Below are 144,179 nucleotides of genomic sequence, written 5' to 3' on the forward strand. Positions count from 1 at the left end.
CTCACAACCACTGACAACAATAGCACAAATACAATTTATTTTCGCTATTTTACAGTTGAAGATGGAATTATGAATCTGTCATACTACACGTATTACCACTTCATAAGGTAATCATGTAATTTAGACTAAGGACCAAACAACAGAGAGACAATGGCTGAGTCTGAAATATGTCTTGCCAACTACTTACTAAAACTGCATACTGTGTACTTATCGTACTACATACTACTTATAACGTGCTGTTTAAGAAAATAGAATGACGTAAGCAACAAAAATCAACATACTGGGCTCATCCATACCGAGAATTCACTTATCTAATGCGCAATTTCGTTGATTCCCGACATTCGTTAATTTTGGTACAGCGCGTCACCATATCTAATGATCAGCTGTTGTCAAACACACGTGGGTCTCGAATGACGATTTTCTTCCTGAATATAGTCGTAGAAGATTATCGATTATATTGACCAGATAGTCGAGTGGCCGCTCTAAAAATGAAAATACGTCAACAATGGAAGGCAGTCGGGAAGAGGCGAGATCAGATGGGACCATTCTAGCCAATGAGAGTGCAGATACGCGTGTGAACAATATGCGCACAAATCCGATATAAAGTTGTTTTTCTCAAAGTTGACGGGATGTCACTTGTCCTACTTGTATCAGTACACTCGTAACAACCTAAGCATTACGAAACGTATATTCTATAAAATAAGCCTCACGGAGCAAATAAGCCATTACATTTTTGACATACCCAAAATGTCTACCATTTAGAAGGCAAGAATGGGAATTCAGACAAGGCCATTGACTCCTCTCTACAACAGGTGAATGGAGCTCGCTCGCACCTCCACTGTGTACCAGCAGGGGGAGCCAGTGTTGTTGGAGGCCAGGGTGTAAGGCCCGCTGCATCCCTCTGACGATCGAAATGGACTACTTTGTTGTCACACTGAACTCTGACCCTCCCTCTGTGCCCAGCTTCAAATGCATTGGAAAGCATGGGCCAGTGTCTAACAGGGAGGAACAAGCCTGTGTTTGTATAGATAACAGTGGGATAACAGTAAGTTCCTGTATGTGTACTACTATGTACAGTGCATTTGGAAAGTACTGTTTCAGACCCCTTCCCTTTTTTCCTCATTTTGTTACGTTATGGCCTTATTCTATAATGGATTAAATACACTTTTTTTCTTCATCAATCTACGCACAATACCCCATAATGACAACACAAAAACAGGTTTTTAGAAATGTTTGCTTATATATATATATATATATATAACAGAAATACCTTATTTACATAAGTATTCACAAGCTTGGCACACCTGTATTTGGGGAAATTCTCCCATTCTTCTCTGCAGATCCTCTCAAGATCTGTCAGGTTGGATGGGGAGGGTCGCTGCACAGCTATTTTCAGGTCTCTCCAGAGATGTTCGATCGGGTTCAAGTCCGTGCTCTGGCATGGCCACTCAAGGACATTCAGAGACTGGTCCCGAAGCCACTCCTGCATTGTCTTGGCTGTGTGCTTAGGTTCGTTGTCCTGTTGGAAGTTGAACCTTCATCCCAGTCTGAGGTCCTGAGCGCTCTGGAGCAGGTTTTCATCAAGGATCCCTGTTCTTTGCTCCGTTCACCTTTCCCTCAATCCTGACTAGTGTAACAGTATAGCTTCTGTCCCTCTCCTCGCCCCTACCTGGGCTCAAACTAGGGACCCTCTGCACACATCAACAACTGACACCCACGAAGCATCGTTACCCATTGCGCCACAAAAGCCGCGGCCCTTGCAGAGCAAGGGGAACAACTACTTCAAGGTCTCAGAGCGAGTGACGTCACTGATTGAAACGCTATTAGCGCGCACCACTGCTAACTAGCTAGCCATTTCACATCGGTTACACTAGTATCCCAGTCCCTGCCGCTGAAAAACATTGCCATAGCATGATGCTGCCACCACCATGCTTCACCGCAGGGTTGGTGCCAGGTTTCCTCCAGATGTGATGCTTGGCATTCACACCAAAGAGTTCAATCTTGGTTTCATCAGACCAGAGAAGCTTGTATCTTATGGTCAGATTCCTTTAGGAGCCTTTTGGCAAACTCCAAGCGGGCTGTCATGTGTCTTCTACTGAGGAGTGGCTTCCATCTGGCCACTCTACCATAAAGGCCTGATTGGTGGAGTGCTGCAGTGATGATTGTCCTTCTGGAAAGTTCTCCCATCTCCACAGAGGAACTCTGGAGCTCTGTCAGAGTGACCATCGGGTTCTTGGTCACCTCCCTGACTAAGGCCCTACTCCCCCTATTGCTCAGTTTGGCCGGGCGGGCCAACTATAGGAAAAGTCTTGGTTGTTCCAAACTTCTCCCCTTTAAGAATGATGGAGGCCGCTGTGTTCTTGGGGACTTTCGATGCTGCCTCGACACAATCCTGTCTCGGAGCTCTATGGACAATTCCTTCGACCTCATGGCTTGGTTTTTGCTCTGACATGCACTGTCAACTGTGGGACCTTAGAAAACTGATAGTGATGGGCCCGGCACATCCCTGCTGCAAACAGGTTACTTTCCTCTTTTAAACTCACAGCTTCACATAAGACTGAGAGGCTAGATCAAGTTGGCATAATATCGACAAATTATATTCACTAATTGGATAGGCTATTAATGGTTATCCTCCTTGGGGTGATTAGTGAATGACATGCTGGCATGGCTGGTGTCCACTGCATAGTAATGACAATTACTGTTTCCTTACACCACAATGGGGCCACTACAGACTCTACCCAACCCAATTGAAGGGGTCACCTTTCTATCGCTGGATAGCCTTCCAAAGATTAGAGCTTGAGTTACTTCAGGTGTCAAGCTGAGATAATACAATCAAAATGCAGTAATACAATCCAAATGCAGTGATACAATAACCTATGTGATAAGAATATGTGGGGATGATGAATAATTATGCCTGAAAGCATGTGGTGTTTGAAATGAAACTGGGTAAAACCCACAGGTGGTGAACTATACTGTGGTTAGATGGATCAGGTAGTTTGACTATTTCCATGGTTGTGGTGTGGTTGGGAAATGCCCTCTTAGGTCACACTTCTGTTTTATTCCTGAATAAAGACTGTTAAATAATATGTATTAAATACTGCCAGAGTTATATTTTAACATACTGCATGTTATGTATCTAACAATGCTTAACTGAACATATCCATAAAATCGTGGTCTGTGCTTTCCGGAAAAAGACAGGAATTTCAACAATTTCATCAAAATACCCCCATTGTGAAAAGAAAGGAAAACAATCATTTTAACAAACAACTGAGAGGCTAAACATGTCTTCCCCTCCGTAGCTTCGTATTTGCTTCAAATCCTGTCTGCTGGAGAAACTCACTGTTTGTCTATGGCTTCAGATGTGATTTACAGTGCCTTCAGAATGGATTCATAACCCCTTGACTTATTCCACATTTTGTTGTGTTACAGCCTGAATTCCAAATGGATTACATCAACAAAAAAAATCTCATCCATCTACACACAATACCTCATAATGACAAAGTGAAAACATGTTTTTAGACATTTTTGCAAACCGGATGCATGTTTTGGAATTTTTTTATTCTGTCCTGACTTCCTTATTTTCACTCTGTCAATTAGGCTAGTATTGTGGCGCAACTACAGTGTTGTTGATCCATCCTCAGTTTTCTCCTTTTACTATTTTAAAGTCACCATTGGCCTCATGGTGAAATCCATGTGCGGTTTCTTTCCTCTCCAGCAACTGAGTTAGGAAGGACTCCTGTATCTTTGTAGTGACTGGGTGTATTGACACACCATCCAAAGTGTAATTAATAATTTCACCATGCTCAAAGGGATATTCAATGTCAGCTTTTTTTTTTACCCATCTACCAATAGGTGCCCTCCTTTACAATGCATTGGAAAACCTCCCTGGTCTTTGTGGTTGAATCTGTGTTTGAAATTCACTGCTTGACTGAGGGACCTTACAGATAATTGTATGTGTACAGAGATGAGGAAGTCATTAAAAAAATAATGTTAAACACTATTATTTCACACAGTGAGTCCATGCAACTTATTATGTTACTTGTTAAGCAAATCTTTACTCCTGAACTTATGTATTTTATTGTCATAATGGTCTCATCCATAACCATCGGTTACACGATAATACAGTAATTGTCCGAGCCCTATTCAATGGGATTTTTCTTTTACAAAGAATAAGCGACTACACCACATTAGATAATCACATGGCCTTATCTGTGACGTTTTATTACAGCATGAAGCCTTCCCAACCCGATATGATCAGACTTGGTGATCTTATCGTAGTTTGGATGATAGAGCCAACTCCAACCATGAAATCCTTAAAGAAGTTAGAAAGCTCAGGGTTCAGTCAATGAACCGGGGCCTCAATGTCGCTATAGATAAAAGATTATTCAGATAGGGAACTCTGTGGCCCCATAGCTAAGGAGAGCACCAAGCGTGTCCAACCACTGAACCACAGCTCCTGAAGAAATGACCCATTCATTTTTGTTAGTTTGTTACACTTGTTGGATTTGTTCCATTGATCAATTGAATAGTGTTGCCTGCACGCCTCAAGTGCCACACGTGTTTGTGTTGTCTTTCTTGACCAACTACACCTTGTTAAAGGAATTAAGGGAATTGCCACTGGACTAGCGGATGAAACAGCTGTGTCGTATTGGGTCGTTTTAGACTGGAGTGTGTTTCCTATTATGCCATGTTAGGCTATGAGATCGGGGCTTCTGGGAAGTTTGAACAGCTGTGCGAGCCCTCAGCCCTGTACTGCTTACAGTCATAGGGATTTCATCTCTCTTTTGGCACAGTTCAGGACCCTAGTAGACTTGGCTCATTTCCAAACCCGAGGATGATACTAAAAGTAGGCTCCCCTGTACAGGAGCATACAGTAATATAACGGTCGATTATTTATTCACATTATTATTACAGAAAAGGTTAGGTCTATGGAGGAGTGACAGAGTTAAATACCAAACATACTGTATCTCTGCTGTGTTTCCTGCCAGAGTAAAAAGGCTATACTAGCGATGTGGAACCTGTCTCAGACCAAGTTGTTGTTTATCAGTAGATGAGGCTCTTCTCAGTCTATTAAAATCCTCTTGCTGAAGAGCTGCCAGGTATTTATAGCTGTGTGTGTGTGGGGGGGGGGGGGGGGGGGTTCTTCCTTAAACAATCAACGGGGTGGCTCGAGGTCAGGGTGGTCGGCTAGGCCACAGGGAAAGGCGGTGTGTAGAGACTGCCAAACAGCAGGTCAGATTTCCTCTTTTGGCCGATGGTCCCTTATTGTGGCGTTAAGCACGAGCCTCACCTCCTCGACCATCGCCATGACGCCCCGGGCTGCAGGTCAGGGTGAGACCATGGCAGCCAGGCCATAGAATACCACACACTAGAGGGGTGAGAGAGAGTTATATTATGTAGAGGAACCAAAGCGTGCCGGGCCGGAACCAGCACGAACTAGCCTTGTTGGTTCTTGTTTGTTTTCCATTTGCCGTGGAACTGGAAACAAAACTTGGTAAAAATGTTTTTAAGTATGAAGGAGGGAGTGCTGGTGGAGTTAGCCGGGTTATTTTGTGTCATCCTTTTCATTTTTTGTTCGTGGGCGGTAATGGAGACTGAACAGAATAGAGGAGAGATGGACAAATATACAACTTATCATCACGCGAGAAGAGGATCGCTGTAGCCGGTTGAAAGACCAGCTGATGCATCGAAAGAAATGCGTGGTGGGAACTGTGAGATTGTCAGATACAACGCAGTTGAAGTGTGTCTGGCATCCACAAAATGACTTATAGAGTGGGGAGGTAGTTTTAATAGTCATCATAAGCATTGTTTACATCCAAAAGGTCAGTGTCCTCCCGTTCCTCATGGCCCATAGGTATCAAATTAAGGTCATTGAATAAGGAAGTTCATAAAATGTATTAAATAACTACTTGCTACTGTTATTACAAGCAAGACACAATACGCCTCTTGTGGTGACGAGCTTCGGGGCTTCCTGTCCCAGAAAATCCCTATTGGAGGGGTCACGGCATAAGTGGAACCTGTCCCAGGCCAGACCCGACTGGAAGATTACTCTTCGACTACGGACAGACGCCTGTGTTGGTCCGAAAACAATAACTTCCGACAGGCTTACTGTCCCTGTCCTGGCTCCTGCCTCTCTGGTCCCCCCATTCTTTCCTGTGAGTTTCCTGTCTTGTGTCGCGCCAGTGGACTGACTTGCAGAAGGCAGACCTATCTGGCTGTCTTCCCAGCGGCAGGGAGAAAGACTGCCGCCATGCACTTTCACTGGTGCTGTTTACTATGTTGTGGATTCTCTCTCCCTCTGTCTCTCTCGCTCTCTTTCCCTGACTCCTGGCTGTCTTTGTTTATTGACAACAAGGGGAGGTGGGTGTCCTTGGGCTCGTCCCTCTTTCCCTTTTAAATCATTCCTAATGCAACGGTAACGTAGGTCCCAGCCATGGAGTCACTAAGACGGGGACACCCCCCAGCCCCCAGCCCTGACACATGGCTCGCAGCACGTACCTTGTCTCTCTCTCCCCCCTCTCTCATTTTGGCTCAGGCATAAGCAAACAGCCCAGAGTTTGATTTGAGCAAACAGTTCAGCGAGCCATGGACCCAGGCCAGACTGAGAACCATGACAATGTTAAGAGACATTGAGACTGCACAGCCAGTCACGTGGGTTATCTTTGATGCCTCACTGCATGTCTATGTGAAGATGTGCTTTGTAAACCACCTGTCCTTTGTAGCCTGTAATATCCAAGGTGCCCACAAGTTGTTTGCTATGCAACATTTTTTTAGCAATAGTGGGTGAGAAATTCACACCTTGGGCCTTCCATTGTTTTGAACCAATATTTATAGAAAGTCTTAAATTATGCCAAAATCAAGTGGCCCAATGGCGTTAATGAATTGTGACAGGAATTATGTACAGTAGTTTGAACTATACAGTCTACTTCACTATTAAACCCTGTTTCTTAGCAAGTTTCCTTCGAATTTTATCATTTAAAATAATGTGTTTCTAACTTGTGCTGCTGCCATGTTGTGTTGATACCATGTTGTTGTCATGTTGTGTTGCTACCATGTTGTTGTCATGTTGTGTTGCTACCATGCTGTGCTGCCATGTTGTGTTGCTACCATGCTGTGCTGTCATGTTGTGTTGCTACCATGCTGTGCTGCCATGTTGTGTTGATACCATGTTGTTGTCATGTTGTGTTGCTACCATGCTGTGCTGTCATGTTGTGTTGCTACCATGCTGTGCTGTCATGTTGTGTTGATACCATGTTGTTGTCATGTTGTGTTGCTGCCATGCTATGTTGTTGTCTTAGGTCTCTCTTTATGTAGTGTTGTGGTGTCTCTCTTGTCATGATGTGTGTTTTGTCATATATATATTATTTTTTTATTCCAGACCCTGTCCCCGCCAGAGGCCTTTTTGCCTTTTGGTAGGCTGTCATTGTAAATAAGAATTTGTTCTTAACTGACTTGCCTAGTTAAATAAAAGACCCAGCTCCAATCTCTTGGCACATAGACACAACACATAGACCCAGCCCCCAGCACATTTTTTTATTTTACCTTTATTTAACTAGGCAAGTCAGTTAAGAACAAATTCTTATTTTCAATGACAGCCTAGGAACAGTGGGTTAACTGCCTTGTTCAGGGGCAGAACGACAGATTTGTACCTTGTCAGCTCAGGGATTCAAACGTGCAACCTTTCGGTTACTAGCCCAACACTCTAACAACTAGGCTACCCTGCCGCCCCGCATAGACCCAGACCTGGGCATATAGACCCAGCCCCCAGCCCTGGGTACATAGACCCAGCTCCCAGCCCTGGGCACATAGACCCAGCCTCCAGCCCTGGGCACATAGACCCAGCCTCCAGCCCTGGGCACATAGACCCAGCCTCCAGCCCTGGGCACATAGACCCAGCCTCCAGCCCTGGGCACATAGACCCAGCCTCCAGCCCTGGGAACATAGACCCAGCCCCCAGCCCTGGGCACATAGACCCAGCCTCCAGCCCTGGGTACATAGACCCAGCGCCCAGCCCTGGGCACATAGACCCAGCCCCCAGCCCTGGGTACATAGACCCAGCCCTGGGCACATAGACCCAGCCTCCAGCCCTGGGCACATAGACCCAGCCTCCAGCCCTGGGCACATAGACCCAGCGCCCAGCCCTGGGCACATAGACCCAGCCTCCAGCCCTGGGTACATAGACCCAGCCTCCAGCCCTGGGCACATAGACCCAGCCTCCAGCCCTGGGCACATAGACCCAGCCTCCAGCCCTGGGCACATAGACCCAGCCTCCAGCCCTGGGCACATAGACCCAGCCTCCAGCCCTGGGCACATAGACCCAGCCTCCAGCCCTGGGAACATAGACCCAGCCCCCAGCCCTGGGAACATAGACCCAGCCCCCAGCCCTGGGCACATAGACCCAGTCCCTAGTTAAATAAAGTTTAAATAAATAAATGCAACTTAATGAATCCTCTTCATACCTAGAATAATATAAGGTCTATTAAAGATTGGCACTTTAATTACGGAGGACGGGCTCGTGGTGATGGCTGGAGCGGAATCAGTGGAACGGTATCAAATACATCAAACACATGGTTTCCATGTGTTTGATGCCATTTCATTTCATTTGCTCCATTCCAGCCATTATTATGAGTTGTTGTCCCCTCAGCAGCCTTGTGTGATTTCCAACACTGCCGTCTTGGTGCCAGTCTTTATTCAATAGGATTTGGACCTATTTGAGGAGGGGGCGAAAAAAGAACTATATTTATTGCTTGTAAAAGATCAGACCGAACATCAGTATCACTTTTAATGAACCATGTGGGTGTAATGTAGTCCAAGTATATTTCAAGGCATTTTTAAAGGCTTTTTATAAGAAACCATGAGCGGTTATGAATGCTTATAGCAAGTGTTATAATGCTCTATTGGTGTGATAGATGGTGCCCTTTGTCACGTCCTGACCAGTAAAAGGGGTTATTTGTCATTGTAGTTTGGTCAGGGCGTGGCAGGGGATGTTTGTTTTGTGTGTTTTGGGGTTTAGGTTTAGGCTCTATTTCTATGTTTATATCTAGTTTTCTATTTCTATGTTGGGTTTTTGGCAATGACCTCCAATTAGAGGCAGCTGGTTGTCGTTGTCTCTAATTGGAGGCCATATTTAGTTGTGTTTGTTTCACTTGTGTTTTGTGGGTGGTTGTTTTCCTGTATAGCCTGTGTTGCCTTATGGAACTGTTTTGTCATTTTGCTTTATTTTGTTTAAGTGTTCACGTTACTTCAAATAAAGAAGATGAGCACTTTACCCGCTGTGCCTTGGTCCTATTCTTACGACGCTTATGACACCCTTACACATGTGTGGTACATTGATAGTGCTCCAAAGGCATCTTTACCAGAGCTAATTAACACATTGTTCTGTTGGTGTTTAACTGGGGCCCAATATGGGGCCTGTCCTCAATCCGCCCTTTTAAAACCCACTGGGACCTAAGTACAGGAACTTTCCAGCAAAGTCCTCCTGTAAGTCATGATTTACACACCATTAAGGGACTATGAGAGCCTTTTACGTCATAGAGGAAGTAGTGGTATGTTTGAATGTGCGCTATCAGGTGTCACTCTCTGATTGCTTAGCGGATCCTACTGCTTTACTAAAACAAATACAGGAAAACCCCATACTCTAGACACATACATGTTCACGTGCATATTATACATACTGTACAAACTTACTGTAAGTGCACACACCCCCATACATGCACGCACGACCACAGTGACAATTATGCTCGGGCCCCACAGGCCAGCTAATAGCAAGGGGATCTCCAGAATAAGCTCAGTGTTCTGAGAAACATCCTCTGGGCAAATTCCACAAACTAGCAAAGTCATTGAAATTAGCATGGTGTTTGCAACGCCAGCATGGTGTGTGCAACGCCAGGGTTGTGGGTTCGATTCCCACGGGGGGCCAGTACAAAAAAAAAAAAAAAATGCAGGAAATGAAATGTATGCATTCACTACTGTAAGTCGCTCTGGATAAGAGCGTCTGCTAAATGACGAAAATGTAAAAAAATGTAGTAATCCTACTAAACAGAGCTACTAGTGCATATTACGTGTTTGATTGTAACACAAGGGAACTATATCAGCAGGAAACATTTCTAAGAATGCTGTCTGCAAACTAGCGGAGTGGACTCTCGGCCTCCCATTGAAACTTGATCAGATTCCTTGAAAGTGTCTCTGCGTCTTCCCGAGACATGGATTCTATTTCGGTGTTGGCATGGACACCGCTTGTAAGTACAAGTAGGTATGGGCTACTGTTGCGTTTCAAGAGGCTTACTTGCCTGTATGTTATGTAACGTTATTATCATTGTATCACGTCTCACATTTTTAACCAAAATGAACTTTGTTCCCAAATGATTCATACAGATGCTGAGTACCTGAACCTCGTTCATTTGGATGTGAGCCAAGTACTATACGTCAAAGTATGTCAACAATTCTAGGTTTCCTTCTGAGCAACAACCTAAATGTCATTACAGAGTCTTAATAAAACTCCTTAAACGACAATAGCCTTATTAATCAGGGTTTTAGGAACAAGGATGTATTGAATAACTGAAGTTCAAACTAGAAATAAACTATTTGGAACTCCTTATGTGATTGTCTGGGTATCAAATCAGGGTCATAGCCTATATGCAACCGAAAAGAACGTTAGCCCACTGAGTTGAAGGCTTTAACTTAGGGGAGCCAACACAAGTCCACATGTCTTAAGCAAGTTTATTCATCACGTGAATGTTGGTGAAATTATTAAATGGTGCACACAATTATTTTACAGTGCACACAATCCACTGGGCACAGACATCTGTTCAACCTATAGTTTTGATTTACATTTGGCTGATAGTCAACTAATGTGAATTTAACATGAATTCAACACAAAAAAATTCACCAATTTAGGTGAAAGGTTGGGTAAAAAAAAAACGAAATTCGCTTACATTGATGACTTTTTGCAAATCCAATCAGTATTCCACGTTGATTCAACGTCGTATTTGTGTTATTGAAATTACGTGAAAACAACGTGGATTTAAAAAAAAAAATGTATGTAGTTGACGTTGACCATGTCCATGTTGATCGACTGAAGAGGGGGTCATCTATATCTGAGCGCAAATACATTTGTTCCCTATTGTCACCTGATGCTGCTTCTGCTGTGAACGTGCAGGAAATACAGTGACCGACATCTTTGGACAGGAACCTCGGAGGGCTCCAGGAAAGCCTCCCCACCCCCGCCACGCGTGGCTGTGTCTCCCAGACATCAGGCTACAGCCCGGGGAGACGACCGCTGCGTCAACAAAACTGGGTGGGGGCTGTCGGCGTCTAAACAAAGTTTAAAGATGTTGACACGAAAGGCCTCTGAGAAATTCCATCAACAGGCAAATAACAGAATTACTGACATAAAACTCTAGGACAAGGCTATTGCTTTTGTGACGCTCTGGTCTGTGAGCGCACCATGGCACACCGGCACTTCTGGTACACTTGCATACCAGGATTACAAAGGATGTCACTGTGTCCAGTGAATCAAAGTTAGGAATATTTGATCCATTGTTTACAATGTCATTTCTGAAGAAATTGTAGTCAGCCAAGTGGAAAGCGTGTACAGGGGATTATTCATAGATAATGAGTGAATGGGAAGTCCCTCCTTACTTTTTTGAGACATGATTTAGGCTACATTTGGGGACTATTGTTTGAAAACATGGATATTATTTGGATGACAATCAAATAAAAAAGTGGACCCATAACAGCGGAGGTCGTTCAGATAGTCATCACAGGACAATGCAACTTTATTTTCATTGTCATCAATAACAAAAATCTAACAGGTCAGTTGTAGAAACAACTACCGGATAAGTGCAAACAAATCCTGCGACAAATCCATAAAAGAGCTTCGGTTGCAATTAATGGTGTATATAGACGAAACAGCGAGGATCCTGTGAGGGACTATGCGGATTCCGATATGGAGTTACCACCCAGTGAGTAACTAGTAGTCCTAATGCTTTCGTTTTTTTTCTCCTGGGGTTAAATATTTTCATGGTTTGGCAAAGGACGCCCTGAGTTGATGGTTTATTGCTCTTGTCTGTGTTGGTGCGTAAAGAGTGTGTGCGCATCCCTATCGGCTGTATCGTCTTATCACATTGCGGAGGGGAGGTAATTAAACGTTTTAGCAGGTTACCAAAATCAGCAATGCAAACTAAACTCTCCACATTCAGCGTCTGGAGAATGCGGACAAGTGCTCTCTGGGCATGGTTGGGATTAAATGGACGGATGTCATTTGCAATACCTGTTGTGGAGTGTGTAAACATATTTTATCATTTCGCGCGATGTGTTTAAACGATGCCGCACTGCTTTGCAAATGTTCCACAATTCAAGTAGAGGTAAGACCGTTTTATAATTACTTGGTATATTATAACCGAAATAAGATATTATATCCACATTTTCGGAATAATAATTAGCTATATAGCCCAAGTAATGTGGAAGTGTTTTGTGAGCGTTTCAATGTCCACATGATGTGAGCAGTGAGCTAGTGCAAGTTAATTACAGTAAAAGTAGTTTATTTTCACATAGAGGTTTTGACACAGCGAAGAGCTCAACTGAGCTAGCCTACATGCGTAAAGTCTCCGAATTATTAGCCTAATGAGGCGAAGCATGGAGGAGATTTATCCCCGCGGTTCCAGCTCAGTGGAGAGAATTACGCACGGGTCTCCCTGAGCCACACACGTTTCAGTATTGGATTTGAAGCTGCATGCTGGTACAATTACCATGTTTCACTTGATTGGGGATCACTAAGAAAATAATTTGGAAAAAATGTCTAATTCCAATACATATTTAAATAACGAAGCATTTGATTATTACATTGTCTTAACCTTAGAGTATTATTTGACTTCCAGCATTTAAGTAATAGCTTCTTCAATATACTGTAGAGTACCAGTCAAATCTTGGGACACACCTACTCATTCCAGGGTTTTCATTTATTTTTACTATTTTCTACATTGTAGAATAATAGTGAAACACATCGAAACTATTAAATAACACAGAATCATGTAGTAACCAAAAAAGTGTTAAACAAATCCAATTATATTTTATATTTCAGATTCTTCAAAGTAGCCACCCTTTGCCTTGATGACAGTTTTGCACACTCTTGGCATTCTCTCAACCAGCTTCACCTGGAATACTTTTCCAACAGTCTTGAAGGAGTTCCCACATATTCTGAGCACTTGTTGGCTGCTTTTCCTTCACTCTGCGGTCCAACTCATCCCAAACCATCTCAATTCGGTTGAGGTCGGGTGATTGTGGAGGCCAGGTCATCTGATGCAGCACTCCACCACTCTCCTTCTTGGTCAAATAGCCCTTACACAGTGTAGAAAATAGTAAAAATAAAAACTATTAAATGTGCCCAAACTTTTGACTGGTAATGTAAGTGACAAAAATAATATTGTCCAACCCACTGGGTATCTCACCGAACCTCATAGGCTATGCCATGTCTTGAAATATGCAGCTAGACAGATAAAAAGTACATTTTGTTGTAAAACTTGTAAAACTTCTGACAGCCAGCATTCTAACTCTGTCCATGACTTTTGGACTTTATAGCACTCTAAGGCATTAATTATTGAGTCATTGTTAGTTTTACACTTAAGACATGACTCTGCTAGTGTGCTGTAGAATTTGTGAAATATGTCAATTGTATGATACATTAGTTTCTACTGGATAAAAAATGTTGCTAACTGTAATTTTGCTCCAATAGTTTAGAAATAGATTTGAAGAGATTGTCAGTTGGATAGGTTCTCTGCAAGCTTTTGTAAATCTTACCAATCATATGAGTATCCGTTTCTGACTTCTGTCGTGGGAAATCATTGTGTTTCCTATTACCATATACTTTATGGTTTCTGTGCCTTTAGTTTTCCAGGCCAATTTATCTGTGAATTATGAAAAGCTATCCAAGGATTGTTCCATAGGGGTGTGCTTTTTAGGGAGTGATATTGGTTCTTGTAGAATCCATTTAACTTCTTTCCATTTATAGTGTTCTTAACAATGAGGTCGTTAATGTTCTTAGCTCCATCCTTTGAAAACAGACACGTGAACGTATTTTGGGGATGAGCATGGCATCTTCAATATGTACCCATTGTTCCTCTTTAGTGCATTTAACTATATGTTGCAAGTAAAAGCCTTGGGTAGCGAGTTGATACAATTCCAAGACTACAAAGTTAAAACCACCCTCAGATTTCGGGGCATGTAAAACTTTCCTATTTATTCCATGAGTTTTATTTTCCCATATGAAGTATGTTATGGCCTAGTATACTTTTTTAAAGAATGTCTTCGGTGGAGTAATTGGTATTTCCGAAAATAAATATAAAAACTTTGGGAGCCACGCCATTCCAAAGAGGTTTATTCTACCTGTAAGGTTTATGCTGAGATTCTTCCATTTAGATCTGCTTTCATGTTGTTGAGTAACAGGATTAGGCTATCTTTATAGATTTGTTGTTTGTTGTCACTTATCAAGCATCCTATTTCATATTTTTTGTGGTCCACTTAAGGGATTGCTGTAGCTCATGAGTTATTATTTTTCTTTTCCTATATCCTGAGATTTTTTAAATATTTTTAACAAGGGGGCATTACGTTTTCAATATTAGTCACGTGTATCAGGAGATCGTCATGAATATAAACAAAAATAAGTATATAGAATAGTTTGTATTCATGTTTACCAATACTGATACCTGTTACGTTTCGGTCCTGTCTAATTATTTCTGCATGCGGTTCAATTGCCAGTGCGAACAGGAGGGGGGAGAGGGGACATCCCTGTCTCATGGCCCTTTCTAAAGCAATTTTATTAGATAATGTATTATTTCAGATGGAAAGTTGAATGCTTCCAAAGTTTTGAATAGAAAAGAGCCACTCAAGATGATCAAATTCATATGTGAGTACTTTTTTACCCTTCACCATACCATGAGTACCAACCAACTCAGTAGACTTGTGGTTACAGTGTCCTCTCTGAGATTGGAAAGTTGAGCTGATGGATTGGGGGTAAGGCCCTGCCCTGCGATATACTGACGTCCTGTCCAGTGGGTGTGCTTGTAAATCAAGATGCCTCACGCTAACAGGAGAGTGAGGCTCCTGTCCTATGTGCCGTTCTGGCTCTGACAAGGCTATTTACTTTAAATAAGGAAATGGATGTGTTTCCTGTTAGTTAACTGTAGCATGACTCTGCAATGTTGAGGCAGCGAGGAAGTCATGCTTCTAGTTAATGCTGATTAATGTTAGAATGCGATGACTTTACATTTCTCAAAGGATCATTTAGCAGAAAATTGATTTCCACAGAGGAAGTTCAGGATTCCACCCTTTGACTTTGCATTACATTGGGATTCCTCACAGGAAATTATGCCATATCAGTGTGACCTGCTTGCTGATTACTCAAAAATGTTCACATTCATTTAGAATTTAAAAAAAGCATTTTAGTCATTTTGCAAATGCTCTTATCCAAAGCGACTTACAGTTAGTGCATTCATCTTAGTCTAAGAGAAAAGGCTGCCAGTGTAGTTTGTTGTTATGCATAATTTCTCTGTCACTCTTCCCAATTGGATTGAAGTGCTGAGTTCACCTTGAGAATAAACCAAAGTCATGTAGAAGTCATTTGAATGATTAAACGTCAAGCGTTGATTGAATTTGGAATAAAATTCCTCTCATAAGAGGGCATCAGTGACAGCTAGGTGACCTTTGGGAGATTAATCTGCCACACTTTAAGTCTGGTGCTTGCCAAGCTGCATAATCAGTGCACAGCACAGAACTAGACCATAGAAAGGCAAAAAATAGAAGTCAAATCTTGGCATTTGGTGCTTTTGGCACTGGTCCTGTTACCTTTACATTTGTCCAACTTCCTGGACTCAGAGTCCCTGTGCTCAGCTCGTGGCTGGCAGACATGCAGCGTAGACTATTGGTCAGTATTGCAGAGTCACCCAGTGATGGAGTCTGAGAGTGAGTGAGTAAGTGAGTGCACACTCTCCTTCACCTTCACACGTAGGCCATGGCAAAGTTCACTCTGTCAACTTGTTGTACAGAGTGATAGAAGGGTGTGGTATTTAGACATACCGCCCTAAATGAGGTCAGTTATGAGGTCAGTTATGCTGCTTTCACCCACAACCTCTCAGAATGGAATGAGGTGTAAGGTTATAGTGCAATTAATACGTTACTTTGTCCTGTCATTACATTGTGCCACTACTCCCTAAGAACCTGGAAGGGGTTAAACATATGTGTATACTGCATAGGTTTATCTATGAACTTCCCACACAGAGACAACCCCGCACACACACACACACACACACTACTGCTGCTGGCTTAAATGCTTATCAGTCCAAAAACATGTTCACGTCCGCACATCAATAGAACAGGGGTCTTCAACCTTTTCTTGCCCAGGGACCCCCATCATATGTCAGCAAAAGTTTGTCATTATGTTGACCTACCCACATTTTAATTGGAAGAGGAAGTGGACTCAGAGCTGCGTAGCTATGTCACAATGGATCGCAGGACTATCGTCTCTGTGGCTTTGGACATTGGACTGAATAAAGGTTTAGTTTCTCATCTCCACAGGGCCAGTGTGAGGTTCCAGTAGGTGGTGAGGGGGTGGATGGAGTCAAATGGAGAGCCGACGCAGATAAGCCAGTGCTTATAGCTGGCTCAATTCTGGCACATTGGGACAACACAGACAGACAATATAAAGAGGTTCTTTGAGAAGCCCCCAGGGTTGGTAGCCTACGAGGCGGACGTGGTCTGGTGCTGTACACCCAAACACATCCTATGTGTCAGGGTGAAGTATTCTATGTATCAGGGTGAAGTATTCTATGTATCAGGGTGAAGTATTCTATGTATCAGGGTGAAGTATCCTATGTGTCAGGGTGAAGTATCCTATGTGTCAGGGTGAAGTATCCTATGTGTCAGGGTGAAGCATCCTACGTGTCAGGGTGAAGTATCCTACGTGTCAGGGTGAAGTATCCTACGTGTCAGGGTGAAGTATCCTACGTGTCAGGGTGAAATATTCTACGTGTCAGGGTGAAATATCCTACGTGTCAGGGTGAAGCATCCTACGTGTCAGGGTGAAGCATCCAACGTGTCAAGGTGAAGCATCCTATGTGTCAGGGTGAAGCATCCTACGTGTCAGGGTGAAGTATCCTACGTGTCAGGGTGAAGTATCCTACGTGTCAGGGTGAAGTATCCTACGTGTCAGGGTGAAGTATCCTGCGTGTCAGGGTGAAGTATCCTACGTGTCAGGGTGAAGCATCCTACGTGTCAGGGTGAAGCATCCTACGTGTCAGGGTGAAGCATCCTACGTGTCAGGGTGAAGTATCCTACGTGTCAGGGTGAAGTATCCTACGTGTCAGGGTGAAGTATCCTACGTGTCAGGGTGAAGTATCCTACGTGTCAGGGTGAAGTATCCTACGTGTCAGGGTGAAGTATCCTACGTGTCAGGGTGAAGTATCCTATGTGTCAGGTTGCAAGAGGGGGTAGAAGGTTACCTCTGTGAATCCCTGTCTCTTAATTCAAAGGGGCTCCAGCCGTCCCACAGCCAAAATTGAGTAAATATGAATCAATAAAAAAACATCAATGGTCTACGCTGCACATCATCTGGTGGAACGCAGGTCACTTATACTCATTCATTGTTCAAAACAGATATCTTGCTTGATAAGTCAACTCTCTATGTATAAACCGCCTAAACCCAAATAATTGGCCACAACAAACCACAACAAAATCGTTCCTGGGAAACAGATGTGGAGGCTTCCAGTGTCTGACCTGGCACGAGGCAGCCTTGGAGGGCTGTCTGTAATCTGTAGCATCTCACTGCGTCACACAGTCAGGCTGCAGTGAAAGAGCTCATTCAGCGGGATGCCCAAATGACCTGCAGCAGAGTGGAACAACTCCATTGAACTGTCAGTGTAACCCATAGGGGTTACCACTATTGATATGGAACAGTTTGCACTAGGAGAAGTGCCCTGCAGACTGAATGTATGAAAAGGCCTGCTGAGCCCATTTTTACCGGGCTGTCACTAGAAATACCACACGTCTCCCACACTCTAAGAACACGCGTGACCCCATTATGCGTGAAGTTCAGTAATACATAGAACGCAGATTTCCACAAAAGCACTGTTATGTGCTGTGCACAGTAGCATGGTGCTGCCTGATTGACATGGACCCTAATGGAAGGCGAGCCACTCCGTGTGTGTCCAGGGCCACATCTCATGTTCTGGATGACGGATCACAAACAAGCAAGACCCATTGCGTTGCTTGCAAGTCAGGTGTACCAAGTAACTCCCAATTCAAAGCGTTATTCTTCTACAGTGTGAATGAAATAAACTGAATGGAACAGTAGTAGTTTGTCTGGAGAAGCAAGCTGTGTCGAGCATAGCCACAGTACAGCGTCCAGTCTGTGACGCAGCATTACGGACAGAGCAGGAAGGAACCGTTCAGATGTCAAAGGATTCCGTTGACTGAGGACTAACCTGTGTGACTGGTTCGTGTGTTCTTCATAGGTTCAGAGATTCAGAGGGGTTCGCAAAGGACTAGGGGATGGGCTCAAAATGTGGGGCAAGGAGATGGAGGAGGGGATGCCACAGACGATGGGAGACAGGGAAAATGACTTGACTTGGGATAAAGGGAAGTAGACAGAATTATGAGAGATGAATAGAGCCAGAGTGGGCTGGGTATAGAGAGGATGACACTCACATGCATAGGCTAGCATAGCTCCAAGTCAGTGGCATTTCTTTAATGATAATGTAGTTTAAACTGTAGCGGTGAATGGGTAAAATCACTGGGGAAGCCAAGCCAGAAAAAAACGCCATATTACAAGATACATGTTGTGATAATTACGTTGTTTGTTCTATAACCTGCTAGTTCATATGCCTTCCGACCGTGATATATAGGCCTAAAGGCCGAGACAATACGAATACACAGTGGCAGAATAAATTAAACCACACCTTTGTTTCATCACAAAACTGGAGAGCAACCTCTGTCAGCCGAAGTCCACAACGCATATTGCATGTAACAAACAGTTAAGATACATGACCTACAGCATGGTCAAGCAAGTTAATGTTTCCGACATTTCCGAACCACTAAACAACTATTGATTTAGAACCACGGAGAGTTACCGCAAGTCGCAAAGCAAACAGGAGCCGCCTCCACTATTCCGGCACCATTTCAACTTCAGAATTTCAACATCATCAAATCACCAATGCTTAGTCTAATACAGTGACAACTAAAATATATATATATATATATATATATATATATATATATAAAATATTTAGTCCAATCAACATAAGCTAAATATAATCTGGCTGTCCATGGTTCTGATTTGTGTTTGTGTGTGTGCGCGTTTGTGCAAGTAGAAAAAAACATGTTGACTCACCCTACTTGCAGAGAAACGCCAATGCCATCCTCCTCTCTTTCATGTTGACGAAATGGTCTATCACTCTGTCATACAGTACACGCTTTTATTTTTTGTTGTCCTAGGCTACCTGGCTAAAATGCTTGCTCGCTAGCCTAACTTCCTTTCATGGGCAACATCAGCTTCTCCCATTATTCTCTGCAGATCCTCTCAAGCTCTGTCAGGTTGGATGGGGAGCGTCGCTGCACAGCTATTTTCAGGTCTATCCATAGATGTTCGATCGGGTTCAACTCCGGGCTCTGGCTGGTCCACTCAAGGACATTCAGAGACTTGTCCTGAAGCCACTCCTGCATTGTCTTGGCTTAGGGTCGTTGTCCTGTTGGAAGGTGAACCTTCGTCCCAGTCTGAGGTCCTGAACGCTCTGGAGCAGGTTTTCATCAAGGATCTCTCTGTACTTTCTTCATTCATCTTTCCCTCGATCCTGACTAGTCTCCCAGTCCCTGCCACTGGAAACATCCCCACAGCATGATGCTTCCACCACATGCTTTACCCTTGGGATGGTACCTGGTTTCACGTCCTCCAGACGTGACGCTTGGCATTCAGGCCAAAGAGTTCAATCTTGGTTTTATCAGACCAGAGAATATTGTTTCTCATGGTCTGAGAGTCTTTAGGTGCCTTTTGGCAAACTCTAAGTGGGCTGTCATGTGCCTTTTACTGAGGAGTGGCTTTCGTCTGGCCACTCTACCATAAAGGCCTGATTGGTGGAGTGCTGCAGAGATGGTTGTCCTTCTGGAATGTTCTCTCATCTCCACAGAGGAACTCTGGAGCTCTGTCAGAGTGACCATCGGGTTCTTGGTCACCTCCCTGACCAAGGCCCTTCTCCCCCGATTGCTCAGTTTGGCTGGACGGCCAGCTCTAGGAAGAGTCTTGGTGGTTTCAAACTTCTTCCATTTAAGAATGAAGGCGGCCACTGTGTTCTTGGGGACTGTCAATGCTGCAGACATTTTTTGGTACCCTTCTCCCGATCTGTTCCTCGACACAATCCTGTCTCAAAGCTCTACAGACAATTCCTTGAACCTCATGGCTTGGTTTTTGTTCTGACATGCACCGTCAACCAACTGTGGGATCTTATATAGACAGGTTTGTGCCTTTCCAAATCATGTCCAATCAATTAAATTTACCACAGGTGGATTTCAATCAAGTTGTAGAAACATCTCAAGGATGATCAATGGAAACAGGATGCACCTGAGCTGAATTTCAAGTCTCATAGCAAAGGGTCTGAATATTATGGAAATAGGGTATTTCTGTTTTTTATTTTTAAAACATTTGCAGAAATGTGTAAAAACGTGTTTTCGCTTGGTCAGTATGGGGTGTTGTGTATAGATTGATGGGGGGAAAAAATATTTCATACATTTAGAATAAGGCTGTAATGTAACAAAATGTGGAAAAAGTCAAGGGGTCTGAATACTTTCCGATTGCACTGTACATCTAGTGTCACGTCCTGGCCAGTATAAGGGTTAATTGGTATTGTAGTTTGGTCAGGACGTGGCAGAGGGTATTTGTTTTATGTGGTTCGGGGTGGTGTTTTTGGAAAAAGGGTGTTTGATTTAGTATTTCCGGGTTTGTGGGTTATGATCTTTGTTTACGTATTTCTATGTTTATCTAGTTAGTTGTATGTCTATGTTTGGTTAATTGGGGTGGACTTCCAATTGAAGGCAGCTGTGTGGTGTTGCCTTTGATTGGAAGTCCTATATTAGTTGGGTGTGTTTGTTTGTTTAATTGTGGGAGATTGTTCTGTGTTTAGCCTTGTGCCTTGCCAGACTGTCGGTATATCGTTCGTTCGCTTGTTTTGTTATTTTTGTACGTTCATTTCGGGAAGTTAATAAATGTTCAAAATGAACAAACACACCCAACTAATATAGGACTTCCAATCAAAGGCAACACCACACAGCTGCCTTCAATTGGAAGTCCACCCCAATTAACCAAACATAGACATACAACTAACTAGATAAACATAGAAATACGTAAACAAAGATCATAACCCACAAACCCGGAAATACTAAATCAAACACCCTTTTTCCAAAAACACCACCCCGAACCACATAAAACAAATACCCTCTGCCACGTCCTGACCAAACTACAATACCAATTAACCCTTATACTGGCCAGGACGTGACATCTAGCTACATATTGAACGTCCATCCTCTCAGTCCAGGGGCACAATGTTGAGACATTCCTCTTCATGAATTCATATTTATGGTTGGATCAGAATCACCGTTATAATCATTGGCCAGTACGGAGAATTGAGAAAAACCACAAGTCCAAATCCCTATCTCCTTCCATGGCTAATTTAGGAAATGGCCAATTTTAGCTAGCTAGCTAGCCACCGTTTTGCTCGCTTGGATGATTTCTCCAGTGAGATACATTCAGCCTCTTGCGAATTGAAGGAAAATCATGAAAACACAGAGACAAAAGATAAATTATTTTACATGTTTTTGTATTTTTTTTCTTGGTCCGTTTTTTGGGGGAAGCCTGGCTTCCCTTGGCATCCATGAATACACGCCACTGAGTTTAAATGCCAAGTCACAGCCTCCCGAGTGGCACTGCGCTTGAGGCGTCAGTAGAGACACGGATTTGATCCCAGGCTGTGTCACAGCCGGCCGTGACCGGGAGACCCATGAGGCGGCGCACAATTGGCTGAGCATCGTCCGGGTTGGGGGAGGGTTTGGCCAGCCGGGATTTCCTTGTCCCATCGCGGTTTAGCGACGTCTTGTGGCAGGCCGGGCGCCTGCAAGCTGAATTCGGTCGCCAGCTAGACGGTGTTTCCTCCGACACACTGGTGCGGCTGGCTTCCGGGTTAAGCGAGCAGTGTTTCCAGAAGCAGTGTGGCTGGGCAAGGTTGTGTTTCAGAGGACGCATGGCTCTCGACCTTCGCCCCTCCAGAGTCCGTAGGGGAGTTGCAGCGACGGGACAAGACTGTAAACACCAATTGGATGTAACGAAAATGGGGAGAAAAATGGGAAAAAGTAAAAAATACAAATAAATAAAAAATGCCTAGCTACAGCTATTAATTATATACATAAAGAAAGAAAAAGTGTCATTCTTTGCACCAGTACAAGTAGTTGGAGCTCCTTGTGTAAGGATACGACATCCCGAGTCCCGCTTGTGGCCAATACTTGTGCCAGTTCAGAATTGCATTTGACCCACCAAGTTTATACAGACCCATGCAGTCTATACCTAGTTAGTCGCCCAAGCTCAAATCCACCCTTAGCCCCTACCCCTTCGATAACGTTTGCCCTATTGTGTATGGGTGTTACGCTACATATTGTTTATAATTGGTTATGGGTGGTAATGGTACGGAGTGTTGAGAGTGTGTTTGCTGAAGCCCCTGTGTGTGTGTGTGTGTGTGTGTGTGTGTGTGTGTGTGTGTGTGTGTGTGTGTGTGTGTGTGTGTGTGTGTGTGTGTGTGTGTGTGTGTGTGTGTGTGTGTGTGTGTGTGTGTGTGTGTGTGTGTGTGTGTGTGTGTAGGACTCTTTACCTTTCTGCTGATGCTGTTGGAGTGGACCAAACCAGGGATATCTAGCCCCCTGCGTCCGATCTGTGACCTGAGGGTCCTAAAACACTTCATTGAAGAGGCCAGAGATGCTGAGGCAGCCATGGTGAGACACATACCACATCCACGTCTGATCTGGTCTCTTGAGGGCCATGAGCTGGTGCTATTTACAGAGATAGTCACATTTCATCTCACATTTCTCCATCTGTCTTCTAATCTATCCATGTTTCCTTGCCCTGTTTCTCTTCTCCATCCATCCATCCACCCCCCCCCCCGATCCCTCTCTCAGCTGGCATGTAAAGAAGGACGTGGTCTTCCAGAGCCTGTCACTGTTCCCCAAACCAAAGTAGACATCAATGTCTGGGAGAGGAAAAATGTGAGTAACAACAGTCTCACCCTCTCGCTCTCTAAGAATCAATCTGCCTAAGAATGTGCTGTACCGTTATCAAACCAGCAATATATCCTGTCATCCCATTGTAGAGTCATAGAAAGAGAGAGTTTGGCCATTGAGGTTTCAACCTAAATCACATGGCTCTGGTCAACTGGTGAACTATGTCTGTGTGTGATTCTGTAGGCACTGGAGCAAGCTCAGGAGGTTCAGTCTGGCCTGTGGCTGTTAAACCAGGCCATCGGCTCGCTACGAACCTCCGTCACCAACACAGCGCTGCACAGCCACATAGACAACAGCCTCAGAAACATCTTCAGCATCGGACAGGTGCTGCGCAGCCTCAACATCCAGGTGAGCTAGGTCACAGAGGTCAGGGTTCAAAGGGCAAAGGTCAATGGCAGAGTGAGGTTGTGGCATGAGGACAGAGTGGTGAATATTGAGGTAAAATAACTGTCAGGCAAACAGGTGAACAGGTAATCAATCAATCAGTGCTGTAATTCCCACCATTTCATTGTAGTTATTATTGAATGACGTATCAAAGTTGCTATTGGAGACAAGAATAGGAATGTTCGCTATCTTAAGTTCACTTAGGGCCCTGTCCAGGCAGATGCATTCCTACAGACACGCAAGGTTTAACCTGAGTGACTCAGTTACTACTATTTCCTCACTGTAGAGCTTGCTAGTGGAGGGAAGGGGGGAAGAGGGGAAGAGGGGAAGGGGGGGCTGTATGGTTGTGTCATACGGACAGTAAAGAACTGTCATGTCTGAGAAATTCTAAGAAATCCCTCGCCAGTGGGGCTGGTTCTTAGATAGTAGCAGAAATTACAACAACCACAATCGCTTCCACCAGTGAGGTCACTGACAGGCAGGCAGAGTTCACTGGGTACACGCCGAGGCCATGGAAAGACAAACGGAGCTCCAGTCACTCCATCTGTACGTTCAGGCTCAAGGGCCACTGAGAGGTTTCTTAGTAGAGACATCAAACAAACATCGCCCAGAGCTTGTACCCTGGTGAAATAGACCTACTGCTGATATGCACTATCAGGGTTAGGTAGTAATGGCTTCCATGTAACAGGGATTATGAAGTAACTATAAAAATGATGGTAATCAGACCCCTGCTTACGGAATCGTCCGGATCTTCGTGTCAAATTACATTTTAGATTAGTCAACTCATCTCCAGCCTGTTCACTTCCCAAGTACTAGCACATGGGTATTCAACTCTTACCCTACAAGGTCCAGAGCCTGCTGTTTTTCTGTTGTACCCGATAATGATTTACACCCACCTGGTATCCCAAGTCTGAATCAGTGCCTGATTAGAAGGGAACAATTTTAAAAAGCGGTGGAACTTGCTTCGAGGTCCAGAGTTGAGTTTGAGGGCACTAGGATAACATGAAGATTTCTCTTGGATCCTTCACATCGCTGTGTTTTTTTTCTTCCTGTCAGGAGTACACCCCTCCAGCAGGGGGAGTGGCTGGAGGTGAGGAGACATGGCGGGTGTCGTCTGCTTCAGAGCTCCTCCAGGTCCACGTTAACTTCCTGCGAGGCAAGGTGCACCTCTTGCTGTCCAACGCGCCCATCTGCAACCAGGGTAGCAGCTGATTGGGGCTCCCCGAGGCAGGGCTGAACTGATTGGAGCTCCCTCTGGCAGGGGGGCGGGCTCTTACACTATTGACCCTGCTTGTTGCCAGGTAGAAGTCTAAAAGAGGAGAGTGTGTGGACCAGATCCTCACAGGAGAGAATGAAGCGATGTGGACAGAATGGTTCCTATTGGACCTTCAAAAGAACAAGAGCAGGTAGCACCTTGTGAATATTGACATGAGGGAGGAATGTGGTGAAGTCACCAACGAATGGGGCCCATATAATGCACTGCTCTACGGCTCTTCAGTACTGTGTGTGTGTGTGTGTGTGTGTGTGTGTGTGTGTGTGTGTGTGTGCGCTTGCCTGTGTGTTTTAGCATGAGTGTGTGCCTGTGTGTTTTAGCATGGACTGTGAGTTCTCATTGCCAAGCACTGGATAATCCACGTGGATTGCACCCGATGACACCTTGTTGGAGTTGTTCTGCACTGTACCTGACTGACAGCATTGACAGCCTGTCAAAGTCCAGGAGGAGGAGGCCTAGCCTATACCACAAACTCTTCAAGCCTCACCGCCCGCCTCATTCTTAACACACAACACTTTTCCAACTGCTGTTTGTTAGTGTCCTTAAATGAATTTTATATTGCTTTTGTAATTACTTATAGCTCTACATTTAAGCTCGACTCACTGTCATGGCGAAAGTATTCTGAGGGATATAGTGTAACTGGGAACTAGAGACTGCAGTTGGGCTCCAGTGGTTAATCATTATCACTATATAACGCCACTGAACCAAGTTGTAAAGATATTTGTATACGTCAATATCCAACTGTTCACTATTGTCTGTTACCCTTCATAGAATAAATGATCTGTGTGTTTGTATGTGCTGTATGAATGTGCGAGAAAATATCTGTGTGAATGACAGTTTTATACAACTCTTATAAGCCTATTGAACGGACTAGAGGTGGGAGAGACAGAAGCGGAGGTTCTGTCGGGTTGAAGGAGGAAACGATTGAGAGGAAGAAAGGGCTTACGTGAGAACTCTGAAGCTATGCTCTGATTATCAGCGTGTCTGGCTTTATGCAGACCGGTGCTCAACTACGGCTTTGACGCAGATACCAAGACTGCCAGGAAAATCTTGATTGGTTCTTATGATGAACATCCTGCATGCCTGTTTTGTCTCTCTTTCTCCTTCATTCAACCAGCAGCCAATCAACCCGAATCCTGGGAACCTTTTGGAGTCGCTGACGTTGTGGGTGCTTTCACTTTTGGGATTAGATTTGTTCTCCTGTGTTGTTTTGCTTCTCGTTTGAACGTCTTACAGTCACAGTGCAGTTGTTTGAACGGATGTTTTGTACATGTTTTGTCCTGTTTGTTTCAGTTGTTTTGCCCCCTCTATCATAGTGCCATTTGGTATTTAAATAGAAAATATTATTATTTAATTTTAAAAAAGGATGGATGAAAAAAAGGCAAGAGGAAGTTTGTTTGTCTGTGTGATAATTGCGTCACTTTTGTTGTCCTGTCTCCTGTAGATATATCTGTGGTTTGGAAAGAACGCCGTGGGTAACTTTATTTGGATAGTCCATCTGTATATGCTCTACAGACTATCAGTAACATTTCAACTAACTATCTCTTAACCCTAGCTCTAACCCTTAACTCTTATCCTAACCCTAAACTTAACCATTACCCATATTCTAAACCTAACCTAAGCAAGCAGTTGCTTATCAACATATAAACTGAGTGTAAAAAAAAAAGAAGTAAAGAACACCTTCTTAATATGCAGGTAGCCTGGTGGTTAGAGCGTTGGACTAGTAACCGAAAGGTTGCCAGATCGAATCCCCGAGCTGACAAGGTAAAAATCTGTCGTCCTGCTCCTGAACAAGACAGTTAACCCACTGTTCCTAGGCTGTCATTGAAAATAATAATTTGTTCTTAATTGCCTTGTTAAATAAAGGTAAAAAAATATATGAGTAGTGTAAGCAGTGCATGAAAGAAGCATTTGAATGCCACCTAGTGGCGATTCACTGTTACTAACTGCAAAAATGACAGATGATTGTCAGTTTTACACTTGTTTCATAAAAAAAACATCTGTACTTTTCCTATTTTATTACACATGTACAATAAATAATTTATATACATTCAAATACTGAAGCTCAAAACATCAATTTGTATGACGTAAAAAAACTAACATTTACTGACTTGACAGAGTTTGAATGTCGATGTGTGGCATTGGTAGGTAAATTGCATAATTGCACATGTAGTTGGTAAACTTAAATCTGACCAGCAAATTACAAAAAAATATTACTTAATTCCCATGGTCAACTAATATTCAGTGTTTATACTGAAAAAATCTACAATGTTTTATGTAAGCTTTAAATCCACATCCTTTTCAGAGCATGTATTCCCATGTGGAAAAGGAGTATTGTAGCTTGCATGAGTTAGGCTGCGTTTACAAAAGGTAGCCCAACGCTGATATTCTTTTCCTACTAATTGGTCTTTAGACCAATCAGATCAGTTCTGAAAAGAGCTGATGTGAAAAGATCTGATGTGATTGGTCAAAAGACCCATTAGTGGAAAAAAAATATCAGAATTGGGCTGCCTGTGTAAATGCAGCCTTAGTGTGGTCTGTCCCATTTCCTATGGGAGTTTTTTTTTATTTTCCCCCAGACAGTGAGGGATTGGAAATGATGGCATGAAACATCACATCTTGATACTAACAAATACACTGCTCTGACTGACATGCATAACAAAATGACAAAGCTGAGAAAGAGCTTCCAAAAGCTCTGAAATCAGCTCAGTTCATAGACACTTCTCATTATTCCCCACATCTGGATAACAGCCACCGCAGAGGGTTAGGATAGCCGGCGGGATTAACCAGGTGAGATACCCCCGGTATGACTAGCCTCCACCATTACTATATTACAGACACCATGACAATGGAAGTAGCTAGCCATATCCGAGCTAGGATTGATGGTGATGCGTCTTGGGTCACTGTGGGTCTGGGTAGAACACTTTGATATGAATAGCCGAATTATTCCGAGTGCGTGTCATGGGTTCCCCCGCCTCGTCCGGGTCCTCAGGCTCCAGATCGTCCACCAGCTCCACTGTAGACGTGTTGGCCGCCAGCTGTAGTGCCCCCTGGCTGCTGGCCTGGAGCTGCAGGGCGATGTTGATGGCCCTGTTGATGGCCAGGCCCAGACCATGGACGCAGATCTCCCTGTGGCCTCCTCCCTCCAGCAGCTTCTGGCAGCGGGCCAGCTGGGCCCGGAAGTCTGTCTTCATGTTGACGTACACGTCGTTGCGGCGCTTGGGCAGCTTCCTGGGGAGACGCTTGCGGAGGGTGTACTCCACAGGGTCCATCTCCACCCCTGTGCCGCTGCCGTCGGCTGGGGGCATGATGATGCCTGGGGTTGTCTGGGGAATGGAGGCAGAGATAGGGCTGTGTGGTTCTGTCATCACGATTGAGTCAGTCGGAAACAGGGAAGGATGGAATGGAGCACTGCAGTAATAGGAGGCAAAAACAACAGGAAAGGAAATGTCAATGACAAGAACGGAAGATCAACACAATCATCTTTCAGACAGCAAATATAATGCTTAGCCAATATACTGAAGGTTCTGAAATACTCAAATACCAGGGAGGTCGACTGGTAGCTAGCTAACGTTATCTAGATTGGAACGTAATGTAATTTAACCGTCACACACTCTGTGCTAAAATCTGTCACTCCAAACAAATGTAGTTAACGTTATGACAAAATAAGAACGTGAAAGCAATCAGACTGTACCTCCAACCACGGTTTGCAACCAAATTATTCAAATTTTGTCTCTATCGTGCTGGGGAACTCACAACCTGAGAGGTTTGTGAACTTCTGGAAACACAGAGGTGCCCCGGAAGTAATCAATACCAAAACGTTTTCCTCCATCAGTCAATATTATGAAAAGACATATCAAATACAGTGCTGCGCCACCCTCTGATTACTGGATAAATAAAAACGTATATTTGCAGTCTGACCAGTGCTACTTTTTAAATATAATGGTTAAATTGAATAGCCGCGATAATAGTATATGGGGCGTATTCATTACGGAAACCGTTTACTGTGTAGAAACAAAACGGAAACAAAGCACAAACCGGACGAACTGATTTTGACCAATATAAACTGTCGTTTTGTCCGTTTGGGGTAAACGGGTTGCAACATACTCTGCATAATGATTACACCACTGTTGTTAAAACGCCCACCCCCTGTAAACAACCCAAGTGAAGTGCAGTGTTGACGTATGTGGCTCGATTACGGACATACCACGACAACCTCTTGCGAGCACGCTGAAATGCATTAGATTCAGCCTAATTGCAAATAATTATATTATTCTAAGTCATACATGCTGTGCAAGCGTGGAATGGTTGGTCTGAAAATAGCATAACGAGCTAACATTAGCGAACAACTCGTAACACAAGTCAATGTTACGTCACGTGGTGTGAGTAGGGCGGCCATCTTTCTCTGAAAACACAAACAACAAGAGTAAGGAGCAGACTTCTCGACTAGACATCAACACGCAGCGACCGTAGGAGAGCGGGTAAATAAATCAAACATATTGAACACGACTTCATGAGAGTATCAGTACCATTCTGTTGGAGGAGGATGTTTACAGAAAGAGAAAGGAAACCAATGCATATGAGTTAAAACCGAAGATTGTACACAACAAAACGTATTTAAAAAAAAAAAAAAACACGACATTAACTCAAAGGTAAGCTATGGTTCCTTGAGCATTTGGGAATGGTTGACACTGTCGTCTATAACGTTACATAGCTAGCAAATCACTTTAATCTGAGAGAGGCCCATACAAACGCGAGTCAGGTGCCTAAATGCTCTAATGAAATGATTGGTGTTTCAGAAGATGGGGCTCTGAGCGAGCCGTAGAACGACGGTATTATTGGTTACCATTTGTGTTTTATTGGTTTGTTTTGCTCGGGTTGTGGAAGGCCATAGTAAGCAGCGGGGTAGAGTTGTAGGGGCGGCCGGTCGACAAGCGAAGGGAGTGGGTTGAATCACACTAGCGGACACTCCGCCCCCTTCGCCATATCTTGTGTCATTTGAACCTTGAATGTAAACCGAATGCCTTACACGGCCAGATACTCATTGTTAATGTTATGCCATCGAAATATGATTAACTGGGTAAATAATTGTTCATTGATAAGCTACAATTTGAATACAATTATTTCACATTTTAGCTAAAGCAATTGTCCCGTGCCTTTTTCTGAGAGGTTTTTGATGCTCGAGTCTTGTCCGCGTTGCTTACTAACGTTACATGGCCCAATGGTGGCTGCTACTACATTCCAGACAAGCAAGATTCGGAAGTAAATCAATGAATTGCCGCAATGGTTTACGGAAAACTATGTATCAGTTATCTGGCATTAAAGACCGAAACACATACATAGTATGTATGACTTTATTTTGCTGAAAATAACATTTATCCTACCTACTCTACATTACTAGCTAGCTGTAGTTCCTAAACCGAGCCATCATACACCGGTGTTTACTGTCATTACAGCTTGCTAATATTATAGATACACAAGACGAGGCGTGTGTGACGTGACCACGCCCCGAGTAGGGTACAGCCGTAGGGTACTTCCTTACTCCCATGTAATTAGCCAAACTTTTGGTGGCATCCTAAGCAAACTGACTTTTTTGTTGTTGTTGTCGTTTCAATAAAGGTTTTCAGCAGCCTCACAAGTCGTTATCAACATACTTGGCTGTCGCAACAACAAATTATTTGCATTATATTTATTTTGCCAATCTAATTTGTTACCGGGCCTGCTGACACTGACTGTAAAGCTGACCCATCATACTTTCACTGTTTGTTTACCCCTTACTTTTTGCCGGTTAGCTGGCTGGCTAGCGAGAAGTTAATCTCGATCTAATTTGTTAGTATTAGATATGTTGCATAACTACTTCCAGTCTTTGCCTGCTCTTGAATGGTCAAGGTATTTTTAAAATTTGAGTGGACCACTGAGTGCTGAAGCACGTAGTGCATAAAGTCATCTGTCCTCTGTTGCAACACTCACTATCGAGTTCCAAACTGCGTCTGGGAGCAACGTCAGCACAACAACTGTTCGTCATGAGCTTCATGAAATAGGTTTCCATGGCCGAGCAGTCACACACAAGCAAGCCTAAGATCATCATGCGCAATGCCAAGTGTCAGCTGGAGGGGAGTGGTTAGAGCATTGGGCCAGTAACCAAAAGGTTGCTTGATCAAATCCCGAGTTTACAGGGTAAAAATCTGTCATTCTGCCCATGAACAAGGCTGTTAACCCACGGTTCCCTGGTAGGCCATCATTGGAAATAAGAATTTGTTCTTACCAGACTTGCCTAGTTAAATAAAGGATACATTTAACAACAAAAAACAAAGCTTGTAGCCATTGGACTCAGGAGCAGTGGAAACGTGTTCTCTAGAGTGATGAATCACGCTTCACCATCTGGCAGTCCAACAGACAAATCTGGCCAGGAGAACGTTACCTTGATGAATTTATAGTACCAACTGTGAAGTTTGGCAGAGGAGGAATATGGTCTGGGGCTGTTTTTCGTGGTTTTGCCCCATTAGTTCCATTGAAGGGAAATCTTAACCCTACAGCGTACAATGACATTCTAGACGATTCTGTGCATCCAACTTTGTGGCAACAGTTTGGGGAAGGCCCTTTCTTGTTTCAGCATGATAATTGCCCCCATGCACAAAGCGAGGTCCATACAGAAATGGTTTGTCAAGATTGCGGTGGAAGAACTTCACTGGCCTGCACAGAGCCCTGACCTCAACCCCATCAAACACCTTTGGGATGAATTGGAACTCTGACTGTGAGCCAGGCCTAATTGCCCAACATCTGTGCCCCAGCTCACTAATGCTCTTGTGGCTGAATGGAAGCAAGTCCTCGCAGTATTGTTCCAACTTCTAGTAGAAAGCCTTCCCAGAAGAGTGGAGACTGTTGTAGTAGCAAAGGGGGGCCAGAATATGCAGTGCATTTGGAAAGTATTCAGACCCCTTCCCTTTTTTCATTTTGTTTCGTTCCAGCCTTATTCTAAAATTGATGAGAAATGGTTTATTTAATCAATCTACACACATGTATAAATGTATTAAAATAAAATAAAAAGATACATTTTTTTACATAAGTATTCAGACCCTTTGCTATGAGACTCGAAATTGAGCTAACGTGCATTCTGTTTCCATTGATCATCCTTGAGATGTTTCTACAACTTGGAGTCCACCTATGGTCAATTCAATTGATTGGGGTTGAAAGAATTGTCCGTAGAGCTCCGAGACAGGATTGTGTCGAGGCACAGATCTGGAGAAGTGTACCAAAAAATGTCTGCAACATTGAAGGTCCCCATGAACACTGTGGCCTCCATCATTCTTAAATGGAAGAAGTTTGGAGCCACCAAGACTCTTCCTAGACCTGGTCGCCCGGCCAAACTGAGCAATCCGGGGAGTAGGGCCTTGGTCAGGGAGGTGACCAAGAACCTGATGATCACTCTGTTAGAGCTCCAGAGTTCCTATGTGGAGATGGGAGAACCTTCCAGAAGGACAACCATCTCTGCAGCACTCCACCAATCAGGCCTTTATGGTAGAGTGGCCAGACGGAAGCCACTCCTCAGTAAATGGCACATGACAGCCCACTTGGAGTTTGCCAAAAGGCACCTAAAGACTCTGAGACAATGAGAAACAATATTCTCTGTTCTGATGAATCCAAGATTGAACTCTATGGCCTGAATGCCAAGCATCACATCTGGAGGAAACATGGCACCATTCCTACGGTGAAGCATGGTGGTGGCAGCATCATGCTTTGGGGGTGTTTTTCAGCATCAGGGACTGGGAGGCCAGTCAGGATCGAGAGAAAGATGAACAGAGCAAAGTACAGAGAGTGCAAAGTACAGAGATCCTTGATGAAAACCTGCTCAGGACCTCAGACTGGGACGAAGGTTCACCTTCCAACAGGACAATGACCCTAAGCACACAGTAAGAGAACGCAGGAGTGGCTTCGGGACAAGTCTCAATGTCCTTGAGTGGCACAGCCAGATCCCGGACTTCAACCCGATCGAACATATTTTTTGTGTGTACTTTCCCCCCCAATTTCGTGATATCCAATTGGTAGTCTTGTCCCATCACTGCAACTCCCCTACGGACTCGAGAGGCAAAGGTCGGGAGCCATGCATCCACTGAAACACGACCCTGCCAAGCTGCAATGCTTCTTGACACACTGCTCGCTTAACCCGGAGGCCAGGGGCACGAATGAGTCGGAGGAAACACTGTAGAACTGTTGACCTTGTCAGAGTGCATGCGCCTGGCCCGCCACAGGTGTTGCTAGAGCGCGATGGGACAAGGACATCCCTGGCAGCCAAACCCTCCCCCAACCCGGATGATGCTGGGCCAATTGTTCACCGCCTCGTGGGTCTTCCGTTCGCTGATGGCTGTGACACAACCTGACAGAGCTTTAGAGGATCTGCAGAGAAGAATGGGAGAAACTGCCCAAATACAGGTGTGCCAAGCTTGTAGCATCATACCCAAGAAGACTCGAGGCTGTAATCGCTGCCAAAAGTGCTTCAACAAAGTACTAAGTAAAAGGTCTGAACAGTTTTTGCTTTGTCATTATGGGGTGTTGTGTGTAGATTGAGGAGAGGGGGAAAACACTATTTTAATCCATTTTAGAATACGGCTGTAACGTAACAAAATTCTGAAAGTCAAGGAGTCTGAATACTTTCCGAATGAACTGTATGTGGTAGTAGAGTAGTGTCCTGAGGGCACACACTTAATGTGTTTTGAAAAGTGTTAGATTTTTTAATGTCATGTAATATTTTAAATTGTATATAACTGACTTAATGTTGCTGGACCCTAGGAAGAGTATCTTCTGCATTGGAATAAGCTGATGGGAATCCTTGACAAATACAACCAAAAAATATTCAAATGAATATCTCAAAAGTACCCTTGTTGATTTAGTTAATTTTAACACATGGTTTGGCACAATATACTCTACAAGTACATCACATTTCTAGAGTGGGCTCTCTGCTAATTTTGAAGTTATGAGCAACACCAACACAGTGAGTGGGAATATGGATTCAAAGGGAACTCTGCTGATGATTGGCTTCATGTGCTTTCCTAAAGGACGGCTGTGATTGGTTAATGACGTATAATGGCAATATCTATGTATAAAATGGGTCATCTTCCCAAGTACCAGAGATCCCACTCAGGAAAGCTGACTTGGTTGAAGAGGTATATTGTTCCAAACAAAATATTAAAAAGGTTACTTTTGAGATGTTAATATTTTTAATGTTGAATAAATCAATGTGAACATTTTTTACTTCAGAATCTAGACATACTCTATATTTTAGAGCACACTAAAAATATTATAATGACAGCAAGCTGTTTGTATCATGGGGTCTTACTGGAGGCATGTGGGTCTAAAAAGGGCCTAAACTATTATTGGGCTATCCTGGTGTGGAATTGCCTGTTTTCCATAATCATATTTCAACTTTAAGTAGGATTTTCTTTTTTGTCTGCTTCATTCTGCTTATTGTTAATGTTGTTTTGTATAGGTAGGGGCCTTTTTCCTGTGTCAACACCCTTTTTATAGATGAATTATGTAGGGATGTAAGATTCACCGATATGAATCAGTTCCCGCTCAAGTGTTGTGTTTTGTTTTATTCCGTAAATACCTCATCTGTTGTGACTGAGTTGACACGTCCTCTCCTTCAGTTCAGTAGCCTATCCTATGGAACTTTTATGCATGTGACTGCGTATGACTCTCAGAATAACAACTGTGCGCACAGTGCGGGAGATGGGTCTACCTATCGTTGGCACGAGCAGCTCTATCTCTGTTCTAATAGGCTATTTGTACGTCTGCATGGCACCTTCAGCATTCTGATGCTTGTAAAATGGCGTTCACAATGTCAAATCATAGGTTTTATTAATTTGCTTGTCTCTCAACTAATTGTTACCAAATGTGCTGTAGAATTATTCTAATATTTTTTTAGCGGAGTTTTGTAGCCTACCGGAGTGGACGCAACTCGTATCCAGCTGCCGATTGGTGTTTTCAATCGTTCAGATTTAGATTGTTCATCATAAGAAATACTTTCGGGTGGGTTTTGCTTTAAACAGTCATTTTAATTTTTTGGGAGAAAAAAAATTACCCCCCTTTTCTCCCCAATTTCGTTGTATCCAATTGGTAGTAGTTACAGTCTTGTCTCATCGCAGCAACTCCCGTACGGATTCGGGAGAGGTGAAGGTCGAGAGCCATGCGTCCTCCGAAACACAACCCAACCTAGCTGCACTGCTTCTTGACACAACACACATCCAACCCAGAAGCCAGCCGCACCAATGTGTCTGAGGACACACCGTACACCTAGCGACCTGGTCAGCGTGCACTGCGCCCGGCCCGCCACAGGAGTCGCTAGTGCGTGATGAGACAAGGATATCCCTGCCGGCCAAACCCTCCCTAACCCGGACAACGCTGGGCCGATTGTGCGCCGCCCCATGGGTCTCCCGCTCGTGGCCAGCTGCGACAGAGCCTGGGCTCGAACCCAGAATCTCTGGTGGCACAGCTAACACTGTGATGCAGTGCCTTAGACCACTGCGCCACCCGGGAGGCCGTATTTGGTCACTTTTACATGAACCGGGTCATTTCATAAATGACTGCAATCTTCTTTTTTTTTGAGCCAGAGAAACTCAGTAAAATTACAAACGATTTTAACCATTTGCTTTTGAGGCGGCGGTAAAATCCAAAGCTGCGTTATATTAATTGGCTAAATGCCATGCTAATTTCTAAATATAAATATTGTCATAGTACTAGCTCACAACATTTTTATCTGCGAAAATGACAAAGTTAATCAGTGGTTGATGGTGATTTCAGATAAAAAGTGGGGGGACAAAAAGCGTAAACTGCCCCCACACCTAATCTGATAGTGGGGTGGTAGCTGCTCTGTCTGCCCTATGGCTCAGGTCCCTACATACATGCACACTAACAACTTCTCTAAACTGAGTGGCTATTTATCTCAGACAGATCCAGCTTAAAGAGGCCCAGCTCCTGAGCTCTCGTCAGCAGCAGACACTATTTTAAAATGGAAAATGTTAGTGCATCGAGCCGAATTGCATTCATTTGTACCTCCAATCAAACCGACTCTTACTGAATCGTTTCAAACTGAAACATATCGTTACTGTGTCGTATCGGAGCCACTTTTTCAAAATGCATATCGACTCGTTCATGAAAGGAGACATGCACATCCCTGGAATGATTGAATTAGCTGCTAGTCCACCCATTCTTAGCTGTGCATCTCTAGAAGAGGAGAAGCCCATAGAATTACAATCACCTGACCAGATTTCTATTGTCTGAGAGGCTTTTCAAATTCTATGGGAGCAGCAATGCAAGCTCATAGGTGTCTGTCTGTTTTTACTGCAAAGCCTGGGGATGTCATTCTGTTGCTTGGATATTGTTGTTGCCATGACGTTTGCAGGTGCCGTCTCCAACCAGGTGCATTGTTTTTGCAAAAGGGTGTCATCACTACTGTATTAGTCACTGGGGGCTCACATTCTGTTGACGAAGTTTTTATTTATTTTTTAAATTATTGATGGTTATTATTGATGGCAAAGCTCTTGCGATGTTGATTATTAATTTGCATCAAATGGACATGAATAAACACAAACGTTCTCTGTGGAAGGCTACAGTAGCCATCTTATTCTACGGAAAAGAAATGTGAAAAAATGTTAAATGCTTAAACAAGTTGACTCTCTCTAAGCAGTCCAAACTGCATTAAAAAATGGTCGTTCCAACACACAAATTCAACTACATAGATTGCCTGTCTGCCAAGCTGTGACTGGGTGTGTTTGTTTCTCTGTTGTTTCTCTCCACTTGCTATCGTTCACTCTCTTTCTCTTTTCTTGTTGTTTACAGCAGTTTGGAGGAGGACAAGGAAATAAAGGTGTCGTCACCTAGAGGGTCAGGCCACGTTTCAGTCGGAGAGAGAACGACAGGAGAGAAAAGAGGGAGGGAGTTGCGTCTGCTCCTGGCAGCTGTTCCAGCAGCCTGTTCTCTGTTTTCCCCTGCGTTTTGATTTAAATCCAGAATAATCTTCATTTTTTTCATGTCAAATGTGATATTACTGCTGTTGTCGTAATCATTATTGTTACTATCGAGTATTTTATTTTGTTTGTTTCATCAACTCGTTTTCGGATTATTCCAGTTTCTTGTTTTTATTTTTACAACTTTTTTCCGGCTGTGAGCAGAGGCTTCTTCCAAACTGTCCTCATATCCATACCAGTACTCTATCCCCTATACACACCTGAAACAGGCAGCTATTCTCTATCTCTGTGTGTATTGGGGAGCTCTGTTACCACAGCTGTGTAAGCACCACTCAGCCTTCTCACTCAGCCTTCTCACTCAGCCTTCTCACTCAGCCTTCTAAGCCAGTTCTAGCCTGGTCCAGCGAAGTCCAGCCTGGTCCACTCTTCTGGACAGGGTAAGAGAGGTGTGTATGTGTGTGCGCGAGCATGGCATTTGTTAGTTGGTGTGTGTCAGGGTTTCCGTCAGGAAAATGTGGCACTGGACATTTTGACCGGCAGCATTTTAATTTACCAGACATTTGAGAACTTTACCGGAGCCATATGCATTGGGTGCGTAACCTGATTAGGGCGTCCACCCACAGTGCTCAGAATGACAGATTAGGGTAATTCAACAGAACATGCAAGTCGAGGATGCAATGATGTAGGGCTGTCCCCGACTACAAATAATCTTGGTCAACCGAAAGACCTCTGTTCGAATGTGTATTTTTCAATATATATATACACACCCCATGTGTGTTTTTAATCGAATCGGCTATATATGTGTTGAGCTTGTCTGACGCTTGAAGCTCACTGTTTGATGAAATGACACACAAATGACTTAAGAGGGAGCCAGAGATCAAGATAACCAGAAGAAAAAACGTAACCTGTCCCGACCATCCTCCTCCCGCTCCTACTGGCTTTCCCATATTCTGCCGTTACTTTCCTGAAGTTCCCGGTAACAGGCTACACGAGGAGTCGGTAAACTTTCTCATGTGGAATGCCAATTTATCTTCCCATATATACGGTTCAGTTATGGTTTTCATTTTCGTGGAACAGTTTAATTTCATGTTATAATAAGATTTTTGTATCTCGATCATTGTCATGTGAAAATATCCATTTGAAATTTAGAAAGAGGGGAGATCTAGTATGCAACAACTAGCATGGGTTGCTTGTTTGTTTAGCAACAAAACCAAAGCGCAATCACAACAACATGCTGACTTCTGCCTCATGGAAGCGCGCACATCGTTTTAGTGATATTGTCAGCTAACCCATCTATGTGACTAGGATTGTGCATTTGGCTACTGGACAACGAAAGAAAGTTGTATAATAAAATAATTTCCTCCACAGATATGGTCTGATTTTGGCTAGGCTACTTTGAAGCAAGGTAAGACATGCTTCATAATATGTAGTAAAATGTTCCGGTTTCAAACAATTAAGCATACGTTTTCAAAATGAATACTGCCTCCAGCTCATTGCAAAGTGGTGGGTGATGCACTGAAGCCGGCCTTCCGTTGGCTATGCATTCGCTGTTTGAGATGCTGTAGCAGCAGCTCTCGCGCTGCCTGACAGATTTTCAGTTCAAACGCTCTGAATCTGTATGCGTGTGATGAATAAATAAAATGCATAACGAAATGTACTGTACACGCGGCAATTTTAATTCCACTGAATTATGCAAATGACCTTAGAGATTGATAAGCATGACCAGTCAGATGTATTTCCATCAATGAATAGATTAAAAAGCTTTATTTCGCCATGTGATTTTTGAAATTTAGTTTCTCTTCTTCCGGACAATTGGCCAACGGCAATTTCATTTATCGGCTTTTGACATTTTATTTTTTTATCGGCCAAAAGCCGGCGATTACCGGCTAACGGAAACCACGGTGTGTGTCACTCACAGATGAATCCTTTTCTTACTCCTGTTTCCAGATACTCAGCTCTGTAAAGACGTGAGGAATATGACTGCTGAGACACTTAACTTCGGCCCAGAATGGTAACTCGTCTTTTTCTTCTTGAACACTTCTGTCCATCTACCTCTCTTCCTCTCTTGCTGCTCTGTTCTTACCACTTTCTATTCCGTACTGAACAGGCTTTAAAAAATCCATTCCTTCCCTTACCCTCTTGCTCCTCCTCTTCTCCTTCTATTCTGTCCATTTCCTCCTCTCCTGGCTGCTGAGCCCTCAATAAATGTTTGTGTGGAGATTCGTTTGAGGAGGGAGGCGTAGGCCTTGGTTTGGTAGCAGGCCAGTGGTTGGACACCTTTTTAATAGACTGTGACTACTGGTTGGCTGCTATGCCATGTGCATTTTGGTGCTCCACCAACCACCAGGGACTGTCCACAGAGTCTCAAAGTAGACGTGCTGATCTAGGATCAGTTTTGTCTTTTAGATCATAACGAATAACATTGGACTATATGGAGTGGACAGATCCTAGATCAGCATTCCTACTCTGAGACACTTTGTGGATATTGGCCCAGATCACGCCTCAGACCTCGCTTTCCGTGTGGCAACACACACACGTCCATGCCCTCTTCCTTCCCTTTTTCTTCAAAAGTACTGTCTGTCGTAGTGGCTTTAGCCCTATTTGCACTGGACTCATATTACTATAGAACGTTGGCTATGTAATTATTACTCCAGCATGTCCGTTTTTCCAGTGGACGATTCGGACTGGGTTAGTTTGACCAAACTGCCCCGTAATGATTTATTTTCCTCATTTAAAAATGGACCGTTATGAAGGAAGCCTGGAGGCTCTTCTAGGCGTGAAGATATTTCAAATGTCTAGGGATAGCCTAATGTTGACCTTATGGTCTTCAGTTCAGAGAAAGTCTAAATAATAATGCGTGAACCATGAACTGTAACCTATGCAGACATTTAACTGACATTTTGGCAATTTATCAATTCATTGGCACAATATTGTCCACTTCATCTTTTAACAGAGAAGTACTGCACTAGGAATGTTTGATATGTAGCAAAACAGATCTGTAGGCTATGTGCATAGCACTTTGTTTTAAGCATCAATTTGGTCCCATGTTCTTACCCCAACTGGGTGCAGCATCTGTTAAACTCTGTAATATCCCTCAAAACACAGGGATGACGATTCGCATGGGATAAGTATTATCAGAGGACCTGGGAGTTTGCTGAAAAACACTAGGTTTTTAGGGCTGGGATAACAACCTTCCTGCCAAGTAAAAATTACTGCCATGGCAGATTCGGACAAGACAAAAATTATGGATGTGGTGATTTATGCTTGTGCACATAATTGCATTACCTGAGCTCCTCCAGTAAAACTTATCCCGTTCGAATAGGGCTTTTGTCAAATGTGTGTACAATAGTGCTATTGCTTGCGTCACGACATGTCTTGGTATTTAGCCCATTTCATCGGTGTGTGTGTGTGTGTGTGTGTGTGTGTGTGTGTGTGTGTGTGTGTGTGTGTGTGTGTGTGTGTGTGTGTTGACTTTGTTCTCCTCCTCCCTCCTGTGCCCCTTATCATCCTCCTCCTTCCTCCCCCAGGCTCCGTGCACTATCCAGTGGGGGGAGTGTGACGTCCCCCCCTCCTTCCCCCGCCATGCCAAAGTACAAGCTGGCCGAGTATCGCTACGGCCGAGAGGAGATGTTAGCACTTTATATCAAAGAGAACAAGGTGAGGAGGAGGAAGCCACACGGAGCTCAGTCTTATAAAATGGGTGGTTGCAATGATCAAGATGAAGTCTAATCGCTAGTACTACTGATGCTGCTACTGCTGCTACTACTGCTATTACACCACCACTACTACTACTACTGATGCTGCTACTACTACTACACTGATGCTGCTACTACTACTATTACACCACTACTACTACTACTGATGCTGCTACTACTACTACACTACTACTGATGCTGCTACTACTACTATTACACCACTACTACTACTACTGATGCTGCTACTACTACTACACTACTACTGATGATGCTGCTGCTACTACTACTATTACACCAATACTACTACTGATGCTGCTACTACTACTACACCACTACTACTACTGATGCTGCTGCTGCTGCTACTACTACTATTACACCACTACTACTACTACTACTGATGCTGCTACTACTACTATTACACCACTACTACTACTGATGCTGCTGCTACTACTACTACTACTGATGCTGCTACTACTACTATTACACCACTACTACTGATGCTGCTACTACTGCTATTACACCACTACTACTGATGCTACTACTACAACTGATGCTGCTACTACTACTACTAATACACCACTACTACTACTGATGCTGCTACTACTACTATTACACCATTACTACTACTGATGCTGCTACTACTACTATTACACCATTACTACTACTGATGCTGCTACTACTACTATTACACCATTACTACTACTACTATTACACCGCTACTACTGATGCTGCTACTACTACTATTACACCGCTACTACTGATGCTACTACTACTACTATTACACCGCTACTACTACTGATGCTACTACTATTACACCGCTACTACTACTGATGCTGCTACTACTACTATTACACCGCTACTACTACTATTACACCGCTACTACTACTGATGCTACTACTACTATTACACCGCTACTACTACTGATGCTACTACTACTATTACACCGCTACTACTACTGATGCTGCTACTACTACTATTACACCGCTACTACTACTGATGCTACTACTACTATTACACCGCTACTACTACTGATGCTGCTACTACTACTACTATTACACCACTACTACTACTACTACTACTACTACTACTGATGCTGCTATTACTATTACACTACTATACTACTGATGCTGCTGCTACTGCTATTACACCACTACTCCCACTGATGCTGCTACTACTGCTATTACACCACTACTCCCACTGATGCTGCTACTACTGCTATTACACTACTACTGATGCTGCTACTACTGCTATTACACCACTACTACTGATGCTACTACTACTGCTATTACACCACTACTACTACTGATGCTGCTACTACTACTATTACACCACTACTACTACTGATGCTGCTACTACTACTATTACACCACTACTACTGATGCTGCTACTGCTACTATTACACCACTACTACTGATGCTACTACTATTACACCATTACTACTACTGATGCTGCTACTACTACTATTACACCGCTACTACTGATGCTGCTACTACTACTATTACACCGCTACTACTGATGCTACTACTACTACTATTACACCGCTACTACTACTGATGCTACTACTATTACACCGCTACTACTACTGATGCTACTACTACTATTACACCGCTACTACTACTATTACACCGCTACTACTACTGATGCTACTACTACTATTACACCGCTACTACTACTGATGCTGCTACTACTACTATTACACCGCTACTACTACTGATGCTACTACTACTATTACACCACTACTACTACTGATGCTACTACTACTACTATTACACCACTACTACTACTACTACTACTACTACTACTACTGATGCTGCTATTACTATTACACTACTATACTACTGATGCTGCTGCTACTGCTATTACACCACTACTCCCACTGATGCTGCTACTACTGCTATTACACCACTACTCCCACTGATGCTGCTACTACTGCTATTACACTACTACTGATGCTGCTACTACTGCTATTACACCACTACTACTGATGCTACTACTACTGCTATTACACCACTACTACTACTGATGCTGCTACTACTACTATTACACCACTACTACTGATGCTGCTACTGCTACTATTACACCACTACTACTGATGCTACTACTACTACTACTACTGATGCTGCTGCTGCTGCTACTACTACTACTGCTATTACACCGCTACTACTGATGCTGCTACTACTGCTACTACTACTACTATTACACCGCTACTACTACTGATGCTGCTGCTACTACTACTACTACTACTACTGATGATGATGATGCTGCTGCTGCTGCTGCTGCTGCTGCTATTACACTACTACTACTACTACTACTACTACTACTACTACTACTGATGATGCTACTACTATTACACTACTACTACTACTGATGATGCTGCTACTACTACTATTACACTACTACTACTACTACTGATGATGCTACTACTATTACACTACTACTGCTGCTGCTGATGATGATGATGATGCTGCTGCTATTACACTACTACTGATGATGATGCTGCTGCTGCTGCTGCTGCTACTATTACACTACTACTACTACTACTGATGATGCTACTACTACTGATGATGCTGCTGCTACTACTACTACTACTACTACTACTACTACTACTACTACTACTACTACTACTACTACTGATGATGCTGCTACTACTACTCTTACACTACTACTACTACTGATGATGCTATTACACCACTACTCCCACTGATGCTGCTACTACTGCTATTACACTACTGATGCTGCTATTACACTACTACTACTGATGCTGCTACTACTGCTATTACACCACTACAACTACTGATGCTGCTACTACTATTACACCACTACTACTACTACTGATGCTACTACTACACCACTACTACCACTGATGCTCCTACTATACCACACACACACACTCACACACACACACACACACTTCAACTAATACACTACTGCTGTTGCTACTACTACTACTACTACCGTAATTTCCGGACTATTAAGCGCACCTGAATATAAGCCACACGTCTATAAGCCGCAGGTGCCTACCGGTACATTGAAACAAATGAACTTTACACAGGCTTTAACGAAACACGGCTTGTAACAAAAATAAATAGGCTTTAACGAAACACGGCTTGTAACAAAGAATTAGCAGTAAGCTTTAGTTGTCTTTTTGCACTGAGTCAATTCCTCACGCTGCTGTTTCCAACGTCTTATCATCGACTCATTAAGACCAAGCTCCCGTGAAACAGCTCTATTTCCTTTTCCAACAGCCAGATCAATGGCCTTCAACTTGAAAGCTGCATCATATGCATTTCTCCGTGTCTTTGCCATGATGAGGGTGACAAAATGACTACCGTAATCAGAACGATGGGAAGTTTGAGAGCGCTCGATTTAATCTAAACAGTAAACAAAAAAGTTGTTTGACCTTAACCCGTTCGGCAATTTCATTGGTCTAATGAAAGCTTCATGCCGCCAAAAAACTGAGCACTGCTACTACGACTATTACACTGCTACTACGACTATTACACTGCTACTACGACTATTACACTGCTACTACGACTATTACACTGCTACTACGACTATTACACTGCTACTACGACTATTACACTGCTACTACGACTATTACACTGCTACTACGACTATTACACTGCTACTACGACTATTACACTGCTACTACGACTATTACACTGCTACTACGACTATTACACTGCTACTACGACTATTACACTGCTACTACGACTATTACACTGCTACTACGACTATTACACTGCCACTACGACTATTACACCGCCACTACGACTATTACACCGCCACTACGACTATTACACCGCCACTACGACTATTACACTATTACCACCGCTACTACTTCTACTATAACTGCTGCTGCTACTACTGTTACACCGCTACTACTATACTACTACTATTACACCACCACTACTACTGCTACTGCTATTACACCGCTACTACTACACTACCGCTGCTGCTACTACTACTACTACTATTACCACCGCTACTACTTATACTACACCACTAATACTACTACTGCTACTACTACGACTATTACACCACTACTACTGCTATTACACCACCACTACTGCTATTACACTACTACTATTACACCACCACCACTATTACACTATTACCGCTGCTGCTGCTACTACTACTACTACTACCACTCCTTTTTTCACTGCTACTACTACAACTATTACACCACTACTACTACTACTGCTATTAAACCACTACTATTACACCTCTATTACTGCTATTACACTACTACTGCTATTACACTACTACTGCTATTACACTATTACCACCGCTACTACTTCTACTATAACCACTGCTGCTGCTGCTGCTGCTACTACTACTACGACTATTACACCGCTACTACTACGACTATTACACCGCTACGACTATTACACCGCCACGACTATTACACCGCCACTACCACCACTATTACACCACCACCACTCCTTTTTTTCACTGCTACTACTACTACGACTATTACACTGCTACTACGACTATTACACTGCTACTACGACTATTACACTGCTACTACGACTATTACACTGCTACACCGCTACTACGACTATTACACCACCACTACTGCTATTACACTACTACTATTACACCACCACTACTGCTATTACACTACTACTATTACACCACCACTACTACTACTATTACACCACTACTATTACACCACCACTACTACTACTATTACACCACTACTATTACACCACCACTACTACTACTATTACACCACTACTGCTATTACACTACTGCTATTACACCACCACTACTGCTATTACACTACTACTATTACACCACCACTACTACTACTATTACACCACTACTATTACACCACCGCCACTACTATTTCACCACCGCCACTACACTACTATTACCACTACTATTACACCACTACTATTACACCACTACTACTACTACACCACCACTACTACTGCTACTACTATTACACCACCACTACTACTATTACACCACCGCCACTACACTACTATTACCACTACTATTACACCACCACCACTACTATTACACCACCGCCACTACACTACTATTACCACTACTATTACACCGCCACTACACTACTATTACCACTACTATTACACCACCACCACTACTATTACACCACCACTACTATTACACCACCACTACTATTACACCACCACTACTACTGCTACTACTATTACACCACCACCACTACTATTACACCACCACTACTACTGCTACTACTATTACACCACCACCACTACTATTACACCACCACCACTACTACTGCTACTACTATTACACTACTGCTATTACACCACCACCACTACTATTACACCACCACCACTACTATTACACCACCACCACTACTACTACTACTACTACTACTACTACTACTACTACTATTACACCACCACTACTATTACACCACCACTACTGCTACTACTATTACACTACTACTGCTACTACTATTACACCATCACTACTACTGCTGCTACTACTATTACACCACCACCACTACTATTACACCACCACCACCATTACACCACCACTACTACCATTACACCACCACTACTACTGCTACAACTATTACACTACTACTGCTGCTACTACTACTATTACACTACTACTATTACACCACTACTACTATTACTATGACACTACTATTACACCACCACTGCTACTATTACACAACTACTGCTACTACTATTACACCGCTACTACTATTACACCGCTACTACTATTACACCACCACTACTACCATTACACCACCACTACTACTGCTACAACTATTACACTACTACTGCTGCTACTACTACTATTACACTACTACTATTACACCACTACTACTATGACACTGCTATTACACCACCACTGCTACTATTACACAACTACTGCTACTACTATTACACCGCTTCTACTACTGTTACACTGCTACTACTATTACGCTACTACTACTACTATTACGCTACTACTACTACTATTACACCGCCGCTACTACTATTACGCTACTACTACTACTATTACATCGCCGCTACTACTACTACTATTACACCGCCACTACTACTATTACACCGCCGCTACTACTATTACGCCAATTACGCCGCTACTATTACGCCACCACTACTACTACTACTACTACTGCTACTACTATTACACCGCTACTACTACTATTACACCGCTACTGCTATTACTACTATTACACCACTACTGCTTTTACATCACTACTGCTACTACTACTATTATGCCACTACTACTACTATTACACCACTACTATTACACCACTACTATTACACTGCTACTACTATTACGCCGCCACTACTGCTATTACACCACCACTACTGCTACTATTACACCACTACTACTGCTATTACGCTTCTACTACTACTGCTATTACGCTTCTACTACTATTACGCTACTACTGCTACTACTGCTACTACTACTGCTACTACTATTACACCACTACTACTACTACTACTACTACTACTACTACTACTATTACACCACTACTACTACTACTACTACTACTACTACTACTACTACACCACTACTGCTATTACATCACTACTACTACTATTACACCACTACTGCTATTACATCACTACTACTGCTATTACACCACTACTGCTATTACATCACTACTACTGCTATTACATCACTACTACTGCTATTACATCACTACTACTGCTATTACACCACTACTGCTATTACATCACTACTACTGCTATTACATCACTACTACTGCTATTACACCACTACTGCTACTACTATTACACCACTACTGCTATTACATCACTACTGCTATTACATCACTACTGCTATTACACCACTACTGCTATTACACTACTACTGCTACTACTATTACACCACTACTGCTATTACATCACTACTGCTATTACATCACTACTGCTATTACACCACTACTACTATTACACTACTACTACTATTACACTATTTCTTCTACTGCTGCTACTACTACTATTACACTGCTACTACTACTACTACTACTAATACACTACTACTATTAAACCACTACTGCTACTTCTACTGCTACTACTATTACATCACTACTACTATTACACTGCTACTACTACTTCACCGCTACCACTTAGTCCAGGAGTAGTCTAAATCTGGGTCTGTGCAACCTTCCCCATTTGTGAAAACTGGCCTGTTGTGACTTGCCAGTGTGAGAGTCTAGGCTACAATTGTACAGTTGAGTGTTGGATCATTCCAATCCCATAGGAAGTAGTGTTTGTTTACATTGTTTTGTTCTTTGTTGTTGTGTCCAGGCCCCAGAGGACATGCAGGATAAGGAGTTTGCTGCTATTCTGCAAGATGAGCCCATGCAGCCGCTGGCACTGGAGCCTCTCACTGAGGAGGAGCAGGTCAGTCTCTCACACACACACACACTTGTTCCCACCCAACTGGCATTCTGTACATTCCTCTGTTCTCTTCTACCAGAGGAACTTCTCCATGTCTGTGAACAGCGTGGCAGTGATGAGGCTCATGGGTAAAGGAGGTGGAGTCGCCCCTGCGGGCATGGCCCGAGGCAGAGGCACTACACGAGGAGGAGGCCGAGGTGAGAAGAAACGCACGTGTTGTTGCCCTCAAGACACTGATCTAAGATAACCATTTGTGGGGGAAAAACAAATAGTAACTTTAGGATTTAGGGAGGGTCAGCTGATCCCAGATCTGTGCCTATGGGTGAATTCTAACCAAATGAAAGGCGCGCTGAGCTCAAGCCATAACAACACAAAAGGTAAACAGTTTATTTAAGCCAGGCTTGCTTTTATGTGTTTAGCTTTTGTGATCTCATCTGACGTCTGTGATTGCTCTTGGCCCTGTCTAAATAGTCCTGTCTTACTGCCTTGCTTATGTGCTCACCTTGTTAACCTCTTGGGGCTAGGTGGGACGCTAGCGTGCCACCCGTGGTGCACTCCATCAACAGCAGGTGCATTTCAAGAGCGGCAAATTTGAATCCAAATAAATGTCAAAATTCAAATTTTTCAAAAATACAACTATGTTACACCATTTGAAAGATAAACATCTCCTTAATCTAACCACGTTTTACGATTTCAAAAAGGTTTTACGGCGAAAGCATAAATTTAGAGTATGTTAGGACAGTACATTTACAAGAGTTGTGTGTAATGTTTTGTCAAGTCAAAGACAGGGTCACCAAAACCATAAAACCAGCTAAAATGATACACTAACCTTTTACAATCTCCATCAGATGACACTCCTAGGACATTATGTTAGACAATGCATGCATTTTTAGTTCTATCAAGTTCATATTTATATACAAAAACAGCGTTTTACTATGGCATTGATGTTGAGGAAATCGTTTCCCTCCAATAACCGGCAGTCAAGTCAGCGTCACAAATTAAATAATTAAAATTAGAAAACATTGGTAAAATATTATATTGTCATTTAAAGAATTATAGATTTACATCTTTTGAACGCAATCAACTTGCCAGATTTAAAAATAACCTTACTGGGAAATCACACTTTGCAATAATCTGAGCACTGTGCCCAGAAAAATACGCGTTGCGATACAGACTAGACGTCATGTTGGGGAGATCTAAAATCGAAAATACTATGTAAATAATCCATTACCTTTGATTCTCTTCATCAGATGTCACTTCCAGGTATCACAGGTCCATAACGAATGTAGTTTTGTTCAAAAAAGCTCATCATTTATGTCCAAAAATCTCCGTCTCGTTAGCACATGATGTAAGCCAGCCGGACTTCTCGTCATGAACGAGGGGAAAAAATATATTTCCGTTCGTTCAAACATGTCAAACGTTGTATAGCATAAATCATTAGGGCCTTTTTTAACCAGAACATGAATAATATTCAAGGTGGACGAATGCATAGCCTTTTATAACGTATTGGAACGAGGGTACCCAACATGAAGTAGCGCGCCAGGTGTCTAATGGGACATCACCGTTCCATGGCTCTTGTTCGGTCAGATCTCCCTCCAGAAGACTCAAAACACTTTGTAAAGGCTGGTGACATCTAGTGGAAGCAATAGGAAGTGCCAAAATATTCCTAAACCCCTGTGTTTTTCAATGGGATAGGTTTAAACTCAATACAACACATCAGGTATCCACTTCCTGTCAGAAAATGTCTCAGGGTTTTGCCTGCCAAATGAGTTCTGTTATACTCACAGACACCATTCAAACAGTTTTGGAAACTTTAGAGTGTTTTCTATCCATATATAATAAGTATATGCATATTCTAGTTACTGGGTAGGATTAGTAACCAGATTAAATCGGGTAAATTTTTTTTATCCAGACGTGCAAATGCTGCCCCCTAGACCCAACAGGTTAAACTCACAGTACTTATGTACTCCCTTTGCTTGCACAGCGTTGTTTGCATATGAATCAAGTGTGTCCGGTCTGGTACAGTGAAGGAAACGGCAGTTTGTTTTGAGTGTGGTTTTGAGCGTGTCTCTGTGTGTTCTTGTTCCAGGGCGAGGCCGAGGAGAGAGTGGAGGATTCTACCAAAGAAGTATTGAGGAGGGAGAGGTGGGCTTCGGCCGCGGAGCCAGAGAGATCTATCGCAGCCAGAGCTGGGATGACAGGTAAACACTCACTGCCTCTTACTACCCTGTCTCTCTCTACTGTTTCACTCGTTCCCCATTTGCCTTGAAATCTGAAATGATTAGTCATTTTAGGATGTGAATGAGAAGCTTATTGGTTACTAAGTAACTGGAGGAGCGATTTTTAGATTTAATTGAAATTGTTGAAGGTGCCCTTAATCCAAGTGACTCATCTTTCAGAAATAACCTTCCCGGCTCAGGTAAAGGTAAGGTTTAAAATGTAAGAGTAACTTCTATTTTCCAAGTTTTCCCCTCTCCTCCTCCAGGGGCGAGAGGCGTTTTGAGAAGCCTGCGCGTGCCAGGGAGGGGGTACGTGTTGGATTAGAGGAGGTGACGGGTGTCCCTGTGCCGGGGGTGCCGAGGAAGGACTACACACGGTCTGACAGTGAGAACTGGCGTACCCTCAGAGAGGAGCAGGAGGAAGAGGAGGGGGCCGACCCAGGAGGCAGCTGGAGACTGGCCGGAGCACGTAGATTAGATGGTAGCGCACACACACACACACACACACACACTATTCTGGAAACGTACACACAGCACAGAGTGATGTCACCTTATCTCTATCTTTCCCTTCATCAGACGGTGGTCCAAGGTCTGCAGGCTGGCGGGAGCACGACGGGCCAGTTGAGGGGCGTCGCAGGAAGTTTGAGTTTGACTTCGGCGGAGGTCGCAGGCGGGCCGGGAGCGAAGGGTTAGAGGACGACAGAGACGGACTGCCTGAGTGGTGCACTGATGAAGAGGACGGAGAAATGGGCACCTTCGACGCATCCGGAGCTTTCCTCCCCCTATCCAAGGTAGGGTGTTAGTGTGCATGCGTGCAAGGAGGTTGTCTACAAATATGCCTGTCTTTCTGTGTCTAGTTATTCTGTGAATTCAGTTGGTGGGTGACAGTAATGCATTTTCAGCTAATTGTGTCGTTCTCTGTCAAAGGATGATGAGTTTGACTTCCAGGGTATAGAGGAGGAGGAAGAGAGCCTGTCAGGCATGGAGAGGATCATGAATGGAGGACAGAGAGGTGAGGGAGCTGCACTCTTTCTTACCTTAAGTTACTTTTTAATTGATATCTTTATCTCAAAGGTTTATGAGTGTTTTTCAACTCAATCTCTCCTAATTAAAAAGAATTTAAAAAACAACGTTCTATTTTCTGGCCTTTTTTCCCCTCACCCTCTCCTCTCTCTAGTTGACGCCAAGGAATCAGCCAGTGACGGGGAGGTGAAGAACAGAACCAGTCCCCCCTCCTCCTCTCCCCCTGCCCCTCCAGCTCTGGGCCTCAACCCCCCCATGCCCCAGCTCTCCCTCACAGTGGCTGAGCTGGAGGCCTCTCAGATGGCCGACAGCCACCCTCTTCCTGCTCCTCTCCCTGCTCCTGCTCCTCTTGCTGTTCCTGTCCCTGCCAAGGCCAGCAAGATGCCAAGTGAAGGTACTAGTGTTCTGTGTTACTCTTTCTTTCTCTCTTTTAATGAAGTTCAAGTGATTTGAATTTCACAGACCTGTGAAAAAGAAACACCATTTATAGATAGAAATCGTGTGAACACTAGCCATGTTCTCTCTGTGTTTTAACTTCCACTCCTCCCCACTGATTTATTCCTCTTGTTGTAGTAGTAGTTCCTGAAGGATCACCAGCAGAGGGCTCCACCACCCAGCAGAGCCCCAGCACCTCCTCCAGTCTGCCTTCACCCCCTCCCTCCGCCTCCTCCTCCTCTGCTGCTACCCACCTCCCCCCGCCACCAGGGGGTGACACCGAGGACGACGAGGGCATGAAGCACCTGCAACAGGTACGAACACTACTAGTCTGGGGGTGGGTTTCCTGGACAAATATGAAACCCTGGACTAAAAAGCACCTTCAATCGAGAATCTCCTTTTTGGTTTGGTCCGAAACAACACTCCGGTCTCAGTATGTAGTAATATTACAGAGGAAACATTGGTAAAAGTACAGCCCAGATAAGTGATGTAGTGTTTTTATGACCCCCCCCCGGCTGTCCGTCTTCCTCTGTGTGCAGGAGGCAGAGAAGATGGTGGCGTCCCTGCAGGACACGTCTCTAGAGGAGGAGTGTTTTACCCAGATGCTACAGGAGAGCAGGAACACAGCCTCTGCCCTGCCCCTCTCCCACGACGCTGCCATGAAGTGGTTCTACAAGGACCCCCAGGCAGAGATCCAGGGTACACACACAGTCGCAACATACATACACACTTGCACATAGGCCAAATGTGGGGAGACGCACACAATCACATGTACACATTCAAAACCATACACACCAATGGAGGCTGCTGAGGGCAGAACGGCTCACGATAATGACTGGAACTGCGCGAATGGAATGGTATCAAACGCATGGAAACGAAATGTTTGTTGTATTTGATACTATTCCGCTCCAGCTATTACCACGAGCCCATCCTCCAAAATTAAGGTGCCGCCAACCTCCTATGACACACGAACACACACACACACACACACACACACACACACACACACACACACACACACACACAGGAAATTGCAGATACCCTAGGCAACAACTTGCACCTCTCACCTGTCTGCCATCTCTTCTCACCCTCTTTCCCCTCACAACATCCCCCCTCTCGCCCTCTTTTCTCCTATACCTTAATTTTTGTGTCACTACTCCCCCCCCGTAGGTCCGTTCACCACTCTGGAGATGTACGAGTGGTTCCAGGCGGGCTACTTCTCCATGTCTCTGCTGGTGAAGAGGGGCTGCGACGAGGGCTTCCAGCCGCTGGGCGACGTCATCAAGATGTGGGGGCGCGTGCCTTTCGCCCCCGGGCCCTCCCCACCGCCCCTGCTGGTGAGACCTCCACCACCGCGCCCTCAGCCGCTGCCACCCCGGGGTCCTGCTGTGAGTGAGGCAGCTGGGGATAGGGTGGGGGGGTGGGAGGATGGTATGTGGAGTTTGCTGGAGGGGAAAACAAAAGTAGTAGTATTATTCTGTGTTGCTGTTGTTGATGGCGTGGGGGTGTGTGGAATGTAGAGGAGTCCAGATTTATTGTATGCCGTGTGGTTTTTGTTCTGCGACTACTGTCGAGAGTAGTGCTCAATGCTTAGTGTCTACTTATTTATAGTGTAGTAATCTATTGTTGTATTTGTACAATAGAAGTTTATGTAATCAAATCAAATGTATTCATAAAGCCCTTTTTTACATCAGCAGATGTCACAAAGTGCTTATACAGATACCCAGGCTAAAACCCCAAACAGCAAGCAAAGCAGCAGGTCCGGGACAAGGTAGAACGTCCGGTAAACAGGTCAGGGTTCCATAGCCGCAGGCAGAACAGTTGAAACTGGAGCAGCAGCATCACCAAGGTTGACTGTGGGCAGCCAGGAGTCATCAGGCCAGGTAGTCCTGAGGCATGGTCCTAGGGCTCAGGTCCTCTGGGAGGGAGAGAGAATTATACTTAAATTCACACAGGACACCAGATATAACAGACTGACACTAGCCCCCCCGGCACATAGACTACTGCAGCATAGATACTGGAGGCTGAGAATTTTGGGGTTTGCTCTTGCTGTGTTTTATGAGATTTGTGTGTGTGGACATTGAGCAGTGCATGTAGCCTGTCTGTATCTCCCGTGTGTGTGACTGTTCCTGTATTTATCCTGTGTGTTCCTCTCAGGGTAACATGGATCAGGACCGTTTGAAGAAGCAGCAGCAACAGGACTTGGCAGCAGCAGCTCTCTATCAGCAACTCCAGCAGCAGCAGCAGCTATTCCAGCTCATCAACAGGTACCTCATAGGACAAAATGACACATTAAGTTTTGTGGAAAATGGAATCGGAACTAAGCAAAGTGGAGCCACTTATCAAATAAAGGTGTAACAAAATGAACAGGCTATATCAAAAGAATAATCTTGCAGCTGATATCAGGGGTTGGAACTAAATTTATTTTCCAGTCGTTTCATTCTGAATTAGGCCCACAGATTATAACTACGGAGGAGCGGCTTCTATGAATTAACTTTGAATGTGTTTGAACTTCAGACAGTTGGCTAACAAGTTTGTGTGTGCAACGCACCACCAGAATTTAAATAACACTTATTTTTGTAGTTAATAAATCCAATGTAAAACATAACTGGCATTGAAAAGTTGAATCCATTCTTCTCTAATAAAACATTTCTCCCTTATTTCCGAGTCACACTTGTAACGTCAGTAGGCTACGCTTTGAAAGGGGAGGGACAAGTTGCCTACGCACACACACTAGCAACGCTTTTTGTGGGACTGAAAAAAAAAAAATGCCCAGAACCTAAAATACATTATTAATCTGTTCCCATTCTTTTAAAATAACGTTTCTGTTCTGGAACAGTATAGATCACTTTCGTTCCCGGTTCTGATTCTGTTCCTCAAAAAATGTCAGTCTTTTCCGGTTTCCGGTTCTGTTCCCGGTTCCAACCCCTGTCTGGTAAGTATTTCCCTTGCAGTTTCCATGTTTTACAAGTCTCTCGCTTTTTTTGTCCTAGGTGTGGAGAACAGGGTATGATGCCTTCAGTGAACAGGTCGATGTCAGTGCCAGATACAGGGTCCATGTGGGACATGCATACCTCAGCTTCACAGCAATCAGGTACACAGACGCATACGTATACATTCATCAATCAATGTCAGCACTTGTGGATTTTTTTGCTCACTGCCACAGTATAGAGTGGGATGACTTTCCAACACTCTCTTATCCCCCCTCTCTCTTCTGTCCATACAGGCGGTGAAGCCAGTTTATGGGACTTAACAATGAATTCTTCAACTCAGGGTCCAACACTCGAACAGCTTCAGAAGGTGAGTGCTGGCGCCCTCTGGCTGTGGGAACCTAGTAACACACCGTTGTAGATTTCCACATGTATTTATGTGACTGACCGCCTAGATTCGGTCTTACGTAGCAAAATATGAAATTGTGTTTTTTATATTGGATAAAAGAGACAGCTAGAAAATGGTACATCATACACTGCAGTTGAGGAACAATGGGAATGTAATTCTGCTTTGAAAGTTGATAAATTTGTAACCACATTTTTGAGAGAATGTTCCTTGAATATTTTGATACGCCTACTGAAGAGCTCTTCTTTGTCTACACTCATTCAGCATCGTTCACACCCTCTAAAGCCTTAGCCCCACCCATCTCTTTAAGGATTCTCATGTGAGGCCATGTGCTAAACAGAGTGAGTAGTGTAGTTAATAACCTCTTACATCTAGACGTTCCGCCAGCGGAACACCTGCTCCAATATCCAATGATAGGCGTGGCGCGAATTACAAATTCCTCAAAAATCCCCAAACTTCCATTTTTCAAACATATGACTATTTTACACCATTTTAAAGACAAGACTCTCCTTTATCTAACCACACTGTCCGATTTCAAAAAGGCTTTACAGCGAAAGCAAAACATTAGATTATGTCAGCAGAGTACCCAGCCAGAAATAATCAGACACCCATTTTTCAAGCTAGCATATAATGTCATAAAAAACAAAACCACAGCTAAATGCAGCACTAACCTTTGATCTTCATCAGATGACACTCCTAGGACATTATGTTATACAATACATGCATGTTTTGTTCAATCAAGTTCATATTTATATCAAAAACCAGCTTTTTACATTAGCATGTGACGTTCAGAACTAGCATTCCCACCGAACACTTCCGGTGAATTTACTAAATTACTCATGATAAACGTTCACAAAAAACATAACTATTTTAAGAATTATAGATACAGAACTCCTTTATGCAATCGCTATGTCCGATTTTAAAATAGCTTTTCGGTGAAAGCACATTTTGCAATATTCTGAGTAGATAGCCTGGTCATCATGGCTAGCTATTTTGACACCCACCAAGTGTGGTACTCACCAAACTCAGATTTACTATAAGAAAAATTGGATTACCTTTGCTGTTCTTCGTCAGAATGCACTCCCAGGACTTCTACTTAAATAACAAATGTTGGTTTGGTTCCAAATAATCCATAGTTATATCCAAATAGCGGCGTTTTGTTTGTGCGTTCAAGACACTATCCGAAGGGTAAAGAAGGGTGACGCGCCCGGCGCGTTTCGTGACAAAAAATGTCAAAATATTACATTACCGTACTTCGAAGCATGTCAAACGCTGTTTAAAATAAATTTTTATGCGATTTTTCTCGTAAAAAAGCAATAATATTCCGACCGGGAAACCCTGTTTTCGTTCAAAGACGAAAAAATAAAAACATGGAGTCGCCTCGTGCACGCGCCCCCAGTCTCATTGTTCTCAGATCGACCACTATCCAAATGCGCTACTGTTTTTCAGCCATGGCCTGCAAAGTCATCATTCAATGTTCTGGCGCCTTCTGAGAGCCTATGGGAGCGTTACAAAATGTCACGTTACAGCAGAGATCCCCTGTTTTGGATAGAGATGATCAAGAAGCCCAAGAAATAGTCAGAGAGGGCGCTTCCTGTTTGGAATCTTCTCAGGTTTTGGCCTGCCAAATGAGTTCTGTTATACTCACAGACACCATTCAAACAGTTTTAGAAACTTTGGAGTGTTTTCTATCCAAAGCTAATAATTATATGCATATTCTAGTTTCTGGGCAGGAGTAATAATCAGATTAAATCGGGTACGTTTTTTATCCGGCCGTGAAAATACTGCCCCCTATCCATAACAAGTTAACAGCCAAAGATATCAAGACTAAAAGTGGTAAAAGAAGTAGCCTACAATAAGAAAAAAACTCTAGGTAAAAATGTACTATCTAATCGTTGGCCTATATCCTAATCTGACTTTGGTGCAAGTCATGTTTTTCACATTACCGTCTCTGGTAAACACACACTATATCAAATCTAAGTTTGTCACATGTACAGGATACAGAAGGTGTAAACGGTACATTGAAATGGTTACTTACATAGTAGCAATATCAAAAACAGTGTCCAGATAAAAAACTATTTGTATAAATATTTTATAATTATTACATGACGCCATCCGACACTCTTGTCTAAATTGATGGGTCATGTGAAAGAAATGCTATAACCAACCCCAAACAACATCTAGCTAAGTGGATGGGTCACTTGTCATGTTCATAAAATACAATAGATGGCTGTAATCACACCTGGCTAACTGGATGAGTAATCTAATCATCTGTCGGAGTGGAGTCTTTTTGTTTAGACACGTAGCTAGCTAAACAATGAACCGGCATAATCCCAACTCTTAATACTACCAATACAAACATTGTCATAGTATGAATCTGCAGGTAGCTAAAGCTAACCAACTAGGTTCAATGCTAGCAAGCTAACATTAGGCTATAAGGCTATAACTAGCAATGCAGATGGATTTCTGATTCAAATAATATTACTACACAGATCATACACGTAACGCTAGCGAGCCAGCAAGCTAACGTTCACTAGCTAGCTAACAGTACGCTTTTAACTTGCAGCTAGACTCTTACCCATATACATGGATGAACGCTTCACGGTGGACTGGAACCGTTTAACTCGGTTTTGTTTGGCCAGCGTTGTGTCAAGTCACTCCGGTTCACACTGACCGTGGCGTGTGCAGAAAGTAGCCCATCACTTTTTCCCACTGATCTGTATATAGTGCCTGCTAAGTTCAGGGGCATTAATGTTGTTGAGAAAAGTAGCATAACTTTTATAGTTCTTGATGGCTAATGTTATATCTTTCAAAAATGCTGCAGTAGAAAGGAGTATCAACACATACTGAGCAGCTCACGTTATAGACAGAAGCATGCTACATGGAAGACCAATCAAAACTCATCTCCCAGAATGTCCAGCCCACCCATTATCTCAGCCAATCATGGCTAGCGGGAAGGTTCTTGTCTTTCCGCGGCTAAACTAACTAAGCTTTTAATTAAACAATTGTATTTTGTATTTACAGATGGAATTCAAGTTTGTTATGAGGACACATGAAAGTTCACATGTTCCAGAAGGCATTTCTGCCAAAAAATACGTTCAAATGCCTCTCCTGTGAAGTAGTGGCATACGCCTAGCTTCCTGAAACGGGTCACATACAGTTGTAGTCAAAATTTTGGACACACCTACTCATTCAAGTGTTTTTCTTTCTTTTTACTATTTTCTACATTGTAGAATAATAGTGACGACATCAAAACGATGAAATAACACATATGGTATCATGTAACCAAAAAAGTGTTCAACAAATCAAAATACATTTTATATTTGAGATTCTTCAAAGTAGCCACTATTTGCCTTGACAGCTTTGCACACTCTTGGCATTCTCTCAACAAGCTTCATGAGGTAGTCACCTTTACCTGTCATCAACGTAAAGGGTGGCTACTTTGAAGAATCTCAAATATAAAATATATTTTGAGTTGTTTAACACTTTTTTTTATTGTTTCTACAATGTAGAAAATAGTAAAAATAAAAAAAAAAACCTTGAATGAGTCGGTGTGTCAACTTTTGACTGGTACTGTATATCAAACTGAGGATATCTTGGAACCAAGAGCCTTTCAGTCTCTGAATTCAGCTGGCATGTCTACACTGGATTTGGAAAGTATTAAGACCCCATCCCTTTTTCCACATATTGTTATGTTACAGCCTTTAATTCTAAAATTGAATGAATCAACTAAATTCCTCAACAATTTACACACAATACCCCATAAAGACAAATTGAAAACAGGTTTTTAGAAATTTTAGTACATTTAGTTACAAATAAATAACAGATACCTTAAGTTTTCAAACCCTTTGCTAGAGACTCAAAATTGAGATTAGGTATGTCCTGTTTTCATTAATCATCCTTGAGATGTTTCTACAACTTCATTGGAGTCCACCTGTGGTAAATTCAGTTGATTGGACATGATTTGGAAAGGCACACGTTTGTCTACAGAAAGTCCCACAGTTGACAGTGCATGTCAGAGCAAAAACCAAACTGAGGTCAAAGGAATTGTCCGTAGAGCTCCGATACAGGATTGTATCACGGCACAGATCTGGGGTAGGGTACCAAAAAATGTCTGCAGAATTGAAGGTCCCCAAGAACACTGGCCTCCATCCTTAAATGGAAGAAGTTTGGAACCACCAAGACTCTTCCTAGAACTGGCCGCCCAGCCAAACTGAGCTGTCGGGGGAGAAGGTTCTTGGTCAGGGAGGTGACCAAGAACCCGATGGTCACTCTGACAGAGATCCTCTGTGGAGATGGGAGAACCTTCCAGAAGGACAACCATCTCTACAGCACTCCACCAATCAGGCCTTTATGTTAGTGGCCAGACGGAAGCCACTCCTCAGGACAAAGCACATGACAGCCGCTTGGAGTTTGCCAATAGGCATCTAAAGGACTCTGACCATGAGAAACAAGATTCTCTGGTCTGATGAAACCAAGATTGAACTCTTTAGCCAGAATGTCAAGTGTCACGTCTGGACGAAACCTGGCACCATCCTTACGATGAAGCATGGTGGTGGCAGTATCATGCTGTGGGGATGTTTTTCAACCGCAGGGACTGGGAGACTAGTCAGGCTGGAGGGAAGGATGACCGGAGCAAAGTACAGAAAGATCCTTGATGAAAACCTGATCCAGAGCGCTCAGGACCTCAGACTGGGACGAAGGTTCACCTTCCAACAGGACAACAACCCTAAGCACACAGCCAAGACAACGCAGGAGTGGCTTCGGGACAAGTCTCTGAATGTCCTTGAGTGGCCTAGCCAGAGCCCGGACTTGAACCCGATCTAACATCTCTGGAGAGGTCTGAAAATAGCTGTGCAGCAACACTCCTCATCTGACCTGACAGAGCTTGAAAGTATCTGCAGAGAAGAATGGGAGAATTTCCCAAATACAGGTGTGCCAAGGTTGCAGCGTTATACCCAAGAAGACTCGAGGTGTAATCACTGCCAAAGGTGCTTCAACGAAGTACTGAGTAAATGGTCTGAATACTTATGTAAATGTGATATTTCAGTTTATTTGTAATTATTAAAACCTGTTTTTACTTTGTCATTATAGGGTATCATGTGTGGATTGATGAGGGGGGGGGAAAACTATTTAATCCATTTTAGAATAAGGCTGTAACGTAACAATGTGGGAAAAGTCAAGGGGTCTGAATACCTTCGATTGCACTGTATATCCTGGCCCTTTTCTCAAATCTTTTTAGATTAGGGGTATTTTTCCCATGGAAAAACCTAACAAGCAAAAATGTGTTGTCAAGTCAATACAGTCTGAGCTGTCGTCCACATTGACCCCTGACCTCTGACCCCTATGGCAGCTCCAGCAGGAGAGGAGGGAGGCTGAACTCAGGACGAAGCGCGAAGAGGAGGAGCAGCGCAAGAGGAGAGAGGAGAAAAGGAGGCAGCAGGAGGAGCAGAAGAGGAGGGAGGAGGAGGAGATCTTCAGACGCAAACAGGTGAGTACAACGATATAGCTGATGAAATAGGAAGATTTTACCTGTACTGTTTCAGAGTGAATACTTTGACATGTTTTTTTATTTACATTTGAGTTTTCTTGATAGTGTGTGTTCAGTTATTTGCACTGTTGGCTAGTTCAGTAACTGTCTGTGGTTGTGTGTGTGTGGGGGGGGTATAATGCATGTCTATGCATCTTTGGATTTCCCTCCTATCTTGTACATAAAGTACCCTCACGCTGTGTGCATGTTTCTCCCCTCCAGTGTCGCCAGCAGCAGGAGCTAATCATGAAGCTCCTCCAGCAGGCCCCTCAGCAGGGCTCAGGCTCCGGGGTGGGGTCTGGCTGGGGCACTGGGGGCCTCAACAAGCCAGGGGCCAAGGGCCTCAGTCTGCTGGACATGCAGGAAGCTGAGAGGCTTCTCAAACAGCAGCAGAGAGCCCAGCAGCAACAGAGGGAACGCGTGAGTAGTTATTAAAACACACACACAGATAAGACTGCAAAGTAGTATAATAACATATACACACATGTACAGTGTTCTTCAGAATTTCTGGGATTCACTCGGCTTGAGAAAGACTACTCGAATAGGAAGCGATAGACTGTGCAAGCACAAACATGTCATCCAAAGAATGGGAAGAATGAGACCGAGTGCTGACACTCTCACATACAGCACTCACAAAGAGAGGCTGTGGAAATGCTTGTAGGCACGGTACAATGCATTAGTATGACATTGGATGCTTTCTGTTGGTTCCCTGTCCACTCTGGTCTGATATTGTTGTTCCATCTCCACTCTCTCTCCTCAGCATCAAGGCATGTCCATGGGTCAGTGGGGGGACGGAGGTGCGGTCCCAGGGGGCCTGTGGGGAGGTGGAGGGGGGATGGAGGGTAAGGCTGGGGGCGGAGGGGCCATGGGTCTGTGGGAGGAGGCGGTGAAGAACCAGTCCAGAGGTGGCAGCATGCAGGGTCTGAAGAACAGCCGCAGCAGCCCCTCACTCAGGTAGATGTGAACAACACCTGTCAGTGGAGCTCTCGCTATACATGCTCCGGAAGCCTTGATCTCACTCTCCGTCTCTCCCTCTTTCTCTCTCCCCGTCTGTCCTATTTGCTCCCTTGTCGTCCCTCCCCCCCCCCGAACTTTCTCCAACTCGATCTATATTCAAACGCTCACTGAGTTTTTGTGTGCGCTTTAACGTCTCTCCTTGAGTGCCGTGTGTATTTAAATACCCCCTCTCTCTGTCCTTGTGAGCAGTAAATGGTTTATGTGACTGTCGTTATGTTTGCGTGTGTATTTAACCCATACCCCTCTCCCTCCCTGTAGTGAGCAGTATATGTTAAGTCGTAGGAAGCAGCGTACGGATGAGGAGGACAAGCTGCTGAAGCTGCTGCAGGGCATCAAGACGCCTCAGGACGGGTTCACCACCTGGTGTGAACAGATGCTGCACGCCCTCAACACCCAAGCCAACAACACCTCCTCCCCACTGGACGGTAAGAACGGTGGCCTCCTTCTGTTACTCCCCCCACCACCACCCCCTCCTAACCCTCAACACCACCTACACTGGACGTTACCTCCCTCCGTCACTCCCTTCACCTCCGAACACCAAAGCCTACAACTCCTCCTCCCAACTGGACGATAAAACACACCTTCTGTAACTCCACTTAGCTCTTCCTATGCTTTCACAACTTCTCCTCTCCTCTGGACTTGAACTCTTCCACCGTTCCACTCCTTTTCCCCTGAGACCGTCACCTCCTAACCCGAACTGTCGTCCTCTTCGCTGGATGGAAACACTCGCAACCCTGCTGTCTATTCTTTAACCACTCCTCTCCCTCACTCTCTAAATCCCCCGAACTCTTATCTACATGACTTTCGCCTTTTGTCCATAATACATTTTGGGAACACTTTACTTGACACCCAGTATGACAGTCATAACCATGTCAAAACAGCTGTCATAACACTGCCATGGCACATATATTTAGACCTGTAGTTATTTTATGGCTGGTTATGACCCCTACATAAATGTCATTACCTACCACGCTAGTTATTTTATGGCTGGTTATGACACCTATATGAATGTCATTACCTACCACGCTAGTTATTTTATGGCTGGTTATGACGCCTACATAAATGTCATTACCTACCACGCTAGTTATTTTATGGCTGGTTATGACCCCTACATAAATGTCATTACCTGCCACGCTAGTTATTTTATGGCTGGTTATGACCCCTACATAAATGTCATTACCTACCACGCTAGTTATTTTATGGCTGGTTATGACACCTATATGAATGTCATTACCTACCACGCTAGTTATTTTATGGCTGGTTATGACACCTATATGAATGTCATTACCTACCACGCTAGTTATTTTATGGCTGGTTATGACACCTATATGAATGTCATTACCTACCACGCTAGTTATTTTATGGCTGGTTATGACACCTATATGAATGTCATTACCTACCACGCTAGTTATTTTATGGCTGGTTATGACGCCTACATAAATGTCATTACCTACCACGCTAGTTATTTTATGGCTGGTTATGACACCTATATGAATGTCATTACCTACCACGCTAGTTATTTTATGGCTGGTTATGACACCTATATGAATGTCATTACCTACCACGCTAGTTATTTTATGGCTGGTTATGACACCTATATGAATGTCATTACCTACCACGCTAGTTATTTTATGGCTGGTTATGACGCCTACATAAATGTCATTACCTACCACGCTAGTTATTTTATGGCTGGTTATGACACCTATATGAATGTCATTACCTACCACGCTAGTTATTTTATGGCTGGTTATGACACCTATATGAATGTCATTACCTACCACGCTAGTTATTTTATGGCTGGTTATGACACCGACTTAAGTGTCAATACCTACCAAACCTACCACACATGGCAAAACATTCCATCACACCATAGCCTACGTGTCAACAGTATGTTTGTTTATATATCAAAAATAAATACAAATTCACCATATTAAATTATCATTGCGCACACGTTGTCAGACATGCACCCACCCCAGTGCTCTGTTGCTGATGACTGGGATGAATGCAGGAGCAGGACAAGACTCCCTTTAACTGATGACTGATATAAGGGCCTGTCCGTGATAGGCCTATCTGAGTTATATGGTTATGATGGTCATAATGCTTCTTGACAGTGTCGTAAAGCTGTATTTTCTACAAGTCATTTAAAATATGATGGAGAAAAAAAACATGAGTAAATAATTAATTACAACAACAAAGGATTTAAGAAAGCAACTTCTTGGCAGGGGGAAAACAAATTAGAATGAATGTGGGTTTTGACACTCTAAGGTGTCATAACCAGCCATAAAATAACGCAATATGTCACAAAAGGTACACATATATGGGTCATGAGTGTTGTGACCATATTATGACATGGTTATGACCGTGTCGTGAAGTGTTACCTACTTTTCTTTCTCTCGCTGTCTCTCATATCTGTTCTAATCTGTATCAATCATGTGTCTATAGTGTCCACAATCGTGGCGTACCTGAAGGAGGTGGAGTCTCCCTATGAGGTGTTGGACTTTATCTGCTCCTACCTGGGAGACACCATGGAAGCCAAAGAGTTCGCCAAGCAGTTCCTGGAGCGCCGTGCCAAACAGAAGCAGAACCAGAAGAGGCAGCAGGAGCAGGTGTGTGTTATGCCTGCCTGTCTGCCTGCCTGTCTGCCTGCCTGTCTGCCTGCCTGTCTGCCTGCCTGTCTGCCTGCCTGTCTGTCTGCCTCCGATGGAGTGTTATGATGATGGAAGTGTGTCCGTGGTTCAAGTATGTTAGTGCGTGTGATGACTAGAGGTCAACTGATTATGATTTTTCAACGCCGATACCGATTTATTGGAGGACTAAAGAAAGCCGATGCCGATAAATCGGACGATTTAAAAAAAAAAATATATATATAATAATAATACTTTTTTAAAATTTTTTTAATTAAACAAATTGTTATATATATATATATATATATAAGCGGTGGTAGGCAGCAGCAGGCTCGTAAGCATATATATATATATATATATATATATATATATATATATATATATATATATATATATATTATATATATATTTGTAATAATGACAATTACAACAATACTGAATGAACACTTTAATTTTAACTTAATATAATACATAAATAAAATGTAGTCGCAAATAAATAATGAAACATGTTCAATTTGATTTAAATAATGCAAAAACACAGTGATGGAGAAGAAAGTAAAAGTGCAATATGTGCCATGTAAAAAAGCTAACGTTTAAGTTCCTTGCTCAGAACATGAGAACATATGAAAGCTGGTGGTTCCTTTTAACATGAGTCTTCAATATTCCCAAGTAAGGAGTTTTAGGTTGTAGTTATTATAGGAATTATGGCGCGTCAAATATTTCTCTCTATACCATTTGTATTTCATATACCTTTGACTATTGTATGTTTTTATAGGCACTATAGTATTGCCAGCCTAATCTCGGGAGTTGATAGGCTTGAAGTCATAAACAGCGCTGTGCTTCAAGCGTTGCTAAGAGCTGCTGGCAAAAGCAGGAAAGTGCTGTTTGAATGAATGCTTACGAGCCTGCTGCTGCCTACCATCGCTCAGTCAGACTGCTCTATCAAATATCAAATCATAGATTTAATTATAATATAATAAACACACAGCAATACGAGCCTCAGGTCATTAATATGGTCAAACCTGGAAACTATCATTTTGAAAACAAAACGTTAATTCTTTCAGTGAAATACGGAACCGTTCCGTATTTTATCGAACGGGTGGCAACCCTAAGTGTAAATATTGCTGTTACATTGCACAACCTTCAATGTTATGTCATAATTATGTACAATTCTGCCAAATTAATTACGGTCTTTGTTAGGAAGAAATGGTCTTCACACAGTTCGCAACGAGCCAGGTGGCCCAAACTGCTGCATATACTCTGACTCTGCTTGCACTGAACGCAAGAGAAGTGACACAATTTCCCACGTTAATATTGCCTGCTAACATGAATTTCTTTTAACTAAATATGCAGGGTTAAAAAAATATACTTCTGTGTATTGATTTTATGAAAGGCATTGATGTTTATGGTTAGGTACAATTGTGCTTTTTTCGCAAATGTGCTTTTGTTAAATCAGCACCTGTTTGGTGAAGCTGAATTAGGCTGTGATTTGATGATATATTAACAGGCACCGCTTTGATTATATGCAACGCAGGACAAGCTAGTTAACTACACATGGTTGATGATATTACTAGGTTAACTAGTGATTATGTGAAGATTGATTGTTTTTTATAAGATCAGTTTAATGCTAGCTAGCAACTTACCTTGGCTCCTTGCAGCCACAAGGTCATTTTGATGCTGCACTCACGTAACAGGTGGTCAGCCTGCCACGCAGTCTCCTCGTGGATTGCAATGTAACCGTCCATAATCGCTGTCCAAAAAGGCTGACTACCGATTGTTATGAAAACTTGAAATCGGCCATGCCGATTAATCGATCGACCTCTAGTGATGACGTCTGTGTGTGCCCTGCCCTGTCTCAGTGCATAGCATATTGTATTAGTTTTGATCTCCTACCGTCCTGTCTCCACTTAGCTATCAAAGGAAGTAGCAGGGCTGACCATGAACAACTTCCCTCTGCAGGTAAGACCTTTCTCTCTGCTACGACTGGGCACAGTGGATACAAATCTAAAACATGTCCTTGATTCCTCACGTCCTCTCACCTCTTTCTCAAAACGTATTGGAGACGAGGTGGGACCAAGGAGAGAGGATGTAAGGAATCAAGGAAAGACTCCCAGTGTGTCTTTCCCCTTTGCACCTCATTGGATTCCTCTTATCCAGGACTCCATGCGGGGCGTGAACCCCAGCGCACTGCAGTCTATGTTCCAGGCAGCCCACATGGCTAAGGGAGGGATGTACGACCCCCAGGGGGGCATGAAGAAGAAGAAACAGCCCGTGATGCTGCAGTCTGACCCCAGCATCCTAGGTAAGACACGTCCTCCTCAACTCATTCACACTTATGACTTATTGCACACTTGTTACAAACGTATCACTTCACAATGTATCACCGGAGTATGATCTGTGACCACCCAGCTCCGGAGAACTCTGCAAACCTCCCTAGTGGATGTTCTCTTTGGCTACTCATAGATCTTGGTCATAACTGATTGAGTTGCTCGATGCCTTCTCTAAATTGCTCTCCTCCCGCATCCACCTGTGCCTCCTCCTTTTCTCTTTCTCTCCCCCATTTCTTTCTTTCGTTCTCCCCCCTCCTCTCCAGGCTACTCGTTCCACAACGCGGGCGAGCGCCTGAGCCTAAATGAGATGGAGATGGTGGAGGATTACTGATCCAGATCTGATCAGCAGCGGCAATAGCTACTACCTGAGGCCTTCTGTCTACTAATCAGACAAACCTGATGACGAATGTGCACTGCTAGGGGATGATGGGAGGGGGGGGGGGAGCTCGTATGGGGACAGGGAGGAGAGGATTGTTTCACTGCCCCCCCCCCCCCCCCAAAAAAAAAGAGCAGGGCTCCTCTCCTTAAATCGTTCACTTGAGTAGGGAGCAGGATGGGTGGATGAGGTGAAAGGGGGAGTGATGGGTATCCCTTGGCACTTGTAAGACTAAGCACCTTAAACTGAACTAATGCACTTTATTATTAAGTTTGAATCATTTTTTTTATGAATACAGAATCGGGGTGTGTGTGTGTGTGTGTTGAATCTACACACAATGCCGTATGTATACACGTGAAAATCTGAACTGGAAGGGTGAGGTGTATGGTTGGTGGGATAGGCTCACTTGGAGGGGGAACTCAAAGTTAGAGGGGACCTTTATTTTGAAACCTTATCAGAAAAACCAATCCTTTCTTTAAAGACAAACACTGTTGTTTTTTTTTGTTTTTTTAAGACAATACATTTATATAAAAAGTAAAGCTATTACAAAAAAATGGATACAAAGAAAACTTGACGATTTGCACTTGTGTTAAAAAAGAAAGATAAAAGAAAAAAAAAATGAGGTTAGGTATAGAGATTAATATTGTGTGTGTGAGGGCCACTGTGTATCAGAAACATACTAGTCTGCACAATGTATATATATTTTTCCCATTGCTTACCAAGATGTATGTCATTTGGTTCAAATTAGATGATTTTTTTTATTTTTCTTTCATGAGTAGAACGTCTGTCCTCTTGTACAGAGGGACTTTCTTTGTATACTTGTGGGTGAGACCGAGAGAGAGAGAGAGCGAGAGAGAGGGCAATCCCACAACACATCCTTTCTCTCATCAGCTCGTCATCCCCAGACAGACGTAGTAGAAATACATACATTTGTAGAGGAGGATTATGGCTTTATGTTGTTGACCACCACTTGTTAATTAAAAAAAAAGAATGGGTGATTTGGAGTATGGGCTATACCCCTCCCCTGCTATCGTCTCTCAGCCACAGTCTTTGAGCCTCTGTGAGGTTTCAAACAGACAGTGGTAAGGATATTGTGTGTGTGTGTGTGTGTGTGTGTGTGTGTGCGCCTGTTTCTTTACTAATCATAGGAAAGAAGTGATCCCTACAGGTACTCATCTCTGTGTGTGTATATGCATGCACATTTTTGCCTTAGAACTCTGAAAGAGGGAATGTTCAATGGCCATTGAGACATTAACTACTTTGAGTGTACTGTTATGTTATGTTAAAGGAGAATTTAACTATTTTTAGTGACCTAATCTTTATTTTTGATGTAAATGGCATGTTATAGAAAGGGTCCAGACGGCATATATATATTTTTTTTTGCTATTTCATTTGGTTTTGAGAAACTTACCCAGAAGCGATCGACTTCCTGAGCCTCATTCTGGAGTTCCAGGGCATCCAAAAATATGAAAAACATGAGAGCTTTGCTGTTTGTAAAAGGGTGTTTTTGGAGCCTTTTTCATGTTTTTTGGGTGCCCCGGAACTCCAGGCTCAAGAGGTCAATCCCTGCCGGGGTACATTTTTCAAAACCAAGTGAAATTGCAAAAAGAAGGGTCTGTAAACCTTGTATAACATGCCATTTACATCCAAAATAAAGATGAAGTTCTTAATGAAATTCTCTTAAGCGCTCTGCACAGTCAATGTGCATGTCAGTCATGTATCCTAATATTTCTAGTATAGCCTGGGGATGATGATGATTCTTCTTTGGAAGGTTAGTCCGGTTTAGCTTTCCTGGGACGTGATCACGTTGACTTGTCGGCTTTCTTTAACTTGTGTGTGAAAGGTGTTGAGTTTCAGATTCTGCTCAAAACAATTGGCATCAAACTGTCTGTACAGGATGGTGCACAACATGTTAGCATATTCGTGTTACTTATTGTTGTTGCTATTGATAATGATGCTGGTGACATTTCTTTTTTTTTATGAATATAAATGATCATTTATATATGAAATATATATATATATATATATATATATATATACACACACAAAGAAGAAAAAAAATATTTGGACTAAGATTATGATGAGCACTTGGGGCTGCTTTTTTTTTTTCTTTGTTTTTGTTTCATTACCGCCATGTGAAGTGCGTTTTGTTATTTCTTAAGAAAACATTGAATGTATTTCCCCCCCCCCCCAAAAAAGACAAAACGTGATGATATAATTTCAACAACAACAAAAAACTCAGATTGAAGAGGTCTTTCCCCTTTTCTTTTTTACTCAGAGGAAGAACTCGGGATGGCTACAGTTGATCCCACTGCCTCTGCAATCCTGTTCTTACAAAAACAATATTACTATGAGAAATAAAATAGACTATTTTCTATTCCTTACTGGATTTTTGGTTGTTTACAAAACAGATTTCTGTGGGTGCATTTTTTTTTTTTTTTTTGTGTGTGTAGGGGTGGGGTTTTGCTAGTGTGCTTCTGCAATATGGACATTCATTGGCGTACATTGTTTTTGGCGGGAGGAGGAGTGACATCACAGTGTGACGGACAAGATCCTTGCCCTTTGACCCTTTAGTGGGCACGGCTCTTTGGAACTGACTGATCCTCAAGGAGCGCAGGAGAAAGAAATCAACAACAAAGTTGGTCTGTTTTTTTGGTTTTGGGAGAGTTCATTATTAGTGTGTCTTCTGGTTCCATTTAGTTACTTTTTTGTTGTTGATCTGCCTATCTTAACTAGACAAGGACTGAAAGGAGTATAAAGCTTAATCAAAAAGCAGAGCACAGCAGAGGTGTTTTTGGTACTTCGACCACGCATAAAGGAAACAACAATATCATCGCTTTAATAGGAGAAAAAATGCCCTGGAGTGAAATTGTGGAGTTTCATTATTTATTTTTTATCCACCAACGTAAAAGAGACAGATGGACAAACCTTTGAGGGGTGGATGAGAATAGAGGACATTTGAAGATTTTGTAAAACTGTACATACATGATGTTGACCTCAAATCTACCATTGCATTTGATTGGACTGTGTCGGCAGCATTTCTTACTTTTTATCATTATACTTTTTTTTAAGGGGGCTCAGGGTGTGCAGTGGGAGTGTATTAACCCTGCAATGAGGGGAAATTAAAGGGTACCAGTACTGATCCCTGGGGGACACCCCTCAACACTCACACCCTACCCAGACACTCACTATGCACTTTCAAACTGTGAGGTTCCATTACACTTGGGACGGGAACACAGAAATATTATAGTACAAAGGGAGGGTTGGAAAATGTAACTTTTTTTTTTAGTTAATACCGTCTCACTGAAAACAAGAGATTCAAACCGAAACGAAAGACTTAGGAACGCACCTTCCTCTTCCTGTACATAACCATATTTTTGTATTACCTTTTTTAGAAAATCACTTGGACAAAACTACAAGGCTTGATATAAAAACAAACCGATTTAAAGAAATTCATGACCGATTTACAGAGTGAATGTTCTTCAAGGAAACATGTCGCTTTTTTTTCTTTCTTTTTTTAAATACTGAGGTAAATTAACTACCTGGAAGTTCCCTTGACTTTGCCAGTGGCCCTGTCTATCATCAGGGATGGCGAAAGAAAGGACTTAACATGGATGGAGCTGCAGACTGCAGGGACTCCCAAGACTGATTGGTGAACGTCTGTCATCAAAATGGACTCCTCTGCAGAGCCCAGCACAGGGTGTTTGAACAACAGACACCAACCAATGGAGAAGGCAGGGGAGAGACGAAACATACAGATGGATGTACCGGGAGACCTTCTGCCCAGATGCCCCCCGCCTTCTGCTACCTAGCCACTGCCTGGAGATCAACTACAAGGTGACTGCAAGAAGAGAACCATCATATAGGTAAGGGTTTATTTATACAACGGGTGGGTCTAATACCGAATGCTGATTTGGTTAAAACCGCATTCCAGCCGGTGTCTATTCCACAAGTTATCACCGGCTAAATCTGATGTTAAAATGCCTTTTTACTCTGTTCCATCTGACTGCGCAATCCACTGTCATCAGCCCAGCCAAGCAATTTATAAACTTGATCTCCACTATAAAAATCATCTCCCATTTCTTTTAAACTAGCATTTGGTTTTCAACAGCAGAGATTTGTATAAACATTGCTGTCTGTCTCTCTGACATTTGCAACACTGTTTCAATATTCAAATTTGATCTCCAGCTGTCCCATAGTAATGAATGTGTCGGGATGAGACGGACAGCTTTTCTCAGCCAGTCAATCATGAATCAGCTGGCATAATTTGGATATATATAAAGACATGTCAAAGGAAAACAGGTAAAACGAAATGCAGCTAGTTTGCAGTCTTTTCAGCTTCAGTTTGAAGTGATTGTGTTAGCTGTGTTGTTGGCTCTGAACTAAAGTGTCCTGACGAGAGCATATTTTCTATGCCAGGCGAAATCGCTCATTAGCTCATTTGTTATAGATATATCCAAATGTCACTAGAAAACAGCTACTTTGCTGTTACTCTGGCTGCACTGTTTTATGTGCCTGAAAAATTAGCTGTAGTTGGCTGGCTAGCAAGCAAGGGATAAGAACATACAACAGGTTCATGTCTCTGGCAATTGAATTGATAGAACGAATGACCAGCCAGCTTTGGTAGCAAACTTAGATCTGTGTCGGGACTGTATCTCGTGGAAGGATGAACTAGTATGAATACATTTATCAAAATAACGTTTTTCATAAACATAGAGTACCAGTCAGAAGTTTGGACACCTACTCCTTTGACTTTTTTCTACATTGTAGAATAGTGAAGACAACAAAACTATGAAATAACACATATGGAAACATGTACCGGTAGAATCCAAAAAAGTGTTCAACAAATCAGTATATATTTGAGATTCTTCAAAGTAGCCACCCTTTGCCTTGATGACAGCTTTGCACACTCTTGGCATTCTCTCAACCAGCTTCATGAGGTAGTCACCTGGAATGCATTTCAATTGACAGGTGTGCCTTGTTTAAAAGTACATTTGTGGAATTTCTTTCCTTAATGCATTTCAGCCAATCATTTTACATTTGACATTTTTTTACATTTTTAGTCATTTAGCAGACGCTCTTATCCAGAGCGACTTACAGTAGTGAATGCATATATTTCATTTTCATTTCATACATTTTTTTTTCTTCTTCGTACTTGGCCCCCCGTGGGAATCGAACCCACAACCCTGGCGTTGCAACCACCATGCTCTACCAACTGAGCTATGGGGAATCAGTTGTGTTGTGACAAGGTAGGGGTGGTATACAGAAGATAGCCCTATTTGGTAAAAGACCAAGTCCATATTATGGCAAGAACAGCTCAAATAAGCAAAGAGAGATGACAGTCCATCGTTACTTTAAGACATGAAGGTCAGTCAATCCAGAAAATGTAAAGAACTTTGAAAGTTTCTTCAGGTGCAGTTGCAAAAACCATCAAGCGCTACGATGAAACTGGCTCTCATGAGGACCCAACACAGGAAAAGAAGACCCATAGTTACCTCTGATGCAGAGGAAAAGTTCATTAGTTACCAGCCTCAAAAATAGACAATTAACTGCTCCTCAGATTTCAGCCCAAATAAATGCTTCACAGAATTCAAGTAACAGACACATCTCAACATCAACTGTTCAGTGGAGACTGCTTGAATCAGGCCTTCATGGTCAAATTGCTGCAAAGAAACCACCACTTAAGGACACCACCACTTAAGGACACCAATAATAAGAAGAGACTTGCTTAGGCCAAGAAACATGAGCAATGGACATTAGACCAGTGGAAATCTGTCCTTTGGTCTGATGAGTCCAAATTTGAGATTTTTGGTTCCAACCACTATGTCTGTGAGACGCAGAGTAGGTGAAGGGATGATCTCCGCATGTGTGGTTCCCACCGTGATGCATGGAGGTGATGGTGCTTTGCTGGTGACAATCAGTGCTTTATTTAGAATTCAAGGCACACTTAACCAGCATGGCTACTGCAGTGATATGCCATCCCATATGGTTTGTGCTTAGTGGGACTATAATTTGTTTTTCAACAGAATAATGACCCAAAACATACCTTCAGGTTGTGTAAGGACTATTTCACCAAGGAGAGTGATGGTGCTGCATCAGATGACCTGGCCTCCACAATCACCTGACCTAACCCAATTGAGATGGTTTGGGATGAGTTGCACCGCAGAGTGAAGGAAAAGCAGCTAACAAGTGCTCAGCATATGTGGGGACTCCTTCAAGACTGTTGGAAAAGCATTCCAGGTAACTACCTCATGAAGCTGGTTGAGAGAATGCCAAGAGTGTACAAAGCTGTCAAGACAAAGGGTGGCTACTTTTGAACAACACTTTGTTTGGTTATTACATGATTCCATATGTGTCATTTCATAGTTTGTCTTCTATTATTCTACAATGTAGAAAATATTTATAAAAAAAAGAATGAGTAGGTGTCCAAACTTTTGATTGGTACTGTATGTCAATCAGTATTTGAATATGTTGGTAACCCGTTATATAAAAGTGCCCTCAAAGCCGGCGTTTGGAGGATATAGTAGCAGTTTGCCGGCCCTCAACGCACACCCGTGCCAATATATCCTCCCAAACATCGGCTTCTCTGGCATTATCACTTAACTATTTCATGTTTATACTTTTTCTTCCTTAGTGAATCTATGGACTGTGTAATGTTGGTAGCTATGTTGTCCTTATCGCAGTTCGGTTTTCAGTATTGTCTAATGGAGATCTTCTTTCTCTCTTTCCACAGGATTCTCACTGTTCCTAGCTGCCCTCTGTTGGAAAGGAGATGGAGCCCCCTGGTGGTAAAAGTGCCAAGCAGAAACCACAGCAGCCGAAGAAGCAGAGGAACTTGAACAGTGGACTACACACAAACTTAGAGCTTTACTCATGTGTATAGTACATGTAGCTGGATTCTGGTAAAAGAATTGCAAGCACACATTCTCAAAAAGACTTGCTCTTTTCTAGAACCACATTCACACACACACAACTAAAAGAGCCTGCCATTACACCAGCGTTTCCCAAACTCGGTCCTGGGGACCCCAAGGGGTGCACTACACAGCTGATTCAAATACTAATCATCAAGCGCTGGTTATTTGAATCAGTTGTGTAGTGCCAGGGCATAAAGAAAAACGTCCACCCCTTGGGGTCCCCAGGACTGAGTTTGGGAAACGCTGCATTAGACATTCATGCAAGCATACACACACACACACACACACACACACACACACGCGGAAAGGCTCAATACTACACACTTGAGTTCAAACTGCTATGTAAATAACGTGAATTAATTTTTTCTTCGTCTAATTGTTTTTCTTTTCTCTCTGTTCAACATGCCTTAACTGTACAGATCTGCCTTGTATGGCAAACTCTAAATATTCAATAAACAGTAAGAGAACATAAGGACTATAGCATTTGAAGGGGAGGGGGGGAGGTCAATGTTCTACTTACTGGACAGGACTGTCTTATTGGCTAACAATACTGTTGTATGTTACGTTATTTCTGTCCAGCATATATCGCACGTTAGCATGAAAGTAGAACTGTAGAAAACCCCTTACGACGATGATGATGATGGTTTGCCTTTTTTCAAAGCAAGAGTGTTTCTTTTCAGATATCCAGTTTTAAATGCCTATACATGTAGTTGGTGCAGGGTGAGGAATGAAGTCTGAAGCATAGTGTGGAGCTGAGCTGACTTGGAAGGGTATGTTAAAGGCCTAGTGCACAACAACAACAAAAAAACGTTTTTATATATATATATATATATATATATATAGTATATTTCCACACTGAGGTTTGAATAATACTGTGAAAATGATAATGCCCTCTTAGTTTAAAAGCTATTTGAAAAGACTGCCTATTTTGGTGGGATGGCGTTTTGGCCTGCATGGTGACATAGACCAATAGGAAAAAGCGTTCCAAACCACTCTGCCAATAACAGCTAGTTTAGTTTTTCCCTCCCCACTCAGACCACTCCCAGACCTTCCAAGCAAAATTCTTGCTTGATAAATTGGTCTTTGCTAAAAAGCTGTTTTTGTTTCTTTTTGACCATTTTAAATAAATCAATCCCAGTAAGGTAATTAAACTGTTTCCCAGAAATGATTTGATATTTAGATAAAAATGTCTGCATTAGACTTCTTAAATCTGTCCTCTCTCTCACACACACACACACACACACACACACACACACACACACACACACACAGCCCCACTACATATTACTATTTACCCCATCACTAGTAATGTTTTGACACAATGATTCACATTATGAGACTTGATTTGAAAGATGTTCAACTGTTTTATCTTGGTGCTTACCACACCTTAAAATGTAGGATATATTTATTCTTGGCGTTCTCGGAGTAGCCTAAATTGTCCCTAAACATTTGACTACTGACCATTTGTAATGACTTATGTCCCTGTATATTAGAAGCGTCTACAGTAGCTAATGTTATTGAATGGCTGTATACAACTCAAGGTTTACTCAACAGATTGAGTGGCTATGATACTTGTTACTATATGTATGCCATTATGCAGTTGATAATGGATTTGTCTCTCTTCTACTGAAGGTGCTTGGAACAGTTCTGAAACTTGTTAGTTTGTTTTTCTATGGAGAAACCCAATACTTCCCCTGTCAGTTAGGTTGAATGGATTAATTATTTCTGGTTGGTCCGACAAACAAGTATTAACTTACATTGTAGGATATGACTGTGGTTCAGGTTTTTCCATATATGTTAGCTTTGGCTTTCTCCCCAGCTAGCACATTTGGTTCCTTGGAAGTTGTGGGAACGTAGTGTTTTTTGTTTCACATTGGTTGTGGGAAGAAGCCATACCTTTTCTGAGAACATCAGTGAGAACTTTGCCTGTTCTGGGAATGTTTATTTTTAGGTTGCAGGGAGGTTCTTACAACATTTTACTCTGGTTCCTTTGAAGTTTCCCTCTGAGGTTTTATTAACACAGAACGGAAATTCTGAGGTTTTTTGAATAACTTCCAATAAGAAACAATGTTTCAAGAACACTGCTAGCTTATCTGGGGTTAACTTTTTAAACTCCAAGCACAGATCGGACACATTCATGCAAACATAAAAAAAAATGTGACACTGCATCTGTGAGATTCGAACCTATAATCTTCTGGAATTAGTCTACTGCGCTATCAGGATGGAGCTAGCGTGCCATGTTTTTTTAACACATACAAATCTGTTCATTTTAGTCTATTCAAAGGAAACAAGCACTCCTCAAGATCAGGTGTGGCCACCGCACCCGAACACACTTGAGTGTTTTGGTGATGCTGAGAACAGAATGTATATGTTCTGAAATAACGTTCTCTGAACGTTAGTTTTTATAGGAAGTTTTAAACATTCTCGGAACAATGAGAACATGACTTTAAATAGAACCACGAGGAAACGTTATGCTGAAGTACTGAAATTCCCACACAAGAACGTTGTTTAACGTTCTCTGAACTATGAGAACATTCCCAATGTCAAACCAGTTGGAGAATGTTCCTAAAACATTACCAAAACTGAACTTAAATGTAACCATTTTTGAACTTGTAGGAAACATCCTGTTAAAAGTAATGAAATGCCAAGATTATTTTTTTTTGTCGAGTTACTTAAAAGTGCTGAGAATGTTCCAAAGCCAAGCAACTATCCTGCTCCATTCCCAGAAAGTTGTGGGAAGGTCATATGCAAAATCAACACGACCACACTCACCAAAATCTAATAAACATATGGTTCTCAGAAAGAAAGTTATGTTTTAGCTGGGTTGGTTTTGAATACACTCTCTTTTCAGTCAGTTTGGATCAGTTGATGTATTGGTTAGTGCAGATTTGGGGAATATCTAAAATGTCACTGAAGTACTTTGTGAATACTGAGAGAGCAGGGTATTGTCATTTTGAATTCCATCGATCAGATAAGGATGCCAGTGGCATGCTGGTTTGCAGTGAGCTGTGTTTTAAAATGTAGCCATCAATTATTCTCTGAATTAGTATAGTCTGTTGAATGACTGGTGGTTATCATATGTTAGTCTGTGAAGTCTCCAGCTGTTGACATTTTTCAGATTTTCTGTTAATCCTCGAAGTTCAAAAGTTATTGATGTTTTGGCATTGTGATGCCCCTGGGGGAGATTGCCATACCTTTGATATGATCAATTGACCGTTTTATCAAATTATATATTTTCCCTTTTTTCACCCAGTCAGCTCAATTCCATCACTTAAACTTTTTGAATGAGTTTAGTAACAAATGCATTCAGAAAAAGAACAACCTAAAGAATTGTAAATAGTTTGGGTTTTGTTTGTTTGAAGAGAACCAAAAGTGATTAAATAAAATGGATTTAATGATGGGTATGACTATGAATGTTCTGTTTTTCCCTATTCTTACCATCAATTGTGTCATTCCTTTTACTCAGACAAACGTATGAAATGGAACATACATAAGCAATATTTGTAAGCATCAATATGATGGTCGGACTATTTTTTTTATCCACATTAGGCAACACACCTTGAAAGGCAGTGACTCACAATGGTCACTCAGAGAATGAGTGGCCAAAAGGCAGTTTCAGCATGGACAGCGCCATTGAGGGGTTCCACCATTTTAATGTAGTCAACTGGGTGGAACTTCCAACTTTACTGTCTGATCCCTCTTGATGACCCTGTTGGAATCATGTCCAACCAGGTCAGCAGGAGGGTTCAGCAAATTGTGAAGAAATTCACTACTTCAAAATGGAGATTGCCTCAATGCGCTCAGACGCCATAATGGGAACGCTTTCTCTATCATTCTCTGTGGTCACCACAAAACCGCTCAAACACACCCCTTATGTGGAACACCAGAAACAAATTTGCCTCAAGGGGAGAATCTCAATTCGTTTTGTTCGCCGCCTCTCCACTTTGAAATAGGTCAGAAGTAATGGAGGAGCGGAGGCGAGTAGAGGAAAAAAGCTGAAACTCAAATCACCCCCTTCTCCTTAGCCCTCCATTTGCGTGTTCACTCTCACCTCCGCCATTTGCACAAGTGTCCCAAAGCTGAGGAACTGAAAATGATCATCTAGATTGATCCAAGGTCACTTAGGGTCTTAACTTACTGTTGAGTTAGAATAGTAGAATACACAAGGTGTAAGTTTTGAAATTTGGTTGTGCATCAGCAGTCCTCTCAATTAGCCATGTCAGCAAAAAAATATGTTTTATTGGTAAGTTTAGTCTAGCCAGTTATGTCAACTTATAGTAATCATAGTCGAATACCGACCAGACATGCAGTGCCCGGGGGCCATCACCTCCAGCAGGCCCCCATTGATTTTGTTAGGTCACTCAGATAAAATTACATGGCATAAGCCATGTCAGAATTGCTGGAAATTAGCTTTAAAACTGCAAAAATGTATCTCTGCCCATGGAAAAATGTAGAATTGCATAAAATGTGTTGCAACAACACAAAATCTCCATGGCAAAATGTAGACCTACAGCAAACTTGCTTTAAAAGCTGCAATACACCCCATGGGGGAAAAAATGTAGAATTGCAGGAAATTTACTTTAAAACGTACAATTCTCTCCACCATCAAGAGGGTAAACAATTTTGCCCGCTTGGCCCCCCCCCCCCTCAACCAAATCTTGCTTAGGGCCTCCAAAAGGATAGAGTCAGCCCTGGGTGTAGCAGTTAATTAGAGCCTCTGATAGCCATTTCGAACCAAGCAGGCTCCAGAGTGAAGTGCTATCCCAACACGCACTAAGATATGTTTGGAGTTTGCCTAATTATAGGAAATGTGTGTTTGTTTGTGTTGGATTTCATTGCTTGACTCAAAACATATGAAATACCTCCCAAATTATACGTTTAACTGTTAAAGAGTATTTCTAGTAAATTGTTCATTTGAATTTCATGTGCATTTTATTATTAAAATATGGAACATAAATCGCATCATTCAAGTCACTAGTGTGTCCCGAAGTGGATGGGTTTATTGATCCCCTTGCCACTCGATGGAAGTCATTCTTGGAGTTTCGTCAGCAACACGTGACAACAGAGGGCCCTCCGTACGAGTAGGTAGGGGCAAGGGGCTGGTTTGGGATTCACAGAAATGCGCTTATGAAAATGAGACTACCCTTCGCGCTACAGGGGTAGAATCCCAAATGAAATGTGTACAATGATCAAAACAAAATTTTGCTGGATGTGCAAGACATTTTATGGATGAAAGGATAAGTAGTGTATCGTTTTAAAATGGGTGCACGTTTTTCATCCTTTGAGAAAACGGCTGATTCAAAGGGGGTGTGGCATATTCTGGAAGAACGCCGCGCTAGCTGCTGAAAGGGTATTTATGGGAAGATCTCAAATGGCATACTCCTTGCATCCTTGTCTCCTTCTCAAAACCCATTGGAGGAGAAGGTAATTGGAGCGGGACCCCTGGCTTTCTCATCTAATGGGTTCTGGATGACACTTCTCCGTCCGTCTACTAACAAATGACCACTTATCGGTTTCCGGTTCACGGAGAGGAGGACAGGAGTCGAGGACAGACTTTTTTTCCAATGGAGACTCTCCCAAGGAGCTATGACCTCTGCCATATTGGATTTTCATTCATTTTGGAAGTTTGAACCATAAAAATCTTCTTCTCATGAACCACGTCCGATTCAGTCGAAACTCAGAAGTTAATTAAGAACCCCCGTCTCTGAATTTGTGAAAAGCTAAGAATTTTATTCAAAAGATGACAGAGAAAGTGTCCATTTTGTCAAAACAAAACTACATGTTCACACCAAACCCAGCTTAACCCAAACTACTCAACTTCTCTTTGATCCATCCAACAACTTAGTACTGATTGAGTCCCATAGGGCGGCGCACAATTGGCCCAGAGTCGTCCAGGTTAAAGGAGGGTTTGGCCGGGGTAAGCCGTCATTGTAAATAAGAATTTGTCCTTAACTGACTTGCCTCGTTAACTAAAAATACAAGAAAATTGAGGGGCTTAAGGACACTACAAGGAAGGTCTACTACAAAGCACGAGTCAGTATCTCCAAAAACAGAATGCAATTCAGTTGTTTACGTCAAACTGTTAACAAATCTTCTCAACTGCGAGTACGTTTCAGTAACAAGATTTGTAGTGAGGGGGAAAAAAAGTTATTGGTTAAAAAGCCTTTATTTTTGCGGCAGTGTCACTCCTTATTTATTTACCTTTATTTAACTGGGCAAGTCAGTTAAGAATAAATTCTTATTTTCAATGACGGCCTAGGAACAGTGGGTTAACTGCCTTGTTCAGGGGCAGAACGACAGATTTGGACCTTGGGGATTCAAACTTGCAACCTTTCGGTTACTAGTCCAACGCTCTAACCACTAGGCTATGCTGCCGCCCCTTATCCCGGCGGTATCAAAAACAAGTGGCAAAATATCTTGCTCAAAAGGTTCACTAACAGAATGCTCTAATTAAAATTCTAGAAATATTGTGGCCAGGAGCTTTCGTGGCTGCTTGCAGCTATATTTTTACTCCCGGTTTCTTTCTTCGAGGACATTATTAACATGCTTCAGCAGATGAGCCTTAACGAATGTTCTATCACACACTGAGCCGTCATGTTGTTTCACTCCTGGGTGAGTCTGAATATGTTCAGTTAGGTGTCTTTTCTGCCTGAAGCTTTTTCCACAGTCCCCACAGCTACAATGATTTCACTCCTGTGTGAGTCAATAAATGCTTCTTTAGGGCCCCATTCTGACTGAATCTTTTCCCACAGTCTCCACAGTGAAATGGCTTCTCTCCGGTGTGAGTCAGTGTGTGCGTCTTTAGGGCCGACTTCTGCCTGAAGCTTTTCCCGCAGTCTCCACAGCTAAATGGTTTCTCACCTGTGTGAGTCAGTATATGCTTACCTAGGTCTCCCTTCAGATAGAAGCCTTTCCCGCAGTCTCCACATATAAATGGTTTCACACCTGTGTGAGTCTGTGTATGCATCTTTAGGGACCCCTTCAGAATGAAGCTCTTCCCACAGTCTCCACAGATAAATGATTTCACTCCTGTGTGAGTCAGTTTATGCGTATTTAAGGTCCCCTTCTGCCTGAAGCTTTTCCCACAGTCTCCACAGCTAAACGGTTTCTCTCCTGTGTGAGTCAGTGTATGGTTCCCTAGGTGTTCCTTCTGACTGAAGCTTTTCCCACAGTCACCACATATAAACGGTTTCTCTCCTGTGTGAGTCTGTATGTGTCGGTTTAGAGTAATCTTGTGATAAAACCTTTTCCCACAGTCACCACAGATAAATGGTTTCTCTCCTGTGTGAGTCTGAATGTGTCGGTTTAGAGTAATCTTGTGATAAAACCTTTTCCCACAGTCACCACAGCTAAACGATTTCTCCCCAGTGTGAGTCCGTATATGCGCAGTTAGTTCCTGGCTCTGATAGAAGCTTTTCCCGCAGTCACCACAACTAAATGGTTTCTTTCCAGTGTGAGCCAGTTTGTGCACAGTTAGGTTCCCCTTGACAGTGAAGCTTTTCCCGCAGTCACCACAGCTAAACGGTTTCTCTCCTGTGTGAATGCGTATATGGTTCCCTAGGTGTTCCTTTTGACTGAAGCTTTTCCCACAGTCGCCACAGCTAAACGGTTTCTCTCCAGTGTGAGCCAGTTTGTGCACAATTAGATCCAATGGTGGGCTGCTGTTAAGTCCGACTTGGTCACTGCTTGTAGCTGAGCTGTGGCTGGAGGCATTGTTTTGACTATCTGGAGGGTCAAAGGGAATGTCGAGACCCTTTAGGTGGGTCACAGTCCCGAAAGGTTTGAGATCCACTGGTTTGGAGTCACTCTCTCTGTTCTCGATAGTCTGTTCAGTCATGGACTGAAGTGGGTCCTCCTGATCACATTCATTTTTCACACAGGTAGGAGGGAATTTGAACTCTGTGATATCAGCCTCCAACCCTTGAAGCCGCTCTTCCTCCTGACTGATCCGGAGTTCCTCCTGTTCCTCTTTGATCTGTGTGGGCTCTGGGTCCTCCTGCCCCAGACTGGAGCTCCACTCCTGCTGCTCAGGGGGAACCTCCTCTTCAGAGACTGCGAGAGAGAGCTGCAGGGAGTCTGGAGGGAAAGAGAGGAGGAGCAGAGGTTACATGTATAGTCTTTAGATATGCCTGAGTGCACAATGCCATTTCAAAATGCTTGTTGTGATACAGACAATTATTTAATCACATATATCAATTGTTTATAAGTTCAATTCATTTTGTAGGCTATACATTCACAGTGGAAATTAGCTTTTGACTAAACCCGGCACATTTACATGGATGTTGTAATACTGATGTTGATTAATGTGCATTGTCCCCTATAAATAAATAAATCAGACCAGTGAATCTTGTTTCTCATGGTCTGAGAGTCTTTAGGTGCCTTTTGGCAAACTCTAAGTGGGCTGTCATGTGCCTTTTACTGAGGAGTGGCTTCCGTCTGGCCACTCTACCATAAAGGCCTGATTGGTGGAGTGCTACAGAGATGGTTGTCCTTCTGGAAGGTTCTCCCATCTCCAAAGAGGACCTCTGGAGCTCTGTCAGAGTGACCATCGGGTTCTTGGTCACCTCCCTGACCAAGGCCCTTCTCCCCCGATTGCTCAGTTTGGCCGGGCGGCCAGCTCTAGGAAGAGTCTTGGTGGTTCCAAACTTCTTCCATTTAAGAATGAAGGAGGCCACTGTGTTCTTGGGGACCTTCAATGCTGCAGACATTTTTTGGTACCCTTCTCCAGATCTGTGCCTTGACACAATCCTGTCTCGGAGCTCTATGGACAATTCCTTGGTTTTTGCTCTGACATGCACTGTCAACTGTGGGACCTTATAGAGACAGGTGTGTGCCTTTCCAAATAATTTCCAATCAATTTAAATGACCACAGTTGTAGGAACAACTCAAGGGTGAGCAATGGAAACACGATGCACCTGAGCTCAATTTCCAGTCTCAAAGCAAAGGGCCTGAATATTTACGTAAATAAGGTATATATATATATTTTTTTTTAGGTAGTGTGTGTAGATTGAGGGAAAACATTTATTTAATCCATTTGTGGATTATGTGGAAAAGGGAAAGGGGTCTGAATACTTTCCGAATGGACCCCCGGGCCTGGGTCCTGCGGATGAAGCCCGAGCTGGAATGTGAATCTAACTGAAGCTGGTTAGCTTTAGAAAACCCTGAGTAGATCTAGCTTGCTTCGTATGATACCCCTCAGAGATACCTAGTAGGGCTGTTGCAGTGACCTTATTACCACGACACCAGCAGTCATGATCCTAGTAAAATACCCACATGACCATTGAGTGACAATCTCCTTTAATACACTCTAGCAGCCTGGTCTCATAGACTAGACATAACATAGTAAATATAAATCCAGAAACTAAAATTAGTTTGGTAAGACAGATGGTTACGCAAACTTCTAGGAAGCAAATGGTTGCAAGTTCAAATCTCATCACGGAGAACTTTAGCATTTTACCTAATAAGCAACTTTTCAACTACTTACTACTTTTTAGGTACTTTGCATGTTACCTAACCCTTTTAGCTAACCATAACCCTTTAACCTCACTCCTGACCCTAGCGTTAGCCAGCTAGCTAATATTATTAGCCACCTTTTATTTCAAAATCATAACATTTTGTACATTTTGCAAATTCGGAACATGGCATACGAATTGTAATTTGTAACATATACTTAATGGAGTGTCTCGGATTTACATACAGAATAATATAAAATGCTCTGAGACCAGGTTGCAGCAACTCTGGACATGTGTTGGTAGTACCCAATTTGCTAACAACCATCAGGTCACTAATAGCCTATTACTCAGGGCTCTATTGTCCCGCTAACTGCTCTGACATCAATGCAGGGGTGCAACTTTCACTGGGAATATGACCCCCCCACATTCTAAAATTGCATTTTTGTCCCCCCCAGTTTTATAATCGCACTCTGATTTAAAAAAAAACACAGCACCGGTGTGCTTTAGGACCATGTGGATGCCTCAGAGCGGTTGGGTAGGCTGTTTCCCAGTTTTAGTCAGCTGGATTTAGGACCGCATGGGACACCACATAGCATGCGGACAGGTTGTGTGAAGGCAAAGCTTCTGAAAGGCTGGCGTATAGGACCGGCGCGGGAGAGATGATCAGGGGCAGCTGCTGTCTGTTGCGCTTTTTTTCTGAGTTGTAAAAGCAAACAGAGCAGAAACTGGCTACTCTTTAGTTGACTGATCTAGCTGTCAAGGTAACTGCTGCTTGACGGGAAAAAAATCGTATTTATTCCCTGTGCTGAGCTAGTAGTGTAACTGACATGTTACGTTAGCCAGTGTTTCATCCCCTCTCGAATGAAGTGAATGAACTAACGTTACTAGCAGCCAGTTCGGCTCTAGCTATCTGTCAGGTAGCAGTATCTAAAAGCTGTTGTGAGTATTGAAATGTTTTGTAGCCTTTGTTTTGTCCTGTTTCAATAGAAGTACATTTTATGATGTACCATTAGCTAGAGCTAGCCAGAAGTTTGCTCACGTTAGCTAGCTAGCTTACTAACTTTAGCTATTATTTTTGCCTCAAATCACTAGACCTGAATCAAACGATTTAAGCGGTCAAATGATTGAAGACCGATTGAAGACCGTTTCTTCAACGTAATGTGAGTTTTTATTAGTCAGTATAGCAACGTAATGTTATTGATCTGTCAGTTTCCCTAGCTAATTTCCTACTTTTCACACCGACACATTATAAACAGCTCTACAGGCTTCACTGTCATGGTGCACAGTCAGTACACAACACTATGCTCATCATGTCTTAACAGGATCAGATGGTGACAGGTGTCCCAGCAGGGTCAGACAGCCAGGGAAGACCAGTCTACAGAGCTCAGGTGAATTCTGCATTATAACAATCAGTGAATGGATACAATGTCCCATCTTGTGTTGATGGGTAGGCAACATGCCTCCGATGAGGAATGACAAAGAATTACCTTGGTGTACATTTATATACATTGTATTGTTTAAGAATAGAATCAATGGTTCAATAATTGAAATGACCATTATTCCCAGATGAATAATGGTCATTTCAATTATTTGTTGTTCATATAATCTCAAACATAAATTACTGCCGTTTAAGACCATCCATAGAACATACTATATGCCAGTGAAACTGAATATCATGCACTCAGAAATGTCATTCTTCTGCTGGAGGTGTAAAACACAAAAAGGGGACATATTTGTATATGTTATGGTCTTGTGTTGGATGGCTTAATTCTGCCACTATGTCTTAGTATGTCTACAGATTATCCCTGTTTCTGTCTGCTTGAAAACGTTGACACTGCAGACTGTTATCAGAAGAAACTGTTTAACCTAGCATTTATAGCGGCTAAGAAATGGAATGTTGGTTATCGTCCCACAATGTCACAATGGATGGCAGAAATGCCAAGTTATGCATTACCAGATTAAGGGTATACTATGCAACTTTCATAAGGTTTGGATGCCTTATATGGAATACTGTATGACAAAAGGAGTCTGTATTGAAAACATGCCCACATCAGGGGAGATACCTATTTAGGCAATCCCTAGCTGCTGGGCTGCTCAGTTCTGGCCCTGGGTGTCTGCCGTACTGTTGATTGTCACTTGGCCTAACACACCTGAAACCAATAATGAATGTTTAACTAAGATCCTGTATTGGGTTGTAAAAAGAGCTCTACAGTACTATTAGGCCTATGATGTAAATTATATGAAGGATGTACTATTTCCGTGTGCTAATGTGTAGGAGGTGAATGTGTGTTTTTATTAAACTTTTGATTTCCAAACCTTTCCCTTGAGACCAAAAAAGGAAGTTGTGTTGGGGAGAGTGGAGTTATTGACTAGACTGTAGGGGCTTTGGCTGGCTGGGCGGTCTGGCTGAACTTTGATATAGAGGATGTCATAATAAATACAATCAAAAATTAAGTCTTTGTACTTTATAAGACTTGTTAATTTGTTAGGCTATTGGTTAAAGGTGCACACAATACTGATTATTTAATTATCATTGATCTAGTTCAGTTTTATCAATCACTTAAACATATTTAATAACGGTCTCTTACATAGCTTGATGACTGTCTGCATTTTTGCTTACTACTTTTTGTTGTTCTACATAGAGACAGCTAGAAAGGCCATGGGTCATATTAGATTGTGTAGAAATTCAGGAAATTAGCTTTAGATACCCCAAAAAGTGGGATGACCCTCAGACCCCCCCCCCCCCCCCCCCCCCGCCAAGTTATGTCCCCACCACTTCTAAAACCAAAAGGTGCCCCCTGCATGCTGTATCAATGCAAATGCAATAGAGAATCACATCAAACACTTGTCCTCAAAACAGTATCGTGATTTTAAAACTCACCTCACTGTGATTATTCAAATTGAAGAAAGAGCTTTAACAACAGGTTGAAACGAAGTGGAAAACATGGTCGTTGTAGATGTTGTTTGATAGCCTAACACGAAATGCATAGCGCGTCCGATCTAAGCATCATTTTGAAGGATTTTCATGATCTATCTTGCCTTTAACCCCGCGGTTATCGACTGTGCCACAAAAGCATGCTCCAATGGCAGAGTCGATATCCGTGCTTATAAACCAGGATCGCTACAGTAATACAAATTATTGTTTACAAAACAAACAAACAAAAAACATACGAACCTATTCTACATAGTTTTATCTCTGGTGTGAACCGCAGCAGTCTCCGTAGCCGATCATTCTCCTCCTGGTACTCCGCTACCGCTTTCTCAACTGCTTCGAAAATCTCCTCAGCAGCAGACTCCGTTAAACGCTCATTTAAAAATAAACGCAACAACTGTAGTTTAGACATTTTTCAGTGGATAAGGTTGGGTAGCCTATTCCGTATGTAAAGGATCTTTGGTTCAGTCAGTGTGTCTTTCTTTTGTCCACACAAGGAATGCGAAACCGTAAAAAAAGAAAAGTCACCCCGTAGTTCCGAGGAAGGGCTGTGTTCAGCGGGAAGTCTCGCGATAGTTCCGGTGACCGTAACATGGCGGTGTCTTGTGTTTACAAATTCGCAGCATGACTTCGTGACTGCTGCTATCCCAGTCCAGTGTGCTGCTACGTTGTTGGCATTCGAATACTCCATTTCGGTAAAGAAGAGGTTCGCCTTTGCCGTAGAGGCTGTGAAACCTAATAGAAAAACCGTAAGGCCGACCAAAGAGGTAGCTAACTAACATTAATTACCATCGCTAGTTGTCCATCTGTAGCTAATGTTTTCTAGTAGCTAGTTAGCTAATTGCTAAACTAGCCGTAATTTAACCAACCCTCGAATTTAGGATCATTCTAACAACACTGATGGCGTAATTGTGTCGATATAGTGGTGTATGCTGAATGATTGGTGATATGTTTGTTAGCTAGCTAGATGGGTTTTATTTGACGTGTATCAATGATGTAGCGTGTTCGCATTCAATTTCTCCCTGCCGACCCCTCTACCCCTCCAGTGTCCCGTGTAGTGGGTGAGGTGATGACCACAACCTCCCCCAGACATCCACAGTGCAGGAAGAAGCACCCTAGTAGCACCTACCACACTAACGTCTGACAGGCAGGGAGCCAGGATATACAACTCAGCACTGTGACGCCGGGGGAAAGAAGATTTGAGAGGAAGCACCGAAGGATAGGACGAAAGAGTGATCGAGAGAGATGTCTGGTCCAGTAGAGGGGGGTGAAAGTGGGGATGTGGCAGAAGTTGGGCGGGAGGCAGAGGCGGAAAGCGAGCCTCCTCAATCAGCTCCACCTCTATCCCAGGGTGAGTTCTTGGAACTGGGGGAGAATAAAGAAGAGGCCCCTCCAGCGGCTAAGCAGCCCAGGCTCAGTGGAGAGGGGTTGGGGCTGAGTCTCAGCCTGGACCCCCCTGATACACATGGAGGACCCATAGAACAGGCAGGATTGGGGCAGGAAGACTTGGCTGTACTGACCCATAATGGAGGTAAAGTTGTTACCAGTTGTTGTATTTCAGGAAAAGCTTCTAAATAGTCTAAGTCAATGCTTATCATATGTGTGATTCACATTCCTTGTAAAAAAAAAAAAGTTTAAGGGACAGAACATGGGGAACATAGCCTCTCGCCTCTTGACTTAATGGAATAATAGTATTTAACTCATAATGTTTAACCATATCTCTTACAGACGCCAACCAGCCAAGTGTGATGGAAGGAGGAGAAGACGACATTGGAGCCAAAGAAGTAGAATGGCATGAGAATGGAGCTCCTTGTGAGGATCATGGCACAGGAGAGGAGAAGGTGGAAGAGGGGGAACAGGAAAGCTCAGCTGAAAGCACTAGCGAAGGACAAAAGTATGTGAAGAATTTTAGCATTATTCTAGGTAAATACTTTAGAAGCTAAAATATTAAGCACACAGAGATTTGGGGTTTGAAGAGCCATTTCAGCTGTGGAAATTGGGTGTCCAAACCTTTAAATTATCCATCCACTGATTTGCTTGTCCTCATCTATGTATTTCTCCTGTACTGCGGCCTACTCTGATCCCCTCGCTCCTATCTGCAGCCTGGGTCTCGATTTCAGCCAGAACCCCCAGATGCTGACTGGTTCCTGGGCTGAGTACTCCAGCCTCCCTGAGAACTACCTCAAGGGCTGCAAATGGTAAGTCCCTCTTAAAATACTGTTCCTTGGTTGATTACGTGGCTTTAGGATCCATTTTGCTTTACAGGCTATCTGAAAAAGTAACTGTTAATTCTCCAGGGCCCCAGATGGCTTGTGCATCCTGACCAACAGTGCAGACAATGTGCTGCGTGTCTACAACCTCCCCCCTGAGATCTACAGCTACAACTGGGACCTGCTCACTGAGATGGTGAAGCTCCAGAGATTTAATTCACTAGAAAGCCAACAAAACGGGGCGGGATCAACCTGAATTTGTCCAATAGAAACGCTTGTTTTCGTTGCAAATTGTTTTCTGTAGCAAAACTTATTGCTTAATGAATACACCACAGGGTAACTGACTAAAACGGCTAGGTTCCCCTTGGAGATCAACACAGTATTTATCTCATGTCTCCCCTTCCCTGCAGAGTCCAGTGCTGAAGATGGCAGAGGGGGACACCATCTATGACTACTGCTGGTACCCCAAGATGAGCTCCCTGGACCCTGACTCCTGCTTGTGAGTTCAATCAACCGAAAGTTATTTCTAAAGTCATTTGTTTATGTCAACAGTTGTCACAAAGTACTTTAAAGATGGAATCCGCAGTAGGGGTAGCAGTTCCACTGTCTGTCCCACTTCTGTTTTGTTTTTTGCTGACGAAGCAGAGCTGGGGAACGTCACGCATCGCAGTCCCAAAACAAATCGGTCCCCCAAAAAATCGGTACATATTCAGCTGTTCTATCACGCCTGCGATGATGTCTAAGGGGGGGGGTAAAAACATTGTTCTTTGTTTGAAATAACGTCTTTGTTGTTCTAATATCGATAACGGACGTGACAGTTTCACTGCTATGGATTCCAGCTTTAATGATTCCAGTTTTAACCTCTCTTCGGGAGGTGGGACGCTATTCAACAGCCAGTGAAAAATCAGAGCGCCAAATTCAAAACCACAAAATGTCATAATTCAAAGTTCTCAAACATGCGACTATTTTACACCATTTTAAAGATACACGTCTCCTTAATGTAACCACATTGTCCGATTTCAAAAAGGCTTTACGGCGAAAGCATAAAGTTAGATTATGTTAGGACAGTTCCAACACAAGAAAAACCACACAGCCATTTTCCTAGCAAGGACAGGCGTCACAAAAACCAGAAAACCAGCTAAAATTATGCACTAACCTTTGACGATCTTCATCAGATGACACTCCTAGGACATCATGTTACACAATACATGCATTTTTTGTTCGATCAAGTTGATATTTATATCCAAAAACAGCCTTTTACATTGGCGCGTGATGTTCAGAAAATATTTTGCCTCCAATACTGCCGGTGAATCAGCACAACGATTTACAAAAATACTCATCATAAACGTTGATAAAATATTAAACTGTTATTCAAAGAGTTATAGATGAACATCTCCTTTATGCAACCGCTGTGACAGATTTCAAAAAAGCTTCACGGGGAAAGCACACTTTGCAATAATCTGAGTACTGCGCTCAGAAAAAGACATCAAGCAATACAGATACCCGCCATTTTGGAGTCATCTAAAATCATAAATAGCATTAGAAATATTCACTTACCTTTGATCTTCATCAGAAGGCACTTCCAGGAATCCCAGGTCCACAATAAATGTTGTTTTGTTCGATAAAGTCCATAATTTATGTCCAAATACCTCGTTGTTTGCACGTTCAGTAAGCTACTCCAAGTGTAGGAAGCGCGGCCAAAATGTCACGACGAAAAGTCAAAAAAAGTTATATTTACGTTCGTTCAAACATGTCAAAGGTTGTATAGCATCAATCTTTAGGGCCCTTTTTAACTTAGAACTTCAATAATATTCCAACCGGACGATTCCAATGTCTTGAAAAACGTTTTGGAACACAGCTACCCCTCACGTGAATGCGCGCCAATGAACTCATGTGCTTTCCTGAGTCAACAACTTCCTTTGTCCGCTCTCTGTTCACCATAGACGCCTCAAACAACTTTCTAAAGACTGTTGACATCTAGTGGAAGCCTTAGGAAGTGCAAAATGAACCTTAACTCACCGTGTGTTCGATTGGCAATGACTTGAAAGGACTACAAGCACCAGAATTCTCACTTCCTGCTTAGATTTTTCTCAGGTTTTTGCCTGCCATATGAGTTCTGTTATACTCACAGACATCATTCAAACAGTTTTAGAAACGTCAGAGTGTTTTCTATCCAAATCTACTAATAATACGCATATTCTAGTTCCTGGGCCCGAGTAGTAGGCCGTTTAATTTGGGTACGTTTTTCATCCGGCCGTGAAAATACTGCTCCCTACCCTAGAGAGGTTAATGATGTCATTGGAAACACTTGATCTTTTTACTACAAAACATAGAAACGCGCCATTTTCACACATGTTGATGTTGGGGTGGTGCTGGAGAGTATGTCTTTTTATTTCCCTTTAAGCTACAGTGCCTTCAGAAAGTATTCGTACCATTGACTTATTCCTCATTTTGTTGTTACAGCCTGAATTCAAAATGGATGAAGTAGATTTCTCACCCATCTACAAACAATACCCCAACATGTTTTTAGAAATGTTTTGAAAATTAAATGCACAAGTATTCACACCCCTGAGTCAATACATGTTAGAATCAACTTTAGCAGCGATTACAGCTGTGAGTCTTTCTGGGTAAGTCTTTAAGAGGTTTGCACAACTGGATAGTACAATAATTGCACATTATTCTATAAAAAAGTCTTCAAGCTCTGTCAAGTTGGTTGTTGATCATTGCTAGACAGCTGTTTTCAAGTCTTGCCATAGATTTTCAAGCCAAAACTGTAACTAGGCCACTCGTCTTGGTAAGCAACTCCAGTGTGCATTTGTCCTTGTGTTTTAGGTTATTGTCCTGCTGAACGGTGAATTTGTCTCCCAATGTCTGTTGGAAAGCAGACTGAAACAGGTTTTCCTCTAGGATTTTGCCTGTGCTTAGCTCTATTCTGTTTATTTTTATCCTAAAAAACTCCCTAGTCCTTGCCGATGAAAAGCATGCCCATAACATGATGCGGCTACCACTCGGGCTGTGGTGGTCATGACATTTTGTCAACCGGTTATTGTCATGCAAAAGACTGCAGGTCTCACGGTAATTGACCATTAATTAACATCAACGCGTTTATCTCCAGGCCTCCACACATGCAAGCCGCTGATGCCGCTTTTGGAATATCTACATTTTTTAAGAAATTATAATAAATCAATTTAATATACGCCATCAAAATAAATCCATTATTTATTTTAGCCTTGTCTAAAGAAACATTATGATATGAAGAAAAAGTATTTGAGAAGAACACAGTAGGCCAACTCATATTCTCTTATCTGGCTATGCGCCAAACCGTAGGGCTTTTCATTTAGCAGACAAGATATGCTTATAAGTCGCCTGCCATTTATTTTACATTATATCATTTTATAGTAAGAAGAATATAATTGTACTTAGCTGAGTAAAATAGAAAGGATATTTTTCCCATTCCAGAGCGAGAGTACGCAAATGAAGTGGTTATGTTCAGCGTAAAAGTGATAATTTGAAACGGGTCATATACACTAGATTTACAGTTATTTGGCAACTTTAGTTGTGAATCATACAAACCTTGGAATGTCTTACAAATCAAAAGATACATTGGCTACATTGTGTGACTACAGGCTATTGATGATTTGAGGAAGTTACAAAAAAAGCTTGCGCTCTGTTCTTTGCCTCAGGCTGCACACGCTGTTATCATCAAGTGATCATATTTTCACCCATCAGACTGTCAATTTAATCTTGTAAATATGTAATGAAAAATAATAATTAGTTGCGAATTAGAAAGGCTCATTATCAAATGGGCAGGAACAGGGGCAAAATAAGTTAATTACATTTATGACTACTCCGGTTATTTCGCCCCGTATTTCGCCCCGCTCAAACGCCGTATGCCATGGGCTTTCCAACCCTCTTCCTGCTGCTACCCAGTGCCTCATTTGGGAAACCAAGTGAAATCTGTTCGGGAACATCAATAGTAACATGTTTTCCCAATAAAAAAGATTTCATTAAACATTTGACAGCCCCCATCTCTGCATACTGGAGAAAGGAATGAAGAAGAGAGGGGAGGAGATGGACACACACGGTGGCACCTCTAGCGCCAGGGTCAGCGCACTCTCAAATGTGTTTTTTTTCCGTCCATCATTGTAAGCCTGCCACACACACTATACAATACATTTATTAAACATAAGAATACAAAGTAAACCATTTTCACTGTAGTGTCCAAAACGTCTTTCAAGCAGGCGTTCCCTTGGCAGCATGAGCCTCTCAGGGAATGCTGCAGTGTACCCAAGTGGCATCGTGAGTAACTGCATAGCCCCGTTGGAAAATCATTATGGGCTCTTTTGAAAATGTCTAGTTAAGTAAAATAAATTCTGACCCTTTACACAAATTGTATTTGTCACGTGCCCGAATACAACAGTGAAATGCTTATTTACAAGCCCTTAACCAACAATGCAGTTTTAAGAAAATACCCCCCCAAAAAGTAAGAAAAACAAATAATTAAAGAGCAGCAGTAAATAACAATAGCGAGGCTATATACAGTGGGTACCGGTACAGAGTCAATGTGCGGGGGCACCGGTGTTGAGGTAATTGAAGTAATATGTACATGTAGGTAGAGTTATTGAAGTGACTATGCATAGATAACTCAGTACTTTGTTGAAGCACCTTTGGCAGCGATTACAGCCTCGAGTCTTCTTGGGTGTGACGCTACAAGCTTGGCACATCTGTATTTGGGGAGTTTCTCCCATTCTTCTCTGCAGATCCTCTCAAGCTCTGTCAGGTTGGATGGGGAGCATCACGGCACAGCTATTTTCAGGTCTCTCCAGAGATGTTCAAGTCCGGGCTCTGGCTGGGCCACTCAAGGACATTCAGAGACTTGTCCCGAAGCCATTCCTGCGTTGTCTTGGCTGTGGGCTTAGGGTCGTTGTCCTGTTGGATGGAGAACCTTCGCCCAAGTCTGAGGTCTTGAGAGCTGTGGAGTAGGTTTTCGTCAAGTATCTCTCTGTACTTTGTTCCGTTCATCTTTCCCTCGATCCTGACTAGTCTCCCAGTCCCTGCCTCTGAAAAACATCCCCACAGCATGATGCTGCTACCACCATGCTTCACTGTAGGGATGGTGCCAGGTTTCCTCCAGACGTGACGCTTCAAGCGAGTTCAATCTTGGTTTCATAAGACCAGAGAATCTTGTTGCTCATTGTCTGAGAGTCCTTTAGGTGCCTTTTGGCAAACGCCAAGTGGGCTGTCATGTGCCTTTTATGGAGGAGTGGCTTCCGTCTGGCCACTCTACCATAAAGGCCTGATTGGTGGAGTGCTGCAGAGATGGTTGTCCTTCTGGAAGGTTCTCCCATCTCCACAGAGGAACTCTGGAGCTCTGTCAGAGTGACCATTGGGTTCTTGGTTACCTCCCTGATCAAGGCCCTTCTCCCCCGATTGCTCAGTTTGGCCAGGCGGCCAGCTCTAGGATGAGTCTTGGTGGTTCCAAACTTACACTTACATTTGACATTTTAGTCATTTAGCAGACGCTCTTATCCAGAGCGACTTATAGTAGTGAATGCATACATTTCATTTCATGCATTTTTTTTTTGTACTGGCCCCCCGTGGGAATCGAATCCACAACCCTGGCGTTGCACACACTATGCTGGCGTTGCGAACACCATGCTCTACCAACTGAGCCACAGGGAACTTCTTCCATTTAAGAATGATGGAGGCCACTGTGTTCTTGGGGACCTTTAAAGCTGCATACATTTTCTTGGTACCCTTCCCCAGATCTGTGCCTCGACGCAATCTAGCACTGAGATGCTATGCCTTAGACCGCTGCGCCACTCAGGAGCCCGAGTGACTCATCACTGCCAGTGTGGTGGTAATAGTCTCTACAACAGCCCTAGCCACCACCATCCTTCAATATATGAAGAGGGGTACTCAGTGTTGTTGGATTTGCCCCAAACATAATGCTTTGTATTCATGACATAAAGTACATATCTTTACCACATTTTTTTTGCCATTTTAATTTAGTGTGTCATTGCAAACAGGATGCATTCTGTACAGGCTTCCTTCTTTTCACTCTGTCATTTAGGTTAGTTTTTTGGAAAAACTACAACGTTGTTGATCCATCCTTACTTTTTTTTTTTTTTTTCCTATCACTGTAACTCTTAAAGTCACCATTGGCCTCATGGGGAAATCCCAGAAAAGTTTCCTTCCTCTCCAGCAACCGAGTTAGGAAAGATGCCTGTATCTTTGTAGTGACTGGGTGTATTGATACACCATCCAAAGTGTAATAAATAACTTCACCATGCTCAAAGGGATATTCGATGTATGCTTTTATTTTCACCCATCTACCAATACTGTAGGTGCCCCCCTTTATGAGGCATGGTTGAATAGTGTTTGAATACTTATTGGCTATTGTTTGGGATCCCCAAAAAGTTACATATTGCTGCTTTAACAGAACTGTTTTTAAAGGGGCTTTATAAAGCACTGTAATTATTATGACTCCGTCTGTGCTGTGGCAAGCTGAGATCAATGTTGCCCAGTCGTTACCGTGGAGAATGCCATTGTCACGGATTGGTAAGGAGGCCGCTAACGAGGGCTCCTTACCAACAGCGCGCACCGCTTAACCCCCCCCCCCCCCCACTGCCTCCGATGGTTCCTCTCTGATCAGTGCCCAGCGTGGGTTTCCTCACCCCATGAAGTGAGGAAAGCAACATATCCTCTAGACTAGAAGGAGGGGGAATGAGGAAAAAGTAGGAAGAAATGGAGGGAATGAGAAAAAAGGAAAGGGAGTTGAAGAGAGGGGAGTGGACGATGAGAGCACGAATGACCCAAGGAGATGATTATCTGAGGGATGAACCCCTTGAGAGCAGGACCCTGAGAGGAGCCAGGGTAACAGAGACGAGGATGCTAGTCGGAGCTGACACACCATGTGAACTCCATCTGTGTGTGTGTGTGTTCAGACAGCATGATATTTTGTCTGGTGTTGTTCAGGGTTACGGAGTGGAGTCAGTCAGGTGGGATGACGTGGCCCTAACGTTTCCTAAACATTTGTTCGGGGAGTCAAATGAACCATGGAAATGTATGTTTAGAAGACATCATTGCGTCATGCTCACAGGTGGACGAGGCCTACTCCTGTTTGGGTGTCTGGGGAATGTACTAAGATCTGATTGGTAGATATAGTAAAAACATGACATCATTTACAAGCATGTGGTGAGGGTCTGTGAGGGGCAGTGGGATTCTTGGCTGTTTTTGTCATATTGGGAGTGCTACTGTTTAAATTATCCCTCCCTTTTCCCCACCCCATCTTTCTCCCTCTCTTTTTGTGTCTCTCTTTCTCTCCAGCTTTCCCTCCTCTCCATCCCTCTTTCCCTCCTCCCTCCCTCTTTCTCTCCCTCTCTCTGCCAAAAGCCATGCGCTGTACCCTCCTGTAGAGTGTAGAATGGTCACTGGTGTTCCTCCTTTGAATTGCTTTCTGGGCCGGCGTCCAGGCTAGCTGTGGTGTACCATTATAATGAGGAGCTTCCCAACAGACAGAACAAAGACACAGTGCCATTAGAGCACTGAGCCGCCCAGGCTAATTTCCTCTTGGCTAATTGAGCCTCAGTTCAGACAGCGATATTTAAGCGTTTGTTGGGCTGTTAGGTTCCCCCTGCTGTTACGTTAGTTGAAAAGCCATACAGTATGTCTGTCTGATGGCTCGTTTTTTTTGTCCATTATAAAGCAACAAACTGTTACTGAATAGATAAGAGGGGCTGAATGAAATTCAAAGTGAAATAGTGACTGGGGAGTGAAGTACTGAAATGTCCTCTCTGATGGATCTGGCACAAAGCAGTGTCTGTTTTACAAGTGAGATGAAAAAATGACTTCCTTTGTCCTGTTGTGACCCACACTTGTTTCTTTTCTTCCTCCATAATTTCCCTCAACCTCTTCTCCCTCTCTCCACCCCTTTTTTTTCTTCATCTCTCCATCCATCCTTTCCTCCATCTCTCTCCTCCAGTATAGCCAGCAGCAGTCGTGATAACCCGGTCCATATCTGGGATGCGTTCTACGGGGACCTGCGTGCCAGCTTCAGACCCTACAACCATCTGGACGAGCTGACCGCAGCCCACTCCCTCTGCTTCTCCCCAGACGGGTCACAGCTCTACTGCGGCTTCGACAAGACAGTCAGGGTGTTCTACACAGACAGGCCTGGACGAGATTGTGAGGAAAGGCCCACTGTAGGTTAGTAGAGTATATAAGGGTTTCCTAAACTCGGTCCTGGGCCGGGTGCACGTTTTGGTTTTTGCACTATACATCTGATTTTAAAATAACCAAGTCATTATCAAGCTTTGATTATTTGAATCAGCTGTGTAGTGCTAGGGCAAAAACCAGAACGTGCACCCAGGGGGGAGTTTGGGAAACATATTGGTGAAGTACAGTACCAGTTACGGATTGGTAGTGGTGGTCATTGCGCAGTATTTTCATTTGGGTGCCCAAATGTTATTTGTTCAATCATTCTCTACAGTGTAGATGGAGTAATATCCGTTATAATTTGTAATATCAGCTATAAATGGGGCGGCAGGTAGCCTAGTAGTTAGAGCGTTGGGCCAGTAACCGAAAGGTTGCTAGATCGAATCCCCGAGCTGACAAGGTAAAACATCTGTCGTTCTACTCTTGAACAAGGCATTTACCCCACTCTTCCTAGGCCGTCATTGTAAATAAGAATTTGTTCTTAACTGATTTGCCTAGTTAAATAAAAAAATGGGTGTCCTGACTCTCTGTGGTCACTAAAGATCCCATGGCACTTATTGTAAGAGTAGGGGTGTTAACCCTGGTGTCCTGGCTAAATTCCTAATCTGGCCCTTATACCATCACGGTCACCTAATCATCCTCAGCTTTCAACTGGCTCATTTATCCCCCCCCCACCCCCTTCTCTCCCCTGTAACTATTCCCCAGGTCGTTGCTATAAATGAGAATGTGTTCTCAGTCAACTTACCTGGTAAAATAAAAACATATTTTCCTAGATTTATAACCCATTAGTTATAGCAGCAGCGCAAACCAAAACGGTCCTTAATATGTTGATCTGAGTGTGTGTGTTCCCTCTCCAGTGAAGAAGCAGGGTCAGGGTCAGAGTGGCATCATCTCCTGCATGGCGTTCAGCCCGTGCCAGTCTGTGTACGCCTGTGGCTCGTACTCCCGCACCGCAGGCCTCTACTCCTGCCAGGACGGCTCTCAGCTGGCCCTGCTGCCGCCCAGGCACCACGGGGGCATCACACACCTCACCTTCTCACCCGACGGACACTACCTGTACACTGGGGGTCGCAAGGTGACCGAACGCAAACACAACCTCAAAGGGCGACATGGGGCTTAAAACAGTTGTCCTTTTAAAACAGACCACTCAGAGATTTGGGTAGGAGGAGCACAGTGTCACAGTGGAGAATGTGGTGGTTCTCTAAAACACATACTGTATTTACACTCATACCCACATTCACTATCAGTGTTATTTAACTTGTAAGTCTTGAGGTGTGTGTGTTTTTGTTTACTATTCTTGTGGGGACTTCTGGTCCCCACAAGAATAGTTAAACACACACACACTTCACCAACTGGGGACATTTGTTGGTCCCCATAAGGTCAAATGCTATTTCTATGGGGTTAGGGAAAATAGGATTTTGAATGGGACTGAATTTTGTGTCCCCACAAGGTTAGCTGTACCAGACTGTGTGTGTGTGTGTGTGTGTGTGTGTGTGTAGGACCCAGAGATTCTGTGCTGGGACCTGAGGGACCCGGGAAAGATTCTGTTCTCTCTGAAAAGGAATGTGGCCACCAACCAGCGGATCTACTTCGACCTGGACCCGTAAGTCCATACCCTGTATCTTGTCTTCCTGCTACTCTCACAGCTAACTGCAGCCCGCCAATGCCCCCTGTCCCGTTCCACCATTTGAGAAACCCTTGACTTAGTACCTAATACCCTTGCACCCTTAATTACTCTTCATAACATAATTATACTCTTCATAACTGCTCTTCATATTATACCATCTCTCGGTCTGTCTCTGTGTGTGTAGTTGTTAATGCTGACCGTGTGCGTGTAGGTCTGGCCGGTACTTGTTGAGTGGTGATACAGAGGGGGTGGTGTCAGTGTGGGACACCCTCACAGCTCCCCCCGATGGTAACCAGGAGCTACTGCAGCCTCAGCTTCACTTCCAGGCCCATAGGGACTGCACCAATGGCATCAGGTAGGCTTTACCAACATTTTATTAACATTGTTTGACTGCTGAATCTATTTAATATACTAAATATATATATATCGATTTTTAGAAGTGATCTCTCACTTGCTGTTTGGGGGCAGCAATGTATTTGTCACTTCAATATCGCTCTTATTTTCTCTCAATGTCCGTCTCTCGTCCCTCCATTCTCCCCCTAGTGTCCACCCCTTTATGCCGTTGCTGGTGTCGTCCAGCGGGCAGCGCCAGTTCCTCTCCCCGGGGGACAGTAGTGATGGAGACTCCTCGGGCTCTGAGGGAGATGTCGTGATGTTATCACCTACCCCAGAGGTCAGACAGGACAACGCTCTGACTGTGTGGTGGGCCGGACCACTTAGCCCAGCCAGCGAGGGGGCGCAGGAGGAACCACCGCCAGTGGTAGTGATTGATTGATTGTGGATTAGCCCAGCTCAACCCCCCCCCCCCCCTCTGGACTGAACAAATATCAAACTGCCAATATGAGAAAATGTAGTAGTAGTACGTTTTCTGTTTAAAAGTATGGCAATCAATATATTGAGTTGTCCCTTGGATCCAACGAATTACAGTTTCCCCAGTCTCGAAGCCAAGGTACAAACTATTGTGAACGCTAACATGCTACTATGCTAGCAGGGAGCTTACCAATTCCAAACTAAATGTAATTGTAAAACCTCTCAGGTTCAGATGACCACCACAGCCAGACCAGGCCCTGTGTGTTGGATGAGCACAGTGTACGTTGCGTTGTGTTGAATGTACACCAATCTACCATCCAATCATATGTTGCTCTAGGGGAGTGTTCAGTTTACCTCGTGTTAGTCTTTTTTTATTGTTGTAAGTGCCAAGCTGGTGCCATGGCGTCGCTATACATCAGTAAATGTATATTTTTGTAAAGCCATGATGAATATTGTAGTTTCTGAATGTATTAAAATCGGTAAGCAGTTAGCATAATTGCAGTAACCACAAACAGACGGATACGGCAAACGTCTTTTTTTGTATAGTGAACGAGATAACAGACCAACACAAACGTCGGTCTGTCCTTTTCTATTCCTTTCCCAGCGAGTCAACATGACACCTAGCAAGTGATCTACTGCGCACAGCCGATGTGGGACTAAGACTGCACGAACGACTTCTTGTGGAGGGGGGAAATGATTAACAAGATTTGTATAGGAAGAACGGTTGTGTTGTAGCACAAGTGATATTGTTTGTAGAAGTAACCTACTAAATGCTTTTTTGCAAGTTCTCCGTTGCTGGTTGCGGTGTAGTCTTGTCTGCAAATTCAGGGAAACCACTAGAGGGCAAACTGCTCCAGGTGGGTTGTCGGTTTCACACAAACGTCTAATTATTTGCCTTTTCTTGTGTCGGTGTTATGCTGAAGCTGAATGAATGTGTTGTAAAAATTCTGTTCTATTTTGTCTCTATATTTAGTTATTGTAGAATAAGCTATTCTAAGAAGCCGAGGGGAATATATATATATATATTTGTTTTCTGAGACGGATCTGTCATCTACCTTTCGAGCATACCCTCAAACAAATGCACACAGACACACGTTGTAAAACCACGGGTATAAGTAGCGCTAAGTGCCAAGTTGGAGAGCGACACTGTTGTGTTGTGAAAGTTGCTAAGCGACCGTCTTAGAATAAGTGAAGGGCCTAGGGAGGGTGAAGTGGGGTACAAGACGGAGCGGGAGCGGATGAGGGAGCGTTCGTGCCGAATCGGTGGTGTGATCTTCACACAGACTAACAGCGAGGGGTTGCTTTATCTAACTAGCCGAGAGTCATCTTTTAGGAGTCTGAGGGTATTTTTAGGAGTCAAACAGAATAGGGAGGGTGGAATCCTCATCTATCCAGCCTAGGCTCGTTAGTAAGATGGGTGTAGTCTTCTGTTACCAGTCTAGGGGTGTCTGTCCTCTGTTAGGGGTTGAGAGCATTTCTGACATGGGGCTTCTACAGAGGATGCTGAACCAGTCCAGCCTCTACACAGGCTCTTCCACACACATCCTGGGTTAGACTCAACAATGCAACACTCAAACCATGCTTAATGTAAGCAACTTCCACTAACAATGGAATGTAGAATAAGGTACTTCAGTCCAAGGTGACACGTTTTCTTCCTCCTGCTTTCTTTATTTCTTCTTTATTCACTTCTAAACAGCCTCCATAAAAACTGCAAACAACATGAGACGTTTAGCTATGTCGTAATTCTACCTTCGTTCCAAGACACCTTTTAATGTTATTGTATTTTCTTGAGTGTTAGTTATTTACTTACTCTGTGCAATTGTATTTGGTTCCATTTCTGATTAATCGTTTCTCGCCCCCCTCTCTGCCTGCCTCCACGCTCCATAGTCAGTCAGAAATGCTTTTCCTCCAAGTGGGGAATACCAAGCAAGTAGCAATGTAAAATAATGGCATTTTGACGTTTTGAAAGACATTTGTATACAATTATTCAAATGACCGTCCGCTGTTAGAGCATTAATCCGAAGGAGAAAGCACTCAGAGAACAAACACACTGACATCAGTTTGACCAGGGGTAATTCAGCATGGAGAAAGAGGATGACATCTCTGGAGGCAGAATTGTAAATGTCTGTGTAAGCTGGTGTGTGGTGTTTCATGTTTCTCTGCTCTCTAGCTGCTCCACTCTTAAAGGAAGGAACATGTTTTCAGGGCATGGGAGGAGGGAAATGGAGGGAATGGAGCTTCTGCCACCGAGGGCTTGTGTCATCGATGTCACACTTAAGTTGTTTTCCTCAGAATGAAAATATCCAAGTGTGGTTCAGTGGCAGGGGTGAGATAAAGGGTCCTGTGGGGCTGCAATGTGCACAGGCTTAGTGTGCTAATGTCGGGCTGGAACAAAACCCTGCACTAATAACCACTCCAGGACCAGAGTTAGCTGACCTTGTTCTGTGTTGGCCGTTTCTCTCTCCTTCCACCTCTACCTCCACAAGCCCCAGCCACGACGCAGGGCTGGCCTCTCTCTCCCCCCATTTGGAGCAGACTAAGGTGGGGTCCACACAGAGGGAGCCCCCCCTCCCAGATGGAGGTATTTCTGCAGAAGGCGGAGGAGGATAAAGCAAAAGCCTTAAATCCAACAGGTGGTGGTAGATCACACACACCAAGAAGACAAATCATGGATGGAACATTTTATATTTCAATGATCAAATCAAGTTAACACATTTAATAGCCCGTCAACTCATTATTCAGGCCTATAAGTTATTTCCTCTCTCTTCCCTTTTCCAAAGGCTTTAGAATTGATTGACAGACACATTTCCTCTTGCTTACACGAGAGGTGAAGGTAATTGGCATGTGTTTGTTCTATATCCAGCTGCACACACAACTATGATCTCACCTCATTCAATCCAGATGTGTTGGACTTCCATGTGAAATACCGACCTTGATTAACGCACTGATAAACGTACAGTGGCATATCACTATAACCCATACATTAAACTATACATTATACACACTGAGACCAGGATCCTACCGCTGCAGATTTTACATTTCCAATATGTTCTCCTCCATAAGGAATATGTACTTTAGCACCCTTTGCTTCCTCTTTCCCCACCTCCTCCCTCTCTCTCTCTCTCTCCGTACCTCCTCTCTTGCTATTCCCTCTGGCGGTAGATATATAGTTATGATGAACACGCCGTATTGAAGTGGCAGTTGAGTCTCCTGGCAGATAGGATGTATTACGGCTGGGAGTTTAGAGGCCCTAGCTGGAATAATGGCTTCTATAATTGCACTCTAGGGAAAGGTACAGCAGCTAGCCCTAAGATTTTACTCTTCCTCACCAGCCCTGAGGCTTACTACCACAAACCACTGAGCACAGTGCCAATTCTAACCACCCATCATTCTCTCTTTCCCTCTCTCCATCCCTCCTGTTCCTTCTTCCTTTCATCTTTGCTTCCCTCTCTCCGTCTCTCCTTACCTCCCTTTGGACCTCCGTTGCTTTCTTTCTCTCCCTCCCTCCCTCCCTCCCTCCCTCCCTCCCTCCCTCCCTCCCTCCCTCCCTCCCTCCCTCCCTCCCTCCCTTTCTGCGGGACAGGGAGAGGCTGGAGGCCAAGCAGAGACGGGGGGAGCGGGTAGAGCAGCAGGCCCAGTTTGAGGAGTGCTTTGTGGGGCTGCGGGAGGAGATGGAGAGGGGGGTGAGAGTGGTGGTGGTGGAGGAGGAAACATGCAGGAAGGATATGGGCTGAGATACAGAGAGAGGCGGTGGAGGAGCGACTGAGAGAAGCAAAGGCCATGGAGGCTAAAGCCTAGGTGGGACAGTTCTAAACGTGTGTGTGTGTGTGTGTTCCACAGCTTGTACAGACCCCTGTCTGATTCCACTCTCACTTCACCCCTCCTCGCTCTCAATTCAGGGCTTTATTGGCATGGGAAACATATGTTTACACTGCCAAAGCAAGTGGAATGGATAATAAATAAAAGTGAAATAAACAATCAGAAATGAACAGTAAACATTACACTCACAAAAGTTCCAAAAGAATGGAGACATTTCAAATGTTATATTATTGGTTATGTACATTGTTGTAATAATGTGCAAATAGTTGAAGTACGACTTCTACTCACACACACACACACTCAGGAGGACATGAAGAGGTGTGTTAGGGAGACAGAGGCACAGAATGACCTACAGACTCCCCAGGACAGACAGCATGGAATTCTCTCAAATGCAAAACAGGCAAGAATGTCTACACGCACAGACGCTCAGACATTTCTCCTCTTTTATCACGATCTCTCTGCTCTGCATTCCTCTCCCTCCTGTATACCTGCCTATATGAATACTTCTCTGTCATTGTGTAAAGGGAGAGTATAGAGGAGAATGGGTAAGTTGAGCCACCCTTGTTTGTAAGAAATCATTCACAAAATGTATAATTTGACCAAATATTTAGGAAGAGGTTATTTCATGGAGTCTGTGAAGGAAGAAACCACATGGAAAAAGTGGTAAGCAAGTTAGGTCCAAAAAAATGATTTTCACCAAGTCAAATTCATTTGTTTAATGGTTTCATGATTCTTGACTAAACTAAAGTACATCCTTTTAAGGTTGTTCTATACATCAGTTGGGGTCTCTATAAGCTTCTATATGAGGTACTAAACCTAGCACAAATGTGCATCCTTGTAGCTGTGTGGGCTAATATAGTCAAAATGTTTGCCTTGGGGTAAGTTGACCCAATGGTTGAGCCAATGGCAAGTTGAGCAAATTTAAGTGTATTCTTCCCAGGCATAATACAAGGAATTATCACTGCGATTTGAGGTAACAACATGGCCTGGCCTATGTTAAAAGTGCAAACAAAAAATACAAAGTGTTTTAGGTAATGATTAAAAGAAAAAAGCGATTGTGTTTGGGAAATAAAGATTGACATGATTTTTAAAAGGTAGTGGTAATATTTAATTCAGTACAGAAATGTATAGGCTGCTTAACTTACCCTGTCCCGCAGCTCAACTTCCATACCTGGAGTAAGTTGTGCCAAGAGACCACTTTTTGGACAGGCTTTGATTTCAAAACTGTAATGTTTACATGAATTCTGGTTATATCCAGGGATACATGTAGATATCTTTGTTGGAAAGAAACTATATTACCCTTGACAGAGTGATGCTGAATGGTAAACTAGAGGATAATTGTACATGAAGTACAATTGATGGGACTTGCTTTAACTCTTTAAAAGTATATTTGTGGTAGTGAAGAACTACGTAGAATAGGGTTGTATGTATACCTAGTGATAGCTAGCTGTAGTTCTATCTGGTAAATGAACTCTTTAGGCTCACCGTAATCACTGAAAAGAACATTTCCTGAAGAAAATATGGTGCGCTTAATAGCGTGTTTTAAAGTATGTATGGTTTTGAGATAAGTTATAGTGGTGGTAGTGTCTGCAGTAGTAATGGTGGTGACTGGTTATAGTTGAAAAAGTAGGTAGGTGAAGATTGGTTGATATGATAGGAAATGCCTGAACATGTGAAAGTTGGTTTGGCGTCTCTAGCTTGAACGGTTCAAGAGTTACATTTATTGTTGGTGGGTATTTCATGCTCATTTATGGACATTTGCGTAGTTATAATTTATAGTGCAGACCAGAGCTAGTGCGAACCAGAGCTAACTAGCTATGCCCACACTCTAAAATGAAAAGGTTCCTGGAGTATCCTCTAGGGGTTCTAACGATTCAAACTGTTGGGGAACCCCTATAAGTTCTTCAAAGAACCCCTTTTAATGGATCCTTGAAGAACATTTTAAACCTTTTGGGGTTCGTTTTTGAACTACCCCCCGCATATTATTATTATGAATATTAATAATACGCATAAAAATAACACCATATTTTAGTTCTCCGTGTTTATTATGATTTTAGTGGCAAAGCAGAAGTAAAAAAATCGAAATAAGGTAAACTCTCAGCAGAGCCCCAAGTCCAATGGACATATCCTCTGGCCGGAAGGATTTTGCAGTGCATGGTGATCGAACAGGTTTCCTGTTATATTCATCAGAGGTGTAGGGAGGGTGAAGTCTGTGAATCCAAAAAATGTGTGATTTTACAGATGATTAACAAAACATGCACAAGACAGAATTCATACCTTGGTTTTCGTGGTGAATGTGAATGAAAATAGTTTTCATTCACATACCTTGTCCATAATGTAGAGGCCTATGGGATATTCATTGACGAGGTAAGGGAGGAGGATGGTAAGTGTGATCAGAATAACATACCAATACAAATTGACATACCTTTGTATGCCTCCTCGTCTGTATACCTGCAGACACAAAAGTGAGCAGTTCAGTCATCTGCACGCAATACAGCTAGCCTTCATCATATTCTTATAGCCTACATACAGTATTCTTACCTCTTTGTTGATGGATATCCGTTGAATTGTGTCAATTTGCTGTTTTCGAAAGATTTTCACAAATATGAAAAGATAGATGGTATCATCATAAAACAATATCTATTTAGATCATACAAGGGACAAACCTTATCTTAAATTGAGGAGATCATAACATTTTTCAGTTAGATGCCTGCACCTGCTGTCCGTTCAAATCCAAATGTTTCAGTTAGGTTCCTGCACATGCTGTCCTTTCAAATCCAAATGTTTCAGTTAGGTTCCTGCGCATGCTGTCCTTTCAAATCCAAATGTTTCAGTTAGGTTCCTGCGCATGCTGTCCTTTCAAATCCAAATGTTTCAGTTAGGTTCCTGCGCATGCTGTCCTTTCAAATCCAAATGTTTCAGTTAGGTTCCTGCGCATGCTGTCCTTTCAAATCCAAATGTTTCAGTTAGGTTCCTGCGCATGCTGTCCTTTCAAATCCAAATGTTTCAGTTAGGTTCCTGCGCATGCTGTCCTTTCAAATCCAAATGTTTCAGTTAGGTTCCTGCGCATGCTGTCCTTTCAAATCCAAATGTTTCAGTTAGGTTCCTGCGCATGCTGTCCTTTCAAATCCAAATGTTTCAGTTAGGTTCCTGCGCATGCTGTCCTTTCAAATCCAAATGTTTCAGGTAGGTTCCTGCGCATGCTGTCCTTTCAAATCCAAATGTTTCAGTTAGGTTCCTGTACCTGCTGTCCGTTCAAATCCAAATGTTTCAGTTAGGTTCCTGCAAGAACCCCCACCAACTAAGGAGGTTCCTGGATGAACCCCACCTCCTATGGGGTCCTTGGAAGAATCTTTTGGGGGCCATTTTCAATGCCAAGAACCCTAAGGTTCTTTGAAGAACTTTGAGGATCTTAGAAGAACCCTTGTTGAACCCCTAATTTTCAGAGTGCAGGACCAGATCTAGAGCAGTAGTTGTGTGGTTCAGTAGTTGTGTGGTCAGTAGCTGTGTGGTCAGCAGTTGTGTGGTCAGCAGTTGTGTGGTCAGTAGCTGTGTAGTCAGTAGCTGTGTAGTCAGTAGCTGTGTGGTCAGTAGCTGTGTGGTCAGTAGCTGTGTGGTCAGTAGTTGTGTGGTCAGTAGCTGTGTGGTCAGTAGCTGTGTGGTCAGTAGTTGTGTGGTCAGTAGCTGTGTGGTCAGTAGCTGTGTGGTTGTTGCAGGTTCTTTGGGCCCTACAGAATGGACATGGTCTGTAGTTGTGGCCAGTACTACTTTTGGGTAGTCGTTTTGGTAAGTATTTGTGTGGTTCAGTAGTTGTGGTCAGTAGTTTTCGTAAGTAGGTGTGTGGTTCAGTAATTGTGGTCAGTAGTTGTGTAACCTAACGTAGCAGGTGTAAAACAAACGCCTGAACCTAGATTCCCTACGTACTGGTCCTGATGAGAATTTTAAAAACTGTTCTCTACTACACTGTTCAACCAATCCAGTAAACGTGGAGTAGGAGTTAAAATGGAGTGTCACCTTGTTAACGTCCAAAAGTGGAAGTTGCATCACAGGCTGTATTCTTTTTGATCAGTGCTATCTGGGATCATTGGGACATCCCTACCCTAGCCCTTATGGTAACCTTAACCATAGCCCTTACCTAACCTTAACCCCTAACCATGATAAATGGCAACTTCAATTGGGTAGGGGCATCCCAAGGATCCCACATAGCACACAGGCCCTTTTGCATTTCCCCTAAAAACAGGAACATCCAGTTGTTGGGGACTCAGCAGAGGCTAGTAGTTGTGTGGTTGTGGTCAGTTGTGTGGTTGTGGTCTGCAGTTGTGGCCAGTGTCTAAACTACAGTTGATGCGTGTGAAAACTGAAATATGTGCGATGAGAAGTGATCGGGTGAAATATATGAAGCGAGTGACCGGAGAAGGCTTCGCTCTATCCAATCAGAGCAGTGGGATCAACGTACACCCCGCTCTTCTCTTTACAGACAGGAAAATTAGCCAGTTGAGTTTAGAGCACGGGGCACGATCCTGAGAACTAGTACACTGTTGCCTTGGCTGCCTCCTTGTTCTAAATTCAATCACCCTCTTCACCCTCCTCATTATTTTTGCCTGCGCTGCCACATGTGCTTCTGCATGTGGGAGTATCCATAGCAACGGCTCCATTATGGCTGCTCAATGATGAGACATGAGAGAGCTGTTAGCTGACGTTAGCTACAGTGACTTCAGAAAGTATTCACACCACTTTACTTTTTCCACAGCCACCACTATGCTTGAAAATATGGAGATTGGTACTGTTGTATTGTGTTGTATTGGATTTGCCCCAAATTTGCCCATTCAGGACAAAAAGTGAATTGCCACATTTTTCAGTATTACTTAAGTGCCTTGTTGCAAACAGAATGCATGTTTTGGAATATTTTTACTCTGTCATTTAGCTTAGTATTGTGGAGTAACTACAATGTTATTGATCCATCCTCAGTTTTCTCCTATCACAGCCATTAAACTCTGTAACTGTTTTAATGTCACCATTGGCCTCATGGTGAAATACCTGAGAGGTTTCCCTCCTCTCCGGCAACTGAGTTAGGAAGAACGCTTATAGTTTTGTAGTGACTGGGTGTATTGGTACACCATCCATAGTGTAATTAATAACTTCACCATGCTTAAAGGGATATTCAATGGCTGCTTTTTTATTTTTACCCATCTACCAATAGGTGCCCTTCTTTGCGAAGTGATAACTGAGTAGAACAATCCTTCTACTCCAGACTGACACTTATTTAGGCTTGCCATAACTAAGGGGTTACTCGTTTCAGCTAGTACAGCCATGCCATCTGAACCAAAACATTGTCCAATACTCGCTCACCCTGCTGCCCAATATGGCTCCTTTCCCACATATGGAAAGCCGTTCAGCATGAATCACAATAATAATCAACAGAAATGTCATGATCCATTTCTTCCCCGTCATCTGAGTACTTTTTATTTAGATCTTGTAGCAACGCTAACGCAGCATGTGCATCTATTCACCTTGGTCCATTGTAAATTACGCACGCTCTCACTGTGTGGCTGACTCCAAGCAGGCCTAGAGTAGACTAATAAGACTGATTGGATTCGGTGGACTGATATAGGGTACACTGTTTTGAGATTATAATTACAATAGGTGAATACAATACAGTGGTCCGCCCTGTTCCTCATTCACAATTGGTGATTTACATAATTATGCATAGTTTGCTTCCCCTCACTCAACTTAACCATTGTCCCCCATCTTACTATACTTAATTTATTTAATTGGATATACACTATATATACAAAAGTATGTGGACACCCCTTCAAATGAGTGGATTCGGCTATTTCAGCCACACCCGTTGCTGACAGGTGTATAAAATTGAGCACACAGCCATGCAATTTCCACAGACAAATATTGACAGTAAAATGGCTTTACAGTGATTTTCAACGTGGCACCATCATAGGATGCCACCTGCCCAACAAGTCAGTTCTTCAAATCTCTGCTCTGATAGAGCTGCTCCGGTCAACTGTAAGTGCTGTTATTGTGAAGTGGCAAGGTCGAGGAGCAACAACGGCTCAGTATCGAAGTGGTAGGTCCCACAAGCTCACAAAATGGGACCGCCGAGTGCTGAAGGGCATAGCGCATAAAAATCGTCTGTCCTCAGTTGCAACATTCACTACTGAATTCCAAACTGCCCCTGGAAGCAACATCAGCACAAGAACTGTTCGTCGGGAGCTTCATGAAATGGGTTTCCATGGCCGAGCAGCCGCACACAAGATCACCATGCGCAATGCCAACTGTCAACTGGAGTGGTGTAAAGCTCCCCGCTATTGGACTCTGGAACAGTGGAAATGCATTCTCTGGAGTGATGAACCATGCTTCACCATCTGGCAGGCCGACGGAAGAATCTGGATTTGGCGGATTCCAGGAGAACGCTTTGGTGCAGAAGGAATAATTGTCTGAGGCTGTTATTCATGGTTCAGGCTAGGCCCGTTAGTGCCAATGAAGGGAAATTTTAACGCTACAGCATACAATGACATTCTAGACCATTCTGTGCTTCCAACTTTGTGGCAACAGTTTGGGGAAGGCCCTTTCCAGTGTCAGCATGACAATACCCCCGTGCACAAAGCGAGGTCCATACAGAAATGGTTTGTTGAGATCGGTGTGGAACAACTTCACTGGCCTGCACAGAGCCCTGACCTCAACCCCATCGAACACCTTTGAGGATGAATTGGAACGCCGACTGCGAGCCAGGCCTAATCGCCCAACATCAGTGCCCAACCTCACTAATGCTCTTGTGTCTGAATGAAAGAAAGTCCCTGCAGCAATGTTCCAACATCGAGTGAAAAGCCTTCCCCGAAGAGTGGAGGCTGTTATAACAGCAAAGAGGGGACAAACTCCATATTTAATACCCATGATTTTAGAATAAGATGTTTGACGACTTTTGGCCATGTAGTGTCGTTTAGGTGTAGTTTGGACGGACTAACTGGGCAGGCAACTGTTGTCTTACCGTGTAGAAAATGTTAGTATTTACAGTCTATGCGCTTCTGGATGAATTAACATAATAAATGCATTAATTTAGCAATTCATTATTTATTATGGAATATTTATACAATTGCAATATCAAGGTCAGAACTACCTTCATGGCCATTCTAGTAGTTATGGAATTCCAGGCTCTAAGTGTTAGACTTACCCATAAAGACTCACAGCTGTAATTGCTGCCAACGGTGATTCTAACATCTACTGACTCAGGAGTGTGAATACTTACGTAAATTAGATATTTCTGTATTTCATTTTCAATAAATTTGCACAAATTTCTAAAAACATGTTTTCACTTCATCTTTATGGGGTAAAGCTGTCACTTTTGATTGCTATGAGATATTTTTCTTCCTACAGTGCCTTGCAAAAGTATTCATCCCTCTTGGTGTTTTACTTATTTTGTTGCATTACAACCTGTAATTTAAATGGATTTTTATTTGGATTTCATGTAATGGACATACACAAAATAGTCGAAATTGGTGAAATTAAATGAAAAAAATTACTTGTTTCAAAAAATGTGAAAAAAATTTAAACTGAAAAGTGGTGTGTGCATATGTATTCACCCCCTTTGCTATGAAGCCCCTAAATAAGGTCTGGAGCATCCAATTACTTTCAAAAGTCACATAATTTGTTAAATAAAGTCCACCTGTGTGCAATCTAAGTGTCACATGATCTGTCACATGATCTCAGTGTATATATACACCTGTTCTGAAAGGCCCCAGAGTCTGCAACACCACTAAGCAAGTGGCAGCATGAAGACCAAGGAGCTACCCAAACAGGTCAGGGACAAAGTTGTGGCGAAGTACAGACCAGGGTTGGGTTCTAAAACAATATGAGCACCATTAAATCCATTATTAAAAATGGAAAGAATATGGCACCACAACAAACCTTCCAAGAGAGGGCCGCCCAACAAAACTCATGGACCAGGCAAGGAGGGCATTAATCAGAGAGGCAACAAAGAGACCAAAGATAACCGTGAAAGAGCTGCAAAGCTCCACAGCGGAGATTGGAGTATCTGTCCATAGGACCACTATAAGCCATGCACTCCACAGAGCTGGGCTTTACGGAAGAGTGACCAGAAAAAAAGCCATTGCTTAATGAAAAAAATAAGCAAACATGTTTGGTGTTCACCAAAAGGCATGTGGGAGATTCCCCAAGCATATGGAAGAAAGTACTCTGGTCAGATGAGACTAAAATTTAGCTTTTTGACCATCAAGGAAAATGCTATGTCTGGCACAAACCCAACACCTTTCATCACCCTGAGAACACCATCCCCATGCTGTGGGGATGTTTTTCATCAGTAGGGACTGGGAAACTGGTCAGAATTGAAGGAATGATGGATGGCGCTAAATACAGGGAAATTCTTGAGGGAAACCTGTTTCAGTGTTCCAGAGCTTTGAGACTGGGACGGAGGTTCCCCTTCCAGCAGGACAATGACCCTAAGCATACTGCTAAAGGAACACTCAAGTGGTTTAAGGGGAAACATTTAAATGTCTTGGAATGGCCTAGTCAAAGCCCAGACATGAATCCAATTGAGAATTACCCTTGTATGACTTAAAGATTGCTGTACACCAGCGGAACCCATCCAACTTGATGGAGCTGGAGCAGTTTTGCCTTGAAGAATGGGGAAAAAATCCCAGTGGCTACGTAGATGTGCCAAGCTTATAGAGACATACCCCAAGAGACTTGCATCTGTAATTGCTGCAAAAGGTGGCTCTACAAAGTATTGACTTTGGGGGGGTGAATAGTTATGCACGCTCAAGTTTTCAGTTTTTTTGTCTTATTTCTTGTTTGTTTCACAATAAAACATATTTAGCATCTTCAAAGTGGTAGGCATGTTGTGTAAATCAAATGATACAAACCCCCCCCCCCCAAAAAAATACATTTTAATTCCAGGTTGTAAGGCAACAAAATAGGAAAACTGCCAAGGGGGGGTGAATACTTTCGCAAGCCACTGTATTACAGATTTGAATAGCAGAGAAGTAGACAAGTGGTCAAAATGTCAGTTGTTTTTAAAAGGTTAGAGAAAATGTTGTTGATGCAGCTGTAACGTTTGATTAGTACAAAATAATTATATTCCGATTTCAGAATTAATAGCAGGAAGTAGACCAAAATGATATACCCTCTAACTTTTTGTCTAAGTTGTTGGCAAAGTGGTCAAAGGAATAGAATAAAAAGGCAGAAGTATGATGAATATTTAAAGTCTGGATTTTTGCTTTGCAAGTCCCACCTAAAAATGGCTCAACTTACCCTGCTCTCCCCTACTATGCCCTTTCTCTCCCTCTCCTCACGCATTGTGTGTTTCTCATGCCGTGTGTGTGTGTGTGTGTGTGTGTGTGTGTGTGTAAGTGTGTGTCAATGGGGGGGCGCATGCCCTTGTATGTCATGCTTTGCAGTGTGTGTCTGCGTCATGTTTTTGGCAATGTCTGTCTCTCTCGCTCTCGCTCTCTCTCGCTCTCTGTGTCTCTCTCTGTGTGTCTCTCTCTCTCTCTCTCTCTCTCTCTCTCTCTCTCTCTCTCTCTCTCTCTCCTCTCTCTCTCTCTCTCTCTCTCTCTCTCTCTCTCTCTGTGTGTGTGTCTGTCTCTGTGCACTCCCTCTCATGTTTTTTGGCTGTGTGTCTCTCTCTCTGTGTGTGGTGTTAGGCAGTGGCAGCTGGAGCAGGGTCTGGCTAGAGTCACAGGGGAGAGGATGCAGTACGAGACAGAGTTTAAGGTCAGCACGCTTAATGAGGTCATGAATAAATGAACACCACTAAACTATGGCGCACACACACATCCATAACAGGCCCACGTGAGCTAGCTGTAGCCCTTTCCTCTTTCTATCTCTTTCTCTCGCTCCTCTCTCTCTCCATCCATAACAGGCCCACGTGAGCTAGCTGTAGCCCTTTCCTCTTTCTATCTCTTTCTCTCGCTCCTCTCTCTCTCCATCCATAACAGGCCCACGTGAGCTAGCTGTAGCCCTTTCCTCTTTCTATCTCTTTCTCTCGCTCCTCTCTCTCTCCATCCATAACAGGCCCACGTGAGCTAGCTGTAGCCCTTTCCTCTTTCTATCTCTTTCTCTCGCTCCTCTCTCTCTCCATCCATAACAGGCCCACGTGAGCTAGCTGTAGCCCTTTCCTCTTTCTATCTCTTTCTCTCGCTCCTCTCTCTCTCCATCCATAACAGGCCCACGTGAGCTAGCTGTAGCCCTTTCCTCTTTCTATCTCTTTCTCTCGCTCCTCTCGCTCTCCATCCATAACAGGCCCACGTGAGCTAGCTGTAGCCCTTTCCTCTTTCTATCTCTTTCTCTCGCTCCTCTCTCTCTCCATCCATAACAGGCCCACGTGAGTTGCAGCCTTCCTCCTGCCCCTTCCTCTCCCATCCCTCTCTCTGAGACAGCGGATAAGGTTCAACTTTTTGTTTGTTTCTTTTCTCTTTCCCTCCCCCCTCTCACTCACTCACTCACTCACTCACTCACTCACTCACTCACTCACTCACTCACTCACTCACTCACTCACTCACTCACTCACTCACTCAGAGACAGAGGTTACAGTGTAGCTACAGACAGTTTGAGGATCTGACCGAGTCCTCCCTCCACTCTGACTGCCTGTTGAAGCTCTGTGGTCTGGACCGTGAGCCTGTATACACAGAGGTGGGCATCCAGACTGATGTCATCAACACGTGACACCTCACAGATGCACAGACACCTCCCGGCTGCTCGGGGTACAGGTACTGAAATGCACAGATCTAGGATCAGCTCATTCTTCCCGATCTCGAGGAGGTAAAACGTAACACTGATCTTAGATCAGCATAATAGGAACTTCATCATTCTACTTAGAATGCCTACCATTTGAGCTCACAGATGCCTCTCTGCTCTGTCATCATCTGGAATGTGTCCATATAGGGAATGAAACTCATGTCACGGTATAGAGCAATAAACCTGATTATAAGTTGAATATGTTGTCTTATTTTATCATCTTAGTTTCATCTGCACTGAAAATATATTACGAAATTATTTCAGAACCAGGACATCAAGGTCACGTTTTTTTTTAAAGATATCAAAACATGTAATTACGCAGTAAAGACGTTCAGGTGATACGTTGCACTTCCATGGCTAACCACAGGGTGGAAGTGCAGGCAAGGTTTTGGTCTCTACTTGACAGTCAGGTGGCATTTGGCCCCGTCTGTTCTCTTGGCGAGAGCGGCTCCACTGTAAACAATAGTGTGTGGCCACGGAGGTGCTGCTTGTCGTCCGCGATGCTCTGCACATCGTCAAATCAAACGGCTCTTTCAACTGTTGTTATTGGAAGTTATTGCTTAGACCATACTTCCCAAACAATGTTGGGAGTCTGGGTAATGGCCAGGGCTATAGGCCTTGGGATGCATGTCAGAATTAGAATGCATTCATTCTCTCTTTATACAAGTTTCAGCATTGTCAAACAACCGTTATTATACGGTAGTAATGAGAGAGTAGAGACCTATCATTTTCTTTCCGAAAATCACAAATAAGTGGGCTACCACGTTTGTGAACATGAAGAAATACACACTGGGGGCGCTCGAGCCCTTTCACAAACTCTCTCACCCCCCAAAAAATCGCAGCATTTGTCGTGCATGATAGTGTGAATGAGCGACTGTTTGGTGGAGTCTGCGAACAGATGAAGTAGAGGGAGGGAGAGGGCGGGTCGCTTGGCGTGTTTGAAAATGACAGAAAAGACCGATAGCTATCATAACACTGTACATAGCCATAGTATGACATTTCAAATGTCTATTCCTTTGAAACTTGAGTGTAATGTTCCCTGTTCATTTTTGATTATTTCACTTTTGTTTGATCTATTTCACTTGCTTTGTCATTGTAAACATATGTTTCTCATGCCAATAAATCCCATTGAATTGAATTGACTGGAACCTGAGTTTACCCCACAGGTGGAGGAGGGGTTATATGTAAATTGAGGGAGGGCTAAAACCGACTCGACCAGAAGGAAAAAAATAACTGAAAGAGAATTCCAATCTATTAGTGCGCCTGCCTGCCAGTCGGAAGATGGGGAATTTTTTCATTCGAACATACACCTCCCCTTTTCCCAAACAAGCAGTCAGTCTGTCAATGTGCTCCGAGCGTTAGGCAAGTCAAACGAGTGGGATTTTGAACTAGTGAGACGGGGGGACATATTGAATGGAAACCATTGGAAGCTATCCAGATTCCAAATGACTCGCCACATCAGACGGGCGAGTCTATAACATACGAATATGAGTTAAAGTTCGATTTATTATTCAAAGTTTTATTTTGCTCTTGTTCGTCTGGTAAGGACTGAAGTTGAATAGGCTGGAGATCTTCTAGCCTCCAGTTCTCTTTCTAGTCCAGTGTTTTGATGTGTTATGTGATACATTGATTGCTGGATTTGTCAACACCACCTGAGTTCGTTTGTTTGAATTGCCAGTCTCATTTACAAATCGTTTGGGAAAGGATATTGATTTACTCACTGGAAGAGAAGAGAAAGGACACGCAGTGTGGACCAAACCGTGCAATGACAAATCCACCGACCAGCGAGCATCAACACGTCCTTCTGATGGAGCTACTGTTCTAAACCGGGGGGGAAAAAGCCTCTTCTATTTCTAAACACAGCATTTGCGCTTATGTCTCGAATCTTTTGAAACTACAATTTATTTATCGGAGTAAAAACTCTAAAGAAAATAAGAAGTAGAAAGGAATGGGAGAGAACCCGAAGAGAATCGGCGCAGAGAACAAGGGAACATTGTTTGGGAAAACACAATTATAGGAAACACCAACACCGCAACAGAAAATAGCTCTCCTCGAGTGCCTATCAAATCCGGATAGAAATCGATTCAACGGGGAGTTATTTTTTTTGTGGAAGAAGGGGAGTGGTGCTCAAACCATTGAACACAGCTAGAGCAACTTTCTCTGCCGTAGTTGTCAATTACTACGTTGTGTGCTCTATTATTCGTTTTATATCCATGCGGTTGCCCAAGGCACGATATTTCCTCTTCCAGCATTGAGTGACTCACCTATAGCTTACACGGCTATAGCCTTTGTTTGGACAGCACCCCATCTACATCCTCATAGAAAATATACCATTTATTTTTTTAAATGGGGTTAAATTATAGGGGTTGTGGAGTTGCAATGGCGTGTCGGAGAAGTGGGAGTAAAATGGGATTTGTGCTGATATTCTTACTGGATTTACTGGGAACGGCGGTGAGCAACATGGAGCCTATCTACTGGAATTCATTGAACAAAAGGTATGTCGGAAGTAAAGTTGTGCAGCCTATGGGATTACTTTGCAGTCGTTTGTAAACGATAATTATAGGCCTATCTTTATTATGTGGGGAAAGCTCTCAATGAAGTTTGGAGAGGGAGGGTGTGTAATAAGGACTTCAGCTCTCTCTCTCTCTCTATTGTCGAGTTATCCAAGGCTGAAGACGGTGTGGGCTTTTATGTGGCCCAGACTCGTAAATGCCAGTTTGTATTGACTGTGTGTGTTGAGGGTTTTTAATAAGACAATATTTCGAAGAAAACGCGTTTTCCTTTCGATGCTTATCGAATGGCCTGCATTTTTCTCATTCCCAAATGTTTCTCCCATATAGCACGTCAATTGCAATCACCCATTGAAATCAATATAGTTCAAAGTGACAATTTTCATCTAGTTGTTACATTGTAATGAATTTAGATAGGACTACATACACGTTTGGCTATTGTCATCCAAACCATTTCTGGGTAGGGTTGAACCTATAGGAAGTAGCAGGGTTCCCCAACTGGCGGTCCGCCTGTTGTTGCATTGATTATATATTTTTGTTGTTGGATATAAAAGACTTAAAAACACCAGGAAATAAGCTCCAAGTGATTAGAATTTTTGAAATCTGTTCAAGTATTCCCACGCATAATAGAGACACGTGATGTATGCAAATGTAAGCAAGGTTTGAACATTATGTTTTAGTCAAATATTATATCTGTTTGGGGTTCTTGCTGTCCATTTGCAGTCTACAAATTATTAGTAATTATGTTCCTGCACCCGACCATCCCCTAAGAAAAAAATTCGTAAATATATTTCAGGGATGGGCAACTTTGATTGGGGTAGGGGACACAACAAGTCTGAATTTATCATGAGGGGCTCGAGTTGCTTCCAGTCTGCATACCCACCACATGTGCACTTTTAAGTGCTCAATTCCACTCATTTCGCCATGGGTCATAGAGAAAATATTGCCGTTTTAAAGCAAGCTGTAATTCTACTAATTTTTCCATGGGCGGAGAGGAAAATTAAGTGTTTTTAATATGATATCTGAGTGATAAAATACTATTAATCTTAGTAGCCTAATCTAGACACTGTGTAGCCCAAGTTGGCATTGATTAAGAATAAACAGACTTCCTGCCCGGAACACATTCAACTCATTTGCAATTTCCCTCTAAAAAGTAAAGTCCATTGTAGGTGAGAAATGTAATTGAAAACACCTCCCATTATCCACTCTGACTAACGACCGAGACCACCTTACCTCCATTTCCTCACACCTCCACCAATTTCCATGCGTCTGAATTGACACCTGGTGGCGATGGTGTGTGTGATAGGTAGCCTACTCCAAACCTTGAGACTCCATAGCTGGTCTGGAACGGAATGTAGGTTATGCGCAGCAGTGCAGCTATTAGTCCGGGCTACAGATGCCGAGGGCTGTTTTAAGACGAATAGGCTTTTAATGCCTCCATGTGGTCGTCGGCTACTCCGGGGCCCATCTTCATTCGACAGATGCTGCAACAAGGGGATCTAATTCTGCGCGGCTCTGCCATTGTAGCTCTTGGCAAAAGCCCCTAATGAGGGGCTTGCGTCCCAAATAGCACCCTATTCCCTTTGTATAGGGAATAGGGTGCAATTTGAGACGCACGGGGGTCTTTGTCAGTGGTGGGCGTAGTAATCTGATGGGTGCCTCTGCCTTGGACACGGGAGGGTAGTTTTCACTGAAGGAGTGTAGGCCGTGTACTTTGTGAGTGGGCCTAATGCTCTGTTGATAGGGTATCGTGTGATTTGATTCTAATTTAATAGACTTGCCACTTTACTTGTTAGTTCTGTTACCTCCATTTGTGAGGTAAATAGTCCAATGCCTCGGCTTAGAGGTAATGGATAACCGCGGTGACTTTCACACTAGCTACTTCACACTAGTTACTGTTTCACACTTTCCCCTGTGCCCACTCAGGTCATGGAAAAAGACAATCTTAGGTGAAGTAGACACAAAGTTTTACTTTATCGCACAAAATAATTGCTTTGTAATTTTCCTCAGTTAAATCATGGAAGGCATGTTCTTACATGGTTGATACAATGTGATTTACACAAGTTGTTACAAGTTAACAAGTGTTTAAGGAAATAATCATCCCCCACACACACATACGCGCACACTATATTTCTCGTATTCTGTCAAAATGATCACACCCTGTTATCTAAAGCCAGGACAAAGCAGTACATTCATGCTGAAGTGCATGCATGGTTCACATTTTGGGTTTGTAGCAAATGTACTGGCAACTATAGTGTAGTTAACCTTCAGACCATTCCTAATTTCACTGCTTTGAAGTTTAGGGTGTCCACCTGCACATTCTCCTTCCTCCCACTCTGCCCTTCTCTCCCTCTCTTCGCTTGTCAGTGTCTTCTTCAAGTTACATTTTTCTGTTGCTTCATGGGCGTTCTCGCTGCCTCATTCTCTCTCCCTCTCCCGTTGTACCTATCGCTCTCATTCTCTCTCATTTTCTGCCTCTCTTTTTCTTTCTTTAATAGCGCAGACACACCGATATGATTGTCAAATGTACTGCTGACAGTACTTAGCACATCTGAACAGTGTTGGCAGTCAATTTCTTTTGTGTTCACACAGCAAAGACCTTGAAGTCGTGACCTACTCAGCCTTGTTAAATTAAAATACTCCAAACCAGAAGGTGGCAGTAGTGTTGTTTGGGCAATACATGTCCTTGTGTGTTTCTAAGTTTATGGCAGGGGTTGGAACAAAAATTATTTTCCAATCGTTTTGTTCTGAACAGAACCATTATTATTTTCTTTCCGTTCTGTTCCGACCAGCAAAATATTAGTTCTCAAGCGGTTCGAACCCCCAAAAAAGGTAAGGGTTTATTGTTCCTTTTTAAACCTATATATATTTTTACATTTAGCTCGACATTAAATGACTTCACCAATCAGTGTGGATAGAGAAGCTAGCTATGGAGCGGGCAAGCTATAGTTGTTTACATGCATTGGACAGACAAGTGTAGGGCGCGAGATGCGACTGAAATTTTGCTGGTGGGGAGAGGGCGAGCAAGTGCGGAGGAGGTAGAGGAGGCTTGGCTTGAAGCGCTGGACATCTTGTTATGACATGCCTTATCTGAATTATAGCTCGGAGGAGCTGCTTCTATGATGGAAATTTGAATGTGTTTGAACTTCGGAGAGTTGTCTTAATGTTGGACTAGAGATAGCTAGCTAACAAGCTTGAGGGCAGACCTGTGCCAGAGTTACAATAAAAACACGGCTTGCCTTTATTTAGTTAATAAATCCAATGTGAAGTGATAACTATATTATCCTTAACTAGCACTGAAACGTTAATCCATTCTTATAAAATCTCTCTCCCTAATTTCTGAATCACGCTTGTAATGTCAGTAGGCTACAGGGTAGAGGTTGACGATTATGATTTTTCAACACCGATACGAATTATTGGAGGACCCAAAAAAAGCCGATACCGATTAATCGGCCAATTTTTTTATAAAAAAAAAAAAAAAATGTTGTTGTAGTAATGACAATGACAACAATACTGAATGAACACTTATTTTAACTTAATATAATACATCAATAAAATCAATTTAGCCTCGAATAAATAATGAAATATGTTCAATTTGGTTTACATAATGCAAAAACAAAGTGTTGGAGAAGAAAGTAAAAGTGCAATATGTGCCATGTAAAAAAGCTAAGGTTTAAGTTCATTGCTCAGAACATGAGAACATATGAAAGCTGGTGGTTCCTTTTAACATGAGTCTTCAATATTCCCAGGTAAGAAGTTTTAGGTTGTAGTTATTATAGGAATTATAGGACTATTTCTCTCTGTACGATTTGCATTTCATATACCTTTGACGATTGGATGTTCTTATAGGCACTTTAGTATTGCCATTGTAATAGTATAGCTTCCGTCCCTCTCCTCACTCCTACCCGGGCTCGAACCAGCAACACATCGACAACAGCCACCCTCGAAGCAGCGTTACCCATGCAGAGCAAGGAGAACAACTACTCCAAGTCTCAGCGCGAGTGACGTTTGAAACGCTATTAGCGCGCACCCCGCTAACTAGCTAGCCATTTCACATCGGTTACACCAGCCTAATCTTGGGAGTTGATAGGCTTGAAGTCATAAACAGCGCAATGCTTGAAGCACAGCGAAGAGCTACTGGCAAACGCACGAAAGTGCTTTTTGAATGAATGCTTACGAGCCTGCTGGTGCCTACCACCGCTCAGTCAGACCGCTCTATCAAATGATAGACTTAATTATAATATAATAAACACACAGATATATGAGCCTTAGGCCATTAATATGGTCGAATCCGGAAACTATCATCTCGAAAACAAAACGTTTTTCCTTTCAGTGAAATACGGAACCGTCCCGTATTTTATCTAATGGGTGGCATCCCTAAGTCTAAATATTCCTGTTACATTGCACAACCTTCAATGTTATGTCATAATTACGTAAAATTCTGGCAAATTAGTTCGCAACGAGCCAGGCGGCCCAAACTGTTACATATACCCTGGCTCTGCATGCAATGAACGCAAGAGAAGTGACACAATTTCATCTGGTTAATATTGCCTGCTAACCTGGATTTCTTTTAGCTAAATATGCAGGTTTAAAAAGATATACTTCTGTGTATGGATTTTAAGAAAGGCATTGATGTTTATGGTTAGGTACAGTCGTGCAACGATTGTGCTTTTTTCGCAAATGCGCTTTTGTTAAATCATCCCCCGTTTGGCGAAGTCGGCTGTCTTTGTTAGGAAGAAATAGTCTTCACAGTTTGCAACGAGCCAGGCAGCCCAAACTGCTGCATATACCCTGACTCTGTTGCAAGAGAAGTGACACATTTTCCCTAGTTAAAAGGAATTCATGTTAGCAGGCAATTTTAACTAAATATGCAGGTTTAAAAATATATACTTGTGTATTGATTTTAAGAAAGGCATTGATGTTTATGGTTAGAGCAACGTGTACCTAAGCGATTATATGCAACGTAGGACAGGCTAGATAAACTAGTAATATCATCAACCATGTGTAGTTAACTAGTGATTATGATTGATTGATTTTTTATAAGATAAGTTTAATGCTAGCTAGCAACTTACCTTGGCTTCTTACTGCATTCGCGTAACAGGCAGGCTCCTCATGGAGTGCAATGTAAAGCAGGTGGTTAGAGCGTTTGACTAGTTAACGTTAAGGTTGCAAGATTGAATCCCCGAGCTGACAAGGTAAGAATCTGTCGTTCTGCGCCTGAACAAGGCAGTTAACCCACCGTTCCTAGGCCGTCATTGAACATAAGAATGTGTTCTTAACTGACTTGCCTAGTTAAATAAAGGTTAAATATATATTTTTTAAATACAGTAGCCTATGCTTCAGAGGGGGAGGGGCAAAGATTTTCAGCTAACAGTAGTGCTGAGGGTTTAACCTGTTGGTTATTTTCCGTTTTTTAAACAACTCATTGACCAACGTCAGTTCAATTATTTGAATTCCATTTAGTTTTTCTTTCTTTCCCTGGGCTCAATGTGCACATTGTACAGTTCTCTAGAGATAAATCGGATCAAGCCCGAACTGTGCAATGTAATTGTTGTTTCCAACAGGCCAATATTCTACATAATTACTACATTTTCTGTGCTAAACTAACTACAATGACCATAATCCATTGTGTGCCTACTTGTCTGGTCTGTGTGTCACTTTTACACCTGCTATGTAAGAGAGACAGAAGAATGTGCGATGTCGAGGGATACAGAGAAGTTGCTTCACAAGGTATCTCTACCTGAAAATACATTATCTAAGTGATTGATAGTTTGTATTCAGCAGTCATAAAAGTATGCCTTATTTACTCTGAAGAACTACTAAAATAGTGATTTTGTCAGACCGCATAGGCAGCAGCTCTATGGAGATGAGATGACTTGGAATGAAATAATAAAGTCATCAAATAAATCAAATGAAATATTTTTGTAAAGTCATGTGAATGCATTTTAGTCATTTAGCAGACGCTCTTATCCAGAGCAACTTACACTAGTGAGTGCATACATTTTCAAATCAAATTTGTTACATACACATGTTGAGCAGATGTTATTGCGGGTGTAGCGAAATGCTTGTGTTTCTAGCTCCAACAGTGCAGTAATATTTAACAAGTAATATCTAACAATAGGCACAATCAAAGTAAAGGAATGGAATATACAGTTGAAGTCTGACGTTTACATACACCTTAGCCAAATACATTTAAAATCAGTTTTTCACAATTCCTGACATTTAATCATCATACAAATTCCCTGTTTTAGGTCAGGTAGGATCACCACTTAATTTTAAGAATGTGAAATGTCAGAATAATAGTAGAGAAAATTATTTATTTCAGCTTTTATTTCTTTCATCAGATTCCCAGTGGGTAAGAAGTTGATATACACTCAATTAGTATTTGGTAGCATTGCCCTTAAATTGTTTAACTTGGGTAAAACATTTCGGGTAGCCTTCCACAAGCTTCCCATAATAAGTTGGTTGAATTTTGGCCCATTCCTCCTGACAGAGCTGGTGTAACTGAGTCAGGTTTGTAGGCCTCCTTGCTCACACGGTTTTTCAGTTCTGCCCACAAATTTTCTATAGGATTGAGGTCAGGGCTTTGTGATGGCCACTCCAATACCTTGACTTTGTTGTCCTTAAGCCATTTTGCCACAACTTTGGAAGTATGCTTGTGGTCATTGTCCATTTGGAAGACCCATTCGCGACCAAGCTTTAACTTCCTGACTGATGTCTTGAGATGTTGCTTCAATATATCCACATAATTGTCCTGCCTCATGATGCCATCTATTTTGTGAAGCGCACCAGTCCCTCCTGCAGCAAGCACCCCCACAACATGATGCTGCCACCCCCGTGCTTCACGGTTGGGATGGTGTTCTTCGGCTTGCAAGCGTCCCCCTTTTTCCTCTAAACATAACGATGGTCATTATGGCCAAACAGTTCCATTTTTGTTTCATCAGACCAGAGGACATTTCTAAAATAAATGTGATCTTGTACCCATGTGCAGTTGCAAACCGTAGTCTGGCTTTTTTTATGGCGGTTTTGGAGCTGTGGCTTCTTCCTTGCTGAGCAGCCTTTCAGGTTATGTCGATATAGAACTCATTTTACTGTAGCTATAGATACTTTCGTACCTGTTTCCTCCAGCATCTTCACAAGGTCCTTTGCTGTTGTTCTGGGATTGATTTGCACTTTTCACACCATAGTACGTTCATCTCTAGGAGACAGAACGCATCTCCTTCCTGAGCGGTATGACGGCTGCGTGGTCCCATGGTGTTTATACTTGTGTACTGTTGTTTGTACAGATGAACGTGGTACCTTCAGGCGTTTGGAAATTGCTCCCAAGGATGAACCAGACTTGTGGAAGTATACACATTTTTTTCTGAGGTCTTGGCTGATTTCTTTTGATTTTCCCATGATATCAAGCAAAGAGGCACTGAGTTTGAAGGTAGGCTTTGAAGTACATCCACAGGTACACCTCCAATTGACTCAAATGATGTCAATTAGCCTATCAGAAGCTTCTAAAGCAGTGGGTCTTAACCTTGTTGGAGGTACTGACCCCCACCAGTTTCATATGCGCATTCACCGAACCCTTCTTAATTGGAAAAATAAAATTCAAAACATAGGTATATATTTTACTGGTGCACAAAATGAACCGTGCATCAACATCAGTGTTCAAAGAACAAAACCATTAAAACATGATTTTCACACAAAAACAAAAACATAATAATGAATATTTACTGCAAATCAGTGTGACTTCTGCTGTTGCCTTTCAGAGACCAGTTCAGAAATGCGCGGCTTCACCTTGGCAAGTGCCACTCTCATGTCATTTTCGCAACAAAGTCTGTTCCTTTTCTTCGTTTATATGTCCAGCATCCTCGAAAAGGATTGCTCGCAAAGATATGTTGTAACAAACGGTATGAAAATCTCCAGAGCTTTCTTAGCAATAACAGGGTACGTTACCATTTGTTGACACCAAAACGTTGAGAGCGTTGTTGTTCTGAAGAGTTGCTGTTGAACCTGGCTCTGCTGAATTTCAATGATTTCATCGAGGTATTCATCATTGACATCTGTTGTCTCAACACTAAACGTGAACGGCTGTCTCACCCATGCTGGATATGACTCTCTTGTAGGGAAGTATCCGTCGAGAGACTTTGCAAGCTCATCTAAGTGCGTGGCAATTGCTTGCTTCAGTTCCGCGGGTACAGAAATGTCTCCGATTCCAGATACATCTTCAATCTTCTTACACAGTCGTCCAGCAGGGGAAAGTTTGCGAAGTTATCGTTCTCTGTTCGTCGTTTCCATAACGGTAGCTTTTTTTGAAAAGCCTTCAGGTTTTCTTCCGCTTCGATGATGTTGACTCCACCGCCCTGCATCTGTCACACGACGTACCATCACGACAGTCACAATTCGACTACTGAGCGCGCCAAATTCCCTGCAGCACAGATAGGCCAAGCGATGTTGCGTGATCACCTGCAGCCAATGATGCCAAGCGGGGCGTGTCATCACGAATCATATGAGTCGGGTGTGTGTCTTGACCTCCGCCGAACCCCTGAGACTGACTCACCGAACCCCTGGGGTTCGATCGAACCCAGGTTAAGAACCACTGTTCTAAAGCCATGACATCATTTTCTCGAATTTTCCAAGCTGTTTAAAGGCACAGTCAACTAAGTGTATGTAAACTTCTGACCCACTGGAATTGTGATACAGTGAATGATAAGTGAAATAGTCTGTCTAAATAATTGTTGGAAAAATTGCTTGTGTCATGCACAATGTAGATGTCCTAACTGACTTGCCAAAACTATAGTTTGTTAACAATAAATTTGTGGAGTGGTTGAAAAACGAGTTTTAATGACTCCAACCTAAGTGTATGTAAACTTTCGACTTCAACTGTATAAATATTTGGACGAGCAATGTCAGAGCGGCATAGACTAAGATACGGTAGAATAGGATAGAATACAGATGAGTAATGCAAAATATGTAAACATTATTAAAGTGGCCAGTGATTTCAAGTCTGTATATAGGGCAGCATCCTCCAATGTGCTAGTGATGGCTATTTAGCAGTCTGATGGCCCTGAGATAGAAGCTGTTTTTCAGTCTCTCGGTCCCAGCTTTGATGCACCTGTAGGGGGGCAGGTAGCTTGCCCCCAGTGATGCGTTGGGCAGACCGCACCACCCTCTGGAGAGCCCCGTGGTTGCGGGCAGTGCAGTTGCCGTACCAGGCGGTGATACAGCCCGACAGGCTTTTCATACTGGTCCCCCATGGGAGTAAAACCCACAACTCCTTTTGGCTCCCCACACGGGGGCTCGTGCTCTCTGATTGGCTCAAAGTCAAGTTGTTGCCCACTGATTAGCATTGAAATTCTACAAGTAGAAACGTCAGGTTTGTCACCACCGGGTAGGCACTCAACAGGTAGCGCGTTTGTTCTAGCAAGAGAAAGAGCGGCCTCCCACTGTGGTAAGTACATATCGGCAGACTATACTCTTAGAAAAAAAGTCCCCATAGGAGAACCCTTTTGGGTTCCATTTAGAACCCTTTATAAAGAGGGACCCAAAAGGGTTTTTACCTGGAACCAAAAAGGGTTCTTCAAAGGGGTCCCTTATGGGGACAGCCGAAGAACCCTTTTAAATTCTAGATGTCACATTTTTTTCTAAGAGTGTATTGGCAGTGAGATTCTCGGTGTGTTTCATGCTTTATGCTCATGTCTATATCCATCCTTAAGTCCATTCCTCTCTCATCTCTCTCCCTCCTACCCTCACACTTTCTCTCTCCAGGGCCATAACTACATATGAGGACACTGAGGTGGAGACCTCTGTATTTTTTCGGGAAATTGTTTATATTATTATTTTCATTAAATTTGGAAACTCAGTTGGGATCTCAACTTACTGTTGAGAGTTAGAATAGTAGAGTACACTAGGTGAAATTTAGACACTTGGTTGTGCATCAGCAGTTTTCGTCTTGCTATGTCACTCACTGACAGGTACAAAATTAGCCCATGTGTCAGTTAATATTTTTTAGATTGGTAAAATGAGTCTAGTTAGTCTAGCCAGCTATCTAAATATCTAAAGGTATTGAGTGATAATTCACTTCAAATGTGTTTTTTGTTTTGTTACACAGCTAATTTATCAAACGTCATTGGCAGATAATTTTGCTTATTTTAACAAAAACAAAGCTTAATACAAGTCACTTCGTATTTCAATATATTTTTCAAGATATTTGATCTTAACCCCCCCAATACCGGACCTCACTAAAACTCTGGCCCTGGTTACGGACCTGCTCCATCTCTTCCTGTCGTTTTCCATCGGCCCTCTTTCTTTGTCAGTCCTCTCAGAGCCCGGTGACCAGACGTGGCAAATTAAAAACGTGTCCCATTCAGACGCTGATTATACAGCTACACAGCAGGGGACACTGTGACTAAAGGTAGGTTAGAGAAAGGAGGGAGGAGAGACAGATGGAGGGGGGTGTAGAGAGGAGAGTGAGGTAAGGCTGGATGTATAAAAAAGGGGTGGAATGGCTGGAACATAAGGAAATGTATGTGAAAAAAAGGAGGAAGGGAGAGAGTGAGTGAGGGAAGGGGAAGAGGGGTTGGATAGATGGGGAGAAAAAAAGTAAGGTGAGGTAGAGTGGGAGATAGTGAAGGAGAGAGGATGATGAAGTCTGGGAGGAGTAAGGGTGGAATCGATATGAGTTAAGACAAATGCCAATACACATTATACTTAAAGGAACAGGAATTGAACCAGAACTGTCACGTCCTGACCAGTAAGGGGTCATTTGTCACTGTAGTATGGTCAGGGCGTGGCAGGGGGTGTTTGTTTTGTGTGTTTTTTTTTTTTTTGGTTCTAGGGGATTTTGGTTCTAGTTTTCTATTTCTATGTTTCTTTTCCATGTTTGGCCGAGTATGGTTTCCAATCAGAGGCAGGTGTTTTTTGTTGTCTCTGACTGGAAGCCATACTTAGGCAGCCTGTTTTTTCCTTTGGGTTTGTGGGTGGTTTCTTTCTGTATAGTCTGGATAAGAGCATCTGCTAAATGACGTAAATGTAGTCTGTGAACCTTACAGAACTGTTGATTGTCGTTTGTTATTTTTGTCTAAGTGTTCACTCTCTTTAATAAATATACGAAGATGAGCACTATACCCGCTGCGTTTTGGTCCCCTTTCATCGACGCCTGTGACAGAACCACCCACCAGAAGAAGACCAAGCAGTGGGGTAAGGAGCTGGAGAGGAGGTATCTCGAGTCATGGACGTGGGAGGAGATCCTCGATGGAAAGGGTCCGTGGAGCCAGGCTGGGGAGTACCAGCGATCAAAGGAGGAGCTGGAGGAAGCGAAGAGGGAACGACGGAGGTATGAGGCGTTGTATCCTCCTATTCAGGAGGTGAAGAGGGGGGGGGGGGGGCATAAGGGGAGTGTTGCTAGGTCAGGGGGGAACCCTGACCTAACTTCCCGGGCTATACGGAGGGAGCCATGGGGGAAACCAGAGCCGGTCGAGTAGTCAAGAGCAGATGACGACGCTGGATTCCGGAGAAAGGGACTGGTGGAGAGGTCACGACGGAGCAGACGCACAGAGGGAGGAGCTAGGCAGTATGGAGGTATGCGCACTATGTCGCCCATATGCATTCAGAGCCCGGTGCAGTCGATACAGGCTCCGCAACGTTGTCGTGCGACAGCTAGCTGGCAGCCAGGAAAAAGTGCGCCGGCGCAGCGTATTGGGCCTCCAGTGCGGCTCCTCAGCCCAGGATATCCCACGCCTGCTCCACGCACAATACCCTGCATTCCCCAGCACAGCCCAGTTCGTCCTGTGCCAGCGCTTCGCCCTTGCCGGGCTAGAGTGAGCATTGAGCCAGGACGGGTTATGCTGGCTGTCAGACCTCCAGGGAGAATCCTGGGCCCAGAATATCCTACGCCTGCTCCAGGTACGGTGCCCCCGCATTCCCCAGCACAGCTCGTCCGGTGCCAGCGCTCCTCCCTTGCCGGGCAATAGTCAGCATTGGGCCGGGGCGGGTTGTGACAGCCCTGAGCGCCAGACCTCCAGTGCGCCTCCAAGGCCCAGTACGTCCTGTGCCTGCTCCGCGCACTCTCTGTCCAGCGACGCTCCTCAGTCCGGAGCCTCCAGCGACACTCCCCAGTCAGGAGCCTCCAGCGACGTTCCTCAGCCCGGAGCCTCCAGCGACGCTCTTCAGCCCGGAGCCTCCAGCGACGCTCCTCAGCCCGGAGCCTCCAGCGACGCTCCTCAGCCCGGAGCCTCCAGCGACGCCCCTCAGCACGGGGCCTCCAGCGATGCCTCTCAGCGCAGGGCCTCCAGCGACGCCTCTCAGCGCGGGGCCTCCAGCGACGCCTCTCAGCCCAGAGTCTTCTGAATGGGAGCTACGCCCAGAGCCACCACCGTAGTGGGAGGAATGGCGAAGGGGGGGTGTAGCACAGGAACCGTCGTTGACGGTGGCCACCCTCCCTTCCCTCCCTTTAGGTTTGGGGTTGGTTTTGTTGGGTTTTTTGTTTTGGAGGTGCAGTCGGGGTCTGCACCTTTGGGGGCGGGGTACTGTCACGTCCTGACCAGTAAGGGGTCATTTGTCATTGTAGTATGGTCAGGGCGTGGCAGGGGGTGTTTGTTTTGTGTGTTTTGGGGTTTTTTGGTTCTAGTTTTCTTTTCTATGTTTCTTTTCCATGTTTGGCCGAGTATGGTTTCCAATCAGAGGCAGGTGTTTTTCGTTGTCTCTGATTGGAAGCCATACTTAGGCAGCCTGTTTTTCCCTTTGGGTTTGTGGGTGGTTGCTTTCTGTATAGTCTGTGAACCTTACACAACTGTTGATTGTCGTTTGTTATTTTTGTCTAAGTGTTCACTCTCTTTAATAAATATACGAAGATGAGCACTATACCCGCTGTGTTTTGGTCCCCTTTCATGGACGCAAGAACAACCACCTTGGGAGAATCTCCCCGAGACATACAGGGCCTTCAGAAAGTATTCATACCCCTCGACTTATTCCACATTTTGTTGTTACAGCCTGAATTCAAAATGGGTTATATATATATATATTATTTATTTATTTATTTATTTATTTATTTCTCACCCATCTACACACAATACCCCATAATGACAAAGTGAAACTCATGTTTTTAGAAATTGGAGCACCCCTGAGTCAATACATTTTCGAATCAGCTTTGGCAGTGAATACAGCTGTGAGTCCTTCTGGGCAAGTCTAAGAGCTTTGCATACCTATGCTACATGACCAAAAGTATGTGGACACCTGCTTGTCAAACATTGCTTCCATTCAGCCACAAAAGCATTAGCGAGGTCGGGCACTTATGTTGGGCAGCTTTCCAATTCCCAAAGTGGTTGAATGGGATTGAGGTTAGGTCTCTGTGCAGGCCAGTCAAGTTCTTCCACACCTATCTTGACAAACCATTTCTCTATGGACCTCGCTTTGTGCACGTGGGTTTTGTCATGCTGAAACAGGAAAGGGCCTTCCCCAAACTGTTGCCACAAAGTTGTAAACACGGAATTGTCTACAATGTCATTGTATTCTGTAGCGTTAAGATTTCCCTTCACTGGAACTAAAGGGTCTGAACCATGAATAACAGCCCCATATCATCATTCATCGTCAATCAAACTTTACAGTTGGCACTATGCATTGGGGGAGGTAGCGTTCTCCTGGCATCCACCAAACCCAAACTCGTCCGTCGGACAACCAGACGGTGAAGCGTGATTCGTCACTCCAGAGAACGCGTTTTCACTGCTCCAGAGTCCAATGGCGGCGAGCTTTACACCACTCCAGCCGACACTTGGCATTGTGCATGGTGGTCTTAGGCTTGTGTGTAGCTGCTCGGCCATGGAAACCTATTTCATGAAGCTCCCAACGAGCAGTTATTGTGCTGACGTTGCTTCCAGAGGTAGTTTGGAACTCAGTAGTGAGTGTAGCAGCTGAGGACAGATCATTTTGACGCGCTTCAGCACTCGGCAGTCCTGTTCTATGAGCTTGTGTGGCCTACCACTTCGCGGCTGAGCCGTTGTTGCTCGTAGGCGTTTCCCCTTCAAAATAACAGCACTTGCAGTCGACCGGGCCAGCTGTAGCAGGGCAGAAATTTGACGAACTGACTTGTTGGAATGGTGGAATCCTATTAAGGTGCTACGTTGAAGGTCACTGAGCTGTTCAGTAAGGCCATTCTACTGCCAATGTTTGTCTATGGAGAATTCATTACTGTGTGCTCGATTTTATACACCTGTCAGCAATGGGTGTGGCTGAACTAGCTGAATCCATTAAATTGAAGGGGTGTCCACAGACCCCGCAGCAATGTTCCAACATCTAGTGGAAAGCCTTCCCAGAAGAGTGGAGGCTGTTATAGCAGCAAAAGGGGGACCAACTCCATATTAATGGCCATGATTTTGGAATGAGATGTTCAATGAGCCGTTGTCCACATACTTTTGGTCATGTAGAGTGTGTTGTACAACATTTGTACATTTATTAGGGCTTCAAGTGGGGTGGCAGGTAGCATAGTGGTTAGAGCGTTGGACTAGTAACTGAAAGGTTGCAAGTTCAAATCCCCGAGCTGACAAGGTAAAAATCTGCCGTTCTGCCCTGAATAAGGCAGTTAACCCACTGTTCCTAGGCTGTCATTGAAAATAAGAATTTGTTCTTAACTGACTTGCCTAGTTAAATAAAGGTAAAATAAAAAAGTAGTGAATGTGGTGAAACCCTGTTGTATTTCTTCTGGTTCACTATCAGGATTCTTATTATACTGGTTCTTCAGACACGGATATTCGTACAGTAAAGAAACTTGGCACGCATGTTCCAAACACTGTCAAGAATCAACATATGCAGGCATATTCAGATCAACCTCATTGTAGTGCTATAACGGTCACATGTTTATATATTTTGATCTAATAATGATAAGGGATATGAGTGAAGCTAACCTGTAAATTATGGTTCAGTTTGGCCACATGGGGGACGCAGTAGGACATAATCTTTCATGCAAGCTCATTGGCTTATTGCGGTCATATTGTTTGAGTACGACTTGAAGATGTACATCCATAAACGCTTTACACCAAATTTTGAGCCAATCGGACTAGCAGTTCTGGAGAAGACGTTTAATGTAGTCAACATCATTACAATTAGTCCAAAATATGCATATTGCATGATCTGTTACATTTTATGTTGTAATATTTGGCAAGTGTGGTAAGGAGTACAGAAGTATCCCATGGCAGGATGTTGTGTCCTATTTGTCCTGATGGTGGAACAGTGGCCCCACAGCTTGAACCCCGGAATTGATGCCAGCAGCAATATTATTTTATTTTTATTATTCAACCTTGGTCAAGTTGGTTGTTGATCATTGCTAGATAGCCATTTTGCTAGACAGATTGACCATCTTGGCGGTTCTAGTGCTAAGAGCTTTGCACACCTCGATTGTACAATATTTACACATGATTCTTTTTAAAATTCTTCAAGCTCATTAAACATTGCTAGACAGCCATTTTTAAGTCTTGACATAGATCTTCAAGCCGATTTTATCTCAAAACTGTAACTAGGCCACTCAGAAAAATTCAATGTTGTCTTAGTAAGCAACTCCAATGTATATTTGGCCTTGTGTTTTAGGTTGTTGTCCTGCTGAAAAATGTATTTGTCTTCCAGCGTCTGTTGGAAAGCAGACTGGAACAGGTGTTCCTCTAGGATTTTGCCTGTGCTTTGCTCTATTCCATTTATTTTTATCCCCAAAAACTCCTTTGCCGATGATAAACATACCTATAACATGATGCAGCCACCACCATGCTTGAAAATGAGTAGTACTCAGTGATGTGTTGGATATTCCCCAAACATAACGCTTTGTATTCGGGACATAAAGTTAATTTCTTTGCCACATTTTTTGCACAGTAATTGCAAACAGGATGCATGTTTTGGAATATTTTTTATTCTGTACAGGCTTCCTTCTTTTCATTTGGTAATTTAGGTTTGTATTGTGGAGTAATTACATTGTTCTTGATCCATCTGCAGTTTTTTCAACCATTAAACTCTGTAACTGTTTTAAAATCACCATTGGCCTCATGATGAAATCCCTGAGCGGTTTCCTTCCTCTACGGCAACTGAGTTAGGAAGGACGCCTCTATCTTTGTAGTGACTGGGTGTATTGATACACCATCCAATTAAGTGATAATGCCAGAGAAGCCAGTGTTAGGAGGATATATTGGCATGGGTGTTGTTAGGCCCGAGATGAAGTCAAACCATTCCAATATATTCTCCAAATACTGGCTTCGGGGGCAATATCACTTTTATACAACAGGTTACCAACATATTGAAATAATGATTGACATATTTTCTTAAAAAACATTATTTTGACGCATTTATTCATACTATTTCATCCTTTCACAAGATATAGTCCCAACGCAAATCTAGAGTTGCTACCTAAGCCGGCGGGTCGTTCGTTCTATTGGATCAGTTGCCAGAGACGCGACCCAGTCGTTCAGTCTTTTTGTTCTGTATCTATGGACATTCGTTTTAAATGCCATACTGGCTGGCAATGTTCCTATCCTTTGCTTGCTCGCTAGCCAACTACGGCTAACTTAGTCACGTCAAACAGTGCAGACAGAATAACAACAGTAGCTGCATTTGTTTAAGCTGTTATCTAGTGACATTTATTTGCATACGTCCATAACAATGAGCTGCGATTTCTTTTTCTGGCATAGAAAATGTTCTCTCTCGTCAGGACACTGTTGTTCAGAGGAGCTAGCCAACAACACAGCTAACACAATCACTTCAAACTGAAGCTGGAAAGACTGCAAACTAGCTGCACTTTGTTTCCTTTGACCTTTTTTCAGTTGACATTTCTTTGTATATATTCATAAAAATGATGCAAGCAGATTCATGATTTCGACTGGCCGAGAAACGCTGCCTGCCTGCCTGCCTGCCTGTCTCATCCTGACTCCCGACCCCTAACATTCATTACTATGGGACAGCTGGAGATGGAATTTGAATATTGGTGAAACAGTGTTGCAAATGTCAGCGAGACAGACAGCAAGGTTTATACAAATCTCCGCTGTTGAAAACTAAAATGTTAGTTAGTCTAAAAGAAATGTGAGAATTTCTTGATGATTTTTATAATGGAGATCAAGTTTCTAACTTCCCTGGCTGGGTTGATGAGACAGTGGATTGCGCAGTCAGGTGGAACAGAGTTAATAGGCATTTTAACGTCATAGAATTTAGCTGGGGGTAACTAGTGGAATAGACACCGGCTGTAATGCGCTTTTAACCAATCAGCATTCAGGATTAGACCCACCCATTGGTATAAAGTTAATGAATAACTTCACCACGCTGAAATGGATATTCAATGTCTGCTTTTTTATGTTTTACCCATCTACCAATAGGTGCCCTTCTTTGCAAGGCATTGAAAAACCTCTCTGGTCTTTGTGGTTGAATCTGTGTTTGAAATTCACTGCTCGACTAAGAGACCTTATAGATAATTGTATGTGTAAGGTACAGAGATGAGGTAGTCATTAAAAAATCATGTTGAACACTATTATTGCACACAGAGTGAGTCCATGCAACTTATTATGTGACTTGTTAAGCAAAATGTTTACTCCTGAACTTATTTAGGCTTGCCATTACAAAGGGGGTTGAATACTTATTGACTCAAGACATTTCAGCTTTTCATTTTTAATTAATTTGTAAAAAACATAATTCCACGTTGACATTACGGGGTATTGTGTGTAGGCCAGTGACACAAAATCTCAATTGAATTCATTTTAAATTAGGTGTGAATACTTTCTGAAAGCACTATACATTATCCTTATCCTAGAACACACACACATCCTTTATCCTTATCCCAGCATCTCCCATTATCAACTACACACTGGGCTAATGAAAGATCGAATCTGTTATTACTCTCTGTTAGGAGGGGAGTGGAAGGAACGCTGGACGCTAATGCTGTTCCAACACGAAAACACACCAGGTAGATGGTGTTGGGTAACATTGGCTGGGTCTCTGTACAGACAGTGCTCCACTCTTGGAGATACATGCATCTGCACACACACCAACACACGCGGTACAAGATAAATGGCTTTATTAGATGTGATGGGATTTTAGCTTATGCTGGGGTTTTTGGATGCTCCAGTGTGTACAATCGGATTGGGAGTTGTTAAAGGGTTTGGGGCTGTTCGATCAGCCTAAATTGGTAATCTATCGCGTTCTCTCTCTCTCTCTCTCTCTCTCTCTCTCTCTCTCTCTCTCTCTCTCTCTCTCTCTCTCTCTCTCTCTCTCTCTCTCTCTCTCTCTCTCTCTCTCTCTCTCTCTCTCTCTCTCCTCTCTCTCTCTCTCTCTCTCTCTCTCTCTCTCTCTCTCTCTCTCTCTCTCTCTCTCTCTCTCTCTCTCTCTCTCTCTCTACTGTGGTAGATGACTGTAGATGATGGTAAACACCGGTGTGAGTGGGCGTCTCCCCTAAACTGCTCGCGGTGACTTGTACTACAACGATTCCCTCTCAAACACACATTAAAAATGTATCCCCCTTCCAGATTCTCAATAATTAATTAATCGTCTGCTAATTGGCGCGGGATAAAAGGCTGGTTAACTAGGCTAAGCGTTGCAAGTACAAAAAAACGGAACACAGCAGGGTCTCCGAATTAAAAAAAAATCAATTTGGGAGGGGGAGGGAGAGGAGGAATGAAGAAGAGGAGGAGGAGAAAGTTACAAAAGGTCTTATGAAAACAGTATTATTTGTTTGTGTGGTGAATTAGTGCTTATTTAAATTGGTAGAATCAAACCCAGTCCCATCCATAAATCCACCCTTAGGTTTCCCTGTACATGAATGATGTATTTTCCATTATTTTCTGTTGTGTGGATAAGGGTGTATATGAGAAGCAGTAAGCTTAGTTACACAGATCCTTAGGCAAAATGATTAGAGAATATCTACTGTAAGTTTCAGGGTTATAAAAAAGACAAGAGTAGGGGTTTTGGAGAGCACTGTACGGAAGAGGGAGATGGGTTGAGAGGGGGAGGAGTCGGTGTGAGAGAAGGAGTTAGTGAGAGGGAGAAAATGAAGAAAAGTGAGGAGAGAAAGAAAGCGGGCAGAATAGGGGAGCGAGAGTGAGTGTATGGGGATCTGCTAGTCTCCAAGCGGCATGTTAAAATATCTCTAGCAGCAGGCCCTTTTCTTTTTGCTCCTCTAACTGCCGTGCAGTTAAAAAAGCCAAGTTCTGTGTGAGAGAGAGAGTTTACGAGCTGAGAGCAACAGGAGCTGTGAAAAGGGCTTTCAGCTAATGTGGCAAAAAAGAACAGGCTGGCCACTACACTACACAGCCGGCTCACTGAGAGGGAAACCAGTAAGGCGGCAGCCAGTCAGAGAGGGCAGGGATGGCGGACAGACAGGGCAGACAGGGCAGGCAGGGAGTAGGCTTGGGCGGTATCCAGATTGTCATCCCTTCATACCGACCTTGTGTAATGCCGGGATATTTGGTAATATCGGAACTGAACACATGGGGCGCTGTTTACAAACCCCACTGATACTCTGTAATGCAAAGGTTAGCAATGCTAACATGTAAATGTAAAATCCCCATAGAGAATGCTAAGGAGAGCATTGTAAACATTTTGTACAGTTTCGTACCTAAACTATACAACTATACAAGTAACAAAAACATGCTACTCACAGTGTGCCAGAGATTTGTATTGGGTACTATTTAATGAAGCTGCCAGTTGAGGACTTGTGAGGTGTCTGTTTCTCAAACTAGACACTCTAACGTACTTGTCCTCTTGCTCAGTTGTGCACCGGGGCCTCCCACTCTTCTTTCTATTCTTGTTAGAGACAGTTTGTGCTGTTCTGTGAAGGGAGTAGTACACAGCGTTGTACCAGATCTTCAGTTTCTTGGCAATTTCTCGCATGGAATAGTCATAATTTCTCATAACAAAAATAGACTGACGAGTTTCAGAAGAAAGTTATTTGTTTCTGGCCATTTTGAGCCTGTAATCAAACCCACGAATGCTGATGCTCCAGGTACTCAACTAGTCTAAAGAAAGACAGTTTTATTGCTTCTTTAATCAGGACAGCAGTTTTCAGCTGCGCTAACATAATTGCAAAATGATCAATTAGCCTTTTAAAATGATAAACTTGGATTAGCTAACACAACGTGCCATTGGAACACAGGAGTGATGGTTGCTGATAATGGGCCTATGTAGATTTTCCATTTAAAAAATCAGCTGTTTCCAGCTGCAATAGTAATTTACAACATTAGCAATGTCTACACTGTATTTCTGATCAATTTGATGTTATTTTAATGGACAGAAAATGGGCTTTTCTTTCAAAAACAAGGACATTTCTAAGTGACCCCAAACTTTTGAATGGTAGTGTATTTATATGTATATATGTATGTGTATACCTTGGCGGCAGGTAGCCTAGTGGTTAAGAGCGTTTGGCCAGTAACTGAAAGGTCGATGGTTTGAATCCCTGAGCCGAATAGGTGAAAAATCTGTCAGTGTGCCCTTAAGCAAGACACTCAACCCTAATTGCTCCTTTAAGTCAATAAGGATAACAGCGTCTGCTAAATGACTCACGTAAATCTGGTCCCACTCCCATCATTGCCCATATAAAACTCTTTTACAACAAAATAATCACTGTCACACCCTATAGGGTCCTGATTTATACCTGGTTAGGTTACCAGATCAGGAAAAACTCCGGGCCCCAGGGAAAACAATTTGTCCCACCACTCTGGGACCTGTGGTGTCACCTCTGCATCAGGGCGTCATCGGTCCCAAAAATCGTGACATTCGGTTTCAAAGACTATGTGGGAGTGTGGGGGAAAAAGGGATTCAGTTTGTAAAACTTATGGCTCCAAAATCACTGACGCATTGCAATGAAATTGGCATAAAACACTTAACCATTGACTTGAGGACTCAAAACCCCAAATTAGGGACTTGTGACTTGACTCGACCTGAGCTGTGGAACTTAGGACTTTACTTGAGACTTGCCCATTCTTACTTGGGACTAGTCTCGAGACTCGAAGGTTAAGACTTGAGACTTGTTTAGAACTTGCAAAATGGTGAATGGTGATCTCTGCAGTTTGCTGCATACACAAAACAAATATTAGTCTCTCGTAGTTGTGTGCTTGTAAACAAACACCACGTGACTGGGGAATACCGTAAGCTTTATAATAATGTGACAGGTGAAATGAAGAACGCAATGATCTTTATCTCCTAACGTATTGCACAAGTTGACTGTGTGTATTTACTTAAAGTAGCTACAAATATTAAAATGTATTAACAAACTTTATTAACAAGCAAAGAAATGGTTTCAACGGTATTGACGGTACTGGAAAAACCATCCCGTGGCTTTTTCCCGAATACCCTGGTATTCAGTATATACGGTACACTGCCCAAGCCTAGCAGTGAGGGCAGTGGTGGGAGTTGTTTCCTGTCTCTGTTCCCGGGGGTATGAGGTCAAGCATACGGCCACACACGGATGCACACACACTCACCTATGCATGCATAGACGGACACACACGGAGATGAGCGCGCGCACGCACACACACACTGTAAATTACACAGAATCTTCAGAAGACGTGACCTGCCCTACCTACCACTATGCTGCATGTGTGGGCTTCGTCACGGTGTCGTGTGTAAAGTCCAACACACTCCATCCTCAGACAGCATGTCAGAAGCCCAGACACACACAAACCACATGAGGTTTGAGGAATGAAAGGAAGTCAGATCCTTTTCGGTCCTTTAGGACCACCAGTTGTGTATGTTTCAGTCCCGGGGTATTTAAACTGAGCAAATGTCACAATATGAGAAGAGCCTCACCTGTAACACCGGATGTTAGGAACAGGCTGTCAGAGTGGCCTCTCTAAAGCTATAGGGCCCACGGACAGCCCCATGAGATCTGTGGTCCTCATCCTCCTGATCCACTGGTTAAACAGAGCTAATCAGCGTTGGCCTGGGGAGGGAGGGAGGCTGGGGGTGAGGAGAGGGGAGAGAGGGTTGGCGCCCCCAAATCCCCCAGGTCTCCTCTGATCTAGGATCAGCTCTCAACACCTGGCCCCTACGGTCGACCCCCCCCTCCCCCCACCTCGTCCCGGTTGTCTCTTAAGCTAATGAGATGTCTCCCAGCGGCTGGGCTGGGATCGACCACACAGGACAATCCTCCTCCCCTTACCTCCATGTGTTTGATGCCATTCCATTCGCTCCGTTCCAGCCATTATTATGAGCCGCCCTCCCCTCAGGGCGGCTCATAAAGTCCTCACAAGGATAGTAAAACGAGGACAATTCAGACGAGTGGGGGGAAAAGGCTTTTTTTTAGCTTCAGGAGTTAGGTTTAGAATTGGAATTAGGTTTAAGAGGTAGGGTTTGGGGTTAAGGATTCGGTTAGGTAAAATAGGATTTTGAATGGGAATCAATTGTTTCATCCCCACAAGGATAGTAAAACAAACAGGTGTGTCTCAGAGAGAGGGATGGGAATGTTTATCCTGACCGAGCCAGCAGAATAATGTCACAGAAACACAGTAACTGTCATAGTCCTGGCTGACTCTTTGGAGGGAGTCAGGGAGGGAGTCAGGGAGGGAGTCAGGGAGGGAGAGAGAGAGAGAGGTGCGCTGACTGGAGGTCTGACGCTGACAGAGAGTGGGGGGAAGGAGAGAGAGGGCGGGAGGAAGGAAGAGAGAGAGGAAGAACAAGCGAAAGGAGGGAGGAACCAGGACTGGGGAGGGCGTGGGAGGCACTAGGGGGTGAATGAGAGTAGGGAGGGATGAGAGAAAGTAGGAGTAGAGGAGAGAGTCGAGTCGTGACAGGGCTGTGGTCTGATGTGACGTGACCCAGATAGTGAGTGATGGCGAGTAGATCATCACCCTGAGAGGTTCTTCCTGTGAGCCATTAACACTGCTGCAGACACATTCCTCAACAACAGATATGGACTATGCTAACCCCCTGTTTCTTTATTACCCTCTTAATAACCCCAATCAACCCTGATACTACCCAGACTCCTATAATTAGGCTGCCCCCCCCTCCCCTCCCAGCATTCCTCTTTTACTCCCACCCATGACACCGATAGAGGAGTTGGCTATGACACGTAGAGTATAGGAAGATGCTATGATACTGCTTTGCCATAGTCCTCCAACCTTCTTCTTCTTCCTACTTTTATTTCGTTTAACCTTTTATCCCACTTTTTGTTTTAATGCTGTAATATTACTATGACATTACTTTTCATCCTTCAAACTGCCACTTAACGACTTCTTCCTAACCTTCATGTTACTTATTCTCTAATACTTCATGCGTACTTAATACTACTTCGTTGTACTCGGTGCGTATGTTGCTAGAGCCAACTGGCAGCCATACGAACACCCTGTATGAATTCAGTTCCATTCAGTCCATCTGGCCAGTTCGTTATCCCACCTTTAAGGCAGGCGGAAGGGAAACCATCACCTTGCCTAGCTATAGCTAGCCTATTTCTCAAAGCTCAGACTATACGAACTCCACTCAGCTCTAGTTTAGGGTTGTGTTCATCAGACGTCAATTGGACTGAAACAGGGAGGGACTACCTGTCCAACAAGTAACTCTTGTTTTTGTTTTCCATTGCAAATGTTTTGATTCGGCGTGCACTAATGAATACGACCCTGGATACAAGTTATTGTAGGGAACGAGAAAGAAGAGGAAAGCCATGCATATACTGTTGTTGTTAGCTGAGACCTGTTAGTCGGCTAAGAAGATAATGGATTGTTGCAGCCCTAGAGAGAAGGAAGGAGTGAAAGGGGGATGGAATGTCGAAAGGGCAGTGTTGTGGGTTCGATTCCCACTTGGTGCCAGTACAGGGGAAAGTAATTTAAAAAAAACGTACTCACTACTGTAAGTCGCTCTGGAGCGTCTGCTAAATGACAAAATTGTAAATGGTTCTCGACTCTGCATAGTACCTCTAATAACCAGGATGTGAGGTTTCTGTGTACCACATCAGAATGGGAGAGAAACACATAGACAGTGGACACATTTTTGTTGTTGTCCACAACAACTCCATAACAAGATCTGTCTTGTATAAAGGCTACGCCAACAACAGGATTAAATCTGATACTCTGGCTGCGTGCGTACACACACACACACACACAGACACACTCTCTGATGCACGCACGCACGCATGCACGCACACACACATCCACATCTTACTATGCATGCCTTGAGGTATGGAACGTGCAGTTTTCTATTTTTTGCCATTTTCCCCAATCATTCTCTTTGTCCGCCTGTCTTGTGGTAAGCACTAACGTGCAGACACACACACATTTTTTTATTGCTCCCAGTGCTGGCCGAAGACCAACTGGAGGAGTTAAATTTCCTTCGAGGCGCACTCCCTCTCCTTCAGTAGCATATCGCTCACTACTTTCTCTCCCTCTCCCTCTCTCCTTTCTTCCCCCTCTCCTCACCATGAACAAAAGAGCTCCCCTCACAGTGCCTTACTGAAAAGCCTCAAACACGCTTGCTTACATACTTTGTCTCACTAACACACACATTCTTACCCCCCCCCCCCCCCCCCCCCCCCCCCGTCTGCAAAATGAGTCCACCTCTCCTTACTAACCCCCCCCCCCCCCCCCCAACTTCTCCTTCTTTCTCTCTCTTCCCTTCCTCCACCACACCAGGCCAGTGTAAATGTCCATCTTTCCATATCCTCCCCTCTATCACGTTACGCCGAGTTGGCAGCCGGCAAAGTTTATACGTTTAAAATTGCTCCATTCATTTTTGCTTGTTTCTCATTCTTTGTCTTGTCTCTCTTTCCCTCTTGCCCTTTGTGGGTGCTTTAACACTAGAACCGCCAACGGCCACTGACGTTTGATTTTTGTCAGTGAAAAAAATCTGTCTTCCAAAAAATGCTATATATGCTCCTTCCCTGACTTTTCCTAAATGTTTCTATTTTACACTGCTCATTTGTCAGAAGCAATCACAAACAGAAGAGTATTCCCAATTTAACCCGCCAAGACAATGCGCCAAGACAATGTGCTGCAGGACGTTGGTACCCAGCCAGGCGCTAATGCGTCTCGCTCCTCACTGAATGAATGACAAGTTAATGAATGGGTGATAATTGTGCACCTTACTTCACAATGTGATTTAAATTAGGCCTAACGGAATGATAAGGAGGGTGAAGAGGTTGATTTAATTTAGAAAGACAACAGTGTGATGATGAGTTTGTGTTATGGCTATTTTCAGAGGCGAATCATTTGACCGCGCGCCTTGGGGTTTGATACCATTCTCTCTTACATTTTACTTGGTAGAAATGAGCTGTTATGGGACTGTTTTATTTACTATAACTCAATTACTAATAAAATGTGTTGTAAGGGAAAGGAAAACATGATGCTACATGTTGCAGTAGGCCTTTTGAATAACGCAAAAAAATGGTTTTGTCTCTAGCCAACTTAATGAGCGATGCCAGTAAGCCTGCACATCCGGTCCATTGAAAGGACTACGAATTTCACACATAATAAGAGTTAGCCAATGGACAAGAGTATGTGACACCTGTGGCAGGTGCACACGAAACAAGGCCCATGAAAACTATGTGCAGTGCAACCGATTTGTTTGTGGGGCTTGCTCACACAAAGCCCCGAAGCTGTGTGCTGTCTGTGGACCCCAAGCCTAAAGAGAAGACGATATTGATGAATGCGTAAAGGCACGCGTATAAGGCCACAATCCATGTCCGATACAATCAACAAATGACTGTTTTTATATCCTGTCATGAATATATTTCCCCAAATATTTATTTATGCGAGTCATCCTTTACAATTGTTCATGCGCTGGTGCTTTTGTTTAGGAATATAGAAAAGAATCCCACATGTGTACCTGGCTGGTTATATTGTTTTTTAGTTTCTACTTTGTCTAAATAAGCTGTAGCTGGACTTTATTAATTACTAGAACTCTATTACTAATCGGATCAACAAATAAAAATGATGAAATGGATTTGACTGTCGTGTTTTTATTGTAAGGGAAACGGAAATAGGCTATTAGGCTTACGCTTTTTCTAGGACTTGATATATTTCCACAAGTATTACCTTAATACAATGAATCCTTTATAGTAGTTTATGCACTATTTATCAAGCGTTGGTGCTTATGTTTGCCGCACCATGCGGGTTGATATGCATCCGATGCACTTGCTAAAGGGGATGCCCGGCAACGTTGTCTGACGGGTATTTACAGGCTGAAGGCCAGGCAGTTCTAGTGTTAACTGGTTTTGTGCCAATCTCTCTCTTTTTTTTCCACCACCCTCTGGTAAACAATTCAAATGTCAAAAGGCAGGATGAATAGTCATGATTGCCTATCAAAATGGTGTCAAAAGCAATTTAGGACTTTCTGTGAATGAGAGAGACCATAACCTGTCCTTCCTCTCGGGCTATGGGAAGCCACACACACACACACACACACACACACACACTCATACCGTCTTTACCTTTCCCCCCTTCTCCTCTCTTTCCTCCCCTTCTCTCCTCATTCTCTCTCTCTCTCTCTCTCTCTATACCCCACCTCACACTGTCTTTTGCTCCCTCTCTACCTTTCCATTTCTTTTCATCCCACCCCTCCCTCCCTCCTTCTCTCTCTCCACTGGAGCCCAGCTATAGTGCAGGAGCGCGTGGGAGAGAAAAAAACGGATGGAGTGGTTTCTTTCTTTCTTTCTCTTCCTTTCGTTCCCTTCTTCTCCGCAAAGAAAAGAGGGCCAGAAGAATGCTTGTCAGAGGGGCGAAGGAGGACAAAAGCCCCCCCTTCCTGTACTTCTTCAACCGTGCAGCCCCTCCATCTCTGGAGCTTTTTGAGAAGGTTCACTTGATGGATGTGCGTGCTCCTGTGCGTGTGGGATTGTGTGTGATGCATGTATATGGATCTTACAGTTATTGATTGCACACTGAAACCCCTCTAGATCTGTGGACTGTAATGTTGGTGCTGGTTTGTGCGTCCGTGCGCGTACACAGCCCAACAGTGCACATTCGTTCAGAGATCTAGAGTTGTGTGCTTATCTTGAATTCCAAATGTAATCTAATTTGATCTAAACTAGAAGTAACTCACTGAAGAAGGCACTGACAACTGCAGTATTGTAAATATGTGCGGTAATTCAATTGGATTCCAATTTTATCTCGTTGATACAAATCGTTAGTTTATATTCACATGAAATCCCTCACAATTCAATCACCCGTCATTCATGTGACAGAGTCCGCTGCATTTACAGTTGACACTGCAGGGTCACGGTACTGACACTACAGGGTCACGGTACTGACACTGCAGGGTCACGGTACTGACACTGCAGGGTCACGGTACTGACACTACAGGGTCACGGTACTGACACTACAGGGTCACGGTACTGACACTACAGGGTCACGGTACTGACACTGCAGGGTCACGGTACTGACACTGCAGGGTCACGGTACTGACACTACAGGGTCACGGTACTGACACTGCAGGGTCACGGTACTGACACTGCAGGGTCACGGTACTGACACTACAGGGTCACGGTACTGACACTACAGGGTCACGGTACTGACACTACAGGGTCACGGTACTGACACTGCAGGGTCACGGTACTGACAATAAAAACAACTGTTTCTCTTTTTTATTTTTCACAGTCTGAGTGCTGTGTTCTTTCTTTAGTTAAAGTCTCTCCCATCAGAAGGGGAAAATGGGGATCCTAATGTAATACTAAGTGTGTGTGTGTGTGTGTGTGTGTGTGTGTGTGTCTGTCTGTCATGCGTCCTTGCCTCCCTGCTTTCTGCCCAGATTTACCCATGCCATATTCAGCATTATTAGCAAAACAAGAAAAACAAGACAAAGAACATTTTCTCGGGGAGTGTGAAAGAGAGTTTAGAAAACAACAGAAAATAGCCTGTACCACTTGACCTGGTCTGACCTCCTCCCTCTCTTTCCTTTTTTCTCTTCAGCTTCTATGTTCCTCTCTCTCTCTCTCTCCTCTCTCTCTCTTTCCTCTTTCTCTTTCCTCTCTTCCCCATCTTTCCATTCTTCCTTTCCTCTCTTTCTTTCATCTCTCTCTTTCCTCTTTCTCTCTATATCTCTCTATTCCCTCCTTCTCTATATCTCTCTCTTTCCTCTTTCGCTCTATATCTCTCTATTCCCTATTTCTCTATATCTCTCTCTTTCCTCT

At 43.2% G+C, this 144,179-nt stretch overlaps 6 protein-coding genes across 16 annotated transcripts in view; 4 read left to right on the top strand and 2 right to left on the bottom strand.

Moving 5' to 3' along the window:
- The first annotated feature begins 12,091 nt into the window (after positions 1-12,091).
- On the top strand, positions 12,092-25,752 carry epoa (erythropoietin a). Its single transcript, XM_014207097.3, has 5 exons — positions 12,092-12,365; positions 22,886-23,016; positions 23,200-23,286; positions 23,485-23,649; positions 24,742-25,752. Exons 1-5 carry the CDS (start codon positions 12,344-12,346, stop codon positions 24,895-24,897), a joined length of 561 nt encoding a protein of 186 aa, XP_014062572.1. The 5' UTR covers positions 12,092-12,343; the 3' UTR covers positions 24,898-25,752.
- A 1,209-nt stretch (positions 25,753-26,961) lies between these two features.
- pop7 (POP7 homolog, ribonuclease P/MRP subunit) lies at positions 26,962-28,819 on the bottom strand. The gene is made up of 2 exons (XM_014206985.3): positions 28,653-28,819; positions 26,962-28,369 (listed from the first exon to the last, which is right to left on the bottom strand). The coding sequence occupies exon 2, from the start codon at positions 28,324-28,326 to the stop codon at positions 27,859-27,861; it is 468 nt and encodes a 155-aa protein (XP_014062460.1). The 5' UTR covers positions 28,327-28,369; positions 28,653-28,819; the 3' UTR covers positions 26,962-27,858.
- Positions 28,820-29,027: 208 nt separating this feature from the next.
- On the top strand, positions 29,028-77,184 carry LOC106608817 (GRB10-interacting GYF protein 1). Of its 11 annotated transcripts, none has more exons than XM_082977479.1 (27): positions 29,028-29,610; positions 36,794-38,326; positions 38,869-38,932; positions 40,449-40,578; positions 47,888-47,983; positions 48,060-48,177; positions 50,070-50,181; positions 50,466-50,680; positions 50,776-50,990; positions 51,127-51,211; positions 51,377-51,616; positions 51,796-51,971; positions 52,197-52,356; positions 52,828-53,045; positions 53,815-53,924; positions 54,651-54,751; positions 54,884-54,957; positions 60,347-60,484; positions 60,746-60,943; positions 61,284-61,477; positions 61,799-61,965; positions 63,983-64,146; positions 66,076-66,123; positions 66,322-66,466; positions 66,758-70,736; positions 72,897-73,110; positions 73,604-77,184. In XM_082977479.1, exons 3-25 carry the CDS (start codon positions 38,898-38,900, stop codon positions 66,823-66,825), a joined length of 3,207 nt encoding a protein of 1,068 aa, XP_082833605.1. In that variant the 5' UTR covers positions 29,028-29,610; positions 36,794-38,326; positions 38,869-38,897; the 3' UTR covers positions 66,826-70,736; positions 72,897-73,110; positions 73,604-77,184. The 11 variants fall into 11 exon arrangements, with proteins under 11 accessions (XP_082833605.1, XP_045577693.2, XP_045577689.2 ...); XM_045721737.2 differs by having other exon boundaries at positions 72,923-73,110; XM_045721733.2 differs by lacking the exon at positions 72,897-73,110 and having other exon boundaries at positions 36,794-37,367; positions 38,290-38,326.
- Positions 77,185-79,489: 2,305 nt separating this feature from the next.
- Positions 79,490-86,702, bottom strand: LOC106608821 (uncharacterized). Its single transcript, XM_014206988.3, has 2 exons — positions 86,412-86,702; positions 79,490-81,860 (listed from the first exon to the last, which is right to left on the bottom strand). The coding sequence occupies exons 1-2, from the start codon at positions 86,578-86,580 to the stop codon at positions 80,461-80,463; spliced, it is 1,569 nt and encodes a 522-aa protein (XP_014062463.1). The 5' UTR covers positions 86,581-86,702; the 3' UTR covers positions 79,490-80,460.
- Positions 86,691-99,826, top strand: wrap53 (WD repeat containing, antisense to TP53). Its single transcript, XM_014206987.3, has 11 exons — positions 86,691-86,935; positions 87,215-87,699; positions 87,897-88,062; positions 88,271-88,366; positions 88,466-88,574; positions 88,789-88,877; positions 96,363-96,586; positions 97,453-97,670; positions 98,095-98,198; positions 98,434-98,577; positions 98,766-99,826. Exons 2-11 carry the CDS (start codon positions 87,414-87,416, stop codon positions 98,995-98,997), a joined length of 1,668 nt encoding a protein of 555 aa, XP_014062462.1. The 5' UTR covers positions 86,691-86,935; positions 87,215-87,413; the 3' UTR covers positions 98,998-99,826.
- A 15,050-nt stretch (positions 99,827-114,876) lies between these two features.
- Positions 114,877-144,179, top strand: part of LOC106608822 (ephrin-B3) — a 116,112-nt gene continuing 86,809 nt past the window's right edge. Inside the window, exon 1 of the mRNA XM_014206990.3 lies at positions 114,877-116,110. Coding sequence (XP_014062465.1) covers positions 115,962-116,110 — 149 coding nt within the window. The 5' untranslated portion in view covers positions 114,877-115,961. The remainder of the gene's footprint in view (positions 116,111-144,179) is intronic.

The sequence above is a fragment of the Salmo salar genome, chromosome 07 (assembly GCF_965601325.2).
Source record: "Salmo salar chromosome 07, fSalSal1, whole genome shotgun sequence".
Classification (NCBI taxonomy): domain Eukaryota; kingdom Metazoa; phylum Chordata; class Actinopteri; order Salmoniformes; family Salmonidae; genus Salmo; species Salmo salar.

What these genes read in the sequence shown, in the direction of transcription:
- epoa (XM_014207097.3), top strand. Translation starts at nt 12,344, where the DNA reads ATGTTCCACAATTCAAGTAGAG. An exon ending in ATGTCTGGGAGAGGAAAAAT is followed by an intron (nt 23,287 to 23,484) that starts GTGAGTAACAAC and finishes GTGATTCTGTAG; the next exon opens with GCACTGGAGCAAGCTCAGGA. An exon ending in TGCGCAGCCTCAACATCCAG is followed by an intron (nt 23,650 to 24,741) that starts GTGAGCTAGGTC and finishes TCTTCCTGTCAG; the next exon opens with GAGTACACCCCTCCAGCAGG.
- pop7 (XM_014206985.3), bottom strand. Translation starts at nt 28,326, where the DNA reads ATGACAGAACCACACAGCCCTATCTCTGCCTCCATTCCCCAGACAACC.
- LOC106608817 (XM_082977479.1), top strand. Translation starts at nt 38,898, where the DNA reads ATGACTGCTGAGACACTTAACTTCGGCCCAGAATG. An exon ending in CATGAATGGAGGACAGAGAG is followed by an intron (nt 51,212 to 51,376) that starts GTGAGGGAGCTG and finishes TCCTCTCTCTAG; the next exon opens with TTGACGCCAAGGAATCAGCC. An exon ending in CTCAGCTTCACAGCAATCAG is followed by an intron (nt 54,752 to 54,883) that starts GTACACAGACGC and finishes CTGTCCATACAG; the next exon opens with GCGGTGAAGCCAGTTTATGG.
- LOC106608821 (XM_014206988.3), bottom strand. Translation starts at nt 86,580, where the DNA reads ATGTCTAAACTACAGTTGTTGCGTTTATTTTTAAATGAGCGTTTAACG. An exon ending in GATAAAACTATGTAGAATAG is followed by an intron (nt 81,861 to 86,411) that starts GTTCGTATGTTT and finishes CTTTCCCTCCAG; the next exon opens with ACTCCCTGCAGCTCTCTCTC.
- wrap53 (XM_014206987.3), top strand. Translation starts at nt 87,414, where the DNA reads ATGTCTGGTCCAGTAGAGGGGGGTGAAAGTGGGGATGTGGCAGAAGTT. An exon ending in TGTACTGACCCATAATGGAG is followed by an intron (nt 87,700 to 87,896) that starts GTAAAGTTGTTA and finishes TATCTCTTACAG; the next exon opens with ACGCCAACCAGCCAAGTGTG. An exon ending in ATCTACTTCGACCTGGACCC is followed by an intron (nt 98,199 to 98,433) that starts GTAAGTCCATAC and finishes GTGTGCGTGTAG; the next exon opens with GTCTGGCCGGTACTTGTTGA.